This window comes from Hyperolius riggenbachi, chromosome 2 (genome assembly GCF_040937935.1).
Source record: "Hyperolius riggenbachi isolate aHypRig1 chromosome 2, aHypRig1.pri, whole genome shotgun sequence".
NCBI classification, from domain to species: domain Eukaryota; kingdom Metazoa; phylum Chordata; class Amphibia; order Anura; family Hyperoliidae; genus Hyperolius; species Hyperolius riggenbachi.
Window position 1 is genome coordinate 570,247,024 of NC_090647.1, and position 112,151 is coordinate 570,359,174.

Consider the following 112,151-nt stretch of genomic DNA (forward strand, 5'->3'; position numbering starts at 1 on the left):
CCGCTGGACTCGCCACTGTCCTTTCTGGGTTGCGGGGCCGCCGGGAAGGGTGGGGGGGGGGAAGCTAATTGCGGCCCAGTCTTTAATACACTCCGGGAGTGATAGTGTTAATGGAAACGTTTCAGGGGTTCTGGTGACTCCGCCTTCTTGCCGAGGTTGGCCCAGTCTTCCCATGGCGCGCCGGAGGGCGGCCATCTTGTATCAGGTGGGTACATACCCGTCTCCAGTACTATGCCCAATTTGCAGCATTTTTACAGAAATTTTTCAGAACGGGATTTCTCCCTCTCCGCACAGAAATAGTCTTCCTTTTTATACACGGATAGATTTCATTTAGACTCCGCCCACTGGGGACATGGGGTGGGGGGGAATTGTAAATACATTGGGCTGTGGCTGCATACCCAAAGGCGGGACTTGTTGTATAGCTGAACATTGCTGTCATTGGCCAGCGCCTCTTCCTCCCCTCCCCCACCACACACATAAACTGGCATCTTCTGCAGAGCTGTGTGGTCGGCCTGTATGAGCGGCCGCTTGGGGGGGCCCCCTGTACCTGCCCCCCCCCCATACCTGTTTGTAGTATGTTGCACTGACGCTGTTTTTTTATGGTCTTCATTTGACAACAGTAAAATTTTGTGTCTGTTTCTCAGTTGCATTTGTGCCATTATTTAATTTTTGGGGAACTTGCTATGGTGGGGGAGGGGTTATTCCTGTGAAGGGGAGGGGCATGTGGCAGTATTTTAGGCAGACGAGGTGTGTGACATGCCCAGCATGGTGCCTCAATCTCTGCATACACATCTGACATGTCTGCATTATAACGATCCACAATATCACACTGCTGCAAGAAGTGATAATGATTACAATGATTGTGTGTCTCCTCTGAATGTGTTTACACTGATTAGGGGAGAAGACTGCAGCCAATAGGAATACTGGAGAAAGCGGAGGACGCTCCCAGTCATAAACTTTGCAGAGGTCACAGTGCAACAAATTTAGGCCATAAACATGTATTTGGTGTGTGTTTACAGCAGAGTGATATGGAGGCTGACATATTTATTTCCTTTTAAACAATACCAGTTGCCTGGCTGCTCTACTCATCAACCATCCACTCAATTGACTTCTGATTTTTGGTCTGTTGGTCGATAGTTGGGCGTGTGTATGTGTGGCAGACGTCTAGACGAGGGACTGATAACAGGCGGTTAGCCTGATCCATCCGGCGGATCCTCTCACACGACTGTTGGGCGATATCGTGCAATTGGCCGTGTGTGTACAAGTTGTTTGAATGATGTGCGTGTGCTTTGAATGACGCCATATCGTGCAGGCCGTCATTCCGCCTGTGCGCACAGTATGCAAAGGAGTTGGCCGTTTAGTTGGTTGGTGCGTGGAAAATACAAGTCGTGTAGTAGATAGTTTGACGTGGGGTTGGTTGCGCAGTTTGTTGGACATGTGGACGAGCCTTAATACTTTTAGCCACAGCCCCTGAACAAGCATGCAGATAAGGTATGCAGACTGAAGTGTGACTGCATTAGCTGCATGCTTGTTTATGGTGTGATTCAGACACTACTGCAGCCAAAAAGGTGCAGGGCTGCCAGGAAACTGGTATTATTTAACAGGAAATAAATATGGCAGCCTCCACACCTCTCATTTCAGGTGTTCTTTAATGTTTGCTCAGTATGTATTTCTTCCACGCCATGTACATGGCTGTATCCACCGCTATTCCTACAGGAGATGCAGTTAATTACATGTGCCAGGGTGGGGCCCCTGTGATGTGTATAAACACATCTGCATCACTTGCTACAGTCACTGTGTTTCGTGGACAATGCCTCCTTCATCAGGTGAGTGGGATCTGTGGTGGAAATATAGAGTTTATTATCGGTTTGCTCTATATGCAGCCACCACATACGTGTGAACTGACCCTGCATAGAAGGACTTCTGCCGCACTTAGTGGGGAACACTCAGCCCGCCGCCTTTTATGACTATGTATGTCCCTGCTGTGAATATTTCCCCCGCTATGTCTCCGCAGTGACCTCCAGGGGCCGCAGTATGGCCTGACAGAGGACGCAGACCGCAATATGACCTGACAGAGGACGCAGACCGCAATATGACCTGACAGAGGACGCAGACCGCAATATGACCTGACAGAGGACGCAGACCGCAATATGACCTGACAGAGGACGCAGACCGCAATATGACCTGACAGAGGACGCAGACCGCAATATGACCTGACAGAGGACGCAGACCGCAATATGACCTGACAGAGGACGCAGACCGCAATATGACCTGACAGAGGACGCAGACCGCAGTATGACCTGACAGAGGACGCAGACCGCAGTATGACCTGACAGAGGACGCAGACCGCAATATGACCTGACAGAGGACGCAGACCGCAATATGACCTGACAGAGGACGCAGACCGCAATATGACCTGACAGGGGACACAGACCATAATATGACCTGACTGGGGACCCAGACCATAATATGACCTGACTGGGGACCCAGACCATAATATGACCTGACTGGGGACCCAGACCATAATATGACCTGACTGGGGACCCAGACCATAATATGACCTGACTGGGGACCCAGACCATAATATGACCTGACTGGGGACCCAGACCATAATATGACCTGACTGGGGACCCAGACCATAATATGACCTGACTGGGGACCCAGACCATAATATGACCTGACGGAGGATCTACTCTACGCTTTTACAGGGAAAAAGGGATTTTATTTCTGTCTGAGGCCATATTCTGAGATTTTGCCACCTTTCCTTATCTCTGATCAGGACAAGAAATTACAGCTATCTGTTCACTGAGGAACCAATAATAGTAACCTGATGGGGGCGCTGTTACACTTGTATAATGGTTAATCTGTATATAAAGGTGGAATGGGGGTCTTCCCTGCTGTCTGCACCTCCCCTACCTTTCTGGGGTTTCTGCTGTCTGCACTTCTTCCCTATCCCCCCATCACCGAGGGTCTCTGCGGTCTGCACCTCTTTCCACTACCCCCCCCCCCCTTTTCAGGGGGTCTCTGCCGTTCATAAATAAGTGAGGATATTAGATGGAACAGAATGTGATATCTGCCAGGAGTCCGCCAGCGTCCCAGCAATATGTGTGGAGTACAGAGACCCCCGCTGTGCCAACACTGAAATATTAAACACAGAGACACGAGACAAGGATTCCTCTGCCGCCTGTTCATATGAATAATGTCTGTAAACATGAGTGCATGGCTGGACACGCGTGTGAACATGTCAACATCCTGATATATGTATGTACAGACACATGTAAAAACGGCGGCCGACATAGACCGCAACACATGTACACGGGACACACACACTATACACACACACACTATACACACACACTATACACACACACTATACACACACACACTATACACACACACACTATACACACATATACTCTGACTATATATCTATAATACACTATCAGCCTATAATATAGTGAATACACTATCAGCCTATAATATAGTGCAGCTCCCCCTGGTGGTCAGGCCTGGACTCCACAAGACCTGTGACTGTGTCCTGTGGTATCTGACTATATATCTATAATACATATAATACACTGTCAGCCTGTAATATAGTGCAGCTCCCCCTGGTGGTCAGGTCCTGTGGTATCTGAACATATATATCTATAATACACTATAAGCCTATAATACAGTGCAGCTCCCCCTGGTGGTCAGGCCTGGACTCCACAAGACCTGTGACTGTGTCCTGTGGTATCTGACTATATACATATAATAGATATAATACACTATCAGCCTATAATACAGTGCAGCTCCCCCTGGTGGTCAGCCCTGGACTCCACAAGTCCTGTGAAGCTGCCCTGTAGTATCTGACTATATATCTATAATACATATAATACACTATCAGCCTATAATATAGTGCAGCTCCCCCTGGTGGTCAGGCCTGGACTCCACAAGACCTGTGAAGGTGTCCTGTGGTATCTGACTATACAGTGGAGGAAATAATTATTTGACCCCTCACTGATTTTGTAAGTTTGTCCAATGACAAAGAAATGAAAAGTCTCAGAACAGTATCATTTCAATGGTAGGTTTATTTTAACAGTGGCAGATAGCACATCAAAAGGAAAATCAAAAAAAATAACCTTAAATAAAAGATAGCAACTGATTTGCATTTCAATGAGTGAAATAAGTTTTTGAACCCCTACCAACCATTAAGAGTTCTGGCTCCCACAGAGTGGTTAGACACTTCTACTCAATTAGTCACCCTCATTAAGGACACCTGTCTTAAATAGTCACCTGTATAAAAGACACCTGTCCACAGAATCAATCAATCAAGCAGACTCCCAACCCTCCAACATGGGAAAGACCAAAGAGCTGTCCAAGGATGTCAGAGACAAAATTGTAGACCTGCACAAGGCTGGAATGGGCTACAAAACCATTAGCAAGAAGCTGGGAGAGAAGGTGGCAACTGTTGGTGCGATTGTTCGAAAATGGAAGGAGCACAAAATGACCATCAATCGACCTCGCTCTGGGGCTCCACGCAAGATCTCACCTCGTGAGGTGTCAATGGTTCTGAGAAAGGTGAAAAGCATCCTAGAACTACACAGGAGGAGTTAGTGAATGACCTCAAATTATCAGGGACCACAGTCACCAAGAAAACCATTGGAAACACATTACACCGCAATGGATTAAAATCCTGCAGGGCCCGCAAGGTCCCCCTGTTCAAGAAGGCATATGTGCAGGCCCGTCTGAAGTTTGCCAATGAACACCTGAATGATTCTGTGAGTGACTGGGAGAAGGTGCTGTGGTCTGATGAGACCAAAATAGAGCTCTTTGGCATTAACTCAACTCACTGTGTTTGGAGGAAGAAAAATGCTGCCTATGACCCCCAAAACACCGTCCCCACCGTCAAGCATGGGGGTGGAAACATTTTGCTTTGGGGGTGTTTTTCTGCTAAGGGCACAGGACAACTTAATCGCATTAACGGGAAAATGGACGGAGCCATGTATCGTGAAATCCTGAACGACAACCTCCTTCCCTCTGCCAGGAAACTGAAAATGGGTCGTGGATGGGTGTTCCAGCACGACAATGACCCAAAACATACAGCAAAGGCAACAAAGGAGTGGCTCAAGAAGAAGCACATTAAGGTCATGGAGTGGCCTAGTCAGTCTCCGGACCTTAATCCAATAGAAAACCTATGGAGGGAGCTCAAGCTCAGAGTTGCACAGAGACAGCCTCGAAACCTTAGGGATTTAGAGATGATCTGCAAAGAGGAGTGGACCAACATTCCTCCTAAAATGTGTGCAAACTTGGTCATCAATTACAAGAAACGTTTGACCTCTGTGCTTGCAAACAAGGGTTTTTCCACTAAGTATTAAGTCTTTTATTGTTAGAGGGTTCAAAAACTTATTTCACTCAATGAAATGCAAATCAGTTGCTATCTTTTATTTAAGGTTATTTTTTCGATTTTCCTTTTGATGTGCTATCTGCCACTGTTAAAATAAACCTACCATTGAAATGATACTGTTCTGAGACTTTTCATTTCTTTGTCATTGGACAAACTTACAAAATCAGTGAGGGGTCAAATCATTATTTCCTCCACTGTATATCTATAATACACTATCAGCCTATAATATAGTGCAGCTCCCCCTGGTGGTCAGGACTGGACTCCACAAGATCTGTGAGGGTGTCCTGTGGTATCTGACTATATATCTATAATACATATAATACATTATCAGCCTATAATATAGTGCAGCTCCCCCTGGTGGTCAGGCCTGGACTCCACAAGATCTGTGAGGGTGTCCTGTGGTATCTGACTATATATCTATAATACATATAATACATTATCAGCCTATAATATAGTGCAGCTCCCCCTGGTGGTCAGGCCTGGACTCCCCAAGACCTGTGAGCTGTGAGGGTGTCCTGTGGTATCTGACTATATATCTATAATACATATAATACATTATCAGCCTATAATATAGTGCAGCTCCCCCTGGTGGTCAGGCCTGGACTCCACAAGACCTGTGAAGGTGTCCTGTGGTATCTGACTATATATCTATAATACACCATCAGCCTATAATATAGTGCAGCTCCCCCTGGTGGCCAGGCCTGGACTCCACAAGACCTGTGAAGGTGTCCTGTGGTATCTGGCTATATATCTATAATACATATAATACACTATCAGCCTATAATATAGTGCAGCTCCCCCTGGTGGTCAGGCCTGGACTCCACAAGACCTGTGACTGTGTCCTGTGGTATCTGACTATATATCTATAATACATATAACACACTATCAGCCTATAATATAGTGCAGCTCCCCCTGGTGGTCAGGCCTGGACTCCACAAGTCCTGTGAGGATGTCCTGTGGTATCTGACTATATATCTATAATACACCATCAGCCTATAATATAGTGCAGCTCCCCCTGGTGGTCAGGCCTGGACTCCCCAAGACCTGTGAGCTGTGAGGGTGTCCTGTGGTATCTGACTATATATCTATAATACATATAATACATTATCAGCCTATAATATAGTGCAGCTCCCCCTGGTGGTCAGGCCTGGACTCCACAAGACCTGTGAAGGTGTCCTGTGGTATCTGACTATATATCTATAGTACACCATCAGCCTATAATATAGTGCAGCTCCCCCTGGTGGCCAGGCCTGGACTCCACAAGACCTGTGAAGGTGTCCTGTGGTATCTGACTATATATCTATAATACATATAATACACTATCAGCCTATAATATAGTGCAGCTCCCCCTGGTGGTCAGGCCTGGACTCCACAAGACCTGTGACTGTGTCCTGTGGTATCTGACTATATATCTATAATACATATAATACACTATCAGCCTATAATATAGTGCAGCTCCCCCTGGTGGTCAGGCCTGGACTCCACAAGTCCTGTGAGGGTGTCCTGTGGTATCTGACTATATATCTATAATACACCATCAGCCTATAATATAGTGCAGCTCCCCCTGGTGGTCAGGCCTGGACTCCACAAGTCCTGTGAGGGTGTCCTGTGGTATCTGACTATATATCTATAATACATATAATACATTATCAGCCTATAATATAGTGCAGCTCCCCCTGGTGGTCAGGCCTGGACTCCACAAGTCCTGTGAGGGTGTCCTGTGGTATCTGACTATATATCTATAATACATATAATACATTATCAGCCTATAATATAGTGCAGCTCCCCCTGGTGGTCAGGCCTGGACTCCACAAGTCCTGTGAGGGTGTCCTGTGGTATCTGGCTATATATCTATAATACATATAATACACTATCAGCCTATAATATAGTGCAGCTCCCCTTGGTGGCCAGGCCTGGACTCCACAAGACCTGTGACGGTGTCCTGTGGTATCTGACTATATATCTATAATACATATAATACATTATCAGCCTATAATATAGTGCAGCTCCCCCTGGTGGTCAGGCCTGGACTCCACAAGACATGTGAAGGTGACCTGTGGTATCTGACTATATATCTATAATATATATAATACACTATCAGCGTATAATATAGTGCAGCCCCCCTGGTGGTCAGGCCTGGACTCCACAAGACCTATGAAGATGTCCTGTGGTATCTGACTATATATCTATAATACATATAATACACTATCAGCCTATAATATAGTGCAGCTCCCCCTGGTGGTCAGGCCTGGACTCCACAAGACCTATGAAGATGTCCTGTGGTATGACCATATATCTATAATACACTATCAGCCTATAATATAGTGCAGCTCCCTCTGGTGGTCAGGCCTGGACTCTACAAGACCTGTGACGGTGTCCTGTGGTATCTGACTATATATCTATAATACATATAATACACTATCAGCCTATAATATAGCGCAGCTCCCCCTGGTGGTCAGGCCTGGACTCCACAAGACCTGTGAAGGTGTCCTGTGGTATCTGACTATATATCTATAATACATATGATACACTATCAGCCTATAATATAGCGCAGCTCCCCCTGGTGGTCAGGCCTGGACTCCACAAGACCTGTGAAGGTGTCCTGTGGTATCTGACTATATATCTATAATACATATAATACACTATCAGCCGATAATATAAGCAGCTCCCCCTGGTGGTCAGGCCTGGTCTCCACAAGACCTGTGAGGGTGTCCTGTGGTATCTGACTATATATCTATAATACACCATCAGCCTATAATACAGTGCAGCTCCCCCTGGTGGTCAGGCCTGGACTCCACAAGACCTGTGAAGGTGTCCTGTGGTATCTGACTATATATCTATAATACATATAATACACTATCAGCCGATAATATAAGCAGCTCCCCCTGGTGGTCAGGCCTGGACTCCACAAGTCCTGTGAGGGTGTCCTGTGGTATCTGGCTATATTATTATTTATATAACGACGTCATCTGACTGTCCTCAAAAGAGCTCACAATCTAATCTTACCATAGTCATATGTCCATTGTAGTGTAGGGCAAATTTAGAGGAAAGCCAATAACTTATCTGTATGTGTGGGAGGAAACCGGACTGCTTGGAGGAAACCCACACAGACACGGGGAGAGGATACAAACTCCATGCAGATAGTGCCCTGGCTGGGATTCAAACCATGGACTGCTATTATTTCTCACCTGTGATCAGACATGTTGTATTCATGGCTCAGTCTGGCAGAGCGGATCCGGACATGTTTGTTGTCAGATGACATCAGCGCTCGCCAGGCCCGTCAGGTGACTCATGTTGTGTCATATAGGAGGATGGTGACATCATGGCTGAGATCACAGGGTCACATGCGGTACGCATTCCCCCTCCAGGGGGGTGACATCACCCTGCACTGTGTGTGTGTGGGTAAGGGGGGGGGGGGGCTGGGTGTTGCGTGATATGCTATCCCTTCAATGGCTTCACATTCTGCATCAGAAAATCCTCCCACAGTCACTATTCACCGACAAATGCAACCCCCTCCCCCAACCAGACAGACCTCCGACATTAGTATCATTCCTCCTCACATCCACATGTAGGACATCATAGTCTCCATCTACACAGGGGCGGAGGATGGGGTAATCTTCTGTAATATCTCCTCTCCTGTACTCAACTCTTCCCTCAACATTCCACAGGCAATGAGATCCTAGGAGTTCCCTCTTGCATTCAAATATCATGCAAATTTGGATTGGAATGGGTCAATCAGGCTGACAGGACGTTATTCCAACTAGCTGATATCCAAGCTGCATACATGCTGGAATTATTACTTTATTAAAGCACCACTATAGCAAAAAAAAATAAAAAAAACTAAGCAGTAAAAATCTGACAGAACCAACAGGTTTTGGACTAGTCCAACTCCTCATGGGGGATTCTCTGGGTTTTCTTCGTTTTCCTGAGCGTTTCCTGAACAGCAGTTGCTAAGTCTGACACAATAGTGTACAAGTTAGCAGGGAGGCTGGCTGGTATCTAATTACTGTTTTAGCAGTTAGACTTCGGGCTCTTTCACATTAGGGCAGATTTTCTGCGTTTCAACGCAAAGGGTAAAGTTTGCGTTACCCAAGGTGAAATTACAGTCCATAGACTTTCATTTTAGCTTTCACATATAACGCAGCCTTTTTGTGCGTTGCGTTACACTGCACCCAGGCGCAGTTTTTCGGCCGACGCTAGCTTTATGCGTTACAATGTTAGTCAATGTAAAACGCACACTATGCGCGTTTTTAATCCGTTAACGCAGGCAATCAGTCCCAGAATGCAACAGAGGAACAATGTAGAAAGTTGAAAACTAAAAGAAAAAAAAATTACCTGCATTTTTTCTATGTGCTGTAACGGATTGAAAACGCATTAAAAACGCACACTCACTGCAGTGCAACGCATATCAAAACGCAGTAAAACGCATACAACAAAACGCATTAAAACGCATACAACAAAACGTATGCTTTGAGCGTTCTCCAACGCAAGCTCTGATGTGAAAGAGCCCTTAGCAACTGCTGTTCAGGAAATGGGCCTCAAGTCACTAAGCTTATCTCCTGTCTTTAATAACGTTTCTAGAGTTGTTACCATGGTGATAAGGCATGTAGTATTCAGGAAACATTTTACCTCAGGCAAACCTAAAGTTACCTCTTCTGTCTTTAAGTTAACTCTCCAATCCTTAAAATAACTCCAGAATAACAGGCTATTAATCAACTGCGTGTGAAAATAACTACAGAGGCGGTAACTTAAAGAGAAACTCCGACCAAGAATTGAACTTCATCCCAATCAGTAGCTGATACCCCCTTTTACATGAGAACTCTATTCCTTTTCTCAAACAGACCATCAGGGGGCGCTGTATGACTGATATTGTGGTGAAACCCCTCCCACAAGAAACTCTGAGGACCATGGTACTCCTGGCAGTTTCCTGTCTGTGAACCTTGTTGCATTGTGGGAAATAGCTGTTTACAGCTGTTTCCAACTGCCAAAACAGCAAGCAGCAGCTACATCACCTGCCAGCAGTAAAAATGTCACCATGTGATAAATGTCAGAATGTAAATCAGGGATTTAAAAGATTTACAATGGGCAAACACTGACTAAATCATTTAAATATAATTATTGTAAAAATGAAGCAGTTTTTTATTACATTATTTTCAATGGAGTTCCTCATAAGATAACTCTCTCACTTTGTGGTGGCAAGTTTTCTCTTGCCTTATTATCTCCAGCATGATCTTCGGTCAGAAAAACAAAGAAAACCCTGAGAATCCCCCATGAGGAGATGAACTAGTCCAAAACCTGCCGGTTCTGTCAGATTTTAACTGCTTACTTATTTGTTATAGTGATCCTTCAGGGCTTACTCCCTCCATGCCTGAATGCAGGCTGAGGGCTGGAAACCACTAGAGCGATTGCAGGACATGCAGCATTTTTGAGCGTTAGCGTTTCTGCAATATAAAGTATATAAACACTGATGTAGTCGCTCATTAATCGCTATACAGAGCGATTTGCTAGCGTTTTTAAATTATTGCACACTGTAAAAAATAATTAAAATGAATAAAGGACCAATCAGAATTAAACGCTAATTGCAAATCGCTGCACAATTGCTGGCAAAAGGCTGACACTTTTTTTAAAATCGCTACCAGAATCGCCAGAAAAAGCTCAGTACAAAATGCTAATTAAAAACGCTAGTGCCTGCGATAGCGATTTGTATTGGGCTCCAGGCCTGAATCTGCAGCATGCCAGCTGCACAGGAAACTCTGCCTATTTCATGTCCTGCCGTCCTGATGGCCCTGCAGTGTAATCTGGTGTAATCTGCACGGCATGCTGGAGATTTCTGCATCTCTCAGCCCAATCACTATAGCTGTACGCGGTACGGCTCAGCAATATGGGCCGCAGCTACGCAGGAGAGCGGGAACTGCGGCCACATCGCAAACGGCTCCCTGTGGAAATAAACCTGAGATGGTGGAAAAGAAAGAGATTACACATACCTGGGGCTTCCTCCAGGCTAATCGGTCCCTCACTGTCGTCCTCCACCGCCTGCAACTGGCTCCAGAAATCCTCGGCACAAATCGCTCCCGGCAATGGCAGCACGCCTGGCCAGACTGCGCCGACTGGAGGATTTTCTGGGGCCAATTGCAGGAGGACGGCGAGGGATCAGCCTGGAGGAAGCCCCAGGTATAATTTTTTTTTCTTTACAGTCTGGTACACTTCAAGCGTGCAGCCTTGTTCACTAGCATGCTAGCTTAAAGGGAACCTGATGTGAGAGGGATATAGAGAGACTGCCATATTTATTTACTGTTAAACAATGCCAGTTGTCGGGCCGCCCTGCTGATCTCTTTGGCTGCAGTAGTGTCTGAATAACACCAGAAACAAGCATGCAGCTAATCTTGTCAGATCTGACAATAATGTCAGAAACACCTTTTCTCCTGCATGCTTGTTCAGGGGCTGTGGCTAAAAGCATTAGGGCCCGTTTACTCTTGTAAATGCTTAGCGCTAGCGTTTTGCGCAGGTGATTTTACCGTGATTATCTAAGCAAAATCACTGTACAAATTTGCATTTTTTTTGCGTTAGCGATTTGATAGCATGCTACTCGCGATCGCTCTTCAGTCGTAGCAAAATGCTGCATGCAAATCGTTTGCCGCTAATCGCGAAATGCTCATGATAGGTGGCAGTCGTGGCAATGAGATGACTGCCAAATAAGTACAATTGCGCTAGCGCTTCAGTGATTAGCGGTAAACGCCCGCTAATCGCCCTGGTGTGAATAGGCCCTTAGAGGCAGAGGAGCAGCAGGGCTGCCAGGCAACTAGTATTGCTTAAAAGGAAATACATATTGTAGCCTCCATATAACCGTCATTACAGCTGTCCTTTAACTACGGTTGGAAAAATCACAATTCCATCATTATAGTTGAATGTCACATTCTCTAAAGGGGCCCATACACCTACAGATCTTCCCGCCGATATACAGCAGATTCGATCACTGTGATCGAATCTGCTGTGAAATTTTTGCGCAAATGCTGACAGAACGATCGAAATCAATAGTTCCCATCGATTCCCGTCGTTCCTGCCTGTGCGGAAGATTTTGCTCGATCGCCGGCGGGTCAGGAGTGCGTCCATAGCGGCGTTCGAATGCCCGACGACCGACGCTAGCGGCAATACATTACCTGCTCCGGCCGGGACGTGTACCCGCTCTCTCCGCGGTCACTTCTCCGTGCTCCGCTCCTGCAGCTTCACTGAACTTCCTGTCCCGGCAGGAAGTTTAAACAGTAGAGCGCCCTCTACTGTTTAAACTTCCCCCGGCAGGAAGTTCAGTGAAGCTGCAGCCCTGCAGCCGAGAGTGGAGAAGAAGACAGCGGTGACCGGGGGCAGGGGCAGCTTCACAGATTGTGATCGGTTTCATGTGTCAGGCTGAAATCGGTTCACAATCTGTTTGCAGTAAATGCAGCCATACGATCCCTCTCTGAAATCGCATCACAATCTGTTTGCAGTAAAGGCAGCCATACGATCCCTCTCTGATCCGATTCCATCAGAGAGGGATCTATCTGTTGGTCGAATCTGATGGCAAATCGACCAGTGTATGGCCACCTTACCCTATCCCAGGGTCCCCCCCCCCCCTTGCAGATTGTTTGCCTGATTACAAAGCTCTATTCACAAGGTAATTATCGGTAAACAATCTCTGGGGATTCTTCCATGATAAGAAAGGCAGAGAATTGTTTACACTCTGTGAGAAGCTGAACTATCTCTCCCTCAGGCTTGCCCAACAACAAAATGTTTATAAAGCGCTATTCACCCAAAGTGGATAAGCTTGTGTCAGATCAGCACATAGGGATGTGTGCAGGGGAAAGATCATGTGATCATAAATGCCAGACTACACAGGGGGCTTTTCAGCTTTGATTTTAAGGGACTCCGAGCACCTCTCATGGGCATGCCTTTAAGACTCTGACCAGTACTGCAAAGTACTTATAGATGCATACCTTTCTGTAGCTTGTGCTCTCATCTTTCATTTGATGCCTGAATCGCCGTTCTACACCAAATAGTTTTCCTTTCAATTTAAAAATCGCGTCTGCCATCTTGGCTATGTTATAACTTCCGGGTCACCCCTGTCTTCTCTGTTAGAGAAGTGCATCACTGAATAAAGCAGGAAGAGGAAGTGACACGCATGGCCATTGCAAGAGGCTCCTCCAGAGGGGTCAGAGCACGACTTTGTTGGAAGTCTTCTGCCTTAAAGGCATGCCCATGAGAGGTGCTCGGCGTCCCTTTAAAGGGGAACTGAAGAGAGAGGTATATGGAGGCTGCCATGTTTATTTCCTTTTAAGCAATACCAGTTGCCCTGCTGATCCTCTGCCTCTAATACTATTAGCCATAACCCCTGAACAAGCATGCAGCAGATCAGGTGTTTCAGACTTTAAAGTCAGATCTGACAAGACTAGCTGCATGCTTGTTTCTGGTGTTATTCAGATACTACTGCAGAGAAATAGACCAGCAGGGCTGCCAGGCAACTGGTATCGATTAAAAGGAGATAAATATGGCAGCCTCCGTATACCTCTTACTTCAGTTCCCCTTTAAACATGTCCAGGATTGGAGCTGTCTTGATTAAGTTTGGCAAGGCATTCCATGGGGTAGGGGCAGCATGACAGAAAGCTCTGGCTCCAAAGGTTTATAGTTGGAATCTGGGAGTGGTCAAGTTATTGAATCCTTTTGATCTGAGGTTGTGGGAAGTGTTACAGCAAATTCTTCAGATATCCCGGGCCTAGGCCTATACACAAAACAATTTTCCTGTTCAACTTTTCCCCCACAATGTCCGATAGAGTAACTCTCGATACACCTAGGCTCTGTATACACATCCAATTTGAATCTGCAGATGGCTAGCTGGCGCACTATGGAGCTGGGGGAATGAGGAGGAAAAGATAGTCCACCAGTCTGATCAATTGTCAATGTATTGAAGGTATTTATTATCTTATAAAATACCCCCCAGACACACACACAGAGCCCCTCAAGGCATAGCAGCCCTAGGCACAAGCTTACCATGCCTAATAGAAAACCAGGCCCTGGTTATGGAGAAATTTACACAGAGGTAAAGGAAAGGTGAGTTATTTACTTTATTAATAAAATATGTACCCATAGTATAATAAACAACGCAGCGTATTCACAGCATGAGTACTGTCTCCCGGCAACCACCGGCCACATAATATAGAGAATATACCTTACCTTACACATCACCATGACAACAGAGCTGCGGGGTCACTCCGCTCACCGCTGACATGTTTACTGGCTGCGGAGATATACGCACTGCTTGATGCTTCTCCAGCGAGGTGACCTCTATAGTGCTGCGTTTCTCACCCCCGCAGGGGACACGGAGACGTGGCATTAAACGACCCCAGGGACGGCTCAAACAACGGAAAGCATAGGGATAAAACGTGACATTCACGCAAATGGCTGTAAACGGCAGGAAACGATAAATTCTCCCTTAAAGGACAACTGTAACAAGAGGAATATGGAGGCTGCCGTATTCATTTTGTTTTAAACCATGCACATTGCCTGGCTGTCCTGCTGATCGTCTGCCTCTATGGTACACACCATGCAAGTTCCCGTCAGATAGACAGGTTTTTTTTATCAATTTTCCGAATACTTAATCGATCGGAAATCAAATCGGACCTTTTGAAAATGATCTGTTTGACTTGTGTATCTGTCTGGAAATTGCATGGTATGTGTCAGGCACAATACTTTCAGCCATAGCCCCTGAAAAAGCATGCAGCAGATCAGATGTTTCTAGCATCATTGCCAGACCTGACAAGATTAGCTGCATGCTTGTTTCTGGTGTTATTCAGACACTACTGCAGCCAAATAGATCAGCAGGACAGCCAGGCAACTGGTATTGTTTAACAGGAAATAGATATGGCAGCCTCCATAGTGGCGTACCTAGGGCATTTGACACCCCGTGCTGGTTATTAAAAGACCTCTCCCCCCCCCCCCCCCAACAAAAGGCAAGGCAAGAATGCAGCATACTAACCGTGCCACGGCGGGTAATGCCAGATGTAGGTGCCCCCAGTAAAGGTAATATAGTTGCTCCTAGTATAGGTAGCTATTATAATGGCCCCCAGTATAGTTAGTATAGTTGCCCCCAGTACAAGTAGTATAGTTGCCCCCAGTATAGTTAGTATAGCAATGCAGTCACTGCATTGCTCTGCAATGCCCGCTCTATAAACAATAAGACAGCCATTATTGCGGACCTTATTCAGACATGCGATTTTTCATACATCACTGAAACCTGGATTGATGCCAATGCGGGCCCCACATTGGAAGCAACCATCCCATACAATTACTCAGTCCTAAGTGAGGGAAGACGAGACCGCAGAGGAGGAGGTGTAGCAATTTGTGGCAAAACAACTCTGCAGCTCAGGGCCCTGAATGTTGGCTCAACAAAGTCCTTGGAATGTATAGGTGCCCAGATCTCAGCTGGTAAAGGCTTCAAAATTTTAGTGGTTTATCGTCCCCCCGGAGATGCTGACCCTTTCCTACAGGAATTCCCAGAACTTCTGGCAATGCTAACTCTGTCTTATCCGAGATGGATCATCCTTGGTGACTTCAACATCCGGGCTGATAACACTCAATCACAAGATGCAAATGAACTAATAAATCTCATGGGTGGACTAGGCTTCACACAAGTTGTAAAATCAGCTACCCACAGAGGAGGGCATACGCTAGACTTACTGTTCCACCTCGGAATGGACATTAGTAACATAACAGTAACCCCAGTGGTATGGTCAGACCATCACATAATACAGTTTACTATTGAACATCACCCTATCAAGCAGCTCCCTAAAGAAACAATCAAAACCCGTCCCCTGAGTAAATTAACACCGGAGAGGATAACTGCCAACCTGGATTTTACAAATCTGCTCCACAGTCAAATGGACCCAAACTCTCTAGTAACCCAGTACAACAACACGATATATGAAACACTTGACAGTATTGCCCCATGGCGCACCAAATCAGCAACCAAAAAGCAGAAAGCTAATTGGTTTGACAAAACCATCATGGATCTAAAAAAGAAAGGGCGCAGACTAGAAAGACAGTGGCGTAAATCAGGGACTGGGGAGCACAAATCTAGCCTAGTTCAACACCTCAGACAATACCAACAAGCAATAACCAAGAAAAAATCAGACTTTATCTCGCACAAAATATCTACAGCCAACAACAGAGCTGGTCAACTCTTCCACACAGTGGAATCACTCTGCAATCCTTCCTGCCTAAAAGCCCCAACCACATTCTCCAGGGAAAGGTGTGAAGAATTCTCTGCCTTCTTCACAAACAAGGTGTCTACCATCCGTGCCAGCATTACACCAACAACATCAATTGACCACTGGACTTTGCATCTGCCTACTACCGTACCACCATGGCAAGTCTTTGACACTCTGAGTGTAGAAGATTTTGGAATTCTCATTCAAAGTCTCCGCCCCACTACCTGCGACCTGGATCCTGGCCCAACTGGATCCTTAATGCAGTGCCCAGAGCTGATCAGGCCAGCACTTCACAAAATCACTCAGTGCTCTTTGCAAAGTGGACTTTTCCCAGAAGAACTAAAGAAAGCAATCATAAAACCCCTCCTGAAGAAACCATCACTAGATCCTGATTCTGTAACCAACTACAGACCTGTGGCGAACTTACCATTCCTATCAAAAGTTATCGAGAAAGCAGTCGCCAACCAGCTAGAAGCCAGGCTTACAGATGACAACATCTTTGATACTTTTCAGTCAGGATTCAGGAAAAGGCACAGCACTGAAACGGCATTAGTCCGAGTAATGAATGATCTACTTACTGCAAGGGACAAGGGTGATTGCTCAATTCTGATTCTTCTTGACTTGTCAGCAGCATTTGATACTGTGGACCATGAAATACTAATCCAGCGACTGAAGAATTACTGTGGCCTAAGGGGTACTGTTCTTAGCTGGTTTCAGACCTTCCTATCTGGCAGGACACAGCAAGTATGTCTGGGCACACACTACTCTAATCCAGTGCCACTTGCCTATGGAGTTCCACAGGGTTCTGTACTATCACCATTACTCTTTGCAGTCTACATGCTCCCACTGGGCAAAATAATCCAGAACTATGGTTTAGGATACCATTGTTATGCAGATGACACACAACTGTATCTGTCCTTCAAGCCTGGCACCCAAGACCCATCAGCATCCATAAATGCGTGTCTAGTGGATTTACAAAATTGGATGAACACCAGCTGGCTGAGGCTGAACTCTGACAAAACAGAGGTGTTGGTGGTAGGTGGTCCACACATGATGGATAAAGTTCAAAACGCTCACCACCTCAAACTAGCAATTGGGGGAGATACCGTACAGTGTAAAGACTCTGTGCGAAACCTTGGGGTGATCCTGGATGGAAATCTAAAACTCAAACAGCAGGTATCAGCTGTCGTCAAGTCTTCCTTCTTCCATCTAAGAAATATAGCGAAAATCAAACACCTTATCCCAGCTGAAGACCTACCTGCCCTGGTTCACGCATTTGTATCCTCCCGCCTAGACTACTGCAATGCCCTGTTCATCGGATCTACAGATAAGGTTCTGCGCCCCTTACAGCTAGTACAGAATGCTGCAGCCAGACTCCTAGCCAATGCCCCCCGCAGCTCACACATCACCCCAGTACTGCAATGCCCCCCGCAGCTCACACATCACCCCAGTACTGCAATGCCCCCCGCAGCTCACACATCACCCCAGTACTGCAATGCCCCCCGCAGCTCACACATCACCCCAGTACTGCAATGCCCCCCGCAGCTCACACATCACCCCAGTACTGCAATGCCCCCCGCAGCTCACACATCACCCCAGTACTGCAATGCCCCCCGCAGCTCACACATCACCCCAGTACTGCAATGCCCCCCGCAGCTCACACATCACCCCAGTACTGCAATGCCCCCCGCAGCTCACACATCTCCCCAGTACTGCAATGCCCCCCGCAGCTCACACATCACCCCAGTACTGCACTGCCCCTCGCAGCTCACACATCTCCCCAGTACTGCAATGCCCCCCGCAGCTCACACATCACCCCAGTACTGCAATGCCCCCCGCAGCTCACACATCACCCCAGTACTGCAATGCCCCCCGCAGCTCACACATCTCCCCAGTACTGCAATGCCCCCCGCAGCTCACACATCACCCCAGTACTGCAATGCCCCCGCAGCTCACACATCTCCCCAGTACTGCAATGCCTCCCGCAGCTCACACATCTCCCCAGTACTGCAATGCCCCCCGCAGCTCACACATCTCCCCAGTACTGCAATGCCCCCTGCAGCTCACACATCACCCCAGTACTGCAATGCCCCCCGCAGCTCACACATCACCCCAGTACTGCAATGCCCCCCGCAGCTCATACATCTCCCCAGTACTGCAATGCCCCCCGCAGCTCACACATCACCCCAGTACTGCAAACTCTTCACTGGTTGCCAGTAAAATGGAGAATCAATTTTAAGATCTGCCTGCTGACATTCAAGGCTCTACACCACATGGGACCCAAATACATAGCGGATCTATTGGAACTTTATGCCCCTCCACACACCCTCCGCTCTGCCAACAAGATGAAGCTGGCTATTCCCAGGAAAACCAACCAATTAGTACCATGCGCTAGGTTTTTATGAAAGTGACAAAACCCCAATCAAGGGGAGCCTCACAGTGGTAATATAGACCAAGAACAAGCAACCAATCCACTGGAGTCTCAAAATGTCAATAGCTTTATTACAAAACTGCATACAAAACCCCTTTTACCCCACTAAAAAGAGCAGCCTATGATGTATCAAACACCAGATACACAGCCGGCATGTGTCATACACACAACCATGCACATCAACCACACATTCCTGCATAAAGTCCATTAGACTCCCGGGAGTAATGAAACCTCATCATGGATATCCGTAGACAAGAATATACTGCTGGGTAATGTGGGTTAGAGTCCGGAATAAACTCTTCAATCAAGCTGGGCTGAGATAAACAATATCAGTTGTATTGTGCATGCATGCAGCACGATTCAATAAACAGCAAAGCAAGCGGTAACTGGGCTGAGGCAGAGCTAAGCAGACAGGCAGAAGCACAAGAGCGTGGTCTGGAGGGCTCACACCACCTCCAACCAGTGAACTACGGTGCCCAGGCGGGCTCTCACCACCATAACGGGTCTCCTCCGTATCTGTGTCACTCCGCTGGTAAATACATCACCGGTAGAACGCTGAACTGTCCATTTCCATATAGCTGCATGCCTCAGCCGCCGCTCAGTTCAGTTTCCGAGTCGCTTCCGGATTGTGCACGGAGATGACGCTATCACGCTGCTCTCACTCCGTAACTAGTATCGCCCGTGCTTCCGGGCTTCTTCAGACGGTCACGTGAGCGGCACCGTCACGTTGTTTTAAGCTCCTCTACTCCTCCTCTCCCAGGCATAGCCACTCCTCTCCGCTCTACTGATTGGCCAGCTCCAAATCAAGGGGCAACATCACAGGACGGAATCCATATCCTTGCAGTTCATTTGAGTCAATAGTAGTAGTAAACTTTCCGCTCATGGAGACAGTGTTAATAAGATACAGTCCGCATCCCATTACCAGGAATAGACTCATCAAGTTCCCACAAGGATAACTATCATTTCTCCATACTAAGTTCCATAACAAACTAACGGACTGACATGAAGGAATTTTCTCATTCTTTTCTTTCCCATGTCCATAACAGCACCTACCCCATACAGTACACGGCATCCACCCAGCAGACATAGAATATATCAAATCATCAATCAAGAGCTTAGAAAATTAGTCAGCACAGAATCAATAGCAATAGCAGTACATTTAGACACACATTCCTCAGCAGGTGTACCACTTCCATTCTCATGTTGGTAGAAAAGGTGCCAACGAGAGGTCGGAATTTAGTCCATCAGGCACAACTGTACCCAGCCTAAAAATCCAACTTGACTCAACCTGGCACAATCTTCTATCTAGATCCCCTCCCCTTGACGGGATTTGCAGCTTAACGATACCCTTGAATCGCAAGCAATCCGGATCCTTGTCATGAAAAAGTTTGAAATGTGATCCCAATGGGCTTGCCTCGTCACCTGCTTTAATATTTCCAACGTGTTGTTGTATTCGTTGTTTGATCATACGTGTAGTTTTCCCGATGTATTTTAAGCCACATGGGCATTCAATCATATACACGGCAAATCTGCTCTCGCAGTTTATAAACGTCCGGACATCGTATGATCGTCTCGATCGCGCATCAACAAACACGTTGGAACGGTGAACCAGGTGGCAGACACTACACTTCCCACATGGGAACATTCCCGGAGGACGCGTCGATGGACCCAACCACATTCTTGCCGACTGCCTACTTACTGACCGATATTCTGATTGTACTAACATGTCCCGAAGGTTGGGTGCTCTCTTAGCCGCCATTCTGGGAAAGTCCCCAACTACCTCAATTATCTTTGGATCCAGTCTCAGAATGTGCCAGTGTTTAGCCAGCACCCTCCTGAGCTGGTTCCAATGTGTACCATACTGAGTGATCAACCGAAGGTTGTCACTCTTCGGTTTGCCCCCCTCTTTCTCATATGACAACAATGAATTCCTCGGGGTTCTATCACTCCGATACCTTGCTCTGTCTAAGGTTTCCTGTCCCATGATGTGGGATTGGGAGCGGTGGAATTCTTTTTAAAAAACGTGGGGGCAATACAACCTGGAAGATGTCAGGTTATCGTGGATCTCCTTGAAATGGTGCTTACTTTGAACTGCTTTAGGTTTGATGGTGTGTACTACCGCCAGACCAGGGGGACGTCGATGGGGGCGGCGTGCGCCCCGGCCTATGCGTGCCTTCATTTGGACATTTCCCATGTGGGAAGTGTAGTGTCTGCCACCTGGTTCACCGTTCCAACGTGTTTGTTGATGCGCGATCGAGACGATCATACGATGTCCGGACGTTTATAAACTGCGAGAGCAGATTTGCCGTGTATATGATTGAATGCCCATGTGGCTTAAAATACATCGGGAAAACTACACGTATGATCAAACAACGAATACAACAACACGTTGGAAATATTAAAGCAGGTGACGAGGCAAGCCCATTGGGATCACATTTCAAACTTTTTCATGACAAGGATCCGGATTGCTTGCGATTCAAGGGTATCGTTAAGCTGCAAATCCCGTCAAGGGGAGGGGATCTAGATAGAAGATTGTGCCAGGTTGAGTCAAGTTGGATTTTTAGGCTGGGTACAGTTGTGCCTGATGGACTAAATTCCGACCTCTCGTTGGCACCTTTTCTACCAACATGAGAATGGAAGTGGTACACCTGCTGAGGAATGTGTGTCTAAATGTAATGCTATTGCTATTGATTCTGTGCTGACTAATTTTCTAAGCTCTTGATTGATGATTTGATATATTCTATGTCTGCTGGGTGGATGCCCTGTACTGTATGGGGTAGGTGCTGTTATGGACATGGGAAAGAAAAGAATGAGAAAATTCCTTCATGTCAGTCCGTTAGTTTGTTATGGAACTTAGTATGGAGAAATGATAGTTATCCTTGTGGGAACTTGATGAGTCTATTCCTGGTAATGGGATGCGGACTGTATCTTATTAACACTGTCTCCATGAGCGGAAAGTTTACTACTACTATTGACTCAAATGAACTGCAAGGATATGGATTCCGTCCTGTGATGTTGCCCCTTGATGTGGAGCTGGCCAATCAGTAGAGCGGAGAGGAGTGGCTATGCCTGGGAGAGGAGGAGTAGAGGAGCTTAAAACAACGTGACGGTGCCGCTCACGTGACCGTCTGAAGAAGCCCGGAAGCACGGGCGATACTAGTTACGGAGTGAGAGCAGCGTGATAGCGTCATCTCCGTGCACAATCCGGAAGCGACTCGGAAACTGAACTGAGCGGCGGCTGAGGCATGCAGGTATATGGAAATGGACAGTTCAGCGTTCTACCGGTGATGTATTTACCAGCGGAGTGACACAGATACGGAGGAGACCCGTTATGGTGGTGAGAGCCCGCCTGGGCACCGTAGTTCACTGGTTGGAGGTGGTGTGAGCCCTCCAGACCACGCTCTTGTGCTTCTGCCTGTCTGCTTAGCTCTGCCTCAGCCCAGTTACCGCTTGCTTTGCTGTTTATTGAATCGTGCTGCATGCATGCACAATACAACTGATATTGTTTATCTCAGCCCAGCTTGATTGAAGAGTTTATTCCGGACTCTAACCCACATTACCCAGCAGTATATTCTTGTCTACGGATATCCATGATGAGGTTTAATTACTCCCGGGAGTCTAATGGACTTTATGCAGGAATGTGTGGTTGATGTGCATGGTTGTGTGTATGACACATGCCGGCTGTGTATCTGGTGTTTGATACATCATAGGCTGCTCTTTTTAGTGGGGTAAAAGGGGTTTTGTATGCAGTTTTGTAATAAAGCTATTGACATTTTGAGACTCCAGTGGATTGGTTGCTTGTTCTTGGTTATTCCCAGGATACACTTAACATTTGGTGCTCGGGCCTTTTCCTACGCAGCCCCTACTCTATGGAACTCACTTCCACAATCAGTACGAGAGGCTCCTTCTCTGGACAGCTTTAAAAAAAGGCTAAAAACTCACCTCTTTTCCCGAGCCTTTGAGACTTCATAATGCAGGGTCACAGCGCTTGGAGTCCCCAGGGAGAAAAGCGCTATATAAATATTATTGTTATTGTTATAGTTGCTCCCAGTACAAGTAGTATAGTTGCCCCCAGTATAGGTAGTATAGTTGCTCCCAGTACAAGTAGTATAGTTGCCCCCAGTATAGCTAGTATAGTTGCCCCCAGTATAGCCAGGGCCGGATTTGTACTTTTGACCGCCCTAGGCCAACTATATCGTCTGTATGGTTGTTAGCTCTGTGTGCCCAAATGAGAATTCTCCTTACTTTCCATCATTGGTGTCACAGACAATAGCTATTTTAGTAATATGCGTATAGATTATATGTTATAGTATGTTATGGTATGCTTGCCATCTCGTTAATGATGGACCCAATGTGTCACCATGAGAGTTAGGCTGATGTGTACCTGCAGGATAGAGCTTACATATCTTGCAGGGACAGCACAAGTACAGGACAGAGAGTTCAAATGTTAAAGCTGTCCTTGTAGATAGGGATGGCTGCATAGAACAACTTTACTGCCACTCACTGAGCCGCCCCTAAACTTCTGGTGCCCTAGGCCATGGCCTATGTGGCCTTGCCAGAAATCCGGCCCTGAGTATAGCTAGTATAGTTGCCCCCAGTATAGCTAGTATAGTTGCCCCCAGTATAAGTAATATACAGTGGCTTGCAAAAGTATTCAGCCCCCTTGAAGTTTTCCACATTTTGTCACATGACATTACTGCCACAAACATGAATCAATTTTATTGGAATTCCACGTGAAAGACCAATACAAAGTGGTGTACACGTGAGAAGTGGAACGAAAATCATACATGATTCCAAACATTTATTACAATTAAATAACTGCAAAGTGGGGTGTCCATAATTATTCAGCCCCTTTGGTCTGAGTGCAGTCAGTTGCCCATAGACATTGCCTGATGAGTGCTAATGACTAAATAGAGTGCACCTGTGTGTAATCTAATGTCAGTACAAATGCAGGTGCTCTATGACGGCTTCAGAGGTTGTCTAAGAGAATATTGGGAGCAACAACACCATGAAGTCCAAAGAACACACTAGACAGGTCAGGGATAAAGTTATTGAGAAATTTAAAGCAGGCTTAGGCTACAAAAAGATTTCCAAAGCCTTGAACATCCCACGGAGCACTGTTCAAGCGATCATTCAGAAATGGAAGGAGTATGGCACAACTGTAAACCTACCAAGACAAGGCCATCCACCTAAACTCACAGGCCGAACAAGGAGAGCGCTGATCAGAAATGCAGTCAAGAGGCCCATGGTGACTCTGGACGAGCTGCAGAGATCTACAGCTCAGGTGGGGGAATCTGTCCATAGGACAACTATTAGTCATGCACTGTACAAAGTTGGCCTTTATGGAAGAGTGGCAAGAAGAAAGGCATTGTTAACAGAAAGCATAAGAAGTCCCGTTTGCAGTTTGCCACAAGCCATGTGGGGGACACAGCAACCATGTGGAAGAAGGTGCTCTGGTCAGATGAGACCAAAATGGAACTTTTTGGCCAAAATGCAAAACGCTATGTGTGGCGGAAAACTAACACTGCACATCGCTCTGAACACACCATCCCCACTGTCAAATATAATGGTGGCAGCAAGCATCATGCTCGGGGGGTGCATCTCTTCAGCAGGGACAGGGAAGCTGGTCAGAGTTGATGGGAAGATGGATGGAGCCAAACACAGGGCATCTTGGAAGAAAATGTCTTGGAGACTGCAAAAGGCTTGAGACTGGGGCGGAGGTTCACCTTCCAGCAGGACAACGACCCTAAACATAAAGCCAGGGCAACAATGGAGTGGTTTAAAACAAAACATATCCATGTGTTAGAATGGCCCAGTCAAAGTCCAGATCTAAATCCAATCGAGAATCTGTGGCAAGATCTGAAAACTGCTGTTCACAAACGCTGTCCATCTAATCTGACTGAGCTGGAGCTGTTTTGCAAAGAAGAATAGGCAAGGATTTCAGTCTCTAGATGTGCAAAGCTGGTAGAGACATACCCTAAAAGACTGGCAGCTGTAATTGCAGCAAAAGGTGGTTCTACAAAGTATTGACTCAGGGGGCTGAATAATTATGCACACTCCACTTTGCAGTTATTTATTTGTAAAAAATGTTTGGAATCATGTATGATTTTCGTTCCACTTCTCACATGTACACCACTTTGTATTGGTCTTTCATGTGGAATTCCAATAAAATTGATTCATGTTTGTGGCAGTAATGTGACAAAATGTGGAAAACTTCAAGGGGGCCGAATACTTTTGCAAGCCACTGTAGTTCGCATAACGTGCCCCTAACGCAACGCCTGGTGGTGTTGGAGGAGGACGCTACATAGAGCTGCGTTAAGCAGCTCTTGGTGCGCCTTTTTTGTCCTATGCGCTGCGGAGACCATGTAGTTGGAACACTCCGCATCACGTGGTCCCGCAAGCCAATCAGCGGCCGCTCCAGGAAGAAAACAGTGCAGTGAATATTAATTAGCCATGTGGCTAAGTACGAAAGCGGACTTTCCCCTCCTCCTCACATTACTAACGCACAGCATGCTGCACTTTCCCAGAATGTGCAGCGTTACAATGTAACGCAACGTGGGCACTGTGAACAGCCCATTGATTTTTCATTGCTGTGCGGTGGGGTGCGTTACAGGCTGCTCTAACGTGCGCCTGTAACGTCCCACTGTGAAAACAGCCTTAGAGCAGAGAGGAAGTTCTGAGTTCAGGTCTGTTTTAAACTCCATACAGCTGTATGTAGCTCTGTACAGTGTATACTGTATATCTATGTAGTACATACCTCCCAACTTTTTGAGATCAGAAAGAGGGACACGTAAGCCACACCCCTACCACACCTCTAACCACGCCCCTGACACACTCCCAATCACGCACACTATAAAGATTTCATACGAAAATTATGATGTTTCATAATTCAAACCACACTGGTCCTTTCTATCCTGGATCATTTTCATATTAACAATTGAACAATATTTAACAATTAGAAATATATCAATTGAAAGGATGGGAATAAAGTTTAGAGTCAAACAGGGGCGTAACTAGGCCCCACCGTGCCCCCCTGCAGAAATTCTGTATAAACAGGAAGCCGCGTCAGAGACTAGAGTGAAGAACGCACGCTGGAGCGCACGAAAGAGGGACGGAAGGTATGTATCAATCTACATGCTGCCACTCGGTACACTTATCCAACGACATGGCCTGACGTACCACTGCTACGCCGATGACACACAGCTATGCCTGTCCTTCAAACCTGGTGGAACAGACCCTACTCCAAAAATAAACTCTTGCTTAGCTGAGCTACAGGCATGGATGAATGATAACTGGTTGAAACTGAATGCTGACAAAACTGAGGTCCTGTTTGTCCAAAGCCAGCACTCGCCATCAAAACAGCTCTATCCTAAAGCAACACCAATCAGGATTGGGAATTCAGACATAAACAGCTCCAACCTTGTGCGCAGCCTTGGCGTACTAATCGATGGGGAATTGAGTTTCAGAAACCCAATTTCATCTGTAGTTAAATCTTCCTACTTTCATCTGAAGAACATTGCAAAGATTAAACATCTGATTCCCCCAGAGGATCTTCAAACCCTAGTCCACGCCTTCATCACATCACGGCTGGACTACTGCAATGCCCTTTATGCTGGCCTCCCCAAAAAGGACCTGCGTCGCCTGCAATTAGTGCAGAATTCTGCTGCCAGATTGCTAACAAACCAGCCTCGCCACTGTCACATTACACCGATCCTTCCCTCACTACACTGGCCTCGCCACTGTCACATTACACCGATCCTTCCCTCACTACACTGGCCTCGCCACTGTCACATTACACCGATCCTTCGCTCACTGCTCTGGCTACCAGTAGAATGGAGAATACTCTTCAAGATTGGACTGCTGACATTCAAATCCCTGCACAATCTGGGCCCGGGATACATGAAGGACTTGCTGAAGCTGCACCACACCTCTCACAACCTCAGATCAGCAGGTTCTATAAACTTGGTCACTCCCAGAGTGCAGCTCAAAAAATCTGGAGACAGAGCCTTCTGTCATGCTGCCCCTACTCTTTGGAACTCCCTGCCACAACCAGTAAAGACAGCACCATCCCTGGAGCTATTCAAATCCAGACTGAAAAGCCACCTGTTTAGCCTGGCATTTCCAGATTTATAAAATTCTTCCTCTGTACCACGATGTTTGGAGCCATGCTTATGCGCTTTGAGTCCCACGGGAGAAAAGCGCTTTACAAATGTTATTTGTTGTTGTTGTTGTTGTTGTTGCAGCCGCTGCTGCCACTGCCCGGACACTTATTAAGCTGGAGGAGAGCGCAGAGGGGAGAGCCGCCGACTGTGGCCAAGGCTTTACCCTCATGGTGCGACCCCTCCAGCCACCCAAAATGCCCCCCCCGCGGGAGCAGGGGCTGCGGGCCCTATTGTTACGCCAGTAAATCAAACACATTTTTCAGCATAGAAATACATATATTTACATAGAAAGAGGGACAAAGTCCTGAAAGAGGGACAAATGAGGAGGAAAGAGGGACAGTTGTGAGCTATGGTAGTATGTTGGTATACTCAGTACAGCTGTATGTAGCTCTGTACAGTGTATACCTATGGCAGTATGTTGGTATACTCAGTACAGCTTTATACTCTGTTATTCTCAGTATTATTCCATATCCAGCTCTTAGCGGTACAGGCGCTCCGCAGTGTTCCGTATTACTGCCACAGGCCCTGTACTGCTGTGTTATCTCTGTACAGTCTCATAATAACACATTTATGATGTTTTCCATCATCTCTCCTGAACTAATTACTGTATTGGGGGAGGGGAAATCATTTCCTGTCCTCATAAAGTCAGACAGAGATTTACTGTAACTCAGAGGTGAGTCTGCCCTCTGCTCTTATCTCAGCTCTCTGCTTCCCTCTGCTGGTGGCTATCAGGTACTGCAATCCACAGATGGCAAGGCGAGTGCTTTCTCTTGTCTTTACTGTAGGCCCAGCTCTGTCTCCACCTCCTGGACATTCTCCTGTACTGCCTCTTTATTATAAAAAAAATGTTTAGGAAAGGAAATACTATTTGATGGTGATATTATTGTCTTGTACTTTATTACTCTATCTTAGGTCTCTGACTCCCCCTAGTGGTGAATATCAGGAGTTCCCTCTGTGTCCCCCTGCTGGACACTGTCAGGTCACTGGGAAGAAGGTTTTTGGTCATCCTGTGTTCAGTAAAATGTGAACTAGGAATTCAGTAATGCTGCCAATCCATAGCTCCCAACTGTCCGTCTTTCGGAGGGACAGTCCCTCTTTGGGAGCCCTGTCCCTCTGTTCCTCTCTCCTCCACATTTGTCCCTCTTTCAGGACTTTGTCCCCCTTTGTATGTAAATATATTTATTTCTCTACTTAAAAATGTGATTGACTCTAAACTTTATTCCCAACCTTTAAATTGATATATTACTAATTGTAAAATGTCAATATGAAGGAAAATGCACCAGGATAGAAGGACCAGTGTGGTTTGTATTATCAAACAGCATATTTGTCTTATGAAATCTTTATGGTATGCGTGACTAGGGGCGTGACGGGGCGTGGTCAGGGCGTGGCTTAAGTGTCCCTCTTTCTCTTCTCACAAAGTTGGGAGGTATGCCTATCCATATGTACAGGAGTAGATGTCACACAAGTACTGCAGACGGATCGCCAGTTCTTTCCTCTCTATTTTAATATCTCCTCTCTCTTTGTGAAGCAGACGATAATGGAGGAGCAGAGAATGTCAGGAACCGCCCCCCCCCCCCCCGCGGCACGCCTGCAGAGACGGGTCCTGGCGGTTTTTGACCCAGTCGAGAGGAGGAGTCGCCTTATTTACTATAAAGCAAAGCGGCCCCCCTTTAACCACACTCTGCAAGAGTCAGCTCCGACTAACAGTCGTGTGTAAACCAATCTGCTAGACACCACACACACACAGATTCCTGCGCTGAACAGAGATCTGCCCCGTCTATGGTAATTACGACAATTGCATGCACTGTTGTCGATCTGTACGCACTAAGGCTGGCGGTCACGTATCCTGGATCAGCCGCGGGCTTTAGGACAAAACTACAGTAATGCCACACACACAATGCAATCTCACTCGGGTAGCAATGATGCAACCGGGCATACAATCTGGCACTGATCTGTAACACAATACAATACAATACATTACAATACAATAACATTTGTAAAGCGCTTTTCTCCCATAGGACTCAAAGCACATAGCTGTGTCTCAGATTAATACAGGGTTGCAGGCTGGGTTGTGGTACAGAGGAGATAGTCAGATGTACATGAATGCCAGACTGAAGAGGTAGGTTTTCAGTTTAGACTTAAATGCTTCCAGGGATGGAGCTGTCCTGATTGGGTGTGGCAGGGAGTTCCAAAGTATAGGGGCAGCATGACAAAAGGCTCTGTCTCCAAAGGTTTTGAGGTGGACTCTGGGGGTGACCAAGGTGTTACGTCCTTTTGATCTAAGATTGTGGGGGTTGGTGATGCAGTTGCAACAAGTCCTTCAGGTATCCAGGGCCCAGATTGTGCAAGGATTTGAATGTCAGTAAGCCAATCTTAAACAGAATTCTCCATTTTATCGGTAGCCAGTGGAGTGAGCTCAGGGTTGGTGTTTTGTGGCAACTGCAGTCTTTCTCTAGGAGATAGTATACACATCGCTGTGTGCGAGTGTCCAGAGAAGCCAGACTCCCACTTCCTCTACAGGAATTTCTGCACAGCAGCAGACAGATTTTTGCCTCCGAGCAAATATTGCCTTGATAAAGGGACCCTACACGGCTCCGAAACGTTGGCCATATGCTCTTATATGGAATTAATAAAGATTTACTTTGAATACTGCATAGAGGGCGTCATCCCTCTTTCCAGCTGTTGCACTCTCCTTAAAGCGGAATATAACCCTGCATTTCAACTTTGCTCTAAAACATTATTTACAGTATATTATATGCAACCAGCATTTTTTTGTTTTTACTAGACCAACATTGGAAGGGTTACACAGGACTTTAAAGTTCCTGAAGATTTCTGCAGAAGCATCCAAAGCTGACATAGATACATTTTGTTTACATAAATGTATCTAAGTGTTGAATGCGACTCATCTCTCTGACTGAGGAGCTGGAGGACAGCCAAAGTGTGTGTAACATTTCTCAATAGATACATTTAACTAAATAGAATGTAACAATCTGAACTTCTGCATATCTCTCCACGGAACTTTAAACCTCTGTGTTTAACCCTTCCAATGCTGGTCTAGTAAAAAAAAATGCTTTTTGCATATAATATACTGTAAATAATGTTTTAGAGCAAAGTTGAAATGCAGGGTTATATTCCGCTTTAAAGACAAAGGGTTTGATCCTTTAGTGTGTGGGAGACAATGCTACAAATGTGATGCTTCTCTCTAGGACTTGTGCATTCTCTGCTTAGTACATCAGAAGCTAGCTTATTAACTTTCTTAGCAGTAATCACGAGTTCAGCTCGGGGTAGGAAAAACATGCCAGGAGCGGTAACCCCGAGGTGAACTCATGGTTCGCGCCGGAGGTCTATGCAGAGCAATGTGCGCAGCAGGTGTTGTAACTCACCTCTTGGGGGATCCCGACACCGGCTGCCATTCTTCTTCCTCTCCTCCGAGGCTCTGCTGCCATCTGGTGAGATCGCTGTCTGGAGGACGGAGGGAAAACTGCAGCGCTGGATCCCAGGGAGGTGAGGGAGTGCTGGGCTGCTGCAGAACTCCCTGGCAGCAGGATTGTTTCCAGGTTTTAGGATCTAAAAGCATGCAAAAAAATGCCACTGCCTTTAGACCCTGAAATCCGTAAAGAATTATAACGCCAAGGGGGTTAAAGAAAGATTTAATATTCCAAAAAGGTGGAACGAATGCAGAAAGAATAGATACAAAAAAAAACAAGCAAAGGTAAAATTGACAGAGATTCACAACAAGAGATTTAGCTATAAAATAAAAGGTAATACAATAGATATAAAACTTTACCCTGCATAGGGGTCGATTCATAAGGCATTACTACATTCAGTAATGCAGAAAACAGCTGACTTTACCGAGCACTTAGGAAAATGTCAATTCATCAAGGCTGTTACCTCATGGCAAGCTGAAATTCCCAAGCAGTGAGGTAAATTACCGACTTGTACGATAAACTCCTCCAACACACGTCAGTAAATGTCAGCAAATATCAATTCATAAAGCCTGCAACAAGCGGTAAAGCCACAAAATATTACAGGCACCTCTGTTGTGGCCTAAACAGTGCGAGATTGTGCGGAGCCGTGACTCACAGAAATAGAGAGGGATTACCTATGAGTGACAAAAGCAGAGCCAATAGAAACAGCCCCTGTCTCCTGCAAGTCCCTGTGATAGGACAGGATGCCTTCTTGGGAGGAACAAGTGTCTCTACCCCCCAGGCAGTGGAGGAGAGAGAACAGGAACAAAAGAAGTTTTCACTGCGGCACTTCAGACATTTAACCCTTTATGTTCCTGTTTGAAGTTGCGTAGGAGCTAGTGGGGAAATCACCTAAGCAGGGCATGTTTAATATTTCTTGGAGTTCATCTAAGCTGTGGCAATAAAATAAAATGTTAAGAAAGGCTTATGGAGAAATTCAGAGGGAGCAGAGGCAGTATAACAAACATGCACATTCCAAAGGGATGTCATACGTGTGATGTCATACACATGCGGCGCAGAGCGCTTCCGGCCACGGACGTGTGCTGTACGATGCGTGCAGCCAGAGCCAGCGCCTGCGCAGTAAGCCCGACTCCAGCAACTTAGAGGAGGATCCTGGTGGGCTTTCAGGTATGTTGAGGGGGTAAAGAGAATGGGGGGGGGGGCAGTGGGCATTAGGACAGGTGATAGTATATGCCTGCTCCCTCCGTTTCTCTGCTTTTTTTCACATCTGGTATCCTTTAAAGTGAACCAGAGATGGTTCACTTGCGCTGATTTATACTTACCCGGGGCTTCCGCCAGCCCCATGAGCACCACTGAGTTTCTAGCCATCCTCGTCAGCCGCTCCGTTAAGCCACTGACTTCTGGTAATCCGGGCAGTTGTGTCCTACTGCGCACACCCCCTCATTGCACTCTTGTCCCCAGGAGCGTTCTGCGCCTGCGCAGTGCAGAACGCCCCAGGGGATGGGATCGTGGTGTGGGCGCGTGCGCAGTCGAGCTGTGCATGCACAGAAAACCTTGACTGGTGGCGACTGAACAGATTACCAGCAGTCGTAGCGCCAGAATGGAGGGGCTGAGGAGGTCGGTGAGGGACTCATGGGGCTGGAGGAAGCCCCAGGTAAGTATAAATTAAGCCTAGTGTACCATCTCTGGTACACTTTAACCAGCTGAGCGGTCTGGACGAGCTCAGCTCGTCCAACACCGCCAGCGGCTGCCGCTCAGGCCCTGCTGGGCCGATTTTGATGAAATAAAAAGCAGCACACGCAGCCGGCACTTTGCCAGCCGCGTGTGCTGCCTGATCGCCGCCGCTCTGCGGCGATTCGCCGCGAGCAGCGGCGAAAGAGGGCCCCCCTAGCCGCCTGAGCCCTGCGCAGCCGGAACAAAAAGTTCCGGCCAGCGCTAAGGGCTGGATCGGAGGCGGCTGACGTCACGACGTCGGCTGACGTCGATGACGTCACTCCGCTCGTCGCTATGGCGACGATATAAGCAAAACAAGGAAGGCCGCTCATTGCGGCCTTCCTTGTTTATTCTGGGCGCCGGAGGCGATCGGAAGATCGCCTCCGGAGCGCCCTCTAGTGGGCTTTCATGCAGCCAACTTTCAGTTGGCTGCATGAAATAGTTTTTTTTTTATTTAAAAAAAACCCTCCCGCAGCCACCCTGGCGATTTAATCAGAACGCCAGGGTGGTTAAGGAGGTCAACTGTCAGCAAAAGCTCAGCAAATACAATATTTATTGAAAACACTATGAATGATGTGTTTCGCAGGACGAGTCAGGCTTCCTCAGGTCAATACAAGTGTCTTTCTGCAGCAAGCAAACAAAGCGTGAAATGCCTTCAACTTTAACAGGCACTTGCCGCAGAAAGACACTTATTTAAAGGACACATCCAAGACGGCAAAATAATTAATAAACAGTACCTTCTCCTCTTCTGCCTTCTTCATAGATCCTATCTGCATTCTCATCGCTCCGGTAATTGCCCGTGACCCCAGAAGTACTTTATTTCAGTAAGTTCCTCTATAACTTACTGCTTTAAGGGACGCAGGTGCACTCCCTATCTGTATTTTGGGCAGCGCATGCGCAGTGTCTGTAAGCGTGGACATGTACCCCTCATGTCCGCCCTTAGATTTCGTCACTGAGGGGAGGAGGCAAGAGGGAGAGTGGACATGACATCACAATTTCCCCGGAAGAAGGAATGAGTATGTTCTGCCCACTCTCCGCAAATCTTCAGCGCTTGTGTTCCACAAGAGACATAAAGATTTATTGGGTCTGCGTGTGGGGTGGGGGGTTGCGGATCCACAATTTTCCGGATTTGGAAAAAATGGAAAAAAAAAATGGCAGCCTCCATATCCCTCCAACTACAGTTCTCCTTTAAGGGAAGTTCCAGGAAGATTAAAAAGCAACAATCTACTTACCTCGGGCTTCCTCCAGCCCCTGGCAGCCGTCCTGTGCCCTCGCTGCAGCTCCGGGGGCTCCCGGTCCCCTCCACTGCAGAAGCCGACCTCGCCAGATGGGCATCTTCCTGCGCTCCAGCGTGTGGCTCATGTGGTCGCACTGACATCATACAGAGTGTACTGCGCAGACTCAGAACTACTCCACCTGTGCAGTACAGTCCAGATGTATATGGCTGATCCTGCTGCTACACAAGTCCGGGCCGTGTTAATTACTATTCCCCCTCCAGGCCGCCATGTATACCGTCTTTCCCGCGCAATGTATCCCCCTCCCCTTCGCTCCCTCCCTGTGCCGAGTCGCGAGCGGAGCATTACCGTTACAACAGAAGAAACTCACCGGCTTCCGACGTGCCAGCGGTAACGTCTTTCCTCAGCAGCGTCCAGCTTCCTCTCCCTGGCAACGACAGCTCTAGTCATGTGACGCAGCACGTCCGCATCACATGATATGAGCCGCCGTTGTCAAACAGAGGAACCCAGGCGCTGCTGAAGAGAGAAGTTATCGCTGCTACGTCGGAAGCCGGTGAGTATCCTCTGCTGTAATGCTCTGCTCGCCACTCTGCAGAGGGAAGGGCTTTACTGGGCTGGGGCTGCCGTTCTGTAGCCGAGGGGACCTGGTCCAGGGCAGCACATCAGGGAGGGAGGGAAGGGCTTTACTGGGCTGGGGCTGCCGTTCTGTAGCCGAGGGGACCTGGTCCAGGGCAGCACATCAGGGAGGGAGGGAAGGGCTTTACTGGGCTGGGGCTGCCGTTCTGTAGCCGAGGGGACCTGGTCCAGGGCAGCAGGGGCGCTCGGATGTGCCTCATCCACGAATTCGGCAATCCGCGTGGTTGCAAAAAAAAAATCCGCATTCGGCCCCGCCGCATGCGGATTTTCGTCCGCGTCCACGCAACCACGCGGATTTTCTGCCGTGAATGGCGTAATCACGCGTGGATTCCCACCCGGAGGCGGAATTTCTTTTAACGTTAATAACAAAGCCCCCATACATGCTACAATCCCCCAAATTGCATGGATTATCGAGGTGATAAGGGGCAACATAACTTCAACACAGTGGCGTAGCTATGGAGCTTTGGGCCCCGATGCAAGTTTTACAATCGGGCCCCCCAAGCACTCTATACATAACAATTAATGTGGCGCACCAAAACCTGCCAATGGCAACTACAGTGTCAGAGGTACAAGAAGGGGATGGGGAGCAGTTTGTTAATGTTTACTACTATTCAAAGTATCTATAGAAGTGATTATTACCAGCACCGGACCAATAGAGAGCTAATACTGTAGTTGAGGGAGGGCCCTTTGGGGCCCCTCTGGCCCAAGGGCCCCGATGCGGTCGCTACCTCTGCACCCCCTATTGCTACGCCCCTGCTTCAACATAAAAAATTCCAAAAGATTTTTTTTTTTTTTTATTGGCTTTTAAAGACAAATCACCACTGTAAATGGGGCTATTAATTGGTAATATGTGGTTTTAAAAAGGGATATACGCGTTAAGCAATCAAAGAGGTGAAGGCGAGTTCCAATGGCACTTGGCGGCGAAGGTACCGCTGGAGGAGGATGAGTGGCTGACGCCAAAAAGGTCCCAGAGAGGTTTTTGTAATTTTTTTTTTTTGCAACAATTAGCAATGACATCGCAGCAGAGTTGTCAGTGGACACGGGCAGTGTGAACGCAGAGTGCAGTGGTGGTAGCGACTGAGTCAGGAGAAGGACTATGCGGGCAGTCAGTTCAGCAGCACAGAAGGACCATGGCAACATACTGGTAGTAGTAGTAGCAGCACAGCGTCATAGTGCTGGCCAAAAAATTAAATGCACCCGGTGACCCGGGCAGTGTGAACGCAGACAGAGTATATTGGTGGAAGCGAGTGAGTCAGGAGGAGGAGGACAATGCCGGCGGTCAATTCAGCAGCACAGAAGGACCATGGCAACATACTGGTGCTAGTAGTAGCAGCACAGCGTCATAGTGCTGGCCAAAAAATTAAATGCACCCGGTGACCCGGGCAGTGTGAACGCAGACAGAGTGCATTGGTGGAAGCGACTGAGTCAGGAGGAGGAGGACAATGCGGGCGGTCAGATCAGCAGCAGCAGCAGCAGCACAGAACGACCATGGCAACATACTGGTGGTAGTAGTAGTAACACAGTGTCATAGTGCTGGCCAAAAAATTAAATGCACCCGGTGACCCGGGCAGTGATAACGCAGACAGAGTACATTGGTGGTACCGTGGTAGTGACTGAGTCAGGAGGAGGAGGAGGACAAAGCGGGCGCTGGATATACAACTAGGTCACTGAAGGATGCAGTGGGCACAGTACAAGGTCACTGAAGGATGCAGTGGGCACAGCAGTGGGCACTGGATATACAACTAGGTCACTGAAGGATGCAGTGGGCACAGTACAAGGTCACTGAAGGATGCAATGGGCACAGCAGTGGGCACTGGATATACAACTAGGTCACTGAAGGATGCAGTGGGCACACAAGGATGTCACACTGTGTAATGAAATGCTTATATGCCAGCGAGCGAGCAGTGGGCACTGGGCACGGCACAAGGTCACTGACAGAATGAATGAACAGCGCTGGCAGAGTGGCGGCGCCGACGGTGTGACTGGCTGCCTGCAAATAGTACAAGTGAAGTGTATAACTGTCACTGAAATAATATACAAGTGTGTAATGAGATGCTTATATGCCAGCGAGCGAGCAGTGGGCACTGGGCACGGCACAAGGTCACTGACAGAATGAATGAACAGCGCTGGCAGAGAGTGGCGGTGCCGGCGGTGTGACTGGCTGCCTGCAAATAGTACAAGTGAAGTGTATAACTGTCACTGAAATAATATACAAGTGTGTAATGAGATGCTTATATGCCAGCGAGCGAGCAGTGGGCACTGGGCACGGCACAAGGTCACTGACAGAATGAATGAACAGCGCTGGCAGAGAGTGGCGGCGCCGGCGGTGTGACAGGCTGCCTGCAAATAGTACAAGTGTAAAACTCACTGGAATATACAAGTGAACACTGCAGCTGCACTAACCTGCCTGCCTGCACTACACACAGATAATCCCCACTCCCACTACACTGACTACACTGCAGCAATGAACCTGCCTACACTACACACAGTTAAATAATCACTAGACTCCCACACTCCCACTACACTACACTGACTACAACTAACTACAGCAATCACTCACTGACTAGCTAACTGTGTACAGTATAAGAGCAGTGTTAGCAAAAAAAACGCTTTGTTTTTAACACAATAAATGCACTTGCTCAAACAACAATGGCCTGGAGATAATCCTCTCAGCACCACAGTCTAGCAAGGACAGAGCTTTTCCATCATGGCCGCCGCTTTATATTCAGGAGGGGAGGGCATAGCTCCCCTCCTGTGATTGGTTGCTAGGGCCCTCTGATTGGCCTGCAATGTGTCACTTCCGCATAGTTTGACGCATTTCCGCTAACCACGACTTCAGCGCCGGGTTTCACGAGCGTGAATGCGGATTTCTGTCCGCATTCACGCGAAGCCGAAGCAGATTTTCGTGGTTGAAAATCTATTCACGGCTTAGCGTGTCCGAGGCGGAATGCGTCAAAATGGTCGTGAATCCACGCGTAAGCGTGATCACGACCTGGCGGTGAGCACCACTGCAGGGCAGCACATCAGGGAGGGAGGGAAGGGCTGTACTGGGCTGGGGCTGCCGTCCTGGGCCAGGGCACTACAGGGCAGCACATCAGGTAGGGAGGGAATGAAGGGCTGTACTGGGCTGGGGCTGCCGTCCTGGACCAGGGCACTACAGGGCAGCACATCAGGGAGGGAAGGGCTGTACTGGGCTGGGGCTGCCGTCCTGGGCCAGGGCACTACAGGGCAGCACATCAGGGAGGGAGGGAAGGGCTGTACTGGGCTGGGGCTGCCGTCCTGGACCAGGGCACTACAGGGCAGCACATCAGGGAGGGAGGGAAGGGCTTTACTGGGCTGGGGCTGCCGTCCTGTAGCCGAGGGGACCTGGTCCAGGGCAGCACATCAGGGAGGGAGGGAGGGAGGGAGGGAAGGGCTTTACTGGGCTGGGGCTGCCGTCCTGTAGCCGAGGGGACCTGGTCCAGGGCAGCACATCAGGGAGGGAGGGAGGGAGGGAAGGGCTTTACTGGGCTGGGGCTGCCGTCCTGGGCCAGGGCACTACAGGGCAGCACATCAGGGAGGGAGGGAAGGGCTGTACTGGGCTGGGGCTGCCGTCCTGGACCAGGGCACTACAGGGCAGCACATCAGGGAGGGAGGGAAGGGCTGTACTGGGCTGGGGCTGCCGTCCTGGACCAGGGCACTACAAGGCAGCACATCAGGGAGGGAGGGAAGGGCTTTACTGGGCTGGGGCTGCCGTCCTGGACCAGGGCACTACAGGGCAGCACATCAGGGAGGGAGGGAAGGGCTGTACTGGGCTGCCGTCCTGGACCAGGGCACTACAGGGCAGCACATCAGGGAGGGAGGGAAGGGCTTTACTGGGCTTGAGGCTGCCACTAGGGAACAAAATTAAGCCTTCCCCCGAAAATAAGACCTAGCATATTTGGGGCTGAAATTAATATACGACAGCGTCTTATTTTCGGGGAAACACAGTAGTGGGGAAATTATATAATTTGGCTTCCAGCGATTGCTGGAGGCTGAATTATTGTTTTTTAGGCAACCTCGGCTCCGTCTTCTGACGACGTCGACGTTACTGACTAAGCATCGCTGTAGACGTGATTCCCATTATAGTCTATGGTGGCACCGGCTGCGCCCAAATGTAGCAGCGCCAAAAAACAGCGCTGCGCCGCTTGCAGGGGCTGGAGGTAGCCCCAGGTAAGTAGATTGTTGCTTTATCTTCCTGCACCTTCCCTGTAACCTGAGGAAGTGTGACTCCTCCTGCAATATGCGTCAAAAGGCAGCAGCCAGCGCTGAGCCTGTAATGTCAGATATTGCAGCCCGGAAGCAGCCCTCCTCACTGAGTATCGCGCATGCTCAGTGGGAAGTTAGACATTATTTAGCTGAAATATCTCCGCTTCCGCACCACGTACACTCCCGAAATTTTCAGGGGAAGGAGGGGACCCCCAGATCCAGCTCTGTGTCGAATTGCAGCCCCCTAGCCCCGCTAGTTCCCGAGATAGGTTTGCTGCAATCAGTCTCGGGAACCAGCGGGGCTAGGGGGCTGCAATTCGGCACAGAGCTAGATGTGGGGGTCCCCTCCCTCCCCTGGAAATTTCGGGGGTGTACGTGGTGCGGAAGCGGAGATATTTAGGACGTTTCTCACGTGGCTGCACAATGTAATGGGGCGCAGGCTCCTACTGCGCATGCGGGGCTGCAATATCTGACATTACAAGCGCCCTAGTGGGGGGAGGGGAGTATTACATTGTATCTCTATTACATTTCTGTGGTACAGCAGCGAGGAGGCGCGCTCACTCACTGGCGGAGCGGGGACGCGCAGGGGGAGACCGGTAGTGGCGCGAGCCGCTGTCTCCAGTGTTTGGCGCGTTCTGCTCGCTGATTGGTCGGCGCGCTGTCAGTCACGGCGGAGACAGGCACGTCGAGATGGGCGGTTCTCCTGCTGATTGGCTGGGAGGCGGGGTTTCATACCGGCTTCGTGGACTTATTGGCCTATTTGTTTTCTACACGTGAGCTGAAGCCCCGCCCACTCATAACTGGTTATTTGAAACCGGCGCAGCGTCGATTGGCTGAGAGGCGGGGTCACGTGTCTGCCCGGCTTCCCATTGGCTGGAGGCTTCCTGCAGTCGCCGGAGCGGTGGAGGTGAGTGACTGGGGCACCACAAGGCTCAGCGTTACCCAAGGCACGCCCAGCAGAGTAGCCCTGCCAGTGGGAGGGAGGAGTCATTCCACACAGTGGTGTAAACATTGGGGGAGGGGCATAAAGGCTTTGCTGGGGACCTATGACTTACACCCCTGTGACAGGGGTGTAAGTCATAGGTCCCCAGCAAAGCCTTTATGCCCCTCCCCCAATGTTTACACCACTTTCCTTGCCAACCCATGGAGACCCTCAGAGCCTGGGGCCCCAACTACTGGCTCAGTTACCAGAGCCTGGGGCCCCAACTACTGGCTCAGTTACCAGAGCCTGGGGCCCCAACTACTGCCACAGTTAACAGAGCCTGGGGCCCCAACTACTGCCTCAGTTACCAGAGCCTGGGGCCCCAACTACTACCTCAGTTACCAGAACCTGGGGCCCCAACTACTGGCTCAGTTACCAGAGGCCTGGGGCCCCCACTACTGCCCCAGTTACCAGAGGCTGGGGCCCCAACTGCTGCCTCAGTTACCAGAGGCTGGGGCCCCAACTGCTGCCTCAGTTACCAGAAGCTGGGGCCCCAACTGCTGCCTCAGTTACCAGAGGCTGGGGCCCCAACTGCTGCCTCAGTTACCAGAGGCTGGGGCCCCAACTGCTACCTCAGTTACCAGAGGCTGGGGCCCCAACTGCTGCCTCAGTTACCAGAGGCTGGGGCCCCAACTGCTGCCTCAGTTACCAGAGGCTGGGGCCCCAACTGCTGCCTCAGTTACCAGAGGCTGGGGCCCCCACTACTGCCTCAGTTACCAGAGCCTGGGGCCCGAACTACTGCCTCAGTTACCAGAGCCTGGGGCCCCAACTACTGCCTCAGTTACCAGATCCTGGGGACCCAACTACTGCCCCAGTTACCAGAGCTTGGGGCCCCAACTGCTGCCTCAGTTACCAGAGCCTGGGGCTCAACTGCTGCCTCAGTTACCAGAGCTTGGGGCCCCAACTGCTGCCTCAGTTACCAGAGCCTGGGGCCCCAACTGCTGCCTCAGTTACCAGAGCCTGGGGCCCCAACTGCTGCCTCAGTTACCAGAGCCTGGGGCCCCAACTGCTGCCTCAGTTACCAGAGCCTGGGGCCCCAACTGCTGCCTCAGTTACCAGAGCCTGGGGCCCCAACTGCTGCCTCAGTTACCAGAGCCTGGGGCCCCAACTGCTGCCTCAGTTACCAGAGCCTGGGGCCCCAACTGCTGCCTCAGTTACCAGAGCCTGGGGCCCCAACTGCTGCCTCAGTTACCAGAGCCTGGGGCCCCAACTGCTGCCTCAGTTACCAGAGCCTGGGGCCCCAACTGCTGCCTCAGTTACCAGAGCCTGGGGCCCCAACTGCTGCCTCAGTTACCAGAGCCTGGGGCCCCAACTGCTGCCTCAGTTACTAGAGCCTGGGGCCCCAACTGCTGCCTCAGTTACCAGAGCCTGGTGCCCCAACTGCTGCCTCAGTTACCAGAGCCTGGTGCCCCAACTGCTGCCTCAGTTACCAGAGCCTGGTGCCCCAACTGCTGCCTCAGTTACCAGAGCCTGGTGCCCCAACTGCTGCCTCAGTTACCAGAGCCTGGGGCCCCAACTGCTGCCTCAGTTACCAGAGCCTGGGGCCCCAACTGCTGCCTCAGTTACCAGAGCCTGGGGCCCCAACTACTGCCTCAGTTACCAGAGCCTGGGGCCCCAACTACTGCCCCAGTTACCAGAGCCTGGTGCCCCAACTACTGCCTCAGTTACCAGAGCCTGGTGCCCCAACTACTGCCTCAGTTACCAGAGCCTGGTGCCCCAACTACTGCCTCAGTTACCAGAGCCTGGTGCCCCAACTACTGCCTCAGTTACCAGAGCCTGGGGCCCCAACTACTGCCTCAGTTATCAGAGGTGGGCCCCCAGCAGGGACTGCTCACCTCTAGTGCCCCTGTGCTCTCAGAGGGACTATTGGGGGGTGTCCTGTAAGACACCCCCCCCCCCCCCCAGGTGTCAGGGAGCCCGGCAGAGGAGAGCTCGGTGTGAGAATACGGTTACGTGACGTTTCCTGATACTAATACCTAGAAATTATTGCTACCAGGGCAGCACGGTGGCGTAGTGGTTAGCGCTCTCACCTTGCAGTGCTGGGTCCCTGGTTCATATCCCAGGCAGGGCAGTATCTGCAAGGAGTTTGTATGTTCTCCCCGCGGAGCAGTGCTTTTCAGCGCTGCTAGATTTGGGTGCAGCCGGCGCCTCCATAGACTTGAATAGGAATTACTTGTATCAGGCTCTCAGTGAGTGACGTTGGCGCTGGCAGAAGACGGAGCCGAAGTTGCTTTTAAAACACTATAATTCTGCCTCCAGCGATCGCTGGAAGCCGAATTAATTCATTCCCTACCATCCATGGCGGCCTGGAGGGGGAATAGTATGTAACACGGCCGGGACTTGGGCAGCAGCAGGATCAGCCATATACCGGCTGTATCCTGCGCCCAAGTCTACCGGCGCCGATTTCATATGTATGCTTCTCCCCGTGTCTGCGTGGGTTTCCTCCAGGTAATCTGGTTTCCTCACATCCCAAAACATACAGATAAGTTATAAAGCAAGGGAGAAAAAGACTGGCGCTAGATGTCAGCAGAAAGCATTGGTCTGATTCACCGGATTCTGTATTCTCTGCTTCCACATGCAACTCCTAGACAATCGCTGTATAAATTGTAGCAAAAGAGTGGCGAGGCACTGTAGTTGCAAAATGAGATACCTTTAGGCTACTTGCACACCAAGACATTGCGTTAGGTGCTACGTTAAGGTCGCAAAACGTGCACCTAACGCAAGGCCTGGTGCTCTTCGATGTGGACGTCAGAGTGAGCCGCGTTGTGCAGCTCACTCTGGCGTCCGTGATGCGTACTCTTGGACGCATGCGGCATCACGTGGTCCCGCCGGCCAATCGCCGCACAGAGTGGCCGCTCCAGGAAGTAAACACTGCACATCACAACGTGCAGTGAATAATAATTAGCCATGTGCCTGGCCGCTCTCCGCTCCTCCCCAACATGACTGAGCATGTGCAAACAGTCTAACGCGGCTTAAGCCGCTGTAACGCTACAGTATGCTGCACTTTCGGAAGAACGTGCAGCGTTACATGTAACGCAACGTGGGCAGTGTGAACAGCCCACTTGTGTTACATTGCTGTACGTTGGGGGAGCGTTACAGGCTGCACTGACGTGCGCCTGTAACGTCTTATTGTGTAAGCAGCCTTAATCCACGGTGTTGAGACACATCAGGGTAGACTGGGTGAGGGAGACCAGACAGCTGTTTCGCTTTAATAAAAGCTTCCTCAGAGGCCAATTCTTTCCATTGGCCTCTGAGGGAGCTTTTATTAAAGGAGCACTGTAGGGGGGTCGGGGGAAAATGAGTTGAAGTTACCCGGGGCTTCTCATGGTCCCCCGCAGACATCCTGTGCCTGCGCAGCCACTCACCGAAGCTCCGGCCCCGCCTCCGGTTCACTTCTGGAATTTCAGACTTTTAAGTCTGAAAACCACAGCGCCTGCACGGCCGTGTCCTCACTCCCACTGATGGCACCAGGAGAGTACTGCGCAGGCACAGACCATACTGGGCTTGTACAATACACTCCTGGTGACATCAGCTACTTAAGATCCGCACCATCAGAAAAAGTCCATCTTTATTAAAGTATCAAAATCATAAAAACATAGTAAAACAGCGTGGGAGAATGGCAGATGACGCACAGGCGTTTCGGACCTCCCAGTCCTTTCTCAAATCATCATAGACCCACACTGAGTGGACTTTTTCTGATGGTGCGGATCTTAAGTAGCTGCTGTCAACACTCGGTGCTCCAGAGTGGATCCTTGCACATCATACTGCAACCATTGGTGCTGTAACAATCTTGATTCAACTCCTGGTGACATCAGCAGGAGTGAAGACACGGCAATGCAGGCGCAGTGGTAGGGACTATACTGTGAGCTCCTCTGAGGACAGTCAGTGACATGACTATGTACTCTGTAATGTGCTGCAGAAGATGTCAGTGCTATATAAATACATAGTAATAATATGGTAGGTCATTAGACTATGACTATGGTAGGATTAGAGTGTGAGCTCTTCTGAGGACAGCCAGTGACATGACTATGTACTCTGTACAGTGCTGCAGAAGATGTCAGTGCTATATAAATACATAATAATATTATGGGGGGACATTACACTATGACTATGGTAGGATTAGAGTGTGAGCTCCTCTGAGGACAGTCAGTGACATGACTATGTACTCTGTAATGTGCTGCAGATGATGTCAGTGCTATATAAATACATAATAATAATATGGTAGGACATCAGACTATGACTATGGTAGGATTAGAGTGTGAGCTCCTCTGAGGACAGTCAGTGACATGACTATGTACTCTGTACAGTGCTGCAGAAGATGTCAGTGCTATATAAATACATAATAATAATATGGTAGGACATCAGACTATGACTATGGTAGGATTAGAGTGTGAGCTCCTCTGAGGACAGTCAGTGACATGACTATGTACTCTGTACAGAGCTGCGGAAGATGTTGGTGCTATATAAATACATAATAATATGGTAGGACATTAGACTATGACTATGGTAGGATTAGAGTGTGAGCTCCTCTGAGGACAGTCAGTGACATGACTATGTACTCTGTACAGTGCTGCAGAAGATGTCAGTGCTATATAAATACATAATAATACTATGGTAGGACATCAGACTATGACTATGGTAGGATTAGAGTGTGAGCTCCTCTGAGGACAGTCAGTGTCATGACTATGTACTCTGTACAGAGCTGCGGAAGATGTTGGTGCTATATAAATACATAATAATATGGTAGGACATATGACTATGGTAGGGTTAGACTGTGAGCTCCTCTGAGGACAGTCAGTGACATGACTATGTACTCTGTAATGTGCTGCAGGAGATGTCAGTGCTATATAAATACATAATAATAATAATATGGTAGGACATTAGACTATGACTATGGTGGGGATTAGAGTGTGAGCTCCTCTGAGGACAGTCAGTGACATGACTATGTACTCTGTAATGTGCTACAGAAGATGTCAGTGCTATATAAATACATAATAATATTAAGGTAGGACATTAGGCTATGGCTATGGTAGGATTGGATTGTGAGCTCCTCTGAGGACAGTCAGTGACATGACTATGTACTCTGTAAACTGCTGCAGAAGATGTCAGTGCTATATAAATACATAATAATAATATGGTAGGACATTAGACTATGACTATGGTAGGATTAGAGTGTGAGCTCCTCTGAGGACAGTCAGTGACATGACTATGTACTCTGTAATGTGCTGCAGCAGATGTCAGTGCTATATAAATACATAATAATAATATGGTAGGACATTACACTATGGCTATGGTAGGATTAGAGTGTGAGCTCCTCTGAGGACAGTCAGTGACATGACTATGTACTCTGTACAGAGCTGCGGAAGATGTTGGTGCTATATAAATACATAATAATAATAATATGGTAGGACATTACGCTATGACTATGGTAGGATTAGAGTGTGAGCTCCTCTGAGGACAGTCAGTGACATGACTATGTACTCTGTAATGTGCTGCAGCAGATGTCAGTGCTATATAAATACATAATAATAATATGGTAGGACATTACACTATGGCTATGGTAGGATTAGAGTGTGAGCTCCTCTGAGGACAGTCAGTGACATGACTATGTACTCTGTAATGTGCTGCAGCAGATGTCAGTGCTATATAAATACATAATAATAATATGGTAGGACATTACACTATGGCTATGGTAGGATTAGAGTGTGAGCTCCTCTGAGGGCAGTCAGTGACATGACTATGTACTCAGTAATGTGCTGCAGAAGATGTCAGTGCTATATAAATACATACTAATAATATGGTAGGACATTACACTATGACTATGGTAGGATTAGATTGTGAGCTCCTCTGATGACAGTCAGTGACATGACTATGTACTCTGTAATGTGCTGCAGGAGATGTCAGTGCTATATAAATACATAATAATAATATGGTAGGACATTACACTATGACTATGGTAGGGTTATAGTGTGAGCTCCTCTGAGGACAGTCAGTGACATGACTATGTACTCTGTAATGTGCTGCAGAAGATGTCAGTGCTATATAAATACATAATAATATGGTAGGACATTAGACTATGACTATGGTAGGATTAGATTATGAGCTCCTCTGAGGACAGTCAGTGACATGACTATGTACTCTGTAATGTGCTGCAGGAGATGTCAGTGCTATATAAATACATAATAATAATAATAATATGGTAGGACATTAGGCTATGGCTATGGCAGGATTAGAGTGTGAGACCCTCTGAGGGACAGTCAGTGACATGACTATGTACTCTGTAATGTGCTGCAGAAGATGTCAGTGCTATATAAATACATAATAATATGGTAGGACATTAGACTATGACTATGGTAGGATTAGATTATGAGCTCCTCTGAGGACAGTCAGTGACATGACTATGTACTCTGTAATGTGCTGCAGGAGATGTCAGTGCTATATAAATACATAATAATATGGTAGGACATCAGACTATGACTATGGTAGGATTAGAGTGTGAGCTCCTCTGAGGACAGTCAGTGACATGACTATGTACTCTGTACAGAGCTGCGGAAGATGTTGGTGCTATATAAATACATAATAATATGGTAGGACATTAGACTATGACTATGGTAGGATTAGAGTGTGAGCTCCTCTGAGGACAGTCAGTGACATGACTATGTACTCTGTACAGTGCTGCAGAAGATGTCAGTGCTATATAAATACATAATAATACTATGGTAGGACATCAGACTATGACTATGGTAGGATTAGAGTGTGAGCTCCTCTGAGGACAGTCAGTGTCATGACTATGTACTCTGTACAGAGCTGCGGAAGATGTTGGTGCTATATAAATACATAATAATATGGTAGGACATATGACTATGGTAGGGTTAGACTGTGAGCTCCTCTGAGGACAGTCAGTGACATGACTATGTACTCTGTAATGTGCTGCAGGAGATGTCAGTGCTATATAAATACATAATAATAATAATATGGTAGGACATTAGACTATGACTATGGTGGGGATTAGAGTGTGAGCTCCTCTGAGGACAGTCAGTGACATGACTATGTACTCTGTAATGTGCTACAGAAGATGTCAGTGCTATATAAATACATAATAATATTAAGGTAGGACATTAGGCTATGGCTATGGTAGGATTGGATTGTGAGCTCCTCTGAGGACAGTCAGTGACATGACTATGTACTCTGTAAACTGCTGCAGAAGATGTCAGTGCTATATAAATACATAATAATAATATGGTAGGACATTAGACTATGACTATGGTAGGATTAGAGTGTGAGCTCCTCTGAGGACAGTCAGTGACATGACTATGTACTCTGTAATGTGCTGCAGCAGATGTCAGTGCTATATAAATACATAATAATAATATGGTAGGACATTACACTATGGCTATGGTAGGATTAGAGTGTGAGCTCCTCTGAGGACAGTCAGTGACATGACTATGTACTCTGTACAGAGCTGCGGAAGATGTTGGTGCTATATAAATACATAATAATAATAATATGGTAGGACATTACGCTATGACTATGGTAGGATTAGAGTGTGAGCTCCTCTGAGGACAGTCAGTGACATGACTATGTACTCTGTAATGTGCTGCAGCAGATGTCAGTGCTATATAAATACATAATAATAATATGGTAGGACATTACACTATGGCTATGGTAGGATTAGAGTGTGAGCTCCTCTGAGGACAGTCAGTGACATGACTATGTACTCTGTAATGTGCTGCAGCAGATGTCAGTGCTATATAAATACATAATAATAATATGGTAGGACATTACACTATGGCTATGGTAGGATTAGAGTGTGAGCTCCTCTGAGGACAGTCAGTGACATGACTATGTACTCTGTAATGTGCTGCAGCAGATGTCAGTGCTATATAAATACATAATAATAATATGGTAGGACATTACACTATGGCTATGGTAGGATTAGAGTGTGAGCTCCTCTGAGGACAGTCAGTGACATGACTATGTACTCTGTAATGTGCTGCAGGAGATGTCAGTGCTATATATATACATAATAATAATATGGTAGGACATTACACTATGGCTATGGTAGGATTAGAGTGTGAGCTCCTCCGAGGACAGTCAGTGACATGACTATGTACTCTGTACAGTGCTGCAGAAGATGTCAGTGCTATATAAATACATAATAATAATATGGTAGGACATTAGGCTATGACTATGGTAGGATTAGAGTGTGAGCTCCTCTGGGGACAGTGACATGACTCTGTACTCTGTACAGAGCTGCGGAAGATGTTGGTGCTATATAAATACATAATATACGATGAATGTCCCAATTCCTGTACAGATGTAACTCCAACCACAATATACCCGATAGCTCTTCCCCTCCCCCCCCCCCCCCCCTCCCCCCGTAGCTGTGGGATCCTGTATAAATCATCTGTACATGCCCGGGGCTGTGTATTGAGCACCAATAAATATTCAGGACTGTGAAACCAACCGTTAATCTGTCAGAAGTGATTTCTGCAAACAGTCATTTGTTAAAGCGGACCTGAACTTAGAACTTCCTCTCTGCTCTAAAAGATACACAACAGCCCAATAACCTTTACAGAAAAACATGTCTTTGTTACAGTCCTGCAATAAACCTGCACTGTTTCTGATTCATGGAAGCAGACATATTGTCAACAGCCTGTGCTTTCAAATTAGCTTATTTGTGAATTTTTTTTTTTTACTTTAGTCAAAACTTTAACTTAACTGAGTGATTGTATGTGTCAGTCATGCGTGTGTGAGTACAGTATGTGTGTCAGTCATGCATGTGTGAGTACGGAGTGTGTGTGTCAGTCATGCGTGTGTGAGTACAGTATGTGTGTCAGTCATGCATGTGTGTGTACAGAGTGTGTGTCAGTCATGCATGTGTGAGTACGGAGTGTGTGTGTCAGTCATGCGTGTGTGTGTACAGTATGTGTGTCAGTCATGCGTGTGTGAGTACGGAGTGTGTGTGTCAGTCATGCATGTGTGTGTACAGAGTGTGTGTCAGTCATGCATGTGTGAGTACGGAGTGTGTGTGTCAGTCATGCATGTGTGTGTACAGTATGTGTGTCAGTCATGCATGTGTGTGTACAGAGTGTGTGTCAGTCATGCATGTGTGAGTACGGAGTGTGTGTGTCAGTCATGCGTGTGTGTGTACAGTATGTGTGTCAGTCATGCGTGTGTGAGTACGGAGTGTGTGTGTCAGTCATGCATGTGTGTGTACAGAGTGTGTGTCAGTCATGCATGTGTGAGTACGGAGTGTGTGTGTCAGTCATGCATGTGTGTGTACAGTATGTGTGTCAGTCATGCGTGTGTGAGTACGGAGTGTGTGTGTCAGTCATGCGTGTGTGAGTACGGAGTGTGTGTGTCAGTCATGCATGTGTGTGTACAGAGTGTGTGTCAGTCATGCATGTGTGAGTACGGAGTGTGTGTGTCAGTCATGCATGTGTGAGTACGGAGTGTGTGTGTCAGTCATGCATGTGTGAGTACGGAGTGTGTGTGTCAGTCATGCATGTGTGTGTACAGAGTGTGTGTCAGTCATGCATGTGTGAGTACGGAGTGTGTGTGTCAGTCATGCATGTGTGAGTACAGAGTGTGTGTCAGTCATGCATGTGTGTGTACAGTATGTGTGTCAGTCATGCATGTGTGTGTACAGAGTGTGTGTCAGTCATGCATGTGTGTGTGTATAGTATGTGTGTGTGTGTGTGTGTGTCAGTCATGCGTGTGTGAGTACGGAGTGTGTGTGTCAGTCATGCATGTGTGTGTGTGTGTGTCAGTCATGCATGTGTGAGTACGGAGTGTGTGTGTCAGTCATGCATGTGTGAGTACAGAGTGTGTGTCAGTCATGCATGTGTGTGTACAGAGTGTGTGTCAGTCATGCATGTGTGTGTACAGTATGTGTGTCAGTCATGCGTGTGTGAGTACAGAGTGTGTGTGTCAGTCATGCATGTGTGAGTACGGAGTGTGTGTGTCAGTCATGCATGTGTGAGTACGGAGTGTGTGTGTCAGTCATGCATGTGTGAGTACGGAGTGTGTGTGTCAGTCATGCATGTGTGTGTACAGAGTGTGTGTCAGTCATGCGTGTGTGAGTACAGTGTGTGTGTCAGTCATGCGTGTGTGAGTACAGTGTGTATGTGTCAGTCATGCGTGTGAGTACGGAGTGTGTGTGTCAGTCATGCATGTGTGTGTACAGAGTGTGTGTCAGTCATGCATGTGTGTGTACAGAGTGTGTGTCAGTCATGCATGTGTGAGTACAGAGTGTGTGTGTCAGTCATGCATGTGTGTGTACAGAGTGTGTGTCAGTCATGCGTGTGTGAGTACAGAGTGTGTGTCAGTCATGCATGTGTGTGTACAGTATGTGTGTCAGTCATGCGTGTGTGAGTACGGAGTGTGTGTGTGTGTGTGTGTGTGTCAGTCATGCATGTGTGAGTACGGAGTGTGTGTGTCAGTCATGCGTGTGTGTGTGTACAGAGTGTGTGTCAGTCATGCATGTGTGAGTACAGAGTGTGTCAGTCATGCGTGTGTGAGTACAGAGTGTGTGTCAGTCATGCATGTGTGTGTACAGTATGTGTGTCAGTCATGCGTGTGTGAGTACGGAGTGTGTGTGTGTGTGTGTCAGTCATGCATGTGTGAGTACAGAGTGTGTGTGTCAGTCATGCATGTGTGTGTACAGAGTGTGTGTCAGTCATGCGTGTGAGTACAGAGTGTGTGTCAGTCATGCATGTGTGTGTACAGTATGTGTGTCAGTCATGCGTGTGTGAGTACGGAGTGTGTGTGTGTGTGTGTGTGTGTCAGTCATGCATGTGTGTGTACAGAGTGTGTGTGTCAGTCATGCATGTGTGAGTACGGAGTGTGTGTGTCAGTCATGCATGTGTGAGTACGGAGTGTGTGTGTCAGTCATGCGTGTGTGTGTACAGAGTGTGTGTCAGTCATGCGTGTGTGAGTACAGAGTGTGTGTCAGTCATGCGTGTGTGAGTACAGAGTGTGTGTCAGTCATGCGTGTGTGAGTACAGAGTGTGTGTCAGTCATGCATGTGTGTGTACAGTATGTGTGTCAGTCATGCGTGTGTGTGTACGGGAGTCGGAGTCGTGGAGTCGGGCAATTTTGGGTGCCTGGAGTCGGAGTCGGGAAAAAATGCACCGACTCCGACTCCTAATGAATTTGTAACTGTAATTAAAATAGAAAATATGATAAAATGTTCTATTTCTCAGATAATAGTCATTAAAAATAATGTATATATACAGTATATATACAGTAATAGCTGTGCTTAGTCTACAAAAATGAAATAAACCAATCAAAATTAGTTACTTGTGCTGCTTCAATAAAGCAGTCCCCGTATTTTTAAGGTCAGATATACATATCTGATTGTGACTGTATATATGATGTGTACACAGGAATCTCTTATATATACTAAATAACATCTATGCTGTAAGAATAAAGCCTGATGTGTAGCCGTGTCAATAATAGAGATGGTCAACGAGATGGAAATAATTCCGCATTGATGCTGATTTATGCAAATGTATGCACTCCCTTTGCTGATTAAATCAAATAATTTGATATGTTATTAAAATTTGGTTTGGTGACTACAAATTAAAGGGTAACTGAGACGGATGAAAAGTAAAGTTGTATACATACCTGGGGCTTCCTCCAGCCCCCATCAGGCTAATCAGTCCCTCGCTGTCCTCCACCACCCGGATCTTCTGCGATAAGTCCTGGTAATTCAGCCAGTCGGCGCTGTCCGGCCGCATGCCGCTCCCACAGCCAGGAACATTCTGCACCTGCGCAATAGTGCTGCACAGGTGTAGTATGCTCCTGGCGGCGGAGTGTGTGCATGCGCACTACACCAGACTGGCTCAAGTACCTGGACTCATAGCAGAAGATCCAGGTGGTGGAGGAGGACAACGAGGGACTGATTATCCTGAAGGCGGCTGGAGGAAGCCCCAGGTATGTATAAAACTTTAATTTCATCTGTCTCAGGTTTACTTTGTTACAAAGTAGTACTATACTCTACATATGCACTCCCCACAGAGCTGCAGGAAATCCACTGAGAATGCTGTGCACATTGAACAGAGAGGTGTTGTCTGTTTACAATCTCCTCATTCCCCTGCAGAGTACCTGCACATCATTCTTACATGTACCCACACTTACATTGCCTAGGGCCTGATAGATGTTCTTTGTTCCGGTTTGTACCTTTTACAAGTACTCTTACCAAGGACTAGTTTTAGTCTAAAGGGAATAAATATAGTAGTCTACATATCCTTCTCACTTCAGTTGTCTTGTAAAATTCCTAAGCGTTGGCAGTTAAGAGACGAATTTCATGTTACATACTTTTAATCAACAAAATTGTAATATGCAAATTAGAGGAGTCGTGGAGTTGGAGTCGGAGTCGGTGGAATCCTAAACTGAGGAGTCGGAGTTGGAGTCGGTGCATTTTCGGACCGACTCCACAGCCCTGGTGTGTGTCAGTCATGCATGTGTGTGTACAGTATGTGTGTCAGTCATGCGTGTGTGAGTACGGAGTGTGTGTGTCAGTCATGCATGTGTGAGTACAGAGTGTGTGTCAGTCATGCGTGTGTGTGTACAGTATGTGTGTCAGTCATGCATGTGTGTACAGTATGTGTGTCAGTCATGCATGTGTGTGTACAGAGTGTGTGTCAGTCATGCGTGTGTGAGTACGGAGTGTGTGTGTCAGTCATGCATGTGTGTGTGTCAGTCATGCGTGTGTGTGTGTACAGTATGTGTGTCAGTCATGCGTGTGTGTGTACAGTATGTGTCAGTCATGCGTGTGTGTGTGTGTGTGTACAGTATGTGTGTCAGTCATGCATATGTGTGTGTACAGTGTGTGTGTCAGTCATGCGTGTGTGTGTGTACAGTGTGTGTGTCAGTCATGCGTGTGTGTGTGTACAGTGTGTGTGTCAGTCATGCGTGTGTGTGTGTACAGTGTGTGTGTCAGTCATGCATGTGTGTGTACAGTATGTGTGTGTGTACAGAGTGTGTGTGTCAGTCATGCATGTGTGTGTCAGTCATGCATGTGTGTGTCAGTCATGCATGTGTGTGTCAGTCATGCATGTGTGTGTCAGTCATGCATGTGTGTGTCAGTCATGCATGTGTGTGTCAGTCATGCATGTGTGTGTCAGTCATGCATGTGTGTGTCAGTCATGCATGTGTGTGTCAGTCGTGTGTGTGTGTCAGTCGTGTGTGTGTGTCAGTCGTGTGTGTGTGTGTCAGTCATGCATGTGTGTGTACAGTGTGTGTGTGTCAGTCATATGTGTGTGTGTGTACAGTGTGTGTGTCAGTCGTGTGTGTGTGTGTGTGTGTACAGTGTGTGTGTGTCAGTCATGCATGTGTGTGTACAGAGTGTGTGTCAGTCATTCGTGTGTGTGTACAGTGTGTGTGTCAGTCATGCGTGTGTGTGTACAGAGTGTGTGTGTCAGTCATGCGTGTGTGAGTACGGAGTGTGTGTGTGTGTGTGTGTGTGTCAGTCATGCATGTGTGTGTACAGAGTGTGTGTGTCAGTCATGCATGTGTGAGTACGGAGTGTGTGTGTCAGTCATGCATGTGTGAGTACGGAGTGTGTGTGTCAGTCATGCGTGTGTGTGTACAGAGTGTGTGTCAGTCATGCGTGTGTGAGTACAGAGTGTGTGTCAGTCATGCGTGTGTGAGTACAGAGTGTGTGTCAGTCATGCGTGTGTGAGTACAGAGTGTGTGTCAGTCATGCATGTGTGTGTACAGTATGTGTGTCAGTCATGCGTGTGTGTGTACGGGAGTCGGAGTCGTGGAGTCGGGCAATTTTGGGTGCCTGGAGTCGGAGTCGGGAAAAAATGCACCGACTCCGACTCCTAATGAATTTGTAACTGTAATTAAAATAGAAAATATGATAAAATGTTCTATTTCTCAGATAATAGTCATTAAAAATAATGTATATATACAGTATATATACAGTAATAGCTGTGCTTAGTCTACAAAAATGAAATAAACCAATCAAAATTAGTTACTTGTGCTGCTTCAATAAAGCAGTCCCCGTATTTTTAAGGTCAGATATACATATCTGATTGTGACTGTATATATGATGTGTACACAGGAATCTCTTATATATACTAAATAACATCTATGCTGTAAGAATAAAGCCTGATGTGTAGCCGTGTCAATAATAGAGATGGTCAACGAGATGGAAATAATTCCGCATTGATGCTGATTTATGCAAATGTATGCACTCCCTTTGCTGATTAAATCAAATAATTTGATATGTTATTAAAATTTGGTTTGGTGACTACAAATTAAAGGGTAACTGAGACGGATGAAAAGTAAAGTTGTATACATACCTGGGGCTTCCTCCAGCCCCCATCAGGCTAATCAGTCCCTCGCTGTCCTCCACCACCCGGATCTTCTGCGATAAGTCCTGGTAATTCAGCCAGTCGGCGCTGTCCGGCCGCATGCCGCTCCCACAGCCAGGAACATTCTGCACCTGCGCAATAGTGCTGCACAGGTGTAGTATGCTCCTGGCGGCGGAGTGTGTGCATGCGCACTACACCAGACTGGCTCAAGTACCTGGACTCATAGCAGAAGATCCAGGTGGTGGAGGAGGACAACGAGGGACTGATTATCCTGAAGGCGGCTGGAGGAAGCCCCAGGTATGTATAAAACTTTAATTTCATCTGTCTCAGGTTTACTTTGTTACAAAGTAGTACTATACTCTACATATGCACTCCCCACAGAGCTGCAGGAAATCCACTGAGAATGCTGTGCACATTGAACAGAGAGGTGTTGTCTGTTTACAATCTCCTCATTCCCCTGCAGAGTACCTGCACATCATTCTTACATGTACCCACACTTACATTGCCTAGGGCCTGATAGATGTTCTTTGTTCCGGTTTGTACCTTTTACAAGTACTCTTACCAAGGACTAGTTTTAGTCTAAAGGGAATAAATATAGTAGTCTACATATCCTTCTCACTTCAGTTGTCTTGTAAAATTCCTAAGCGTTGGCAGTTAAGAGACGAATTTCATGTTACATACTTTTAATCAACAAAATTGTAATATGCAAATTAGAGGAGTCGTGGAGTTGGAGTCGGAGTCGGTGGAATCCTAAACTGAGGAGTCGGAGTTGGAGTCGGTGCATTTTCGGACCGACTCCACAGCCCTGGTGTGTGTCAGTCATGCATGTGTGTGTACAGTATGTGTGTCAGTCATGCGTGTGTGAGTACGGAGTGTGTGTGTCAGTCATGCATGTGTGAGTACAGAGTGTGTGTCAGTCATGCGTGTGTGTGTACAGTATGTGTGTCAGTCATGCATGTGTGTACAGTATGTGTGTCAGTCATGCATGTGTGTGTACAGAGTGTGTGTCAGTCATGCGTGTGTGAGTACGGAGTGTGTGTGTCAGTCATGCATGTGTGTGTGTCAGTCATGCATGTGTGTGTGTCAGTCATGCGTGTGTGTGTGTACAGTATGTGTGTCAGTCATGCGTGTGTGTGTACAGTATGTGTCAGTCATGCGTGTGTGTGTGTGTGTGTACAGTATGTGTGTCAGTCATGCATATGTGTGTGTACAGTGTGTGTGTCAGTCATGCGTGTGTGTGTGTACAGTGTGTGTGTCAGTCATGCGTGTGTGTGTGTACAGTGTGTGTGTCAGTCATGCGTGTGTGTGTGTACAGTGTGTGTCAGTCATGCATGTGTGTGTACAGTATGTGTGTGTGTACAGAGTGTGTGTGTCAGTCATGCATGTGTGTGTCAGTCATGCATGTGTGTGTCAGTCATGCATGTGTGTGTCAGTCATGCATGTGTGTGTCAGTCATGCATGTGTGTGTCAGTCATGCATGTGTGTGTCAGTCATGCATGTGTGTGTCAGTCATGCATGTGTGTGTCAGTCATGCATGTGTGTGTCAGTCATGCATGTGTGTGTCAGTCGTGTGTGTGTGTCAGTCGTGTGTGTGTGTCAGTCGTGTGTGTGTGTGTCAGTCATGCATGTGTGTGTACAGTGTGTGTGTGTCAGTCATATGTGTGTGTGTGTACAGTGTGTGTGTCAGTCGTGTGTGTGTGTGTGTGTGTCAGTCATGCATGTGTGTGTACAGAGTGTGTGTCAGTCATTCGTGTGTGTGTACAGTGTGTGTGTCAGTCATGCGTGTGTGTGTGTACAGTGTGTGTGTCAGTCATGCGTGTGTGTGTACAGTGTGTGTGTCAGTCATGTATGTGTGTGTGTGTGTGTGTGTGTACAGTGTGTGTGTCAGTCATTTGTGTGTGTGTGTACAGTGTGTGTGTCAGTCATGCATGCATGTGTGTGTACAGTATGTGTGTCAGTCATGCATGCATGTGTGTGTACAGAGTGTGTGTCAGTCATGCGTGTGTGAGTACGGAGTGTGTGTGTGTCAGTCATGCATGTGTGTGTACAGAGTGTGTGTCAGTCATGCGTGTGTGAGTACAGAGTGTGTGTCAGTCATGCGTGTGTGAGTACAGAGTGTGTGTCAGTCATGCATGTGTGTGTCAGTCATGCGTATGTGTGTACGGAGTGTGTGTGTCAGTCATGCGTGTGTGAGTACGGAGTGTGTGTGTCAGTCATGCATGTGTGTACAGTATGTGTGTCAGTCATGCATGTGTGTGTACAGAGTGTGTGTCAGTCATGCGTGTGTGTGTGTACAGTATGTGTGTCAGTCATGCATGTGTGTACAGTATGTGTGTCAGTCATGCATGTGTGTGTACAGTGTGTGTGTCAGTCATGCGTGTGTGTGTGTGTGTGTGTACAGTATGTGTGTCAGTCATGCGTGTGTGTGTGTACAGAGTGTGTCAGTCATGCATGTGTGAGTACGGTGTGTGTGTGTGTCAGTCATGCATGTGTGTGTACAGTATGTGTGTCAGTCATGCGTGTGTGTGTACAGTATGTGTGTCAGTCATGCGTGTGTGTGTACAGTATGTGTGTCAGTCATGCATATGTGTGTGTACAGTGTGTGTGTCAGTCATGCGTGTGTGTGTACAGTGTGTGTGTCAGTCATGCGTGTGTGTGTACAGTGTGTGTGTCAGTCATGCATGTGTGTGTACAGTATGTGTGTCAGTCATGCGTGTGTGTGTACAGAGTGTGTGTGTCAGTCATGCATGTGTGTGTGTCAGTCATGTGTGTGTGTCAGTCATGCATGTGTGTGTACAGTGTGTGTGTGTCAGTCATATGTGTGTGTGTACAGTGTGTGTGTGTCAGTCATATGTGTGTGTGTGTGTGTGTGTGTGTACAGTGTGTGTGTGTCAGTCATGCATGTGTGTGTACAGAGTGTGTGTGTCAGTCATGCATGTGTGTGTACAGTGTGTGTGTCAGTCGTGTGTGTGTGTGTGTGTGTGTGTGTGTACAGTGTGTGTCAGTCATTTTTGTGTGTGTGTACAGTGTGTGTGTCAGTCATGCATGTGTGTGTACAGTATGTGTGTCAGTCATGCATGCATGTGTGTGTACAGAGTGTGTGTCAGTTATGCGTGTGTGTGTCAGTCATGCATGTGTGTGTACAGTGTGTGTGTCAGTCGTGTGTGTGTGTACAGTGTGTGTTTCAGTCATGCATGTGTGTGTACAGTATGTGTGTCAGTCATGCATGTGTGTGTACAGTATGTGTGTCAGTCATGCATGTGTGTGTACAGTATGTGTGTCAGTCATGCATGTGTGTGTACAGTATGTGTGTCAGTCGTGTGTGTGTGTCAGTCGTGTGTGTGTGTGTGTGTGTGTGTGTGTGTGTGTGTGTGTGTGTGTACAGAGTGTGTGTCAGTCATGCGTGTGTGAGTACGGAGTGTGTGTGTCAGTCATGCATGTGTGTACAGTGTGTGTGTACAGTGTGTGTGTCAGTCGTGTGTGTGTGTGTGTGTGTGTGTCAGTCGTGTGTGTTTGTGTGTGTGTACAGTGTGTGTGTCAGTCGTGTGTGTGTGTGTGTGTACAGTCTGTGTGTCAGTCGTGTGTGTGTCAGTCGTGTGTGTGTCAGTCGTGTGTGTGTGTGTCAGTCGTGTGTGTGTGTGTGTGTGTGTGTGTGTGTGTGTACAGTGTGTGTGTCAGTCGTGTGTGTGTGTGTACAGTGTGTGTGTCAGTCGTGTGTGTGTACAGTGTGTGTGTCAGTCGTGTGTGTGTACAGTGTGTGTGTCAGTCGTGTGTGTGTGTGTGTGTGTGTACAGTGTGTGTGTGTGTGTGTGTACAGTGTGTGTGTGTGTGTGTGTGTACAGTGTGTGTGTGTGTGTGTGTCAGTCGTGTGTGTGTGTGTACAGTGTGTGTGTCAGTCGTGTGTGTGTGTGTACAGTGTGTGTGTCAGTCGTGTGTGTGTACAGTGTGTGTGTCAGTCGTGTGTGTGTGTACAGTGTGTGTGTCAGTCGTGTGTGTGTACAGTGTGTGTGTCAGTCGTGTGTGTGTGTGTGTGTGTGTGTGTGTACAGTGTGTGTGTGTGTGTGTGTGTACAGTGTGTGTGTGTGTGTGTACAGTGTGTGTGTGTGTGTGTGTGTACAGTGTGTGTGTGTACAGTGTGTGTGTCAGTCGTGTGTGTGTACAGTGTGTGTGTACAGTGTGTGTGTCAGTCGTGTGTGTGTGTGTGTACAGTGTGTGTGTGTGTGTGTGTGTACCTCTATGCGTACCGTGGGGCTGCTTCACACTCAGATTGCAAAACGCAATTTTCAGCAAATTCCCTGCAATTACTGTATATACTCGCGTATAACCCTGATTTTTCTGCATAAAAAAATGTGCTGAAAAGTGACCCCCTCGGCTTATATGCGAGTCAGTGGAGCAGAACAGATGGTGGAGCAGGTTTTGTTACTGGCAGAGGAGCGTAAGGATTGTGCACTAGTGATCCTGCTCTTACCAGCTGACTCCCTGCTGTGTCCCCCATCCCCTGCAGCATGGTGTGCAGAGTGCGCTGCTCAGGACTACCTGTGTCCCCTGACTCCCTGCTGTGTCCCCCATCCCCTGCAACATGGTGTGCAGAGTGCAAGCAATGTGTCAGCGGTGCAATGATCGGGGATTCTTCCTGTGTGGCAGTTGCTGTGTCTCATATCTATGACGCCATCTAGTGGCTTCTTGAGACACAGCTGTATAATCCTAGGGCACATCTGGCTATGGGGAGGGGGGCTGGCTTGTGCTGGGGGCACATCTGGCTATACTGTGGAGGGGGCTTATGCGAGTCAATCACTTTTCCTGTTTTGTGAGGGAAAAGTGGGTACTTCGGCTTATACACGGGTCGGCTTATATGTGAGTAGTACGTAAACAAGAATGACATGGCCGGTGCGTTAGGCTTTGTATGTGTGTACCAGGCTTTTGTACTGTTACTTAATACATAAATCTTTCTTCTCCACTAGGGCACCCTGGATCGGTGTGCTGTGGCTGCACAAGGGACTAATGCTTTGGTGGGATCCCCCCTGCTCCCCGTGCCTGGATCTGTGTGACTGCTGCACAAGGGCCCGCTGCTCCCTGTGCCTGGATCGGTGTGACTCTGCTGCACAAGGGCCCTCTGCTCCCTGTGCCTGGATCGGTGTGACTCTGCTGCACAAGGGCCCTCTGCTCCCCGTGCCTGGATCGGTGTGACTGCTGCTGCACAAGGGCCCTCTGCTCCCTGTGCCTGGATCGGTGTGACTGCTGCACAAGGGCCCGCTGCTCCCCGTGCCTGGATCGGTGTGACTCTGTTGCTCTCACTCTTCTGCACCTATATTCAGTCCCTGAAGAATGGAGAAGGTTCGGTGTCCCGATCATGGTGAGAGGCCCGTGTGCTGTGTCTAGTGACATCACAGGACAGGCGGTGACATCATCACAGGCGTCTGACGTTGTACACCTGATGAAGGACCTGCGTATGCGTAACATGTAGTGTCTGTCCCGTAATACAGCCACAGTTTGCAGCCAGCGGCATGCTGCCTCTTTCTTCGATCTGGCAGTACTTAGACAGTTTGCACAATCCGTTGGAGGCTTGGCACTGGCCCTGGTCCTGGAGATGACTCCTCGGCAGCTGTTCACTCTGGATTTTGCATTTGTACTGTCTGATGTTGTACCCTGGCTCATAGTAATCTGATATCCGTCTCTTCCCAGGTTGTCTGTGTATCCTGAAGACCGGGACTCGCGATGGACCCAGTAAGGGGAGGAGCTTTTATATCTGTGCAGCCAATAGAACCACGCCCTGTGCATTCACCCAGACAGCAGAGTAAGTTCAGCACACTCTGTACAATCCGGACATACAACAACACAAGGACAGATACAGACATAGTTCATGTGTGGTGTGAATACATCACCATACCTCCCAACTTTTTGAGATGAGAGAGATGGACACTTAAGCCACACCCCTGATCACGCCCCTGTCACACCCCTAGTCATACATACCATAAAGATTTCATGAGAAAAATGTTGTTTTATAACTCAAACCACACTGGTCCTTTCTCTCCTGGTTCATTTTCCTTCATTTTAACATTGTAAAATTAGTAATATATCAATGTAAAGGATGGGAATAACGTTTAGAGTCAATCACATTTGTTAGTAGAGAAATATATATATTTACATAGAAAGAGGGACAAAGTCCTGAAAGAGGGACAAATGAAGGGGACAGAGGGACAGGGCTCCCAAAGAGGGACTGTCCTTCCAAAAGAGGGCCAGTTGGGAGCTACGCATCACTAATGCTGGTACATGTTCATATGGTAAAATACAGGGCTGTGGAGTCGGTACGAAAATCGAAAATCTTCCAACTCCGACTCCACAGCCCTGGTAAAATACACGGGGGAGGGGGGGGGGCGGAGTCTTGCTCTTGCCAGGTTATAGTCTCATCTGTTTACATTGTGATATTGTTTAGCTGGCAGATGTAAAGGGCTGTGCCTCCCAGCATGCACTGCGGCTGACAGGAGTGTGTGGCATCACTGCTGCTGCTTGAACTGACGTTTTGTGGCAGATGTGTGAACCCAGCCTGTATTATTTTCCTTGTGTAACCATCTGCTGTATGATTTCTCGTCAGCCTTCCTCCGTCTCACTGTCTGATGCATGAAGACCACCAGGTGGAGCTGCAGACGCTGGTGAAGCAGGAATCTGGCGCTTACAGGTCAGGCGGCCATTTTGTCTCTGTGTCTGTCAGTGTGTGTGGGCGGAGTCTGTCAGGCCAGATACAGATGTTATTCTGTGTAAAGCACGGCTGCTCTGATCTCAGCGCTGGCTGTTTCCTGACTATATATAACCCTCTTTACTTGGCCAGAATCTGGTATACCGATATGTGATTGGTCACAATGAATTGCTGTGCATTGTACAACCTCCTCGCTCCGCTTTACAGCTAGACCCATAGTGATTAGTCTGCAGCCCATTCTGAAAGATTAATAATGCTAGGTACACACCATGCAATTTCCCAGCAGATCTACGGATCGAACCGATAACTTCCGGCATGTGTGATCTGCTCTCTCGATAACGGGATCAATTTTATGCAGTACTGATCTGAAAATCGATCCCATGATTGATCCAGAGGAGATCGGAACATGTCTGAAATGATCGATTCCTGGAAATTTTCAAAGCAAAAATATAAAAAAAAGAGAATCTGCAGAAGGCTGAAAACCTGTCCTGTGTTTGAAGACCGCAGTCTTAAAGGGAACCTGAGATGAGAGAGATATAGAGGCTGCCATATTTCATTCTTAACAATGCCAGTTGCCTGACAGCCCTGTTGATCTTCTGGCATAAGTAGTGTCTGATTTAAACCCTGGAACAAGCATGTGGCTAATCCAGTTAAACCTGAGTCAGAGTACCTGATCTGCTTCATGCTTGTTCAGGGTCTATGGCTAAAAGTATTAGAGACACAGTATCAAGAGAACAGCCAGGCAACTGGTATTGTTTACAAGGAAGTAAATATGGCAGCCTCCATATCTCTTTCACCTCGGGTTCACTTTAAGACAACTGAAGTGAGAGGTATATGGAGGCTGCCATATTTATTTCATTTTAAGCAATACCAGTTGCCTGGCAGCCCTGCTGATCCTCTGATACTTTTAGCCACAGCCCCTGAACAAGCATGCAGCAGATCAGGTGTTCTGACTGAAGTGTGCCTGGATTAGCTGCATGCTTGTTTCAGGTGTGTAATTCAGACATTACTGCAGCCAAATAGATCAGCAGGGCAGTCAGGCAACTGGTATTGTGTAACAGGAAATAAATATGGCAGCCTCCATATCAATCTCACTTGCACTTTAAAGTGTACCTGTGAGCAGAGGAACAAAAATGTGATACCTCAGTAGGGAGAAGTCTGTCCATAGTCCGGAGGCTGCCCTGATCTTCCCACACCCCTCCATTGTGAACTGGGCCCCTCTGCAATATTCAACACAGGGGTGTAACTGCAAATTGTTCCCACCCTAACCTCAACTCCCTTGGTGACCCTCACAGCCTGGGGGCCCATCTCACAAACAATAGGAGAAAATGAGGTGGCTTACCTCAATATTGTGATCTTTGTATAAACAAAGAAATATTTATTTAGCACAGGCAATGCGTTTCACGGGCCTAAGCTCGCTTCCTCAGGCCAATAACTTAACTCTGGAAGAAATGTACTTCGTATTTGTAGGTGTTTACATTGTATGATTTTCACAATAGTCGTCCTTTAATCCCAGTCACCCAGTAGCCAACTGTGCAAAGTTTGAGAACCCTGCCAATAACTGTGTAAGAATGGCTGCAGTTTACATTTTCTCAGTGTAACAGTAGAAAGCAGACGATGCACCATCCACAATGCTTAAAGGGGCACTACAGCGAAAAACTGTAACATTTAAAATATGTGCAAACCTATACAAATAAGAAGTACTGTATATTCCTGCGTATAAGACTACTTTTTAACCCTTGAAAATCTTCTGAAAAGTTGGGGGTGGTCTTATACGCCGGGTGTCATGGATGCCGGGTGATACGCCCTGTCCTGTTACCGCCTCTCAGATCTCCCTGCTGAGGGAGCGCAATCTATTCTTCCATACCGCTCTTATAAACAGGTAGACAAGGTGAGCTGACCAATCTGCTTAAAGAGAGTTGACCAATGCAACAAGTTAATTGACTATATACTGATATATATATTGGGTAACGCATACAGTACAGCACCAGTATCTGTTCATACACAGCACCAGTATATGATTTTTAATTTGGTGTGCATTGGAAGAGGGGTAGTCTTATATGGCGAGTATATCCCAAACTCTATATTTTAACTGGAAAAGTTGGGGGGTCGTCTTATACGCCGGAATATACGGTACATTTTTTTTCAGAGTAAAATGAGCCATAAATGACTTTTCTCCTATGTTGCTGTCACTTACAGTAGTTTGTAGGAATCTGACAGAAGTGACAGGTTTTGGACTAGTCCATCTCTTCATAGGGGATTCTCAGGGATATATTTATTTTCAAAAGCAGTTAGTGAATGGCAATTGCTCTGTCCAACTGCCAAAAAACTGTGTAGGGAGCAGGGAGGATGGCCAGCATCATTGTTTAAATTGTTTTTCAGGAATATCTTTATAAAGAATTAAAGCCTTGCTGAAAATCCCCTATGAAGAGGTGGACTAGTCCAAAACCTGTCACTTCTGTCAGATTTCTACTACCTACTGTAAGTGACAGCAACATAGGCTCATAGGCTTTACTCTAGAAAAAAATGTACTTATTTGTATATGTTTGCACATATTTTAAATGTTATAGTTTTTCGCTGTAGTACCCCTTTTAAGAGATGTATTTGTCCACCAGCACAGGAATAACAAGCAGCATACAAGTGACGGCCTAAAGTTTACATTTTCCCATTAAAAATGAATGGCTGAAATTTGATTGGCTGTTTTATGCTCCTCCCACTTTTCCTGGATTTGTAACCTCGGTCACCAAGTGACCAACTGTGCCAAGTGTGGGGACTCTGGCCTGATTACAGTGAGAATGGCAGCCTTTTCCATTCACTTGAATGGGTGGAATCTGATTGGCTGTTTGTAGCTCCGCCCAAGTGTGCAGGGGGGCCGCGAGACCCCCAGAACATATCATCCCAGGTAGTAAGGGATCTGTGTACCAAGTTTCTCTATCTCTCTCCCCCTCTCTCCCTCTCTCTCTCCCCCTCTCTCCCTCTCCACAGTTACACTGCTATGGCTGAGATGAGCTCCTGCATACAGACTGGCTGTACACAGAATATTTTTCCTATCACTGGCCAATTAGCAAACCAATAAGCAAAAAATCATTGTACTGCGACCTGCTGGTCTGATGTCACAGCTTAGTTTAGTAATTAAGCCTATGCGCTTCAGAGGAAATTGGCAATACAACTATGATCTGTGTATGGAGGGAAAGAGAATGTACCATTGAGGAAGGGGTTCTTCATGGTAACAGTGGTTAAGATGTGGATGACCTGACCACAGGAAGTAGTTATGGCACATTCTATACTTACATGTCAAAGGGACTTGATGCTTTCCTGCATCCACAGCTCTGGGTGTTGGGAGTTGAGCCCCTGATACAGTCAGGAGATAGTTTCTGTCCTTGTGGACACCTGTCACTACAGGTAACTCTATAGCTGGGTGGCTGCAGTTTGCAGGCAGTTGCTCAGTTCCTCTGGTGTACATGGAGTTTATTCACCAGTTTCAGGACAATGTTGGTAAATGAGGCCAAAGCTTTGTGTGCCCCAGTCTCAGAGACCTGGCATGGGGAACGAAAGGGAACATCCTCCTAACATGCAAATATCCACTGACGCAGGAAATGGAAGCTGTGCTAGCAAATGAAAAACACCAGCCCATGTCTAATCAATGGATTGTCAGCTAGTGGTTTTAACAGAAAGTTATTGATAGTAATTTTGACTTGCATGCAGATTGTCTGCAGCTCGTAGCTGGGCCAGAAGGATGCGTATGCTGCTGGACAGGCCCAATGTCATGCTGCATAAAATCTAAATGCAAGTGAAAGTATTTGTACCTCGCTGACCATCCCGGCGCCTGTCAGATGGGTCAGTGGAGATTTCTGCTCATCGTAGAGAGTGCCGAGACTGCACGTTACAGCAAAGCTTAACTCAGAACGTCCTCTCTGCTCGCACCAGCATAATAACCTTTACTGAAAATAATGTATTTATTACAGCTGATACGAATCCTGCAATACATCTGCAGATTGTCTACTTACTGCTTTCATGGAAGCAGACATAAGGTTAACATCCTGTGTTTACAAAAGAGCTTATCTGCCTTGGCAGTCAGCAGACACAGGGAAGAGATCAAATTACCACTTGTGATTAGACACAGGGGATTAGACATGCTAAACTCTAAATAAATACATACAGGGTGCATTTCTCTGTTTTCCTTCTGTCCTGTGCAAGAGTTTAGGTCCATGAGAGGTGATGAGAGGTGCTGCCCCCTTCTGGTCTGAGGATGCATTTATCTGTTAGCCGGACTTATGTGGTTTTTCCTTATCCAGGTTGTTTTTCCGCTGCACCAAGAGTAAGAACGAAGGCAAGAAGTATTGTGGGAATATCCCTTGGCAGGTAATGTACCACCTGCTGAATCTTCCCAGCCCCCCACCCATCCTGTCTGCCTCCAACCTCATCTAATTCCTTGTCTCCCATCCGCCTTCTCTGCCTCCACCCCCATCTTTTGTCCATCTCTCTCCCATCCCCCATTTATCTACCTCTCCCTCACTGATCTGTCTCCCCATCTTTTTCTCCTTTGTTGTGTTCACCCCCCTATCTTCCATATGTCCACTCTACTTCTCCCTCCCCCTCTCTCTATATATATGTCTAGCTGCTTGACCATGCTGTTCGTTTTATGTCTCCCCTCCACAGCAAGTGAAGCAGAATCCAGCTCCGAGATCTGAGCCCTTGTTGGAAAAGTCAGATAAACCTGAACGAAATCCCTTCAAAGTTCTCAATGATGGTCCCAAAAACACGTTGTGGAAACAGATTAACGAGGGCAAAAATTATAACAGGGAAGAGGAGAGACCTCATAATCAAGAAAGGAATATTCCTGATGACGAGAAGACCACTGATGAGGAGAGGAGGAAGAATGACGGATGGAAGTCCGATGAGGACAAGAGTCAAAACAACAAGATAAAGGCTAATCCAGAGAGAAGGAAGGTAGAGGAGGTGAAGCCTAATCCCGAGCGGAAGATCACTGATCATCTAGACAAAAAGATCAGCAGTGATCCAGGGAGGAAGGAGGCTGAGGGAAAGCCTAATCCCGAGAGGAAGATACAGGAACACAAGACTCACAAATCCGTTGAAGGGAAGAGCACAAGCGACAGGAAGTCTGATCCAAAGGTTCATGGCGACAGGTTATCCAGTCAAGAGAAGAATGAGGAGAAGAAGGTCACTGATGGTCAGGAGAGGAAGATGAAGGCCACTGATGGTCAGGAGAGGAAGATGAAGGTCACTGATGGTCAGGAGAGGAAGATCAGGAGTGAGATGAAGCAGGATCGAGGAAGTAGAGAGAATATAGATAGTGGTTGTGACCAGAAGAGTCACCGTGATAGGACATCTAATCAGGAGAAGGCTCACAGTAATCAGACGTCCAATAAGGAGAGGAGAAAGGCCAGTGATGGTCAGGAGGGGAAGTCCATTGGTGGCACGAAGAAGGATGAGGAGAAGAAACTGAGCAGAGAAAACAAGTCTGTCCAGGAGAATGTTCACAGTAACCGTATATCTCATGAGCTGGGAAAGAAGATCGGAGAGGTCAGGGTGGATCCAGAAAAGGGATGTGACTCCAATCTGAGCTCTGACCAGGGAAAGAAGAAGCCTGAGAAACCACCGGCTGCAGGCACGGAGTGGGGTATGCTTGACTTCCACGCGATTTCAGAGCTGGAGAGAAAGACACACAGTGCCGGAGAGGAGATGGTGGATGGAAGTCCAGTCTCCTTCCAGGGGTGGCGAGGCAAGAAGCTGCCAGCTGGTCTGACCCTCAAGAAGAAGTCTCAGGAAGCAACAGAAGACGCTGGTAATGAGGATCGAGATACAGGACCTCGTATTTCAGAGACTATGAATACACAGCGAGACCTCGAAGCAGACGGAGATTCTTCTGACAGAAAGAGGACACCTGATGGCCAAACTATTCCAGATCACGGGGAACAGTCCACGGCATCCAGCGACTGCCAACCACCCAGTCTGTGTTCTGGTGACCAGCCGGAGGTCAGTAATGAGGATGAGGTGGTCTTCCTGAGTTATCAGCCTGGGAAGGACAAAGCTGCCCCAGTGAGGACACCCGGGGGAGAGAAACAAAAAACGATAACCTCATTCCCAGGATTCACTACAGCCAAACAGTCCCTCCACTCCGTGCTCACGGCTCAACTACAGCAGAAGAAAGTGAGTGACACTATGCGGGGTACTGCATCCTCCTGTTTCCTGATCCTCACAGATTTTCCTTTCTCTCTGTCTTCTCAGTTCATGCCTCTTCTGTTTTCTCCATTCTTCCATCTTCTCTCCCCATCTCTCTGCCAGTCTACTCCTCTTTTCTCTCTAATGTTCTGTTTATCTTCTGTGCTACACATGCAAGTCATTATGTCACGTCAGGTTCACTTTAATCGGCATGTCTTGTGTCTCTCAGGCCACCATGGCGTCAGTGAACCTGCAGGCGTTGCCGGATCGGGGGGAGCGGCTCCGGAAGCAGGTGCAGGACCTGGAGGATGCCCTAGGCTCTATGTCTCTGGCCAGTGACACCGCCCAGGAACCAGGTGACACCTGTGAGTGATGATAGAAGCATGATGTTCCCGTGTGTCTCTGTACAACCGTGTACCTGTCATTGCGTGTTTTTCTGTCATGCTTCCTGTCATGTGTTATTTAAGGGGCACTCCGCCCACAGACGGCCTTCCAGAGCTTAGTGAGCCCGGGAGAGATGAGCTCCCCCCGTTTCTTGTGTCAGGGAGAGGTAATGGCCGCTCCTCTGTAGCAGGGGACACCTAGCTGCCAGGATACAGCCACAAACCTGCACAGCTGTTGCTCAGGTGTTTTGCAAACTAAACAGTCACTTTTTTTTATACTTTGGAAAGCGTTTAAAATAAAGCTCTATCTCAGAGCTGCAGAAATCGACAGGTGTCAGCGGCAGTAACCTGCCCCCTTTGTCTAAAACTCCGCCTCCTCCATCGGCAAGGCGGTTAGGGGTATTTTTATTCAAAGTGTTCTGAAGCTTTCCGGCCACTAAACTTTGGAACACTTCAGAAGTAAAATGCCACAGCGGATTTGCCAAAGGTGTGGTGGAGTTTAAAATGAAACGCAAGTGAAAATAAACTGTTGATATAAACACTTGTATCTATCCTCCTACTCCTAAAAATGACTTTTAGATATCCCACGGTTTTATGTTATGTTTAAAAAATTAGAAAAGTAGAGTTATGATTTTGTCTTTGAGTGCCTAAATATATAAATTATGGACCCTTTTTATGTATCCCATGCTCTCAGAAGCCATTTACTGCCATGTAAGGGTTTTATGGCTGTAATACCTTATCGGCAAGGGAAGCTATAGTCAAACTAAAGAAAAACTGTCAGTTGCCTAGCTGAATATTAACTCTTTCAGGCAGAGAAAGGGGAAAAAAAGGAACACAGCTTAGTTATTTGCGTGCTAGGCACTGTACATACGTGACTGTGTCACACCCTTAAGCGGGTGAGTTACTGTTGCTGACACCCACCCATCCTTGCAGCTGTGAGGCAGAGCTTCACATTAAACGTTTTACTAAGTATAAAAAAGTTACTGTTTAAGTTATTCTTCCATCCCAGTTTGTAACCAATATGGAAAATTTCCAAAACTGACTGTAAACACAAATTTGACTTCTGGCAACATTATTCTGGGCACCACCATAATCTCTGAGAGACAAATGGGTCGGGGAGGTAATGGGTGCAGCTGGTGTGCAGGACTGGGATCCTAGGGGTGTAGAGATCTCGACCCCGGATTGCCCGATGGATAGAGGAGATAATGGGTGCAGGACTGGGATCTTAGAGGTGTAGAGATCTCGACCCCGGATTGCCCGATGGATAGAGGAGATAATGGGTGCAGGACCGGGATCCTGGGGGTGCAGAGATCTCACCACTGGAGAGAGGAGTCTGGGAGGTAATTATTCCTCCAGCAGACACAGACTCTCAGCTGGAGGGTGGCTGGACCTGTAGTCTGCTGAGCTGTTGGTCACTGTGCTGTCTCCTTCTCTTCCAGGCAGTTCCCAGGAGATGAAGTCTAGTCTGCAGTCTGATTCTGGAAACCCGTTTAGCAGACCGGGCCCTGCGGAGATTAGAGGAGGCGTCAAACCCCTTTCCTTCCATGAGCTGCCCTCCAGTTCCCTGGGTGTGCACGGCTCAGGACCAAGCTCCAGCCAGAACTACAACAGATTGTATGGAGGTGAGTGGTGGCCACGCCTCCTGCCTGGTCACACTGCTGACAGTAGTAACAAGAGGTGACTGGTAGCCACGCCTCCTACATGGTCACACTACGGACAATAGTAACAAGAGGTGACTGGTGGCCACGCCTCCTGCCTGGTGACACTGCTGACAGTAGTAACAAGTGGTGACTGGTTGCCACGCCTCCTGCCTGGTCACACTACTGACAATAGTAACAAGAGGTGACTGGTAGCCACGCCTCCTGCATGGTCACACTACGGACAATAGTAACAAGAGGTGACTGGTGGCCACGCCTCCTGCCTGGTGACACTGCTGACAGTAGTAACAAGTGGTGACTGTTGGCCACACCTCCTGCCTGGTCACACTATGGACAGTAGTAACAAAAGGCGAGTGGTGGCCACACCTCCTGCCTGGTCACACTGCTGACAATAGTAACAAGTGGTGACTGGTGGCCATGCCTCCTGCATGGTCACACTACGGACAATAGTAACAAGTGGTGACTGGTGGCCTCGCCTCCTGCCTGGTCACACTACTGACAATAGTAACAAGTGGTGACTGGTGTCCTCGCCTCCTGCCTGGTCACACTACTGACAATAGTAACAAGTGGTGACTGGTGGCCTCGCCTCCTGCCTGGTCACACTGCTGACAATAGTAACAAGGTGACTGGTGGCCTTGTCTCCTGCCTAGTCACACTACTGACAATAGTAACAAGAACTGACTGGTGGCCACGCCTTCTGCCTGGTGACACTGCTGACAGTAGTAACAAGTGGTGACTGGTGGCCACACCTCCTGCCTGGTGACACTGCTGACAGTTGTAACAAGTGGTGACTGGTGGCCATGCCTCCTGCATGGTCACACTATGGACAATAGTAACAAGAGGTGACTGGTGGCCACGCCTCCTGCCTGGTCACACTACTGACAATAGTAACAAGAGCTGACTGGTGTCCTCGCCTCCTGCCTGGTCACACTACTGACAATAGTAACAAGAGGTGACTGGTGGCCACGCCTCCTGCCTGGTGACACTGCTGACAGTAGTAACAAGTGGTGACTGATGGCCATGCCTCCTGCATGGTCACACTACGGACAATAGTAACAAGTGGTGACTGGTGGCCTCGCCTCCTGCATGGTCACACTACTGACAATAGTAACAAGAGGTGACTGGTGGCCTCTGACTGGTGGCCTCGCCTCCTGCCTGGTGACACTGCTGACAGTAGTAACAAGTGGTGACTGGTGGCCACACCTCCTGCCTGGTGACACTGCTGACAGTAGTAACAAGTGGTGACTGGTGGCCATGCCTCCTGCATGGTCACACTATGGACAATAGTAACAAGAGGTGACTGGTGGCCTCTGACTGGTGGCCTCGCCTCCTGCCTGGTGACACTGCTGACAGTAGTAACAAGTGGTGACTGGTGGCCACACCTCCTGCCTGGTGACACTGCTGACAGTTGTAACAAGTGGTGACTGGTGGCCACACCTCCTGCATGGTCACACTACTGACAATAGTAACAAGAGGTGACTGGTGGCCTCTGACTGGTGGCCTCGCCTCCTGCCTGGTGACACTGCTGACAGTAGTAACAAGTGGTGACTGGTGGCCACACCTCCTGCCTGGTGACACTACGGACAATAGTAACAAGAGGTGACTGGTGGCCTCGCCTCCTGCATGGTCACACTATGGACAATAGTAACAAGTGGTGACTGGTGGCCTCGCCTCCTGCCTGGTGACACTGCTGACAGTAGTAACAAGTGGTGACTGGTGGCCATGCCTCCTGCATGGTCACACTATGGACAATAGTAACAAGAGGTGACTGGTGGCCTCTGACTGGTGGCCTCGCCTCCTGCCTGGTGACACTGCTGACAGTAGTAACAAGTGGTGACTGGTGGCCACACCTCCTGCCTGGTGACACTGCTGACAGTTGTAACAAGTGGTGACTGGTGGCCACACCTCCTGCATGGTCACACTACTGACAATAGTAACAAGAGGTGACTGGTGGCCTCTGACTGGTGGCCTCGCCTCCTGCCTGGTGACACTGCTGACAGTAGTAACAAGTGGTGACTGGTGGCCACACCTCCTGCCTGGTGACACTGCTGACAGTTGTAACAAGTGGTGACTGATGGCCATGCCTCCTGCATGGTCACATTACGGACAATAGTAACAAGAGGTGACTGGTGGCCTCGCCTCCTGCATGGTCACACTATGGACAATAGTAACAAGAGGTGACTGGTGGCCTCGCCTCCTGCCTGGTGACACTGCTGACAGTAGTAACAAGTGGTGATTGGTGGCCACACCTCCTGCCTGGTGACACTGCTGACAGTAGTAACAAGTGGTGACTGGTGGCCACGCCTCCTGCCTGGTCACACTACTGACAATAGTAACAAGAGCTGACTGGTGTCCTCGCCTCCTGCCTGGTCACACTACTGACAATAGTAACAAGTGGTGACTGGTGGCCTCGCCTCCTGCCTGGTGACACTGCTGACAGTAGTAACAAGTGGTGACTGATGGCCTCACCTCCTGCCTGGTCACACTATGGACAGTAGTAACAAAAGGCGAGTGGTGGCCACACCTCCTGCCTGGTCACACTGCTGACAATAGTAAGGGTTAACCCTAACCCTAACCCTAACAAGTGGTGACTGGTGGCCACACCTTCCTGGTGACACTGCTGACAGTAGTAACAAGTGGTGACTGGTGGCCACACCTTCCTGGTGACACTGCTGACAGTAGTAACAAGTGGTGACTGGTGGCCACACCTTCCTGGTGACACTGCTGACAGTAGTAACAAGTGGTGACTGGTGGCCACACCTTCCTGGTGACACTGCTGACAGTAGTAACAAGTGGTGACTGGTGGCCACACCTTCCTGGTGACACTGCTGACAGTAGTAACAAGTGGTGACTGGTGGCCACACCTCCTGCATGGTCACACTATTGACAATAGTAACAAGAGGTGACTGGTGGCCTCTGACTGGTGGCCTCGCCTCCTGCCTGGTGACACTACTGACAGTAGTAACAAGTGGTGACTGGTGGCCATGCCTCCTGCATGGTCACACTATGGACAATAGTAACAAGAGGTGACTGGTGGCCACGCCTCCTGCCTGGTCACACTACTGACAATAGTAACAAGAGCTGACTGGTGTCCTCGCCTCCTGCCTGGTCACACTACTGACAATAGTAACAAGAGGTGACTGGTGGCCACGCCTCCTGCCTGGTGACACTGCTGACAGTAGTAACAAGTGGTGACTGATGGCCATGCCTCCTGCATGGTCACACTACGGACAATAGTAACAAGTGGTGACTGGTGGCCTCGCCTCCTGCATGGTCACACTACTGACAATAGTAACAAGAGGTGACTGGTGGCCTCTGACTGGTGGCCTCGCCTCCTGCCTGGTGACACTGCTGACAGTAGTAACAAGTGGTGACTGGTGGCCACACCTCCTGCCTGGTGACACTGCTGACAGTAGTAACAAGTGGTGACTGGTGGCCATGCCTCCTGCATGGTCACACTATGGACAATAGTAACAAGAGGTGACTGGTGGCCTCTGACTGGTGGCCTCGCCTCCTGCCTGGTGACACTGCTGACAGTAGTAACAAGTGGTGACTGGTGGCCACACCTCCTGCCTGGTGACACTGCTGACAGTTGTAACAAGTGGTGACTGGTGGCCACACCTCCTGCATGGTCACACTACTGACAATAGTAACAAGAGGTGACTGGTGGCCTCTGACTGGTGGCCTCGCCTCCTGCCTGGTGACACTGCTGACAGTAGTAACAAGTGGTGACTGGTGGCCACACCTCCTGCCTGGTGACACTGCTGACAGTTGTAACAAGTGGTGACTGATGGCCATGCCTCCTGCATGGTCACACTACGGACAATAGTAACAAGAGGTGACTGGTGGCCTCGCCTCCTGCATGGTCACACTATGGACAATAGTAACAAGAGGTGACTGGTGGCCTCGCCTCCTGCCTGGTGACACTGCTGACAGTAGTAACAAGTGGTGACTGATGGCCTCACCTCCTGCCTGGTCACACTATGGACAGTAGTAACAAGTGGTGACTAGTGGCCTCGCCTCCTGCCCGGTGACACTGCTGACAGTAGTAACAAGTGGTGATTGGTGGCCACACCTCCTGCCTGGTGACACTGCTGACAGTAGTAACAAGTGGTGACTGGTGGCCACGCCTCCTGCCTGGTCACACTACTGACAATAGTAACAAGAGCTGACTGGTGTCCTCGCCTCCTGCCTGGTCACACTACTGACAATAGTAACAAGTGGTGACTGGTGGCCTCGCCTCCTGCCTGGTGACACTGCTGACAGTAGTAACAAGTGGTGACTGATGGCCTCACCTCCTGCCTGGTCACACTATGGACAGTAGTAACAAAAGGCGAGTGGTGGCCACACCTCCTGCCTGGTCACACTGCTGACAATAGTAAGGGTTAACCCTAACCCTAACCCTAACAAGTGGTGACTGGTGGCCACACCTTCCTGGTGACACTGCTGACAGTAGTAACAAGTGGTGACTGGTGGCCACACCTTCCTGGTGACACTGCTGACAGTAGTAACAAGTGGTGACTGGTGGCCACACCTTCCTGGTGACACTGCTGACAGTAGTAACAAGTGGTGACTGGTGGCCACACCTTCCTGGTGACACTGCTGACAGTAGTAACAAGTGGTGACTGGTGGCCACACCTTCCTGGTGACACTGCTGACAGTAGTAACAAGTGGTGACTGGTGGCCACACCTCCTGCATGGTCACACTATTGACAATAGTAACAAGAGGTGACTGGTGGCCTCTGACTGGTGGCCTCGCCTCCTGCCTGGTGACACTACTGACAGTAGTAACAAGTGGTGACTGGTGGCCATGCCTCCTGCATGGTCACACTATGGACAATAGTAACAAGAGGTGACTGGTGGCCACGCCTCCTGCCTGGTCACACTACTGACAATAGTAATAAAATAATTCCCACTAAACATTTTTTTTAAGCTCTAGTAAAGCACACATTTCTCCAAAGCATTAACATTAGAAGTCCATCTAATTCTAGCAAATCAACATCCAGATCCTCATCAACTCTCTTTATCCGGATCTGGATGTTGATTTGTTAGCTTTATGCTGGGCATACACTGTAAGTTTATGCGCCGGTTCTACGCCGGCACGTCACCACTCGTCCCCGCGGATCGATTCCCGCTCGTCCCCGCGGGCATGCCTTATCAACCGCTCGATTCCACGCTATTGTCCGCCCGCGGGGATTCGAGTGGGGAATCTATCCGGCGGGTCATCGGACCTGTCGGATATTATCAAACGAGCCATCAGCGGCTCAGTTGATAAGGAAACAAACTTACCGTGTATGCCCAGTATATGATGGAGCTTGATCCAGGGTTGAATCTGGCAAACAACCTGTTATTAGTTGGTTGTCTGGTTGTTTGCCAGCTATACACACGCCCAACTGTTGTTCAACAGAGCAAGTGTAATGATCTGCTCAGCTGCCTGTGCAGGCAGGCAGCTTTTTGACCATTGTGTAGGTTTGCATGCTGCAGGACTCTGGAAAGAAGAGTTTCTGTCAGTTTTGCAGCTTGTGCTTGCTGAGGAATTTGCATACGTTGTCATGCAAATTGCCTGGCCACATTCATTGGAGGCGTGTACTATAAGTACTATGTCTTTCCCACAATGCTTGGCTGGTCATAAGGATTTAGTCCTGTGTAACACTCCTGGAGGAGTGTCAGCCTTACTCTCTGTTTGAACATCAGCTTAGAGTAATTCCTGGAAAACTGCACTAGGCAGGTTTCCTTAGTGCAGGTAGGATTGCTTATCTGTTTGTTTGTTCTGTTGCGATTGTCCTGTCCCAGCGGTGGTCGACAGGAAATGGTTCTGATCTCTGTTCTTGGAGTATAGCTGGTGCAGCGGTTGCTACCAGCTATCTCTTCTGATCTGTTTCACTTGGATCGCACTAGCATCTTGCGCTAGCGCTGTGGATCCTTCTGTTCTGTCTCCCTGGATCGCGCTGGCCACTTTCCGCTAGTGCTGTGGATCCTTCTGTTCTGCTACTCTGTCTGCCTGGATCGCACTCGCCTAGCGCTAATGCTGTGGATCCTTCTGTTCTGCTACTCTGTCTGCCTGGATAGCACTCGCCTAGCGCTAGTGCTGTGGATCCTTCTGTTCTGCTACTCTGTACCTGGATCGCACTAGCATCTTGCGCTAGCGCTGTGGATCCTTCTGTTCTGTCTTCCTGGATCGCGCTAGCCACTTTCGCTAGTGCTGTGGATCCTATCTCTCGCTTGTCCCTGTTTTCGTGTGTCTGTCTTGTCTGCTACGAACGCTTGCTGGAGGCTCGGTGAGGTAACCGTTAAGCAAGCGCTCGCGTCCTCTGTTACATGTTTGTCTGTCGATGGTTAGTTAGGCGTGCTTGTCTCTATTGTGCTTATCATGTGGAGACCGCGCATGAACGCGTGCACTGTTGCGAATGAGTGCAGTGTTCGCGTTCAGTTAGCATTTGTTATTTTCCGTATCTCCTGATTTGCTGTGCCTTTGCTATCCTCGTATTCTGTTCTGATCTGCCTTGTGTCACTTTTGGCAATCGCCTTTCTTGCGGTTGCGTTTCTGTTTCGTATCTGCTGTTGTGTGTGCGCTGTCGCGGGGTGGCGACTAGATTGGCGCACACACATACAACCTGTCCCTTTGCTCGTTCTCATTCGCAATCGCTTCCCTTGCGATTGCGTTCTGCGCTTAGTACAATTCCTGTCTGGCATTTGTGGAGATACAGAGGATTGGTTCCTCTGCACTCCTCAGCGCCATCTGCCGACAGGAATTTCCCTCTACGGGTGCGTAGCACCTTTTGCTGGGTTCCTGCAATTACACGCTTGTGGAGGATTTCCGCCGTATCAGCGCACGCGTTGTGCGCTGATCACGGAGAAAGTTCCACAATCGTTACAGCAAGTTTAGAAGATGGGCAGATTGTTGGCACGTGTGTATGAGCCTTAAGACTATTCTGTTTCCTCTATCCTCAAGTGATCTGCCAACCACTATATCAGTCACCTTCTACATCCAGTATTCCTGCCCTAATAGGGCGCTCACCAGTTACCCCGCAAACTACATTTACAGGCTTAATGGTCCTCTAATCGCCAAGCAGGTGCTTTCGGCACTGAAACTAGGCGCCGCCATAGGAGTAATGTTATATTGCCTGGGGTGTGTAAGGGTAATTTGGGGTTCCCGCGATCATCAGACCCCAAATCGCTCCTCCCCCGAGTTGTTACGACTCAGAGGGGGAATAGTATTTAATGCCACTGGGGATCTCCGCATCAGTCGGCTTGCCCTGCCCCCAGCTCACCGACGGCGTACTAATACGTACGCTATCGTCCTCCACTACTACTGTACAGGGACAACACAAGAGACCACCGCACAGTCCCTGTCCTGATTGTCAATGCTCCATCAGCTCAGCTGATCCTTCCACTTACAGTTATTCAGTCAGTTCTCCGGCTATCCACATTACTACTGACACAATGCCTAACCAGTCCACAACGCTCAAATGCCTGAGACCCACTAGAAGCTCTTTAGTACCCCGGACCCCCTAGAAGCTCTTTAGTAGCCCGGGATCCACTAGAAGCTCTTTAGTAGCCCGGGACCCACTAGAAGCTCTTTAGTAGCCCGGGAGCCACTATAAGCTCTTTAGTAGCCTGAGACCCACTAGAAGCTCTTTAGTAGCCTGAGACCCACTAGAAGCTCTTTAGTAGCTCGGGACCCACTAGAAGCTCTTTAGTAGCCTGGGACCCACTAGAAGCTCTTTAGTAGCCTGGGACCCACTAGAAGCTCTTTAGTAGCCTGGGACCCACTAGAAGCTCTTTAGTAGCCTGAGACCCACTAGAAGCTCTTTAGTAGCCTGAGACCCACTAGAAGCTCTTTAGTAGCCTGAGACCCACTAGAAGCTCTTTAGTAGCTCGGGACCCACTAGAAGCTCTTTAGTAGCCTGGGACCCACTAGAAGCTCTTTAGTAGCCTGGGACCCACTAGAAGCTCTTTAGTATCCCGGGACCCACTAGAAGCTCTTTAGTATCCCGGGACCCACTAGAAGCTCTTTAGTAGCCCGGGACCCACTAGAAGCTCTTTAGTAGCCCCGGGACCCACTAGAAGCTCTTTAGTAGCCTGGGACCCACTAGAAGCTCTTTAGTAGCCTGGGACCCACTAGAAGCTCTTTAGTAGCCTGAGACCCACTAGAAGCTCTTTAGTAGCCTGGGACCCACTAGAAGCTCTTTAGTAGCCCGGGATCCACTAGAAGCTCTTTAGTAGTCTGGGACCCACTAGAAGCTCTTTAGTAGCCCGGGATCCACTAGAAGCTCTTTAGTAGCCTGGGACCCACTAGAAGCTCTTTAGTAGCCTGAGACCCACTAGAAGCTCTTTAGTAGCCTGAGACCCACTAGAAGCTCTTTAGTAGCCTGAGACCCACTAGAAGCTCTTTAGTAGCCTGGGACCCACTAGAAGCTCTTTAGTAGCCCGAGACCCACTAGAAGCTCTTTAGTAGCCCGGGATCCACTAGAAGCTCTTTAGTAGCCCGGGATCCACTAGAAGCTCTTTAGTAGCCCGGGACCCACTAGAAGCTCTTTAGTAGCCCGGGAGCCACTAGAAGCTCTTTAGTAGCCTGAGACCCACTAGAAGCTCTTTAGTAGCCTGAGACCCACTAGAAGCTCTTTAGTAGCCTGAGACCCACTAGAAGCTCTTTAGTAGCCTGGGACCCACTATAAGCTCTTTAGTAGCCCGGGACCCACTAGAAGCTCTTTAGTAGCCCGAGACCCACTAGAAGCTCTTTAGTAGCCTGAGACCCACTAGAAGCTCTTTAGTAGCCTGAGACCCACTAGAAGCTCTTTAGTAGCCTGAGACCCACTAGAAGCTCTTTAGTAGCCTGAGACCCACTAGAAGCTCTTTAGTAGCCTGAGACCCACTAGAAGCTCTTTAGTAGCCCGGGACCCACTAGAAGCTCTTTAGTAGCCTGGGACCCACTAGAAGCTCTTTAGTAGCCTGAGACCCACTAGAAGCTCTTTAGTAGCCTGAGACCCACTAGAAGCTCTTTAGTAGCCTGAGACCCACTAGAAGCTCTTTAGTAGCCTGAGACCCACTAGAAGCTCTTTAGTAGCCTGAGACCCACTAGAAGCTCTTTAGTAGCCTGAGACCCACTAGAAGCTCTTTAGTAGCCCGGGACCCACTAGAAGCTCTTTAGTAGCCTGGGACCCACTAGAAGCTCTTTAGTAGCCTGAGACCCACTAGAAGCTCTTTAGTAGCCTGAGACCCACTAGAAGCTCTTTAGTAGCCTGGGACCCACTAGAAGCTCTTTAGTATCCCGGGACCCACTAGAAGCTCTTTAGTAGCCTGGGACCCACTAGAAGCTCTTTAGTAGCCTGAGACCCACTAGAAGCTCTTTAGTAGCCTGAGACCCACTAGAAGCTCTTTAGTAGCCTGAGACCCACTAGAAGCTCTTTAGTAGCCTGAGACCCACTAGAAGCTCTTTAGTAGCCTGAGACCCACTAGAAGCTCTTTAGTAGCCTGAGACCCACTAGAAGCTCTTTAGTAGCCCGGGACCCACTAGAAGCTCTTTAGTAGCCCGGGACCCACTAGAAGCTCTTTAGTAGCCTGAGACCCACTAGAAGCTCTTTAGTAGCCCGAGACCCACTAGAAGCTCTTTAGTAGCCCGAGACCCACTAGAAGCTCTTTAGTAGCCCGGGACCCACTAGAAGCTCTTTAGTAGCCCGGGACCCACTAGAAGCTCTTTAGTAGCCCGGGACCCACTAGAAGCTCTTTAGTAGCCTGGGACCCACTAGAAGCTCTTTAGTAGCCTGAGACCCACTAGAAGCTCTTTAGTAGCCTGAGACCCACTAGAAGCTCTTTAGTAGCCCGGGACCCACTAGAAGCTCTTTAGTAGCCCGGGACCCACTAGAAGCTCTTTAGTAGCCCGGGACCCACTAGAAGCTCTTTAGTAGCCCGAGACCCACTAGAAGCTCTTTAGTAGCCCGGGACCCTCTAGAAGCTCTTTAGTAGCCTGAGACCCACTAGAAGCTCTTTAGTAGTCTGGGACCCACTAGAAGCTCTTTAGTAGCCCGGGACCCACTAGAAGCTCTTTAGTAGCCCGGGACCCACTAGAAGCTCTTTAGTAGCCCGAGACCCACTAGAAGCTCTTTAGTAGCCCGGGATCCACTAGAAGCTCTTTAGTAGCCCGGGATCCACTAGAAGCTCTTTAGTAGCCCGGGACCCACTAGAAGCTCTTTAGTAGCCCGGGAGCCACTAGAAGCTCTTTAGTAGCCTGAGACCCACTAGAAGCTCTTTAGTAGCCTGAGACCCACTAGAAGCTCTTTAGTAGCCTGAGACCCACTAGAAGCTCTTTAGTAGCCTGAGACCCACTAGAAGCTCTTTAGTAGCCTGGGACCCACTAGAAGCTCTTTAGTAGCCCGAGACCCACTAGAAGCTCTTTAGTAGCCTGAGACCCACTAGAAGCTCTTTAGTAGCCTGGGACCCACTATAAGCTCTTTAGTAGCCTGGGACCCACTAGAAGCTCTTTAGTATCCCGGGACCCACTAGAAGCTCTTTAGTAGCCCGAGACCCACTAGAAGCTCTTTAGTAGCCCGGGACCCACTAGAAGCTCTTTAGTAGCCCGGGACCCACTAGAAGCTCTTTAGTAGCCCGGGACCCACTAGAAGCTCTTTAGTAGCCTGGGACCCACTAGAAGCTCTTTAGTAGCCTGAGACCCACTAGAAGCTCTTTAGTAGCCTGAGACCCACTAGAAGCTCTTTAGTAGCCCGGGACCCACTAGAAGCTCTTTAGTAGCCCGGGACCCACTAGAAGCTCTTTAGTAGCCCGGGACCCACTAGAAGCTCTTTAGTAGCCCGGGACCCACTAGAAGCTCTTTAGTAGCCCGAGACCCACTAGAAGCTCTTTAGTAGCCCGGGACCCTCTAGAAGCTCTTTAGTAGCCTGAGACCCACTAGAAGCTCTTTAGTAGTCTGGGACCCACTAGAAGCTCTTTAGTAGCCCGGGACCCACTAGAAGCTCTTTAGTAGCCCGGGACCCACTAGAAGCTCTTTAGTAGCCCGAGACCCACTAGAAGCTCTTTAGTAGCCCGGGATCCACTAGAAGCTCTTTAGTAGCCCGGGATCCACTAGAAGCTCTTTAGTAGCCCGGGACCCACTAGAAGCTCTTTAGTAGCCCGGGAGCCACTAGAAGCTCTTTAGTAGCCTGAGACCCACTAGAAGCTCTTTAGTAGCCTGAGACCCACTAGAAGCTCTTTAGTAGCCTGAGACCCACTAGAAGCTCTTTAGTAGCCTGAGACCCACTAGAAGCTCTTTAGTAGCCTGGGACCCACTAGAAGCTCTTTAGTAGCCCGAGACCCACTAGAAGCTCTTTAGTAGCCTGAGACCCACTAGAAGCTCTTTAGTAGCCTGGGACCCACTATAAGCTCTTTAGTAGCCTGGGACCCACTAGAAGCTCTTTAGTATCCCGGGACCCACTAGAAGCTCTTTAGTAGCCTGGGACCCACTAGAAGCTCTTTAGTAGCCTGAGACCCACTAGAAGCTCTTTAGTAGCCTGAGACCCACTAGAAGCTCTTTAGTAGCCCGGGACCCACTAGAAGCTCTTTAGTAGCCTGAGACCCACTAGAAGCTCTTTAGTAGTCTGGGACCCACTAGAAGCTCTTTAGTAGCCCGGGACCCACTAGAAGCTCTTTAGTAGCTTGGGACCCACTAGAAGCTCTTTAGTAGCCCGGGACCCACTAGAAGCTCTTTAGTAGCCTGAGACCCACTAGAAGCTCTTTAGTAGCCCGAGACCCACTAGAAGCTCTTTAGTAGCCTGAGACCCACTAGAAGCTCTTTAGTAGCCCGAGACCCACTAGAAGCTCTTTAGTAGCCCGAGACCCACTAGAAGCTCTTTAGTAGCCCGAGACCCACTAGAAGCTCTTTAGTAGCCCGGGACCCACTAGAAGCTCTTTAGTAGCCCGGGACCCACTAGAAGCTCTTTAGTAGCCCGGGACCCACTAGAAGCTCTTTAGTAGCCTGGGACCCACTAGAAGCTCTTTAGTAGCCCGGGACCCACTAGAAGCTCTTTAGTAGTCTGGGACCCACTAGAAGCTCTTTAGTAGCCCAGGACCCACTAGAAGCTCTTTAGTAGCCTGGGACCCACTAGAAGCTCTTTAGTAGCCTGAGACCCACTAGAAGCTCTTTAGTAGCCTGAGACCCACTAGAAGCTCTTTAGTAGCCCGGGACCCACTAGAAGCTCTTTAGTAGCCCGAGACCCACTAGAAGCTCTGTAGTAGCCCGGGACCCACTAGAAGCTCTTTAGTAGCCCGAGACCCACTAGAAGCTCTGTAGTAGCCCGGGACCCACTAGAAGCTCTTTAGTAGCCCGAGACCCACTAGAAGCTCTTTACTAGCCCGGGACCCACTAGAAGCTCTTTAGTAGCCCGGGACCCACTAGAAGCTCTTTAGTAGCCTGAGACCCACTAGAAGCTCTTTAGTAGCCTGAGACCCACTAGAAGCTCTTTAGTAGCCTGAGACCCACTAGAAGCTCTTTAGTAGCCCGGGACCCACTAGACCACTAGAAGCTCTTTAGTAGCCCGAGACCCACTAGAAGCTCTGTAGTAGCCCGGGACCCACTAGAAGCTCTGTAGTAGCCCGGGACCCACTAGAAGCTCTTTAGTAGCCCGAGACCCACTAGAAGCTCTGTAGTAGCCCAGGACCCACTAGAAGCTCTTTAGTAGCCCGAGACCCACTAGAAGCTCTTTAGTAGCCCGAGACCCACTAGAAGCTCTTTAGTAGCCTGAGACCCACTAGAAGCTCTTTAGTAGCCTGAGACCCACTAGAAGCTCTTTAGTAGCCCGGGACCCACTAGAAGCTCTTTAGTAGCCTGAGACCCACTAGAAGCTCTTTAGTAGCCCTGGGACCCACTAGAAGCTCCTTAGTAGCCCTGGGACCCACTAGAAACTCTTTAGTAGCCCGGGACCCACTAGAAGCTCTTTAGTAGCCCTGGGACCCACTAGAAACTCTTTAGTAGCCTGGGACCCACTAGAAGCTCTTTAGTAGCCTGGGACCCACTAGAAGCTCTTTAGTAGCTCGGTACTCACTAGAAGCTCTTTAGTAGCTCGGTACCCACTAGAAGCTCTTTAGTAGCCTGAGACCCACTAGAAGCTCTTTAGTAGCCTGAGACCCACTAGAAGCTCTTTAGTAGCCTGAGACCCACTAGAAGCTCTTTAGTAGCCCCGGGACCCACTAGAAGCTCTTTAGTAGCCCAGGACCCACTAGAAGCTCTTTAGTAGCCTGAGACCCACTAGAAGCTCTTTAGTAGCCTGAGACCCACTAGAAGCTCTTTAGTAGCCCGAGACCCACTAGAAGCTCTTTAGTAGCCTGAGACCCACTAGAAGCTCTTTAGTAGCCTGAGACCCACTAGAAGCTCTTTAGTAGCCTGAGACCCACTAGAAGCTCTTTAGTAGCCTGGGACCCGCTAGAAGCTCTTTAGAAGCCTGGGACCCACTAGAAGCTCTTTAGTAGCCCGGGACCCACTAGAAGCTCTTTAGTAGCCCGAGACCCACTAGAAGCTCTTTAGTAGCCTGAGACCCACTAGAAGCTCTTTAGTAGCCCGAGACCCACTAGAAGCTCTTTAGTAGCCTGAGACCCACTAGAAGCTCTTTAGTAGCCTGAGACCCACTAGAAGCTCTTTAGTAGCCTGAGACCCACTAGAAGCTCTTTAGTAGCCTGAGACCCACTAGAAGCTCTTTAGTAGCCTGGGACCCCCTAGAAGCTCTTTAGTAGCCCGAGACCCACTAGAAGCTCTTTAGTAGCCCGAGACCCACTAGAAGCTCTTTAGTAGCCTGAGACCCACTAGACGCTCTTTAGTAGCCCGGGACCCACTAGAAGCTCTTTAGTAGCCTGGGACCCACTAGAAGCTCTTTAGTAGCCTGGGACCCCCTAGAAGCTCTTTAGTAGCCCGGGACCCACTAGAAGCTCTTTAGTAGCCCGGGACCCACTAGAAGCTCTTTAGTAGCCCGGGACCCACTAGAAGCTCTTTAGTAGCCCGGGACCCACTAGAAGCTCTTTAGTAGCCCGGGACCCACTAGAAGCTCTTTAGTAGCCCGAGACCCACTAGAAGCTCTTTAGTAGCCTGAGACCCACTAGAAGCTCTTTAGTAGCCTGAGACCCACTAGAAGCTCTTTAGTAGCCTGAGACCCACTAGAAGCTCTTTAGTAGCCCGGGACCCACTAGAAGCTCTTTAGTAGCCCAGGACCCACTAGAAGCTCTTTAGTAGCCCGAGACCCACTAGAAGCTCTTTAGTAGCCCCGGGACCCACTAGAAGCTCTTTAGTAGCCCCGGGACCCACTAGAAGCTCTTTAGTAGCCCGGGACCCACTAGAAGCTCTTTAGTAGCCCCGGGACCCACTAGAAGCTCTTTAGTAGCCCCGGGACCCACTAGAAGCTCTTTAGTAGCCCGGGACCCACTAGAAGCTCTTTAGTAGCCCGGGACCCACTAGAAGCTCTTTAGTAGCCCGGGACCCACTAGAAGCTCTTTAGTAGCCCGAGACCCACTAGAAGCTCTTTAGTAGCCTGAGACCCACTAGAAGCTCTTTAGTAGCCTGAGACCCACTAGAAGCTCTTTAGTAGCCTGAGACCCACTAGAAGCTCTTTAGTAGCCCAGGACCCACTAGAAGCTCTTTAGTAGCCCGAGACCCACTAGAAGCTCTTTAGTAGCCCGGGACCCACTAGAAGCTCTTTAGTAGCCCAGGACCCACTAGAAGCTCTTTAGTAGCCCGAGACCCACTAGAAGCTCTTTAGTAGCCCCGGGACCCACTAGAAGCTCTTTAGTAGCCCCGGGACCCACTAGAAGCTCTTTAGTAGCCCGGGACCCACTAGAAGCTCTTTAGTAGCCCCGGGACCCACTAGAAGCTCTTTAGTAGCCCCGGGACCCACTAGAAGCTCTTTAGTAGCCCGGGACCCACTAGAAGCTCTTTAGTAGCCCGGGACCCACTAGAAGCCCCCCCCCCCCCCAAAGCTCTTTAGTAGCATTCCCCGATCACAGTGGAATCCTATCAGGGTTGATCCACTGTAATGCTTGCAATTGGGTTGCAGCTGATGATGGTGATTCCACATTTTTCTGATTTGATAGAAAGATGAAAAAGAAACAAAAAGACAAAAAAAAATAAAAATTGCACAACAAGCCAGATACCAAAATGACACAGAGCTCCTACCAGCAATGCTGCAAACGAATTGGGCTAATTCAACCTTTTCATATTGTATCAGGTATCTTCATCAGACACTTCAAACATGCACCTCGTTCTCATGCTCCCACACATACAATCAGTCCGCAGTTTCCCCTAGACTAGGGCCACGTCCATGCCGGGGTTTAGGATGGATTAGAAATGTACAGTATTCTGCTTGGTGAGCCACTCCTTCCCTGATTCAGTCCCATCAAGTAATTTGAGCCGTGCCAGAAATGTGTGAGGCCTCGGACAGCACCGCGGCCTTGGCCAACTCCCTCCACCTCAGCCCTTGTTGTGCTTCTTGTCTTTCCTTCCTTAATGGAACCTAAGTGGGCCACACAGGATCTCTCAGCCCTTCGATAGATGAAGAATTACAGCTGAGCTCTTTATGTCACCTGCAAACAAAAAGTGCCGTCAATCATTCGTAAAGACGCAAGGAAATCTAAATAACGGAGAATTGTACACTTTAAGCTTTATTATGATAGCAGAGAGGGAGGCATTTTTAAAGAGTTTTTTGTGAAACCTACCAAGACCCCCACAACACAAAGAAGGATAGCTGTCATCTGATGAAAGGAAATGGTGCTTATCAGTGCCTGACCAAAAGGTGTCTCTGTTGTGATGTGACTGTAGAGGTGAGACATCTATAGCGTTCTACAAAGGATGGCCAGTACTATACTTATGGTGGTATTGGTTATCTCCTCTCTGATTGGTTTGACATTGGGAGTTTTGTCATAGATGGGTGTACTATTGGTCTGAGAGAGGAAGGCACACAATAAGGTGCCAATTGTGTGGTCTGAGATATTAGTGTGTTTGTTGAAGAATTGACATTCTCCTGGGGGGAGAAGGCTGTCCATCTTCTGGTGAGGTTTCATGGCGGTTCTGGGTGTAACTATAGATCTACAGTGCTGTGTACTGATTGTATGATGGTAAATGTGTCGCGCATTGGTGGGAAGTCCAGCTTCATATTACCAACATGGAATGCTGTGTAAGTCATCCCCCCCCCCCCCCCCCCAACATCATCTTTGTGCAGATCCTCAGGCGCGGAGCCTGTACAGGGGTTGCATGACTCACCCCTGTACATGATATTCCTGCAGATCCTCAGGGGCAGGGCCAGTACGGGGGCCTCATAACTCACCTCTTTACATCATCTTCCTGCAGATCTTCTGGGGTGAACCCAGTACAGGGGTTGCATGATTCACCTCTGTTCATCCTCTTCCTGCAGATTCTCATGGGCAGGGCCTATACGGGGGCCGCATGACGGAAGACCGTCTCTTTGCTGTGCGAAATGCCACAAGTGAGGCTATCGACCATCTACACAAGAGCCTGGAGTCCTGTCCCACCCCTGAGACCGCCGCTGAAGATCCGCCAGGGCTAAAGGTATTAGCCAGAAAGGTCCCTACCAGTATGGACCCACCTATCCTAATCATGTGACCGGCCTCTATCCTAATCATGTGACCTATTATAGGATACACAAATACCTTTTATTTAAACAAGCCATCCAGCTGATGAGGTTTTGTTAGAATTGGAGTCCTCACTGCCTCCTCTATTACAGGTGCCGCTGCTCCCGCACCAGAGACAGGCTCTGGCTTGGCTGCAATGGAGGGAGAACCAGACGCCGCAGGGAGGGATTCTGGGTAAGTGTCCCATGCAGTCGCTCCGTCCAGATGTGTCACTGTTCTGATACAGGTGGGCGTGTCTTCTCTGGGGAGTGGGAGGAGCTATTCTTCAACAGGAATCTGTAGCTGTCTTGATTGTATACTCTAAAATAAAAAATAAAGTTTTAATACGACTTAAAGTATATAAAACATAACTTTGTGTCCTTAGCGGATGACATGGGGCTGGGGAAAACGCTCACCATGATCGCCCTCATTCTGGCCCAAAAACGGAAGCAGAAGTCCGAGAAGGACAAAGAGAAGAAACTGGAGAACTGGATATCCAAAACAGGTGGGAGTACCAACATTTACTGCTGTCCACACAGGTGGGAGTACAGACCTTTACTGCTGTCCACACAGGTGGGAGTACAGACCTTTACTGCTGTCCACACAGGTGGAAGTACAGACCTTTACTGCTGACCACACAGGTGGGAGTACAGATCTTTACTGCTGTCCACACAGGTGGGAGTACTGACCTTTACTGCTGTCCACACAGGTGGGAGTACTGACCTTTACTGCTGTCCACACAGGTGGGAGTACCAACATTTACTGCTGACCACATAGGTGGGAGTACAGACCTTTACTGCTGTCCACACAGGTGGGAGTACTGACCTTTACTGCTGACCACACAGGTGGGAGTACAGACCTTTACCGCTGACCACACAGGTGGAAGTACAGACCTTTACTGCTGACCACACAGGTGGGAGTACAGACCTTTACTGCTGTCCACAAAGGTGGGAGTACAGACCTTTACTGCTGTCCACACAGGTGGGAGTACAGACCTTTACTGCTGTCCACAAAGGTGGGAGTACAGACCTTTACTGCTGACCACACAGGTGGGAGTACAGATCTTTACTGCTGTCCACACAGGTGGGAGTACAGACCTTTACTGCTGACCACACAGGTGGGGGTACAGACCTTTACTGCTGACCACACAGGTGGGAGTACAGACCTTTACTGCTGACCACACAGGTGGGAGTACAGACCTTTACTGCTGTCCACACAGGTGGGAGTACAGACCTTTACTGCTGTCCACACAGGTGGGGGTACAGACCTTTACTGCTGACCACACAGGTGGGGGTACAGACCTTTACTGCTGACCACACAGGTGGGAGTACAGACCTTTACTGCTGACCACACAGGTGGGAGTACAGACCTTTACTGCTGACCACACAGGTGGGAGTACAGACCTTTACTGCTGACCACACAGGTGGGAGTACAGACCTTTACTGCTGACCACACAGGTGGGGGTACAGACCTTTACTGCTGACCACACAGGTGGGGGTACAGACCTTTACTGCTGACCACACAGGTGGGGGTACAGACCTTTACTGCTGACCACACAGGTGGGGGTACAGACCTTTACTGCTGTCCACAAAGGTGGGAGTACAGACCTTTACTGCTGACCACACAGGTGGGGGTACAGACCTTTACTGCTGACCACACAGGTGGGGGTACAGACCTTTACTGCTGACCACACAGGTGGGGGTACAGACCTTTACTGCTGACCACACAGGTGGGGGTACAGACCTTTACTGCTGACCACACAGGTGGGGGTACAGACTTTTACTGCTGACCACACAGGTGGGAGTACAGACCTTTACTGCTGTCCACACAGGTGGGAGTACAGACCTTTACTGCTGTCCACACAGGTGGGAGTACAGACCTTTACTGCTGTCCACACAGGTGGGAGTACAGACCTTTACTGCTGTCCACACAGGTGGGAGTACAGACCTTTACTGCTGTCCACACAGGTGGGAGTACAGACCTTTACTGCTGTCCACACAGGTGGGAGTACAGACCTTTACTGCTGTCCACACAGGTGGGAGTACAGACCTTTACTGCTGTCCACACAGGTGGGAGTACAGACCTTTACTGCTGACCACACAGGTGGGAGTACAGACCTTTACTGCTGACCACACAGGTGGGAGTACAGACCTTTACTGCTGACCACACAGGTGGGAGTACAGACCTTTACTGCTGACCACACAGGTGGGAGTACAGACCTTTACTGCTGACCACACAGGTGGGAGTACAGACCTTTACTGCTGACCACACAGGTGGGAGTACTGACCTTTACTGCTGACCACACAGGTAGAAGTACAGACCTTTACTGCTGTCCACACAGCCGTAGGCAAGCTATTGTTTATATGAGTAGACAGACTAGCTGCTCCCTGCCTGCATCTTCCTGACACAACAATAAAAAACTGAGGAGTGCTGGAAAAATCGCTCGACCTGTAACCCCAAATGGGCGAGCCACCTGCAGGTGAATGCCTAGGCTAATGTACATACAAAAAACCCAGACGTCTACTAAGTAGACGTCTGGGTTTTTTGTATGTACATTAGCCTAGGCTAAACCATTTTTATGGTTGTACAAACATGGTTCCTTAATAAACGTTTGATACCTGTCAAGTAGACTCTACTTAACAGGTATCAAACGTTTATTAAGGAACCATGTTTGTACAACCATAAAAATCCCCTTATCCCCTAAAAATGTGAAATGGCTTTTGGTAGGGGACAGTGTGTTGCAGTTGTTGGCAGGGCTGTTGGTAGGGGACAGTGTGTGGCAGCTGTTGGCAGGGCTGTTGGTAGGGGACAGTGTGTTGCAGTTGTTGGCAGGGCTGTTGGTAGTGGACAGTGTGTTGCAGTTGTTGGCAGGGCTGTTGGTAGTGGACAGTGTGTTGCAGTTGTTGGCAGGGCTGTTGGTAGGGGACAGTGTGTTGCAGTTGTTGGTAGGGGACAGTGTGTGGCAGTTGTTGGCAGGGCTGTTGGTAGGGGACAGTGTGCTGCAGCTGTTGGCAGGGCTGTGGGTAGGGGACAGTGTGGTGCAGTTGTTGGCAGGTGGGTAGAGTGCAGTGTGTTGGGGTGTAATGTGTGCTATCTCTCTCTTTCTGTTGCAGACTCCACCCTGACTGTCTCTCGCGGGACGCTGATCATCTGTCCGGCTTCCCTGATCCACCACTGGAAGAAGGAGGTGGAGAAGAGGGTAGCTGATGGGAAGATGCGTGTGTATCTGTATCATGGCCCCAACCGGGAGAAGGACTGCAGGCTGTAAGTTCTCAGTGTCATCCATTATCACTGGTGGGGGGGGGGGGGGGTTATCTGCCAGAATGTGGACAGCATTGCCATGCTCTGCTCTTGCACTGCTAACAGTACAGGAGACACAGTGTGAGCTCTGATGGGAGGGAGGAGCCTATGTATGGTGGCAGTACAGGAGGCACAGTGTGAGCTCTGTTGGGAGGGAGGAGCCTATGAATGCTGGTAGTACAGGAGGCACAGTGTGAGCTCTGATGGGAGGGAGGAGCCTATGAATGGTGGCAATACAGGAGGCACAGTGTGAGCTCTGGGAGGGAGGAGCCTATGTATGGTGGCAGTACAGGAGGCACAGTGTGATCTCTGATGGGAGGGAGTGGTCCAGGATAGGGAGGAGCCTATGAATGCTGGTAGTACAGGAGGCACAGTGTGAGCTCTGGGAGGGAGGAGCCTATGAATGGTGGCAATACAGGAGGCACAGTGTGAGCTCTGGGAGGGAGGAGCCTATGTATGGTGGCAGTACAGGAGGCACAGTGTGAGCTCTGATGGGAGGGAGGAGCCTATGTATGGTGGCAGTACAGGAGGCACAGTGTGAGCTCTGTTGGGAGGGAGGAGCCTATGAATGCTGGTAGTACAGGAGGCACAGTGTGAGCTCTGATGGGAGGGAGGAGCCTATGAATGGTGGCGGTACAGGAGGCACAGTGTGAGCTCTGATGGGAGGGAGGAGCCTATGGATGGTGGCAGTACAGGAGGCACAGTGTGAGCTCTGGGAGGGAGGAGCCTATGTATGGTGGCAGTACAGGAGGCACAGTGTGAGCTCTGTTGGGAGGGATGAGCCTATGGATGCTGGTAGTACAGGAGGCACAGTCTGTGCTCTGGGAGGGAGGAGCCTATGAATGCTAGCAGTACAGGAGGCACAGTGTGAGCTCTGATGGGAGGGAGGAGAATATGAATGCTGATAGTACAGGAGGCACAGTGTGAGCTCTGACGGGAGGGAGGAGCCTATGGATGGTGGCAGTACAGGAGGCACAGTGTGAGCTCTGATGGGAGGGAGGAGCCTATGAATGGTGGCAGTACAGGAGGCACAGTGTGAGCTCTGATGGGAGGGAGGAGCCTATGAATGGTGGCAGTACAAGAGGCACAGTGTGAGCTCTGATGGGAGGGAGGAGCCTATGAATGCTGGTAGTACAGGAGGCACAGTGTGAGCTCTGATGGGAGGGAGGAGCCTATGAATGCTGGTAGTACAGGAGGCACAGTGTGAGCTCTGATGGGAGGGAGGAGCCTATGAATGGTGGCAGTACAGGAGGCACAGTGTGAGCTCTGACGGGAGGGAGGAGCCTATGAATGGTGGCAGTACAGGAGGCACAGTGTGAGCTCTGATGGGAGGGAGGAGCCTATGAATGGTGGCAGTACAGGAGGCACAGTGTGAGCTCTGATGGGAGGGAGGAGCCTATGAATGGTGGCAGTACAGGAGGCACAGTGTGAGCTCTGATGGGAGGGAGGAGCCTATGAATGCTGGTAGTACAGGAGGCACAGTGTGAGCTCTGATGGGAGGGAGGAGCCTATGAATGGTGGCAGTACAGGAGGCACAGTGTGAGCTCTGACGGGAGGGAGGAGCCTATGGATGGTGGCGGTACAGGAGGCACAGTGTGAGCTCTGATGGGAGGGAGGAGCCTATGAATGGTGGCAGTACAGGAGGCACAGTGTGAGCTCTGATGGAGGGAGGAGCCTATGGATGGTGGCGGTACAGGAGGCACAGTGTGAGCTCTGATGGGAGGGAGGAGTTTATGGATGGTGGCAATACATGAGGCACAGTGTGAGCTCTGATGGGAGGGAGGAGCCTATGAATGGTGGCAGTACAGGAGGCACAGTGTGAGCTCTGGGAGGGAGGAGCCTATGAATGGTGGCAGTACAGGAGGCACAGTGTGAGCTCTGATGGGAGGGAGGAGCCTATGAATGCTGGTAGTACAGGAGGCACAGTGTGAGCTCTGATGGGAGGGAGGAGCCTATGAATGGTGGTAGTACAGGAGGCACAGTGTGAGCTCTGATGGGAAGGAGTGGTCCGGGATAGGGAGGAGCCTATGAATGCTGGTAGTACAGGAGGCACAGTGTGAGCTCTGATGGGAGGGAGTGGTCCAGGATAGGGAGGAGCCTATGAATGCTGGCAGTACAGGAGGCACAGTGTAAGCTCTGATGGGAGGGAGGGGTCTGGGATAGGGAGGAGCCTATGAATACTGGTAGTACAGGAGGCACAGTGTGAGCTCTGATGGGAGGGAGTGGTCCAGGATAGGGAGGAGCCTATGAATGCTGGCAGTACAGGAGGCACAGTGTGAGCTCTGATGGGAGGAAGGAGACTATGAATGGTGGCAGTACAGGAGGCACAGTGTGAGCTCTGATGGGAGGAAGGAGACTATGAATGGTGGCAGTACAGGAGGCACAGTGTGAGCTCTGATGGGAGGGAGGGCTCTGGGATAGGGAGGAGCCGATGGATACTGGTAGTACAGGAGGCACAGTGTGAGCTCTGATGGGAGGGAGGAGACTATGAATGGTGGCAGTACAGGAGGCACAGTGTGAGCTCTGATGGGAGGAAGGAGACTATGAATGGTGGCAGTACAGGAGGCACAGTGTGAGCTCTGATGGGAGGGAAGGGTCTGGGATAGGGAGGAGCCTATGAATACTGGTAGTACAGGAGGCACAGTGTGAGCTCTGATGGGAGGGAGTGGTCCGGGATAGGGAGGAGCCTATGAATGCTGGCAGTACAGGAGGCACAGTGTGAGCTCAGATTTTATGGCCGTGTTTGTTGTTGGCAGGCTGGCGCGGTATGACTTGGTTGTCACCACCTACTCCCTGGTGTCCAAAGAGATCCCGTCCCGGAAGGAGGAGGGGGAGGTTCCGGCTCAGGACCAGGATCTGGAGGTAGGTCCCACTTACCTGATGGGAATAACCAGTAATATGTCCGCCATTGTATGATGTCCCCCATGTAGCCGGCAGAGATAGAGAGATGATGATCTTTTCCTGCTGCTGAGGATTTTATGTTCCTTTTATGCGGCTTGGCATCAGACCAATCAGAATCACCAGCTGCTGCAGCTCATTGGTCTATTTCCAATCTGCATATATTCACATACATTAACATCTCATTAGTATCTTTATGACCATCAGGAATACCAGGTTATACCGAGCTGCAGTGCATGACTATCTGCATCATGTGACTCCCCAATGCATGCTCAGGTTTTAGGAGGCGGGGTTAGCAGAGCCCCTCCCCTGAGGTGCATCCCAGGAGACCCATAGCACCTCTATCATCCCTTTGTATAGTGCTGTGTCATTGTGCAGCCCACTTCCCAGAATCCTCCTCTGCTCTCCTAGGACAGGACCGCCTCCTCTCCTCTGCTGCGCATCGCCTGGACGCGGGTCATCCTGGATGAGGCCCACAACATTAAGAACCCCAAAGTGCAGACCTCCATCGCTGTGTGCAAGCTGAGAGCCGGGGCCCGCTGGGCCGTCACCGGGACCCCCATCCAGAACAACCTGCTGGACCTCTACTCCTTATTACGGTGAGCCACCTGGAGGGGGCGCTGTTCTGTAATGTATACTGAGTATTCTGTACTGCTGGAAGGGGTGTGGCTTGTTGTGTAATGCTGTGTGGTAATGGAAGGGGTGTGGTCTGTTCTGTGATGGAAGGGGTGTGGTCTGTTGCGTAATGCTGTGTGATAATGTAAGGGGTGTGGCCTGTTGTGTAGTGCTGTGTGATCATCTAAAAGGCGTGGCTTGTCGAGTAGTGCTGTGTGGTAATTGAAGAGGTGTGGCCTGTTGAGTAATGCCTCATGGAAGGGGTGTGGCGTGTTGAGTAATGTGATGATGGAAAGGGTGTGGCTTGTGTAATGCTGTGGTAATGGAAAGGGTGGGGCTTATGTAGTATTGTGATGATGGGAAGGGGTGTGGCTTGTTGTGTAATGATGTGATGATGGAAAGGGTGTGGCTTGTGGTGTGATGCTGCTGATGGAAGGGGTGTGGTCTGTACTGTGATTATGGAAGGGGTGTGGCTTGTGTGATGATGGAAGGGGTGTGGCCCATTGTGTGATGATGGAAGGGTTGTGGCCCATTGTGTGATGCTGGAAGGGGTGTGGCTTGTGTGATGATGGGAGTGGTGTGGCTCGTTCTGTGATGATGGAAAGGGTGTGGTTTGTGTAATACTGTGTTGATGGAAGGGGTGTGGCCCATTGTGTGATGCTGGAAGGGATGTGGCTTGTGTGATGATGGAAGGGGTGTGGCTTGTTGTGTGATGATGGAAGGGGTGTGGATTGTTGTGTGATGCTGTTGATGGAAGGGGTGTGGCCCATTGTGTGATGATGGAAGGGGTGTGGTCTGTACTGTGATGATGGAAGGGGTGTGGCTTGTGTGATGGTGGAAGGGGTGTGGCCCATTGTGTGATGCCTCCGTTCATTGGCCCTCGTTACTGACAGATGCACTATGCCCCTCCCCCCAGGTTCCTGCGCTGCTCGCCATTCGATGAGTACAAGCTGTGGAAGAATCAGGTAGATAATGGCAGCAAGAAGGGAGGGGAGAGGCTGAATATCCTGACCAAGAGTCTGCTGCTGCGGAGGACCAAAGACCAGCAGGACCTCAGCGGGAAACCCCTGGTGAGTAGATGGGGGAGGAGTCTCCATCCTCTTATACCTGTACACACCATGCAATTCCCAATCTGCCCTGATCAATACTGGGATGGAGTTTGTGCAGTACAGATTTAAAAATGTATCCCGTTATCGATCAGGAGCAGATCGGAAATGATTGATTGGATTCGTTGGTCTGACAGGGAATTGCTTGGTGTGTGGCAGGCGTTATGGAGAGCATCGTCTGCGGTCAGGACTTCCGTCTCTGCTGTTGTTTCTCCCTCTGGTGTTATTAATTCATTAGAGGGCAAATTACATGTCATGTCTCCATCAGTGAGATAATTGGGTGTCAGCGGGAAACCTTGTGTTATAGAGGGAACAGAAATCTGTGTCTTTATTGGCCAAGTCTTAAGGCTGGCACACACCATGCAATTTTACTTCAGATTCTACGTCCAATTGAGAAAAAGATTAAAGGGCAACTAAGGTGAGAGAGATATGGAAGCTGCTATATTTATTTCCCTTTAAGCAATGCCAGTTGCCTGGCTGTCCTGCTGATCCTCTGCCTCTAATACTATTAGCCATAGCCCCTGAACAAGCATGCAGCAGATCCGGTATTTCCGACATTGTCAGCTCTGACAAGATTAGCTACATGCTTGTTTCTGATGTTATTTAGACACTACTGCAGCCAAAAAGACCAGCAGGATAGCCAGGCAACTGGTATTGTTTAAAAGGAAATAAATATGGCAGCCTCCATACCACTCTCACTTCAGTTCCCTTTTATAGCAGACAAATGTTATCTCAACACAGTAGCTGAGGAAGATGTGAGGACATCTTGTGGCCAAATAGTAAAATTACACCTACATACATTTATTTTAACAAAGCCCCAGGTCAGTAAATCTGCCTTCCTTTCTTTTCCTTGGTGTTTCCTTTAAGGGGAAAAACCACTCAGTGGTCAACTCCTTACACCAGGCAGATATAGATCTATCTCAATGGATTATTCTCACTCTTTGCACTTCCAAGAGGACGCAGCTAGTTAGAACTGGCAACTTCTCCTCCAGCATAAGAACGACCAACACCGGCGCCCCGTAAGGGTGTGTACTGCCCCCCGATTCTTCTCTCCCTGTACATTAACAGCTGCACCTCATCTGCTGACTCAGTCATCGGCGCCACAAAGATAACCCTATAAGGATAAATAATAAAGATAGTTTAACCACTTTACCCCCAGCCGTACGGATTTCTCCGTCCCTTTTTCCATCCTTTTACCACCAGGGGCGGAGAAATCCGTACTTCCCGCCGCTGTCCGCGCTACCGCTCGCTCATGCGCGCACTCATGCACGCCGCCGCCTGCTCGCCCAGAGATCAAGGAACGGGAAAAAACATTCCCGTTCATTGATCTAAGCCCCGCAATGATCCGCTGCTTCTATGAGAAGCAGCGCAATTATTGTGAAAAAATAAAAACTTTCCCGCCCTCATAGCACTTCCTGCAAGCATCCTTCCGGACCCTTGCAGGTCGCATAAACAGAATGTTACTGTGACCATCTTGTGGCCAAATGGTAAAACTACACCCTAAAGCATTTTTCACATACAAATACATTAGTTTTACACAAAAAACAATTGTAATAAAAAAAAAAAAATGTACAATTAAAAAAAATACATAAATAGTTACCTTAGGGACTGAACTTTTTAAGTATTTATGTCAGGAGGGTATAACACTGTTACTTTATATACTATGGGCTTGTAATTAGGGATGGACGCAAAACTGAAAAAAATACACCTTTATTTCCAAATAAAATATTGGCGCCAAACATTGTGATAGGGACATAATTTAAACGGGTTTTATAACCGGGACAATTGGGCAAATTTCATGGGTTTTAATTACAGTAGCATGCATTATTTAAAAACTATAATGGCCGAAAACTGAAAAATATTTTTTTTCCCACATGTTTCCTATTTTCCCATTAAAACACATTTAGAATAAAATAATTCTTGGCATAATGTCCCACCTAAAGAAAGCCTAATTGGTGGCGGAAAAAACAAGATATAGTTCATTTCATTGTGATAAGTAATGATAAAGTTATATGCGAATTAATGGAAGGAGCGCTGAAAGGTGAAAATTGTTCTGGCGCTCAAGGGGTAAAACCCCTCAGTGGTGAAGTGGTTAACAGCTAAGCTGCAGTATTGTATTGACACTGATTAACCAAAATAAGGACAGGATCAAGGTTTATTCTGGATCCCCATATGCTTGCAATAAGAGACGCCCAGTGGAACCAGGATCACTGTACCTTCAACAAAACGAAATGCTATTTACATCCAAACCCCCACCAGCCCAACATGTTTCACCCCCTAAAATGGAGGCTTCGTCAGGGGTTACCCCTGCCACTGCTGGACCTCCTCTATACATCTAGAATGAGGCCAAGGGCCAACAGGATTACACATGACCACTGCCACCCCGACAGCCACTTCTCCAATTTCCTTCCCTCGGTGCGCCACCTGTCACACTTGGCAAATTAAGTTGATTCTAGTACCATATACACACACTATATGCATACACCTGCATTGTACAGCTAACACTCCATTCTCCTGTGCTGTACAGGTGGAGCTGCCGCAGAGGAGCAGCGTGGTGCATCAGCTGAAGCTGGCAGAGCAGGAGCAGGCCGTGTACGACGTGATATTTGCCAGATCCAGGTGAGTCCGGGGACCCCATTACCTCTCTTCCAAGATGCATTGCACAGCACAGGGAGGGCCTTCCAGTGAAGTCCCTGTACTTGGGCATGTGTGCTGGGTCCGGAGGGTAGAGAGGGCGGGTCTCTCACCCTGTACTGGGCATGTGTGCTGGGTCCGGAGGGTAGAGAGGGCTGGGCTCTCTCTGTACTGGGCATGTGTGCTGGGTCCGGAGGGTAGATAGGGCGGGGCTCTCTCCCTGTACTGGGCATGTGTGCTGGGTCCGGAGGGTAGAGAGGGCGGGGCTCGCTCCCTGTGCTGGGCATGTGTGCTGGGTCCAGAGGGTAGAGAGGGCGGGGCTCTCTCCCTGTACTGGGCTGGTGTGCTGGGTCCGGAGGGTAGAGAGGGCGGGGATCTCTCCCTGTACTGGGCATGTGTGCTGGGTCCGGAGGGTAGAGCGGGCGGGGATCTCTCCCTGTACTGGGCATGTGTGCTGGGTCCGGAGGGTAGAGCGGGCGGGGATCTCTCCCTGTACTGGGCATGTGTGCTGGGTCTGGAGGGTAGAGAGGGCGGGGCTCTCTCCCTGTGCTGGGCATGTGTGCTGGGTCCAGAGGGTAGAGAGGGCGGGGCTCTCTCCCTGTACTGGGCTGGTGTGCTGGGTCCGGAGGGTAGAGAGGGCGGGGCTCTCTCTGTACTGGGCATGTGTGCTGGGTCCGGAGGGTAGAGAGGGCGGGTCTCTCACCCTGTACTGGGCATGTGTGCTGGGTCCGGAGGGTAGAGAGGGCTGGGCTCTCTCTGTACTGGGCATGTGTGCTGGGTCCGGAGGGTAGAGGGGGCGGGGCTCTCTCCCTGTACTGGGCTGGTGTGCTGGGTCCGGAGGGAAGAGAGGGCGGGGCTCTCTCTGTACTGGGCATGTGTGCTGGGGCCGGAGGGTAGAGAGGGCGGGGCTCTCTCCCTGTACTGGGCTGGTGTGCTGGGTCCAGAGGGTAGAGAGGGCGGGGCTCTCTCCCTGTACTGGGCTGGTGTGCTGGGTCCAGAGGGTAGAGAGGGCGGGGCTCTTTCTCTGTACTGGGCAAGTGTGCTGGGTCCGGAGGGTAGGGAGGGCTGAAATAGGAGGATAGCTTCATGCCACAATGTCTCCTCTGCTTCTCTTGCAGATCTACTTTGCAGGACTATCTGAAGAGACACCAGGGAGGGTCTCTGGCTGCATCCGGGGGGTCTGATAATCCCTTTGAGAGAGGTGAGTATGGAAGCCTCACACATTGCTTCTGGTATTATTCCTCATCCCATGTCACACTGATCAGCCACAATACTGAAGCCCCTTGCCTGGCATTGTGTAGGTCCACCTTGTGTGTCGTATCAAGGCCTGGACCCCACAAGACCAGCAAAGGTGTCCCATGGGTGGTCCAGAGGCTCCCCGAATCCTCCTATAACCCACCCATCTAGCACATGGTCTATCCTTATCTCCTGGCTGGGAGTGGCCGTGGAGGAATGTCCGCTCATGTCCAGTAGAATGAAACACTCGTGCATGGAGGAAATAAAGGCCCTGCACAATCGGCTCCATTCTACTGGGCATGTGCGTACCTCATACAAACATGCCTTTGTCTGGATGCACACGGCCACGCTCATGCCCGGGAGATAAAGAGGGAACCAGCGCTGGAACGGCTAGATCTGTGGCACAGGAGTCTTCTCTCTCTCCCGCTCTCCTGTAACCCCTCCTCTCTGTCTCATCACAGTGGCACTCCTGTAACCCCTCTTCTCTGTCTCATCACAGTGGCTCTCCTGTAACCCCTCCTCTCTGTCTCATCACAGTGGCACTCCTGTAACCCCTCCTCTCTGTCTCATCACAGTGGCACTCCTGTAACCCCTCCTCTCTGTCTCATCACAGTGGCACTCCTGTAACCCCTCCTCTCTGTCTCATCACAGTGGCACTCCTGTAACCCCTCCTCTCTGTCTCGTCACAGTGGCACTCCTGTAACCCCTCCCCTCTGTCTCGTCACAGTGGCTCTCCTGTAACCCCTCCTCTCTGTCTCATCACAGTGGCACTCCTGTAACCCCTCCTCTCTGTCTCATCACAGTGGCACTCCTGTAACCCCTCCTCTCTGTCTCATCACAGTGGCACTCCTGTAACCCCTCCTCTCTGTCTCATCACAGTGGCACTCCTGTAACCCCTCTTCTCTGCCTTGTCACAGTGGCTGTCCTGTAACCCCTACCCTCTGTCTCGTCACAGTGGCTCTCCTGTAATCATTCTGCTCTGTCTCGTTACAGTGGCTCTCCTGTAATCCCTCTGCTCTGCCTCGTCACAGTGGCTCTCCTGTAACCCCTCCCCTCTGTCTCGTCACAGTGGCTCTCCTGTAACCCCTCCCCTCTGTCTCGTCACAGTGGCTCCCCTGTAATCCCTCTGCTCTGCATCGTCACAGTGGCTCACCTGTAATCCCTCTGCTCTGCCTCATCACAGTGGCACTCCTGTAACACCTCCCCTCTGTCTTGTCACAGTGGCTGTCCTGTAACTGCTTCCCTCTGTCTGGTCACAGTGGTTGTCCTGTAACCCCTCCCCTCTGTCTCATCACAGTGGCTCTCCTGTAACCCCTCCCTTCTCTCATCGCAGTGGCTCGGGAGTTTGGCTCCACCCAGGCAGAGATTTCCTCCGCGCCCGTTCCCCAGGCCTCCAGCACCGTGCACATCCTGACGCTGCTCCTCCGCCTGCGCCAATGCTGCTGCCACCCCTCCCTGCTGAAGACGGTGAGTCCTCCCTGTGATTTCTGTCTGTGACATCTCATGCGTCAGTCTGAGTCACCTGACCCTGCAGTAATGGTGGACTGCAATACGTAGCTGATGGTGAAGAGGCCATGCTAGGAAGATACCGGTGGGAATGATCTCACCTCCTGGTTTATGATGTCACACTGCCAGAATTATCTGAAGAGTAATCAGCATAGCTGATACACCTCTTTTCTCTCCTGCAGACGCTGGACCAGACAGAGCTGAAGACTGAGGGGCTCGATCTAACTCTGGAGGAGCAGCTCAATGCCCTGTCCTTGTGTGACCTTAACACCCCCGACCCCAAATCCAAGGTGTCCCTCAATGGTACCAACTTCAGTTCCGAACTGTTCCAGAGCGAGAGCTGCAGCACCAAGGTGACCGCCTGACCTCTGAGTGACCGCCTGACCTCTGAGTGACCGCCTGACCTCTGAGTGACTGCCTGACCTCTGAGTGACTGCCTGACATCGGTGTGAGCGGCTGACCTCTGAGTGACTGCCTGACCTCTGAGTGACTGCCTGACATCGGTGTGAGCGGCTGACCTCTGAGTGACCAGCTGACACCTGAGTGACCGGTTGACATTAGAGTCACCGGCTGAGATCGGATTGACTGGCTTATATTTGTGCTACAGACATGTTTCCCTTTTACTGCCTATCTTATCACAAAGTCTGAAGAAAGTGACTTCTGCTGCCAGCTCACACTTCCAGACACTGAAGCAGCTATGGAAAGTGCACTTTAGAAGCTGATATTAGCCAGTAGGCTGAGTCTACACTTCTATGTTGCCACTCACACCCCTCAGAGCCTCTTCAGTGACCGGAAAGGCTGTCAGATAAGATTGGCGCTGAATAGAGGAAAAAGCTGTTTTTAACCCTTTTGCTGCTGGATTACAAACTCTGACACATGTACAGTGGGTTGAAAAAGTATTCGGCCCTCTTGAAGTTTTCCACATTTTGTCACATTACTGCCACAAATATGAATCAATTTTATTGGAATTCCCCGTGAAAGACCAATACAAAGTGGTGTACATGTGAGAAGTGGTTTAAAAATCATACATCGTTCCAAACATTTTTTACAAATAAATAACTGCAAAGTGGGGTGTGCGTAATTATTCAGCCCCCTGAGTCAATACTTTGTAGAACCACCTTTTGCTGCAATTACAGCTGCCAGTCTTTTAGGGTATGTCTCTACCAGCTTTGTACATCTAGAGACTGAAATCCTTGCCCAATCTTCTTTGCAAAACAGCTCCAGCTCAGTCAGATTAGATGGACAGAGTTTGTGAACAGCAGTTTTCAGATCTTGCCACAGATTCTCGATTGGATTTAGATCTGGACTTTGACTGGGCCATTCTAACACATAGATATGTTTTGTTTTAAACCATTCCATTGTTGCCCTGGCTTTATGTTTAGAGTCGTTGTCCTGCTGGAAGGTGAACCTCCGCCCCAGTCTCAAGTCTTTTGCAGACTCCAAGAGGTTTTCTTCCAAGATTGCCCTGTATTTGGCTCCATCCATCTTCCCATCAACTCTGACCAGCTTCCCTGTCCCTGCTGAAGAGAAGCACCCCCAGAGCATGATGCTGCCACCACTATATTTGACAGTGGGGATGGTGTGTTCAGCGTAATGTGCAGTGTTAGTTTTCCGCCACACATAGCGTTTTGGCCAAAAAGTTCCATTTTGGTCTCATCTGACCAGAGCACCTTCTTCCACATGGTTGCTGTGTCCCCCACATGGCTTGTGGCAAACTGCAAATGGGACTTCTTATGCTTTCTGTTAACAATGGCTTTCTTTTTTCCACTCTTCCATAAAGGCCAACTTTGTGCAGTGCATGACTAATAGTTGTCCTATGGACAGAGTCTCCCACCTGAGCTGTAGATCTCTGCAGCTCATCCAGAGTCACCATGGGCCTCTTGACTGCATTTCTGATAAGCTCTCCTTGTTCGGCCTGTCAGTTTAGGCGGACGGACTTGTCTTGGTAGGTTTACAGTTGTGCCATACTCCTTACATTTCTGAATGATCGCTTGAACAGTGCTCCGTGGGATGTTCAAGGCTTTGGAAATCTTTTTGTAGACTAAGCCTGCTTTACATTTCTCAATAACTGTATCCCTGACCTGTCTGGTGTGTTCTTTGGACTTCATGGTGTTGTTGCTCCCAATATTCTCTTAGACAACCTCTGAGGCCATCACAGAGCAGCTGTATTTGTACTGACATTAGATTACACACAGGTGCACTCTATTTAGTCATTAGCACTCATCAGGCAATGTCTATGGGCAACTGACTGCACTCAGATCAAAGGGGGCCGAATAATTACGCACACCCCACTTTGCAGTTATTTATTTGTAAAAAATGTTTGGAATCCTGTATGATTTTCGTTCCACTTCTCACGTGTACACCACTTTGTATTGGTCTATCAGGTGGACTTCCAATAAAATTGATGCATGTTTGTGGCAGTAATGTGACAAAATGTGGAAAACGTCAAGGGGGCCGAATACTTTTGCAAGCCACTGTATATTTTACATTCAATACAGGAATACTGCCTGCTGTAACTCTAGATGAGTGCATCAGCTGGGGACATAAATGATTGTTCTCTTTCCTTCCACCAGATCGGTTCTCTGATGTCAGAGCTGCGGGCCATTACCAGCGGCAGCGAGGTGCTACAGAAGAGGTGAGAGACCCACACTGGAGGGGGAGGGGCAGAATAAAGGGGCGGGGTATAGGGAATGTCATGCATTTCTGAATCTAAGCAGCAGAACAGTAATCTCAGGATTTATTTGCCACAAGGAGTTGAGAATAATACAATCTTTTCTGTCATTCCTTCATCTGACATTAACAAACCTCCCTCTTCTCCCCCTGGATTCCCATCTAACTGAAGAGTCCTGATTGGCTGGAGAGGAGAGGATTCTGGGTAGCAGTGGGGCTGATGGAAGTTTGGTTCAGATGGGTAATAATAGCAGTGACTGGTCCTCATAGGATGCTGGGGGTAGTAGTAGTAGTGGTGATGATGTGTGCTCTTCTGTTGCCAGTGTCATCGTGTCTCAGTGGCCCCTATAGGATGCTGGGTGTAGTAGTAGTGGTGGTGATGATGGGTGTGTTCTTCTGTTGCCAGTGTCATTGTGTCTCAGTGGCCCCTATAGGATGCTGGGTGTAGTAGTAGTGGTGGTGATGATGGGTGTGTTCTTCTGTTGCCAGTGTCATTGTGTCTCAGTGGACCAGCATGCTGAAGATTGTGGCCGTTCATCTGAAGCGTCTCGGACTGTCCTACGTCACTATCGATGGTTCAGTGAACCCCAAACAACGCATGGATGTGGTGGAGGAGTTCAATCTGAACCCCCACAGACCCCAGGTAGGAAGTCCTCACTGGCTGCGGAGTCACAGAACATTGTTCGGTATTGTGGGTATGTGTAGGGATGTGCATGTATCAGGCAGTGCCTATGTGTGAGCGCATGTGTGTGTGTGCATGTAATCAGGCGGTGTGTGTGTGTGTGTGTGTGTGTGTGTGTGTGTGTGTGTGTGTGTGCGTGCGTGCGCATGTGTTAGGCAGTGCCTATGTGCGTGCGCATGTGACAGGCGGTGCCTATGTGTGTGTGTGTGCGCATGTGTTAGGCAGCGGGGGGGGGGGGGGGGGGGTTGCGTACATGAGTCAGGCTGTGCCTCTGTCTGTGTGGGTGGGTCTCCATCTGTGTGTGTGCCTCTGTATCAGCCCTGGTCAGTCCGCTTCCTCTCTGGGCTCAGGGTAATTGTCCTGTAATAATCTGACTCTCTGCTTCCTCTGCAGGTCATGCTGGTGTCTCTCTGCGCTGGAGGCGTGGGCTTAAACCTGATTGGTGGGAACCACCTCTTCCTGCTGGACATGCATTGGTAACGCCCCCTTTTCCTCTTACTGTCTTTGTATATTACATGAAATAGAAAATCGTTGAGGTTGGTACAAAAAGAATATCCTTAGTAGTTTTCCACTTACACCAACTAGTCACAAAAACATATATAAGGTTATAGGATTAAAAACAAGTAGAGCTTCGGAAACCAAGATTAGTCGTGCTTTTATGTTTACCTGGCTCACCACTGAGGGGTTTATCCCCTTAACCCTCCTGGCGGTATAAAAAAATCTGCCAGGAGGGAGCGCATCAGTTTTTAAAAAAAAATGTTTTACCTATATCATGTAGCGAGCCCAGGGCTCGCTACATGATAGCCGCTGCTCAGCGGCATCCCCCCGCCCTCTTCGATCGCCTTCGGCGATCTCCGATCAGGAAATCCCGTTCAAAGAACGGGATTTCCTGGAGGGCTTCCCCCGTCGCCATGGCGACGGTGCGGGATGACGTCACTGACGTCGGGACGTCATTGGGAGTCCCGGGCCACCCCTCAGCGCTGGCTGGCACTGATTGGCCAGGCAGCGCACGGGGTCTGGGGGGGGGGGCGTGCGGCGCGACGGATAGCGGCGATCGTGCGCGGGGCGGCGGCGATCAGTGTGCTGGCGCAGCTAGCAAAGTGCTAGCTGCGTCCAGCAAAAAAAAAATTAAACAAATCGGCCCAGCAGGGCCTGAGCGGCACCCTCCGGCGGCTTACCCCGAACTACGTTCGGGGTTACCGCCAAGGAGGTTAAAGGGAACCTGAAGCGAGGAAAATTATTTAAAATAAACACATGACGTAGCTGCAAATGAATATTAGATACTAACCTCACCGCCAGTTCCTCTCAGAAACTCACCATTTTCTTCTTACTGTGATGCCTTCCAGTTCTGACAATATTTTATCAGGACCGAAATATACCAGTTGCTGTCAGTTATAGATCAGCAGCTGACAGTTACAACTGAATGTGCAAGGTAATGTCCATGTTTCCCTATGGATGAAGTGGGTGATATTACAGTTTAACAGTGTGCAGAAAGCTGTTAGGGGGTAATGGCCATTTTCGAAATGGAGGAAGGAAAAATCAGTTGATCACAGTGGACAAACAGGACGCAGGAGAGGAGAAAGAGATTGAGAAGTAGACTATACGGGAGGTAAGTATGACCTGGGTATGGCTATTTTGACTTTTTATTTTCAGTTCAGGTTCTCTTTAAGGACCAGAGCAATTTTCTCCTTTCAGCGATCCTTCAATTCATTTGTCAATAAGTTTATTGCTACTTATCACAACAAAATGATCTACGGTATATCTTTCGTTTTTTGCCCCAGTTGGGCTTTTTTTGGGTGGTACAATATGCTAAGAATTATTTTATTATATTATATATCTATTATTTTATTATTTTCTTTTTAGACTATATAAGAAGTCCAATGTCAGCAGCTGATAGTGGGTTCACGCGTAGATAAAATTCCAGGGTAAGGTTCAGTCTATATAAAGAGAGCAGTGCGCACTCCACAGTGATCTGAAAAGAAAGCACAAAGCTCCCCTAGCATAATACTGTAACTGGTAAAAGGCCAGCAGCACACAGTGACCAGAACATCGGCATCCTCGGACAGAGGCTCCCCGGATAGCTGGCCCCTCATACAGCAGGTGGATCTAGCGCTTGGGCTGTCATCAAGTCAGTAAGGATAACCCAGGAACGATTCCACTGATATAACCACAGCAGGCATCCACCAGGATCCATAGAAAGTAAGGTGCACAGCACGTCAGCTCTCCGGGGCTCTGTAAGTTTAACCACTTCACCTCCAGATCTTGTTTCCCCTTATGGACCAGAGCAGTTTTGACGCTTTAGCGGTGTCCCTTTTTAATCAGCAATAATTTCATCTGTACTCGTGCCACATAAATGATCTATATATCGTTTTTTCAGGACAAACTAAGCTTTCATTGGGGGGTATTTGGTCGCAAGTAAAATGTTCTTCTCTATGCATTTTAATGGGAAAAAGGTGGAAATTAATGCATTATTTCTCAATTTTGACCAATTCCTGTTTAAAAATAAAAAGTGCTACTGACATAAAAACTGCCCCCCCTCCCCCAGTATAGATATCCAGATGTGTCCCCAATATCAGCCCCCCCCCCCCCCCAGCATAGCCAGATGTGTCCCCTGTGTTTGCCACCCCCAGAATAGATTGACAGATGCACCCCCAGGAATAGTGCCCCCCTTTATAGCCAGATGTGTCCCTGGGATCAGCATTACCCCATTATAGCCAGATGTACCCCTATGATTAGTGCTGCCCCCCCATTACAGCCAAATGTGCCCCCAGTATTCGGTTATGGCCCCCCAGGTGCCCAGATGTGCCAAATAATTAAATCCCCCCTCCCCTTGATTAATCAGATGCCCCCCTAGTAAGGTCTGTACCCCCCTTTACATATCCCCCCCCCCCCCCCCAGAATCAATAGCCAGAAGTCGTCAAACCCCCCCCCCCCCCACCCCCCTCATCAGGCAGCCCCCTCCTTGCACAAATCATGAAAAAAAACATCCACCAGCAAGCAGCGTCTCTCCCCTTACCTCATTCCCGCGACTATCCTGACCGGCATTACGCGGCTGAACGCAGAGCAGGGAGCGGAGGCTGCTTGCTGGTGGATTTTTTAAATGATTTGTGCAAGGAGAGGGACAGATGAAGGATCGTTCATGGGAGGGGGGTGGACTATTTAGCTACAAGGGAACATGTTCCCTTTCACCCATTAGTAATGCAGCTGACCGGATGGTGCACAGCAGGGCTGCATGCTGAAATGGTACATCTACATCATGGGGGCTTGGAGGGTGCCACAGATGACGTAGATATACTGTAGCAGTGGAAAAACTGGTTATACAACGCGCGTCCCGCCAATGAACTTTCCCAGGAGCATGCAAACTACAAGAGTGTTCTATTCCTCGAGCGTAATGACGTCAGCCCCTGATGAGTCCTATTGGACGAAACGGCGTAGGGCGGAGCCAGTGCGTGGTGGCGTCCTTACACTCGAGGAATAGCGCGCTCTTGTAGCTAGTATGCTCCTGGGGAGGTTCACTGGCGGGACGCCGCTGTGTTTAAACTTACAGTGCCCAGGAGAGCTAACGTGCTGTGCACCTTACTTTCTATGGATCCTGGTGGATGCCTGCCGTGGTCATATCAGTGGAATCCCTCCTGGGTTCTCCTTACTGGCTGGATGACAGCTCAAGCGCTAGATCCACCTGCTGTATGAGGTGGCAGCTATCCGGTGAGCCCCTGTCTGATTGAGGATGCTGATGTTCTGGTCACTGTGTGCTGCTGACCTTTTACCAGTTACAGTATTATGCTAGGGGGAGCTTTCTGCTTCCTTTTCAGATATTGATCACTGTGGAGTGCGCAGCCCTATCTTTTTATAGACTATCGTAATTACATAGGTTTAGTAAAGGCAGTTAATTGCAATTTTTCAACTGTTTTATTTGTGTCCCCCCTCCCCCCACTTCTTCTATACAACATGGCACCCCTGGCCTCTCCGTACTGATCTGAAGTGTATCAGCACAAGTGTGGGCATATTATGTTTGTTTAGCATGAATTATAAATGATAAACCTCTTATTGGCCAGGTAGGTGCCACTGGCAGCACAGACAGTTCATGTTGCAGACGGTTCTCTTTGCAGGAATCCAGCACTGGAAGACCAGGCCTGCGACCGCATCTACCGGGTGGGGCAGCGCAGAGACGTGGTCATCCACAGGTGAGTGATGTCACTTTCTTTCTCCTTCCCCTATTCGGACAGGATACTGGTCTGTGCAATTATTGTGGGTAATATCAGAGCGATACCAGTAACTGTTGTGTGCTGCACGGCTGCTGCAGAGGGAGGTACTGACAGGAAGGGGGCGTGTCCTCTGTCACATGATACCAGTAACTGTTGTGTGCTGCACGGCTGCTGCAGAGGGAGGTGCTGATAGGAAGGGGGCGTGTCCACTGTCACATGATCCCAGTAACTGCTGTGCTGCAGAGTGAGGTGCTGACAGGAAGAGGGCGTGTCCTCTGTCACATGATACCAGTAACTGTTGTGTGCTGCACAGCTGCTGCAGAGTGAGGTACTGACAGGAAGGGGGCGTGTCCTCTGTCACATGATACCAGTAACTTGTGTGCTGCATGGCTGCTGCAGAGGGAGGTGCTGACAGGAAGGGGGTGTGTCCTCTGTCACATGATACCAGTAACTGTTGTGTTCTGCATGGCTGCTGCAGAGTGAGGTACTGACAGGAAGGGGGCGTGTCCTCTTACATACCAGTAACTGTTGTGTGCTGCCCCCTGCAGGTTTGTATGCGAGGGGACGGTGGAGGAGAAGATCTGCCAACTCCAGGAGAAGAAGAAAGATCTGGCCAAGAAAGTCCTCGCCGGTAACAGCACCAACTTCACCAAACTCACCTTGGCTGATCTGCGGCTGCTGTTTGGGGTGTAAGCGGAGTGCTGCTAGTCTCCCCATCCCCCACAGAGGGGCACCAGGACTGGCAGCCATGTTGTGCCGCTGTCACGGTCACCTGATGCTCAGGCCTCTCCTGATTGGAGGACACTACAGAGGAAGGTCTTGTCTGTATTTATTTTATTGTTATTTTCTTATCTGTGTTGTAATAAAGCAGAGTCTTTATATAATTCTGTGTTGTGTTACCACTTAGGGAGCGGAGCAGAGCTGGGGTGGCGGTGCTACCTGTGGGTGTGTTGAGGGTACCTGTGTGTTGGGAGTCTCTGTGGCAGACGGTTGACGGAGTGGAGCCCCGGCACTCAAGTAGGGATGCGCTTGCATCGGCACGCGCGATCCTCGCTAATCTCCTCCCCCAGGACTTGATGCCTTCCAGCGTTAGGCGGTCCTGGGGGAGCCACTCTGTGGTCGCTGATCGCCGTTAGGCTCTCGCAGAGTGGTTACATTGTATTGTGTGTGTGTGGCGACCTTCTTAGCGTACTGATCCAGCCGCTTGCCTGCTTTACGCTATTGGTGGATTATGTTGGCGCTTTATAAATCAATGATCATAAAAAGTTTGATGCTTCAGAGAAAAAAAACACATTACATTCAAAGTCGCTTTATAACTCTCCAGAACTTTCACACCAACAAACTATACATTTGGCATATCTTGTAAGGATATCGCCACCGCCATGCAGTATGGGGCCAACAGATACTGAATACTGTGACCAGATTGTATAGGTAAACCAGCATGCTAAATGGAAGTGAGCAAAATTGTCCAATCAGAATTGGATGTGTGTACGCACCCTAAAGGCGCGTACACACGCCGGACTATTCTTAAACCGCCCACAGGACGGTCGTTCTGACGACAGTTTGCATGCGATTACAGGCTGTCGTCAGACTAATAAGGTTGGCTTTGACTGATTCGCTCAGCGGGTCGGTCACAACCAGCCTCGTCAGTCTGACGACAGATGCAAGCTGTCATCTGAACGACCACCCCGCGGGCGGGTCTCAAGACCCGTAGTTTAAAAATATCTGGCATGTGTACGCGCCTTAAAGGGACTCCGAGCAGTGCAGTAACTATGGAAAGATGCATACCATTTTGAAGCTCTCTTTCTCCTCTTTCCAATGCTATATAAACCGATGCCCTATGCCTTTTAGTTTTCGCGGCCGCCATCTTGGATTCCTTATTCAGCATTGTATTACACAGGACGACACTTTCCCCAGTGTCGGCAGCTCCATTCAGCACAATGCAATGAAATATAAGGAAGCCAGGGGGATATAATTACAAACATCATGCTGGTAGGTGTGAGGATATAATTAATTAGTTGTGGGTATGGTTAAAGGCATATCCACAGGCACTGCTCTGAGTCCCTTTAAGGCAGGGATGCCCATTGCATATATCGTAATCTACCTTTACATGACAATGGATTTTCTGTAGACTGCACACATCGGAGTACGCACTTTGGGGCGAGTTTAGTCCGATATGCGTTCTGGAGGTTTGTGCAGCACTCTGATGTAGCTACTGCCAATTACAATCTTGGCACAGGAGGATGCTGGGATCTGCCTCTGATTGGCTGGTAATCTGTGTACTGCTGGAGTGGGCGATGTGCAAGCCCTTCGGTCTGTGCAGAGCATGAGGAGATGGATCTTCCAGTACAGATACAACGAGCCAGTGTTTCAGGACACTGAGGAGGTGTAACACATCACCCTGAATACCAGAGATTATTATCTGGCCTACTCCACGGATGTGCGGGGTGTAATCTCTGGGCCTGGAATCCAGGGCTGTGGAGTCAATACAGAAATCATCCAACTCCTCAGTTTATGAAACTTCTCACTCCAGGGACACAAAATGACTCTGGACTCCGCAGCCCTGCTGGAATCTACCTGGTGGGTGATTTTCCCTGCAATGATGACTACAAGCAGCAGAATGAGCGGATCGCTGAGCCTTCTGCATGTGGTGAGACCAGTGCAGCCGTATCTCATCCTCTGTATCCGCATTTATTCATAATTACTCATTATTATTCTTCTGTGACATTCATACATTACACAGAGCTTACTTCCCCTTTCTGCAGGAAACGCATCACACAAACCCATTCAGCAGCATTTATCATAATACCAGCGACTCCAACAGACGGGCAGTTCTAGCAATGGGCAAATGCCAGAGACAGGGCGAGCAGTGACTGTCAATGCTGGGGGTGGAGCTACCAACAATGGGCAAATGCCAGTGATAGGGCGAGCAGTGATGAAAACAAGGAACACCGAGAGCCCCAATAGTGTAATATGTACTGGTAAATGGTTACTAGATAGAGTAAATATTAATACTCACAAACCAAGGTTACCATTAGGCAACCACTGTAAAGGCAGGTGGGGAGATTTTCCTGACCCCACTCAGGAATAAGAAGTCACTCTCTGTAGATGAGAAAAAGGGGGTTCAACCCTCCACCCAGGGTGGACTCAATATTATGCAGGAGAACAGAGGTGCCAAGAGGATAAAAGGAAGCTAAATGAGCTGACAGAGACAGAGGTGCCTGGCTCTTCTACTGACCACATATGCTATTGCTCCGTTGTCATTGCCTGATGAAGCGGGATCAAACCTGTGAAACGCGTTGCATATTTGTGGTTCATAAATAAAATATATTGACTGTCCTTACTACAGTCGTTGTGTGTCTACTTGGAGGAGGTAAGTCCACCACTACCTCCTCTGTTTACCAAGAATTTGTTTTTTTAAGCTCATTTAGCTTCCTTTTATCCTTTTGGCGCCTCTGTTCTCCTGCATAGTGATGGGTGATGCCAGGGGTGGAGCTACAGTGAGGAAAATAAGTATTTGCTGCTTGCCCTCTGACCAGGAAATGACCGGTCTATAATTGTAATGGTATCATTATTGCAGCTGTGAGATAGAGTAACAACAAAAGAACCCTCAAACACCCAGCGCCCCAAAGTCAGAGATTGATGTGCGTTGTAATGAGTGACATAAGTATTTGATCCCCTAGCAAAAGATGACTCCGTACTTGGTGGTAAAACCCTTGTTGGCAATCACAGAGGTCAGATGTTTCTTGGCCGCCTGGTTTTCACACATCTCAGGAGGGATTGTAGCCCATTCCTCTGCAGATCCTCTACAAGTCAGGCTTTCTATTGGATTGAGGTCTGGACTCTAGGCCACTCCACGACCTTCATGTGCTTTTGCTTGAGTTACTCCTTTGTTGCCTTGGCCGTTTGTTTTGGGTCATTGTCATCCTGGAATACCTGTCCACGACCCATTTTCAATGCCCTTGCTGAGAGAAAAAGGTGCTCACCCAAGATTTGCCGGTACATGACCCCATCCATTGTCACTTCAATACTGTGAAGGTGTCCTGTCCCCTTAGCAGAAAAACACCCCCAAAGCATAATCTGCCCACCTCCATGTGTGATGGTGGGGATTGTGTTCCGGGGTCAAGGGGGGCATGTATCCTCCTCCAAGCACAGTAAGTTGAGTTAATGCCAAAGAGCTCAGTTTTGTTTTTATCTGGCCACAACACTGTCGCCCAGCTCTACTTTGAATCATGTAGATGTGGACTGGCAGACTGCACCTGAGCCGATACAGGAGGCTACTAAAATGCTTGTACATGCTCCAAACATAGCCCGTCTTGACTACTGTAACATACATACTCTATGGCCTATCAAAAACCAGGCTAACACCTCTTCAGTCTCTACTGACCTCTGCTGCTTGTCTCATCCATCGCTCCTCCCGCTCCTCTGATACTGCCCCTCTCTGCCAATCCCTACTGACCTCTGCTGCCCGCCTCACCCACCTCTCCTCCCGCTCCTCTGATGCAGCCCCTCTCTGCCAATCCCTACTGACCTCTGCTGCCTGTCTCCTCCACCTCTCCTCCTGCTCCTCTGATGCAGCCCCTCTCTGCCAATCCCTACTGACCTCTGCTGCCTGTCTCCTCCACCTCTCCTCCTGCTCCTCTGATGCAGCCACTCTCTGCCAATCCCTACTGACCTCTGCTGCCCATCCCATCCACCTCTCCTCCTGCTCCTCTGATGCTGCTCCTCTCTGCCAATCCCTACTGACCTCTGCTGCCCGCCTCATCCACCTCTCCTCCCGCTCCTCTGATACTGCCCCTCTCTGCCAATCCCTACTAACCTCTGCTGCCTGCCTCATTCACCTATCCTCCCGCTCCTCTGATGCTGCTCCTCTCTGCCAATTTCTACTGACCTCTGCTGCCCGCCTCATCCACCTCTCATCCCGCTCCTCTGATACTGCCCCTCTCTGCCAATCCCTACTGACCTCTGCTGCCCCCTCATCCACCTCTCCTCCCGCTCCTCTGATACTGCCCCTCTCTGCCAATCCCTACTGACCTCTGCTGCCTGCCTCATTCACCTCTCCTCCCGCTCCTCTGATGCTGCTCCTCTCTGCCAATCCCTACTGACCTCTGCTGCCTGCCTCATCCACCTCTCCTCCCGCTCCTCTGATACTGCCCCTCTCTGCCAATCCCTACTAACCTCTGCTGCCTGCCTCATTCACCTCTCCTCCCACTCCTCTGATGCTGCTCTTTCTACCAATCCCTACTGACCTCTGCTGCCCGCTTTATCCACCTCTCCTCCCGCTCCTCTGATGCCCTCCTCTCTGCCAATCTCTTAATCCTCTCTATTACCAAAAGGATTCTTTCTAAATTCCTCCCGCTATCATACAAAGCTCTACATAAGCTGTCACCTCCATAGTTTTCCTCACTAATCTCCAGATACCATCCCACCCAAAGGTGCCGGCAGATACCATCCCACGCGGAGGTGCCGGCAGACAATACTAGCTAGCCTAGTGCTAGCTCGTATGTAATGGATAAATTTAAACTAAGAAATTAGCGTGGGGGGGGGGGACTGATCATGCAAAACCTCCTGAGCGGCGTAACGCTCAGGAGGTTAATTACCCATAATGCCACTCTCTGCCCAGCGTTACGAGCTTGCAAGCGTCTATGGACGCATTGCAAGCCTTGCTATGGAGCGCTTCCAGCTTGAAGGAGGAAATGCTCCACAGTGAGGCTTGCAACGCATCCAATAGACGCTTGCAAGCTCGTTGAAACGCAGGGCGGACAGCGGCATTATGGGTAATTAACCCCACCGCATATACCCGCTCAGCTGCGGCAATTAAAACTCATTTGAATCACGAGTTACCACCGTGGTTACTCGTGATTATTCCGTGATGAGCAGCCCTGTTGACAAGGTCCCCCTGTGTAGCTCTGGGATGCTTCATCATTGCTCTCCTGATCATTGCAGCTCCACGAGGTGAGATCCGACATGGAGACCCAGGGAGAGGGACCGTTATTTGGTGTGTCTTCCATTTATGAA

The 112,151-nt window shown here is 49.0% G+C and overlaps 2 protein-coding genes across 7 annotated transcripts in view; both read left to right on the forward strand.

The window, feature by feature from the left end:
* LOC137547431 (immunoglobulin superfamily member 3-like) overlaps positions 1 to 639 on the forward strand; it is an 86,773-nt gene extending 86,134 nt beyond the window's left edge. For both annotated transcript variants that reach the window (XM_068271014.1, XM_068271015.1), the window contains exon 11: positions 1 to 639. This exon is cut by the window's left edge and continues 1,040 nt beyond it. The gene's annotated coding sequence lies outside the window, so the exon portion shown is untranslated.
* A 21,626-nt stretch (positions 640 to 22,265) lies between these two features.
* TTF2 (transcription termination factor 2) lies at positions 22,266 to 107,017 on the forward strand. Of its 5 annotated transcripts, XM_068271019.1 has the most exons (25): positions 39,238 to 39,359; positions 58,726 to 59,117; positions 59,447 to 59,558; positions 60,357 to 60,440; positions 64,754 to 64,820; positions 65,118 to 65,639; positions 65,670 to 66,629; positions 66,871 to 67,006; positions 68,464 to 68,646; positions 85,065 to 85,219; positions 85,395 to 85,476; positions 85,667 to 85,786; positions 88,395 to 88,545; positions 91,338 to 91,443; positions 91,891 to 92,078; positions 93,011 to 93,164; positions 95,728 to 95,819; positions 96,953 to 97,035; positions 98,404 to 98,537; positions 98,759 to 98,929; positions 101,150 to 101,211; positions 101,736 to 101,889; positions 102,322 to 102,404; positions 106,038 to 106,112; positions 106,682 to 107,017. In XM_068271019.1, exons 2-25 carry the CDS (start codon positions 59,090 to 59,092, stop codon positions 106,824 to 106,826), a joined length of 4,047 nt encoding a protein of 1,348 aa, XP_068127120.1. In that variant the 5' UTR covers positions 39,238 to 39,359; positions 58,726 to 59,089; the 3' UTR covers positions 106,827 to 107,017. The 5 variants fall into 5 exon arrangements, with proteins under 5 accessions (XP_068127118.1, XP_068127119.1, XP_068127120.1 ...); XM_068271017.1 differs by lacking the exon at positions 39,238 to 39,359 and adding an exon at positions 22,266 to 22,302 and having other exon boundaries at positions 65,118 to 66,629; XM_068271018.1 differs by lacking the exon at positions 39,238 to 39,359 and adding an exon at positions 22,367 to 22,388 and having other exon boundaries at positions 65,118 to 66,629.
* The last annotated feature ends 5,134 nt before the right edge of the window (positions 107,018 to 112,151 follow it).

Excerpts from the sequence above, each read along its gene's own strand:
- TTF2 (XM_068271017.1), top strand. The coding sequence starts at position 59,090 with ATGGAGAAGGTTCGGTGTCCCGATCATG. Across the intron at positions 66,630-66,870 it reads CTCAACTACAGCAGAAGAAA|GCCACCATGGCGTCAGTGAA; the intron begins GTGAGTGACACT and ends TGTGTCTCTCAG. Across the intron at positions 93,165-95,727 it reads ACCTCAGCGGGAAACCCCTG|GTGGAGCTGCCGCAGAGGAG; the intron begins GTGAGTAGATGG and ends TGTGCTGTACAG.